The following is a 134,389-nucleotide window of genomic DNA, read 5'->3' on the forward strand; positions in this document are numbered from 1 at the left end:
TTTCTTGGCAAATCAGTCATTTATTGCAAAATGTAACAATATTTGATATAGTTTAAGTACAAAAATAAAATACAAATGCATGAAATATTTGGAATAATGCATATGAACAGTGTATACAGTATATCCCAGCTTTTTGTTTGGGATTCAAAAATAAAATCTGTGATTTTGCTTTACAGGAAATCTATATTGATGATTCTAGAAGCTGCCTTTGCTTACCTCTTCTTTTTTTTTTTTTTTAAATACTAGTTCCTGGCTATCATGTTAAAGTGGAACTTAATGAAAACAAAACATGGACAAACAAGCATGAGTTTTAATGCAGAAGAGACATGGTAAGTCTCTTCTGCATTTGTTACTTACCTGCCTGTCTGCCCCTTTACAGTGTGCTGCACACACACAGCCCAATGTACTGATTAGGCAATGCTGAGTTGACTGCACTCCCACACATGTACAGGAGTGACATCATCTCTGCCCGTCCAATGACAGCGGCCGGTGATCGATACCCAAGAGTCAGCCGCCCAAAGATGTCAGCCGCTGGTGGGGCGCTCCAGAACACCACATCGCAGAAATCAAGGTACCGTAAGTATAGTTCCTCTTTAGTACTTTAGGAGTCCGTGATCAGGAGCTCTGACTTTAAGTTATGGGGTTGATTTACTAAAGGCAAGTAGGCTGTTCCCTTTGCTAGGGAATTTTTCTTTAGCTTGGTGAATGTGGTGAAAATATTCTTTGGGAAGAATACCGAATCAAAAGCAAGGAGAAAAAAAAATTTCCCTTGCAAAGCGAGCATTTTTTTTTTTTTTTTTTTACTTTAGTAATTCAACCCTTCTGATTTTGTGCTTTAATGTGTGTCAGTGACTTGGAAAGTATACATTTTAGAAGCAGCCTGAAAACTAATATTTTTCAGAAAGAGGTCAGCATGATAGTCTTCATATTCCTCTTAGTGTAAGTTTTTTTTTTTTAAAGCCTAAGTTTGGGTAAAACTTAAAAGAAAAACAGCGCAAGCGATGGAGCTTACATTTGTTACAAAGCTTCCCTTGTGCTGGTTCCACCTGTCATAGTTTAAATCCTCTGCCCCGCCACGCCACCCCCATCCCTCACAGCTGTAATATTCTGGTGCTGTGGGGGTTAATAATGCTAAGGGACCTGTCAAAGGCACTCTAAGAGCGTCCAACATACCCACCCTCTCCACAACCTGAAATTTTTTATTTAGGGGGTGTGGGGTCTTTTTTTTGGGGAGAGGGGGTTTTTAGTGCGGTTAATTTAATGTTTTTGAATTTTATTTATTTTTGTGTATTTTTACATTTGTTGACACTTACTTTTAAACCTTTCATGACTATGGGTAAAACAAATCCTAACGCCTGAACATAATGTTGCCATTTTGACATCCGTTATACTACTTAGTGCATTATACCTTTTTTTTAGGAGAAATGACGCTTTCATTTGGTGGTAAATGGTAATGGATAGCTACAATTCCTTTTTAATCGAAGGACGACTGGCCCAAAATAGTACAAAAGTGTTTTTTTTTTTAGCTGTAGATTTCTTACTATTACCATAAAACTACCACCATAGATAAACCCCCCAAAAAAAATATTCTCCTGGCGATCGCAGTGATACCACATATGTGTATGTACCTGTAGTAGGATCCAGAAAAAATAGTGTGCATTTTGCTTTTTTATCTTGCCTAAGGCTGGATTCACACCTATCCATTTTTAGTGCTTTTTGCATTTTTCAGATTTGCGCTACAGGATGTGTTCCATAGGAAACAATGTTAAATGGACTGTAGTGCAAATCTGCAAAATGCAAAAAGCACTAAAACTGCATAGGCGTGAATCCAGCCTTAAACTGATACTATTTAAAAAAAAAAAAAATTCTGAATCTAAGCTAAAATACACTTATCCTCGACCATGACACTGACCTAGATCACACCCTGATCTAGCTGCTATTTTTTTCTTTTTTCTTTTTTGTTTACACACACTTTTGTTCACATATACAATGTATTTTTCTCTCCGTTCAGAGGAAAAAACACACAAGAACAGGCTGTGTTGCGACTGATCATTGTGATGGCCAATCAGAGGTTATCGCAGGCGATTGGAAACCAGATCTCCTGGTTGCCTATCATTAGTACAAGACCTGGGGCTCTTGGTGAGAGCCTGATTTTTGTGCTGGAGGTGCACTCCCAGCACAAAAATATGTACGCATGCATATATGCGACCCCATGGAAGATGACCCACTTCATTCTCTGCCACATCTATGTACGGTATACAGTCAACGGCAAAGCGTTAAATTTATTTAATTTTTTTTATTTCCTCCACGGTCTTTTTGTATAAAAAAAATAAAATAACATGTTGGAGCTAATGAGGGGCCATTCTTTGGCATGAAACACACCCAGGATATTTGAAAGGAGCTTCCGTAAACCTCAGGAGACATTAAAGCGGAATTAAACCAAAAATTTACTATATTGCAGCTTACCAACTATTAGCGGTGGTGGCTGCATTTGTTTTTGTTTTTTGTTTTCCCTCTATTTTCACCTGGCAATCTGGTCAGTAATAAACCTCCTGTATTAGGGCCAGTTCCCATTGCCCACACTTTAAACCGCAGTGGTTTAGTATGAAGGCAGCTCTCCGTTCGAGCTGTAGGGAACGGTGTGGTGCGCACTTTACATCAATCATCCCCCTATTTTTTGTGTGGATTTCACAAAGTGACGCTTCTTTCATATCACTGTACAGCAGTGTGGTATGTTGTGCTCCTAAAGCTCCTTCTAAATCTCAGGTTGGGTTCACAAAATTGCTGTAAGGGTGTAAAATATACCTGAGCACACAAGTAGGTAGTAACAGTATCTCGGAGCACTTAGTATAAGTCTTTTCAACAATAGTGCAAGTCCAGTCTTTTCTTTTTCCTTACAGTAAAGAGAGCTCACATTTTTTTTTTTAATTCTAACAGTGCATGACGAATACCTGGTAGAAGATGTTCTCTTAATGCCAACAATTCATTTTGTTCTATAGCTGTACTGAATGTCCACCCCCCACAGAATTCTTTTAGCTGCACAGATATAACTGTGCCTGCTGCAAAGTATGGAGGATTCCATCAATCTTTGAGTATGAATGAAGTAGAGTTTACGGATGTTGGACTCACTGGCTCGTTTTCAATAGCAGGAAGACTTAAACTATGTCCCGACTCCAAGACTGTATCCTGTGAGTTCTCACCATTTGGATCATTGCAAGAAGACTGATATAACTGGAGGGATCCCATCTGAGGTCTGTATCCAAGGCTCTCCTCATACGAGTCATCTGAAGTCCTGAGGTAGTTCTCATTGAAGAACTCTAGGTAGGTGGGTGACTGTGACTGTGGTTTGTATAGAAGCTCTTCTGTTTGATTAAGAGGGCTTTCATTTTCAATGCTTTCAGCAATGTACATGTCCCCAGAGGCTTCTGCAGTGCTAGTATTAGCAGGTCTCTGGATGGTGGAATACATCACTTCTTTTTGCTGATCACTGTTCTCTTTCAGATTATGAATAATATCTGTCTTTTCCAGGACATAAACGCATTCCACCTTCTGAGGTCCACTAACGTCTGGTAGGACACGAATACATGTTGGTCCCTGTTAATAAACCCAATAAAATGCATTTTAGAACCTTGCTAGATTTACCATTAGTAGATATACACCTATGCCTACAGATGGTAGGGATCAAAGAGATGGCTTTTCCCTGTAAGTCATTAGTGGAAACAGCCATCCCATAGAATCATATTTACACAGTCACAATATTATTAACTACGTTAAGATCACTGCATCAAGAAAATATTCTATATAAAAATGAAATGATCATAATAAGTGCTGTTTTGGATGCCAAAATTGGTAATCCAGACTCTACAAGTGCCAAATCTGGTGCAGCTCAGCATATTAACCAATCGGCATCCAGATTTTTTTTGTCAAAGCTTAATTGAACAAGCTGAAGTTAGAATCTGATTGGCTGCCATGCAAACCTGTGCCAGATTTTTGCACACTCCAGTTTTAGTAAATCAACTCCTTTGTTTTTAGCAGACCACTCGTAAAAGCCTCTTAGGCTACCTATATATGGGGAGATACTTGCAAGCAATAGAACTGACTCAAGCGCTATGGTACCATGTAAGATATTTCCACCTGTAGAAGTGTAAAATTATATCCACTCTTAGTGAAAACATAAACAAAACAGCAGCTGAACACTATAACCCAGATATTGGGCTATAAAGTAAAATGTAAAGTGCAGTGCTAAAAATTATGCAATTCAAGATGATACTAAATTGTATATAACGTGATTACAATAAAGTGCAAATGTACAATAATAATATCGTGTCACCAACACAATGCATAAAACACACACATTATGCTGTAAAGTGCAATAGCATATAAAGTACCAAAAATAAACAGTGTAGAAGTGAAGAGTTCATAAATGTCTGGAATTCAAAGAAGAAGATCGCTTGTTGGATCAAGGTTCCACTGAAAGGATGTCCTAAGCCTCTCCCACCAGAAGCCTCCACAAACACTGGGTGATGATCAGATATCCTCAATATCAGGAAATGCAGATATTCAAAGACACAAAGACTCCAATAGTGGATATCTGCATTTCCTGGTATTAAGGATCTCTGATATGATCACTCATATGATCACCCAGTGTTTGTGGAGGCTTCTGGTGGGAGACGCTTAGGCCATCCTTTCAGTGGATCCTTGATTCAACAAGTGATCTTTAATTCCAGCCATTTATGAACTCTTCGCATCTGTAATGTTTATTTTTGGTGCTTTATATGCTATTGCACTTTACAGCATAATCTGTGTGTTTATGCATTGTGTTGGTCACATATGATATTATTATTATACAATAGTTACAGCTGGTTTTTCACATTTGCACTTTGTTATCACATGTTCTATACACTTTTGTATCATCTTGAATCACATATTTTAGCGCTGCACTTTACATTTCCAGCTGTATGATTACTAGTATTTTTGTAAATTTTGTACAAATTGGTACAGGTTTTCCATGTCTAGAGAGTAAAGGGGAAAAATTGTATTATAGTAGTATTATTGTATTAAACTTACACAGTATGAAACTGTGTATGTGTGAGCTGCATCAATGCATTAGCCAAATTAACCGCTTCAGCCACAGAAGATTTTTTTTTTTTTTTTGTATTTGGACGAAAGGACCAAACCGGTCACCACATGTACAAAATCAAAACAGTCACAGTACAGTAAAAAGTAGCGACAATCTGAGTACATAACATAATACAACTGTAACACAGGTATGTCCTGATATCAACATGCAACAACGCGCCGTTTAGGTCCGGCTAGGTCCATCCCTCCTTTCGTTTTCTTAGATTGTAAAAGGATATAAGAAAGCCCAGGAACTCCAACAGAGCCCTGATGTGCCAAGGCAGGCAAAGCTAGAGAGCAAAACAGTAAATAGAAGGGAAAGTGGGGAGGGGAAGTAAAGGTCTAGCGGGGGGCATGAGGAAGGAGATTGAGGGGGGCGGGGTGGGGGGGTACCCACGAGCATGGGTGTCCAGTATACTCAGGTTAGATAAACATTCGGACAATAATTCACGATATCATCCACTTCACGGTGGGTGAACTAGGGGCTCCCGTAGGGCCTGCCCCTCTTGTGAGAATTTGAATACGTTCCAAAGCTGCCATGACTTGGCATATAACTCCTGTCTGTGTTGGCTCGTCAGGACAAGGTCCTCCATCTTATTAACGTCTTTGACTTTCCTGACCCAAGTATGCAGAGTGGGTGGGAGTGGAGATTTCCAAGGTGAGGGGAATGCATGCCTTCGCCGCATCTACCAAATGTCTTATCAAAGACTTCTTATACAAGCGTGTGGGTATGTCGTTTGCATGAAGTAGGAAGATTGCTGGATCATCCGGGATCACATAATCAGTGAATCCCTGCATGATCCGACGGACCCCCTCCCAAAAACATCTAAGTCTAGGGCAGGACCAAAAAATGTGCAGCAAAGTCCCCTTCTCTTCCTGGCAGCGCCAGCATTCATCAGACACCTCCAGGGAGAATTTACGCAAAACTACTGGGGTCCTATACCATCTCGAGAGGAGTTTGTAATTCGTCTCCTGCACCTTAGTGCAGATTAACGATTTGTGCGTAAACAGCACAATTTTCTGCTTCTGAAGGTCTATGAATGTGCAATTCAGTTCCCTTTCCCATTTAATGAGACTTGGGAGCTGATATCCTTCCGGCGGTACGTTAAGTAATGTGTAGGTTAAGGACAGAGTATGAGCCACCAACCCCGTCCTGGAGCATAGATCTTCTATGGGTGTGGGAGATGGGGACGCGGCCCTAGGCGGCGTCAGAGTGTCTAAAAAGTGGCGCAGTTGTGCTGTTCTCAAAAAATCCAGTCGGTATGGGCCAGACGGGTCCGTCAGTTCTGCAGTCGTTCTCCAGCGTCCCGCTACACTAAAATGTGAGGCCAGATAACACCCTGAATACCTCAGGGTTCGGAATGCTGCCAGCCACAGAAGATTTTACCCCCTTCCTGACCAGAGCAGATAGGCAGATATTTATTATTCTACATATTTTTTGGAAAAAAAATGCTATAAGCGTATATTGGTTTGTGCAAAAGTTATAGCATCTACAAGAGAGGGGATAGATTTATGATATTTTTTTAATTATTTTTTATTAGTAATGGCGATCTGCGATTTTTACTGTGACTGCAACATTATGGCAGACACATGGGACACTTTAGATGCTATTTTGGGACTTTTTGTCATTTATCCAGCGATCAGTGCTATAAAAATGCACTAGGGGTCGATCAAGGAGTTAAGTGTGTCCTAGGGAGTGATTCTAACTGCGGGAGTGGGCTACCACTGACATAACAGTGATCACTGCTTCCGATGACGGGGAGCAGTAGATCCTGTCATGTCACTAGGCAGAACAGGAAAATGCCTTGTTTACACGATCGTGGAACACCGGCGGACATAGAGTTCACGTGGCCAGCGGGCACGACCTTGCGGCCCCCCCCACCCATGTTGACAAGGGCCTCTTCCCGACAACCCTGGCCATTGGTTGTCGGGGTCTGCGGGTGGGGGGTTTATCGGAATCCGGGGGCCCCCAGATGATAGTCCCGAGGAATGCTGGGACTGTGACAACATAAGGGGTGGGGTCACCACGTGACATCACCCGGTGACCCCGCCCCTTGTGCTTAGGAATGGAATGGAGATGCACCGGACTCCTGCTGTGAGCCACTCCGTGCTTTTAGTGTGAACCCAGCCTCAAGGGATATTCTTTATTCATATTTCATGTTTGAGGTTTACAACCTCTAAGAAAATAGCTAAAAAAAAAAAAAAAAATAGGTGTTGCCATCAGTTGACTGTATGTGTTTCACACCAAAATCGCTTGGTTTGGAAAAAAGAAAAAACCCTCCACTTCCCTCCCAGAAAAAAAAAAATTCAGGAGACCGCAAGATTGCTTCTGAACATCTGCCAGCCACTGCTCTACTGCCCTCCAAAAAGCGATCCACTGATGATCGCTTTTCAAAGGTTAGTGGACACACGTCAAGTAGCCCTAAAAGAAGAAAAAGTGTCTCTTGATCCAAATTTCTGAAAGAAAAACTCAGGTGTTGATTAATGTTAATCCTTTCACATTTTCACTGCGGACGGCAACATGAGCAACAGAGACAGCTCATCTTTCTGATGCTTTTGCAAACGATTGCGTTTTGTTGAAAGATAGAGGGAAGTATAACTCTGACATGTGGCTTCAGCAAAGGCCAGCTGTGATAATAGGCAGTGTGTGGTAATCTCTGGCAAACAAAAAGAATTAATTGCTCACAGGAATGCTAAATTCTCCATCGGTAGATGCTACCTGCCTGGATTTTTTGCTGGCTTTCTGCCTTCTTTACTTTGAGTCACTGAAACCAAATATGCGTATAAAGACTTCTGACTTTCTCTGACCATTTCAGGTCAGTGACCCAAAAAGTATTAAAGCATATAAGTTTGCATTGCAACCATACAACTATTAGAAAATGTTACCAGCTATTAAAATAAAAGGTGCATATACCGTATGTCTTTATTTTTAATGCTGCATTTCCAGCATACTATTCTTAGGTTTTATGCCTGAGCAAGGGCCGTGTTTGCACGCTTGGGATGAGCAAGTGTACCATTCATGTCTATTGGGACAAAGCTACTGTCTGTTCAGCCGCTGCTCACAATTTGACATCTGTGTGGGCACATGGCCCCAACTTATCCCTGTACCCATACAGATGTGCAAGTCTGTGCAGCTGCTGTGTCCCAACTGAAATGAATGGGACTGCCTGCACAGAACTCCTGTGTGGAAAAACGCAGCCCTCGCACAGCCATAAGCTTAAAGTGGTTGTAAAGTCTTAAGGTTTTTCACCTTAATGCCTTCTATGCATTAAGGTGAAAAACCTTCTGTGCTGCAGCTCCACGACAGACCCCCATGGTGCTCCCCGCTGTGTGTGAAAAGACCGCAGCCTACCATGCGGTACACAGCCCCAGTGGGTCAGACGCTGCGTGCTACCTGAGGGGTGCCCCGGCGGCATCGCTGAATGCATCAGAGTCGGCTCACTGATCCAGCAGACCGATCGTTTTCTCTGCCCGCATGCAGTAAGGAGACTCATTTGATCGCCCATCAGGAGGAAGGAGAATCGTTTGATAATCCATCAGAAGGTTAGGGAACGTTCTTGGAATTGGTGAGAGGGTACTTGCACAAAACTCTAGTTATCAGCTATTGATATCACACTCTGAACACTCTGCACAGACAACCTTTATCTGGATTGCCTAAAGGATTGCTAAAAGTCAGAACCAGCTGTTTTGCCTTGATTTCCATCACTGGGTCACACTAAGGAATTCTTGTTTCTTTAAGCTCCAACTGCCGGTGAAGACAATCGCAAAGCCCTGCCTGTTGAACATTGCTATTTTGCTCTTAAAGGAGACACATTACTGGTATCTATATTACTTCATCTCTCAGGATTATAGGCTGGCCTGGGGTTCTCTTTTTCTTTTTTCAATCAAATCGTTTTTATTGTTTTTTCATAAAACAATACAAAAAATGAAGAAAAAAAAAAAGGATAGGATGTGATAAGGTGAAAAAACACAAGGGTTTACAACCCCTTTTAATTATTGAAAATTCAGCACTCACGGAAATTTCCTCTTTGCTTATCACCTCTGCTTTGTACATGCCCCTATTGAAGAGATAGTCAAATAGTATAAACCATTTACCTTCTCTGAACTGAAGGAGAGAGCCTTGCTCTTGTTAGGTTTAGGAATATTGGGATAACATGTTTCTTTTAACCTGCAAAAAATATATATAAATAAATAGTTACTAAAGTTGAGAAAGACTTGTATATGTAATGTATTTTATTAACCCAATAAGCACTTACCATGCCCTTTTCCAGCATCCTGCAATGAGTAGCATTACCCCCATCACCGATACTATAATCACAGGTAGGAGGATGGATGTAATTATTGCTCCCGCTACAAAAGAAACAAGGGTTTTTTTTAGTCTGAAATATGTGAAACAAGCACACTGGTTATTGCTCAGTGGGACAATGTTACATTTGAACTTTTTTTGCAGAGCAGCTGATTGGGCATGTTAGATTCTCTGGCTAGTCACCATTGGTCCTTCTGAGCAGGGCTGGACTGGCCTACCGGGATACTGGGAAATTTCCTGGTAGGCCACCTGCCCTGGGGCCGATTTTAGCTGCGACTGCAGCGCTCTCCTCCTTCTGTCCCCTGGCGCTCATATATCACAGAGCTGGGCCTGTGTGCAAGGTCCTGCCCCCCTGGACCGGCTCGTGTTAGAGGCGGAACACTGGTTCAATCTACTGTCACAGGAGCCGGTCTAGGGGGCGGGACCTTGCACACAGACCCAGCTCCGTGATATATGAGCGCCAGGGGACAGATGGAGGAGAGCGGTGTGTTTACCAGAAAATAGTAAGGCTAACATTAGTGGGCAGACAGGCTGCCCTGATGGGCACACATAGACTGCGATTGGTGGGCACAGAGAGGCTGCGATTGGTGGGCACAGAGAGGCTGCGATTGGTGGGCACAGAGAGGCTGCGATTGGTGGGCACAGCAAGGCTTCATTGGTGGGCACAGCAGGACTGGATTGATGGTCACCATGAAACTACAATGATGGACACAGTGAGGCTGCAATTGGTGGGCATGGTGAGGCTGTAATTGGTGGACACACAGAGGCTGCAGTGGTAGACACACATAAGCTGCAATTGGTTGGCAAAGTGAGGCTGCAATTGGTTGGCACAGCAAGACTGCATTGGTTTGACACAGCGAGGCTGCATTGGTGGGCACAGTGAGGCTACTTGATGGGCACTGGTGAGGCTGCATTGATCTCTTGTATCATGTCTGCAGTCTGGCCATCTCTTGTACTATATCTGCAGTCTCTGACCATCTTTAGTATGATGTCCTCAGTCTCTAGCCATCTCTTGTAGCATGCCCGCAGCCTTTGACACCTCCTGTATCATGCCTGCAGTCTCTACCCATCTCTTGTATCCTGTCCTCAGTCTCTACCCATCTCTTGTATCCTGTCCTCAGTCTCTACCCATCTCTTGTATCCTGTCCTCAGTCTCTAGCCATCTCTTGTATCATGTCCTCAGTCTCTAGCCCTCTTTTGTATCATGCCCTAAGTCTATAGCCATCTCTTGTATTCTATCAGTCGCTAAACATCACTTGTATCATGTCTGCAACCTCTGACCATCTCTTTTCTTATATCATGTCTTCAGAGTAGTTGAGAGCCGGGATGGGGGTCATGGGAGAAGTCAGACATGAAACATGTGTGGACTGTGGAGAGGAAACTATAGGATAAAACCAGAGCCACCAACCTGGAGCCGTCTAACTGAGCCCTGCAGAGTGCACCTGAGATGAGGTCAGTGAAAGCACCACCAGGCAAGTCTGGGGGGGGGGGGGGGGTTACTGATGTAAGGGGAGAGTGAATACAATAATATAAGAGGGCACACATATAAAGGTTTCCCCCTTATATCAGTAACCCCCCCCCCCCCCATTCTTTCCGTGGAAGGTGGCCTCTGCTGGAAACCGAGTCGTCGCCCCCCCCGTTCCTGGGATGCCCTTTGATGATGGACCAATTTTAACACTTTTAACTGGAATTTGCTATATGGCCCTATGTGCTTTCATATCTGCCTTCTATGTATATATAATACATTCTTCAAATGCGCTTTAAAATGCATGGTTTTCTCTTTCATGAAACAGGAAATGACGTTATGATGTTGGGCTGGTATAATAATACTATGGGGCTGGTATATTTTTTCCAGGGCTGGTTTTTATTCCCAGTCTGGCCCTGCTCCTGAGGCTGGACTGGCATTGGGGTTGTCTTGTGACATGACTGCCGCATGCACACGTATGCTCTATATGCTCTATGTCCATAAGTTGCACTGTACGTATACATCTGACTACCATCTTATATCTTTCTTTGGTTTAAGGTTCTTTTTTTTTTTCTTCCATATACTATGCTAGTACACGTACAGTAGCTCACAAAAGTGAGTACACCTCTCACATTTTTGTAAATATTTTATTCTATTTTTTCATGTGACAACACTGAAGGAATGCCACTTTGCTGCAATGTAAAGTAGTGAGTGTACAGCTTGTATAACGGTGTACATTTGCTGTTCCCTCCAAAATAACTCAACACAGCTATTAATGTCTAAACTGATGGCAACAAAAGTGTGTACACCCCTAAGTGAAAATGTCCAAATTGAACCCAAAGTGTTTAAATTTTGTGTGGCCACCATTATTTACCAGCACTGCCTTAACCCTCTTGGACATGGAGTTCACCAGAGCTTCACAGTTTGCCACTGGAGTCCTCTTCCACTCCTCCATGATGACATCACAGAGCTGGTGGATGACCTTGCGCTCCTCCACCTTCCATTTAAGGATGCCCCACAGATGCTCAATAGGGTTTAGGTCTGGTTACATGCTTGGCCAGTCCATCACCTTTACCCTTAGCTTCTTTAGCAAGGCAGTGGTCATCTTGAAGGTGCGTTTGGGGTTGTTATTATGTTGGAATACTGCCCTGCGGCCCAGCCTCTGAAGGGAAGGGTGTCATGCTTGGCTTCAGTATGTCACAGTACATATCGGCATTCATAGTTCCCTCATTGAACTGTAGCTCCCCAGTGTCGGCAGCACTCATGCAACCCCAGGCCATGACACTTCCACCACCATGCTTGAGTGTAGGCAAGACACACTTGTCTTTGCTTTTCACCTGGTTGCCGCCACACATGCTTGAGGCCATTTGGACCAAATACGTTTATCTTGGTTCCAGTAATCCATGTCCTTAGTCTGCTTGTCTTCAGCAAACTGTTTGCCGGATTTCTTGTGCATCATCTTTAGAAGAGGCTTCCTTCTGGGACAACAGCCATGCATACCAATTGTGGTGTATAGTCTAAGCACTGACAGGCTGACCTCCCCACCCCTTCAACCTCTGCAGCAATGCTGGCAGCACTCATACGTCTATTTTCCAAAGACAACTTCTGTATATGATGCTTAGTGCAAGCGCTCAACTTCTTTGGTCGACCATGGCGAGGCCTGTTTTAAGTTGAACCTGTCCTGTTAAACCGCTGTATGGTCTTGGCCACCGTGTTGCAGATAAGTTTCAGGGTCTTGGCAATCTTTTTTTAGCCTAGGCTATTTTTATGTAGAGCAAAAATTACTTTTTTTAGATCCTCAGAGAGTTCATTGCCATGAAGTGCCATGGTGAACTTCCAGTGACCAGTATGAGCGTGTGATATCGATAACACCAAATTTAACACAGCTGCTCCTCATTCACAGCTGAGGCCTTGTAACACTAACGAGTCACATGACGCCGGGAAGGGGAAATGGCTAATTGTACCCAATTTGGACATTTTCACTTAGGGGTGTACTCACTTTTGTTGCCAGCGGTTTAGACATGAATGGCTGTGTGTTGTTAATTTGAGGGGTCAGCAAATGTACACTGTTATACAAGCTGTACCCTCACTACTTTACATTGTAGAAAAGTGTAATTTCTTCAGTGCTGTTACATAAAAATATAATATATAACAAAATATTTTCAAAAATGTGCAGGGTGTCCTCACTTTTGTGGGATACTGTATAAAACAGTGGCGGCCGGTGCTAAACTCTTTTGGGGGGGCCGCAAACAAACCCCCCCATGTCCTTACTCCCACCCTCCTCTCCAGTGCCGTGGCTTCTCCTCCCTGCCCCGATTGGCCAGGAGGAGAAGTTGATGTTGGTGGGTTCAGGGCGGTCAGTGCTCTGTATTCCGAGCCCAACTTTTTTCAAGCTAATTAGAGCCTCAGGCTCTAATCATGTGCTTGAAAAAAAAACTCATTGAAAGCTGAGTCTGGCGCCCCTTTGTAGAACAGTGCTGCTGGTATAAACCATGTGCTGTTATCATAATACAATATTTTCGTGGTCCTGTAACTATCCCTTAGATATACTCACCGTCAGCTTGTGTGGAAGCCTTCGTAAATTCTTTGTCAGTTTCACCCCCGCCTGTAACAGCCACAACGGCCACTTGATATTCTGTACTTGGTTTTAGTTGGCGGATGGTAGCATTCGTTATTTCTGGGTCTTTAATGAAAAACATGCAAACTTCCAGACCATCTATAAAAAGTATTGAAAGACTAGATTGTAAGTTCAGCTTTGTTATATCCTTCCATCCTATTCACATCTCCAAATTAAAACATGTCATCAGAGAAAGCTGTAAGCTTCCATTACTGAGCCCTCCTGAGAAAATGCTTGTTGGCTGTCATATTAAGCAACTTTCTTCAGTGATTCTCAATTGGGGTGAGATTTGGGCTGCCCTGGGGAACTGCCAGCCCGAGATCCAGTTTTCTCATTAATCTCTGATCCAAGGCAGACTCTGTGTTGGGGAGACTGATGTGATGGGGCTTTTTGACTTTGATGGAGGGATTCTGTGGTGATGGGGGGCCTCTGATATATAGGGGAATTTTTATGTGGTGGGGAGACTCCTATGTGAAAGAGGGACCTCTGACATGAAGGGGGGAATCTAATGTAAAGGGAAGGGGGGGAGGCTGTGATGTGAAATGCTGACACATACAACCGTAAAATTTTGGGTTTGCCATCACCTTTTATACCAGTGACAACAGTTACCAAGGCTAAAAGCACGGACCCCCCCCCCCAACATGAATACAGACAGCAATAAATACCTAGCAGAAGTTCTAACCCTTCCAGATTCCACTCAAAACTTTAAAAAAAGTGTAGGCTTTAGATATACATCAACATGTAACTCGTAAAAGTATGCCATTTACAGGGGCAAAAAAATCTATTCTCTTGGATCTAACTGAGACTTGAAAGCCAGTGTTTGGTTGACCCAACAGTTCTCAGTGAAAATTAAAAAATCTAATCTTGATGGATATACTCTTTGAATTGAAAATCTAGTTTTAATAAGAAATAAACCTATTTATATTGACTATCTCATTTACATTTCAAAGATTTTTAGCAAACATTACTGTAAAACACATGCATTCTCCGGTAGGCTAAAATTAAAACTAGTTTTTATTTTATATAATATATTAAACAGAATTTTCTGTGAATGACTGAATATAGACCTCATCGGCAACTTGCCTAAATGAATGTGATCATTAGATGCATCCAGTTCACAGTTGCCTCCTAAAGTTTTCACGTAGATGATGTAGCCCATTACAAATCCTTCTTGGGTCTCATCGGTTGGATAAGGAGACCAGTCCAGAGTCAGAGAATTGGCATCAATCTTCGTAGTAATAGCTTTTGGCTTCTTTGAAGACACTATAACATAATTTGGTTTACATACTACATGTGAGATGCATCATAAACAAAGTTCGATTTGCAAAAAATATAGTGCCCATTCATGACGAAAACTTTGCTGTTACAATGATTTTCAAGCTGGTGTGAAATCTTGAACAAACATATAATAAAACCACTGTTACAAAATGGTGGGACTGCAATCTATCAAATTCTATAAATATAACCAAAATGAACACACTATGGTGCGCTGCTAAAATCAGCGAGTCCTTCATATTTCATGCTTAAATCTTCTTATAGGCAGCGAGTAGAGATTGCACTGCTTGGTTGCTATACCTCTAAGCAAAGGGACAGGGGATCTAGTTCCTCTTGTGCTCTCAGTGGACAACTATAAGGCCCCATGTACACTAGCAGCTCTTAAACTTGAGTTTAGGAGTATTTGGCGTTTTTTTGCAAAAACTCCTAAACTCCACTCCATAAAAGGCTATGTACACACTGGCTTTTAGGATTGTTTTGGAGCTGCTGCAGTTAGGGGAGGTTTAATCTCCCCTAACCTTCCTCTCCTGAATGCAGAAGAATCGCTTACAGGATAGTAACGTTTTGACCGCAAAATCACCGTTTTAGTAGTAGTTCAAGTGTAAATATTGCAATAACCGGAGATAAATGAAGACCACAATTAGCTTGTTTCCTATTACTGTCTTTGTGGTCAGGGGAAGTCACTATAAAGCCTTGGGGCAAGGGATACAATGAAAGAATTGGTTTAGAAAGAGATAGAGTTCAGCAGATTTGGCTTAAATTTCTCTTAGCTTTATTATCTCTACTCATTAAATCTATAAATAATATGAGAATATCACCACTGAGCAGCAACAAGCAATACCGTGGGTACAAAAGCAATTGATGCATGTAGTGCAAATTGCAAACACTGCTGCCATTTTAAACGTAATATACTTTGATAAACATAGCACCCACCTCAAAAGACGATGGATAAATACTATACATTGGAAACTGGATAGTTACTAGATCTGTTGCCATTACTGATGAAAGGTCTGACAGATGATCAGCTTTAAGTGGCTGTAACTCTCAGACATGAAATACGAACAAAGCATATCCCTCTATAGTGTGTACTTGTCTCAGTTAGGAGCACTAAGTGTCAGTTTTGTCGGTTGCTTCATTCCTCTGCTGTCAACATGAATCAGTTCTGACAAGTTTTCCTGACACCAAGAGAAAAATTGTGACGGGAGAGATCTCCAGCTATTTGACAGCCTCAGCTCTGTTACAGTGTGAAGAGGGGGCTGTCAGAGCACCCAATCAGCTGTCAGAGCTCTCCTCACTGAGCTCTGCTGAGTGCGACTTCAGCTTCCCACACCCTTTTTCTGACAGAAGCTTTATAAGTTGAAGACAGATGTAGAAAAGAGTGGACTTGCAGATAGGAGGATTTGTTTCATCTCTGTGTATCACCTGAGGCCAGTCACTTCACTGGGTATATGTAAGAGTTTACAATCACTTTAGTAAATATTTCCTTACCTCAATGTCCTTAAACTGCCATCATAAAAGGAACACAATGTCCACAGGGATCGGAATGTACCTTCACCTAACTTCTCAAGTGTCCTGAGGTAACTGAAGCTCAGGATGCTCTCATGTGCAAATATCAACTATTGCCAAGACAGCTGCTCTCTCCTACCTCTGGAAACTCCCTATTGGACATTTAGTCAACTTAGCATTTTGATGAACTAATTGGGAGGTAGGATGGGGGGGGGAAATTATATTATAACTGAAGGCAAAACTTTTTTTGTTTTTTTTTTGTTTTGTAGAGTGGAGAGGAATTAAAAACACCTTGCAGATTTTTACTGCTGTCAGTGACCTCTCAGAGAGATTCACCCTCTCTGTTTTGCCCAATTACCGTTCTCAACAAAAGAAAATGCCTAATTTTGGGTTGTCACCAGAACAGGAACAGAGGGGAAATCTTCCAATTCTACCAACTAGGGTCACTAGTTCTGTTAACCCTGATAACCACAAATTCCCTCACTTTGAAAGGTCTTTCCTGTTACTTCCTGTTTGGCTATGGGACAGGAAGTGAGGAGAAATCTCGCCAATGGGACACAGATGCCAAAAAAAATATATGACAGGGGTTATACCCTCCCTTACTCTATCCAAAATTACAAATAGTTTTGCTTTCAGTTCTACGTCTTTTTTTCTGCATTAGGGTTCCAGGGCTGCCAGGGCGCTCAAGTGCTTCTGAGTGGTTCTTACAAAGGAATTTCTCTACTGAATATTTATTTTATTTTACTGTATAGGTAATGAAGAGATATTGAGACTCCTCAGTGAAAGATTGTAGACGTGGAAATTCCAGCTGGAAGATCTCATTGCTGAAGCCCTCAGGAGGTATAGGAATATATTGTCAGCCCACCAGCCTCCCCCCACATATTCAATATATTTATTTTTATAATATATATATTTTTTATATTTATATTTTCATTATATTTTTGGGTGGGCTGACCAATAGGAAAAACACAGCTAAAAAAGGGCAGTGACCCACAACAACCAATCAGACATCAGTTGCTCTAAAAAAAAATTAATCTGTTGGACTACCATTTTAATGCTCTTTGGTGTGCATCATTAATTACACCCAATATTCTTTTACTTACCCAATTCCTCAGTATACCCAGTCAGTTTCCCTAGTAAGTGCTCCCCATCTTCTTTAGATCCATAAATATGAAAATTGTATCTAACCCCAGGCTGAAATGATGCTGTGAAAAGAAAACAGAGCTATAAACCTCTATGACTTTGTCAACCACGCTCTGAATATCAAGCTTCTGTCAACCCTAATGACTGAGAAAAGTAATTTAATTTTCAAGAATCAGTATGTAAAGATCAATAGAAGTCACCCACCTTTTTACTTGTGATTTCCCCCCCCCCCTTTTTTTTCTACTAGAAAATGCCCTAAAATACTTTTGTATCATTGAAAGTGCTACTGTTTTCACACTGCAGTGCTCTATGCTGGCAGAGCTGAGTAATAGCCACACCCCCCAGACAAGCATGTATTGCAGAAAAGTGTCTGACCAGCTCTGTTACTTTGCAGAGTGCCTATTAGACTGTTTCTCCAACCTTTTTATTGATCAAGGCACCCTTTAAAATGATGCACAATTTCGGGGCACCCCATTCTAACATGTAAAAAACGTAACTAACTAGTTTTACATAATGTAGCAACATTAACGGATGTAGGACATCCAACGTCAGAGGTGATTTTTTCTTCTGAAGAAAATATACCTTTGCAAACTGGCACTGCCTAGTGTTCTAATGTTTCTCTTCTACATCAGTTTCCCTCCCTCAGTGCTGACGGGGAGGGCAGTGCAGGTGCCCAGAGTTCTCCTTAACCAATTACTTTATTGGCTGTTAGTACGCTAGAGGGTTGTGATGGTGCATAATAAAAACGTGGCTTTGTGTAACTAAAAAGCAGGCTTCATCCACCCACCCACTGGCTTGTATACAATTTTTGAGGAATTGTAGGCATTTTGCCAAAGCATGCCTGGAGAAACCTGAAGGTGCCCCATGGTGCCTGGGCACCCTGGTTGAAAAAGGCTGCCCTACACGACTGATGTATGTGTTATGTGTTAAGACTATGGAAATTCTTCATGTTGTTGTTCTTGTTAGTATGATGTCTATCTATTTATGTGACTTTAGTTGAGCTTTACTGACTTGAATATTTTTTACATTCTTACCAGAACGAATGACATCTCTGTGGATGCTCGAATTATACTTTTTCCATTGAAGATCACAGTGTGAAGACCTGGGAGAGTTGCACCACTCTACTACATATCCACGCACAGAAGGGACTGGTTTCCACATTACATTGATCTCCCCATCTTTGCCTTCTGTCTGTTCTGTGTCCACTTTATTGCCTGCAAACAGTGCACAAGAACATCTACTATTTGGTAAAAGTATATAGAAACAGCAGCTAACAGATTGACTCCTGGATGGCTAGATGGATGTAAAATTGTAACCCAAATACAGAGCCAGACTTTTGCACGTACAAGTGACTCCACTACAACCAGGTAACAATCTGGCTGCACATAAAGTTTCCAGCCTGGGCTACCATCATTTAAAAATCACAATTTAAGCTCTTTGGAAATGTTTAGCCCATTCTTTATTGTCCTCCTTGGATAACACTGTAATTAGTTGGTGCTACAGGACAAACCATAGGAGAGATTAATCTCCTCTCTGCGGTCTATTGTTTGGGCAGCTTGAGTGTAAATAGATCTCTTTATGACTTTGGATGATCTTGCATGAGAAGCCTTGCTTATGGAAGGCAAGTTAAAAAAAGATCTGAAATTGAATGATGCCTTTTTTTTTGCTTGCCTCATAGCGCAGATATATATATATATATTTTTTTTAAAGTAAACTAGCTAATTATTCCTTATTACACCTTTTGATTTAAAGTGGATGTAAACCTGAATTATTATTTTTTTATGTCATAATATAGAGTATACGATTTCCTATCATTTGAGCTCAGTCTTGCCACACCGAGTTAATCCAGCCCTGAGCAATCCTCTTTTATTGTTCAGTGAGATAAATCTTGACAAACAGAGAAAAACTTTGTCAAATCCTCCCCCTTGCTGTGAGTGACAGGTGATTTACATATCTCGTGCATTAGCCTAAGAGATTATTATTATTTTTTAATTATTGCATTATTTTTTAATTCCCTCCCACTCCTTTCTTCTGCTGTTCTGCAAGGATTGGCCGTTCCACACCTCAGCATGATTTGGCATGCTGAAGTCATGTGGGGACTTTTCTGGGTTTTGACTGGATGTTAGTGATCATAGCAGACGTTCAGTGTAAGAAATACACAGGAGAAAATGCATGTTAAGGGGAGTACAGAAGGTGGGCGGGGAGTCTACTAACATCACGACTCCACCCACTGAGTGCTGGAAAACAGACCCACCCACAAAATCTGCAGTTTTTCGGGTCTCATAGCAGACAGAGGGGAGACATTTGACAGATAAGTATACATGCAGGAGGCATGTATATCCTTCTAGATAACCAATATTGCAGTAGTTTAGAAAGGATGAGAGTTGGTTTACATCCACTTTAAAGCAATTATGTCTCTTAGGCCCCTTTCACACTGAGGCGCTTTTCAGACGCTTTCACGCAAAAAAAAAGCACCTGAAAAGCTCACGAAAACCTATTTCCATTAAAATCAATGAATGCTTTCACACTGGGGTAGTGCACTGGTAAGGTGGCGAAAAAACGCCCCCTCTCCATTGAAATGAATGGAAAGCTCTTCAAAAGCGCATAGTGTTTTACTGGCGGTATAGAAGCGCCTCAGTGTGAAAGGGGCGTTAGTATTTAGAATGGAGGCACTTTCAATTGCAAATGTACTTCCTATTGAGTAATAAATAAGCACTTACCACTCCTGCTGGTTCCTGGGATGTTTATCTCAGCAGCTGGAGACACACCAGCCCCATTCTCTGCTGTGATACAGATGGCATGAGCTTGTCTTCCAAGGTCCATACTGTAACTGTTCTGCTGAGCAGGCACTCTAGTTTTATTGGCTATGACACTGCCATCAATTGGCCACCATTTAATATTATAGTGAGAAATTTTTCCATTGGCCATGAAACCCAGAGGAGGCTAAAACACAAATTAAGTTACAAAATTACACAAAGCCAACTGGATTTGAAACACATGACCATAATACTACTCAACACACAGATCAGGAAGAGTTCTAAGACAATTCAAAACCCTAACACACAGTAGAATAACTACAGATCATGCAGCCCCATGGCATAATTTTGATAGGACCCCAAAGTGACCCCTCGTTATGTGGCACCTGGCAGTATCAATTGTGATAACGTGTCATTGATCTTAATAAAAGTATGACTAGATCAAGGACAAGCAGCAGGAGTATTGTCAGCATAGTTGGTACACAACTAGGGAGCAATTCTGAGGATAGAGTTTGTCAGGAAATGAGGAAGCAATGCATGGCTATAACTTCACATGGTAGTAGCTGGCAGCAAGATTTGATGTACAATGAATGGGCTGTATTTTAGCTCAGTAAAAAAAATGAAAAAACTTTTTCAAGCTGCAGCGTGCAAGAGGCCTACGAAAAAATAAATGAAAACCACAGCGGGGAGGGTGAGACTGCCATTGTGGTCCCTCTTCTCTCCCTAAAACATGTTTTATAAACTTTTGGTTTGTTTGTTTTTTTACGTTTTATTGTACAGTACTGTATCATTTCCTGGTATTTCCTTTATGAATAATAGTAAATGCAGCATGTGAGCAGAGCTGGGGGCACAGACCCAAAGAAATCATTGCACATTCTCCTCTACCAAAACTCAATGATATCTGAGAAGATAAAGTCCTAAAGTACTTACTTTCCAGTAAACCGTCACAGTCTGTCCATATTCATTAGGCTGAATTTCTCTCCAAACATCAAGTGCAGCTGACGGTGCTATAAAAAAATAAAGAATTAGAGAAGTCCTGAAGGGGAGTGATTTTTGCATATTTCATTAATACGACTCTGTGTCTATATTGTTCATTAGGGATGAGCTTGGTGTTCGACTCGAACATCGGCCCTTCGTCTGTTCGGCAAATTCAGAACTTTGTGGACCGTTCGCACCAAATTCATGTGGCACGAACGGTCCACAATGCACTATGCCATCGCAGTGCATTGCCGGCTCATGATTGGCCAAGCATGCACTGTGACCCCACATGCTTGGCCAATCACAGCGCCGGCAACAAGGAGAGCCATAATTGGCCACAGGCATGGTGCCTGTGGCCAATTATAGCTCAGGGGGTTTAGTACACGCCCCACACTATATAAGGCTGCCAGTGTGGCGGCCTTGTGTAGTGTGTTGGCGTGCAGGGAAAGAGCTACATAGGCAGGGACAGTGTGTTCTTTTCTCAGCCATCTGCAGGAGTTAGTGGGTGTTGTGTGCCTCCAGCGCAGTATAAACCTGTATCTACCCTTTATTGCTGTTGCTCTATAATACAGCCATCTGCAGGAGTTAGTGGGTGTTGTGTGCCTCCAGCGCAGTATACACCTGTATCTACCCTTTATTGCTGCTGTTCTCTAATACAGCCATCTGCAGGAGTTAGTGGGTGTTGTGTGCCTCCAGCGCAGTATACACCTGTATCTACCCTTTATTGCTGTTCTCTAATACAGGCATCTGCAGGAGTTAACGTGGGTGTTGTGTGCCTCCAGCACAGTACACACCTGAAGATACCCCTTATTGCTGGTGTTGTCTGTTGCATAGCTTGCATATTAGCCTTTAAAATTAGCCCTTTTGATTTCGAACGTTCGAGTCCCATAGACTTTAATAGGGTTTTAAAGTTCGTGCGAATTTTAGGTCCGTTGGAAAGTTCTGGTACGAACCAAACCGGGGGATGTTCGGCTCATCCGTAATGTTCATATGTCCTCTTACTGCAGAGAGCAGCGATGATCCATAGAGTGTGCTGTAACTGCATTTAGAATGGTGGAACTCATCACCACCAACCAATGTGATGAATTTCAAATTTCATCAGTCCTGATTTGGAGAATTTGTGAGCAGGAAGGCTTTTAGAAGAGACTTGCTATAATAAAGTTTTCTTGCCTTCCTCCTCACAAATTGCTGCAGAGTATACACTGAACTGAGTATGCATTGCTCAGGGTACATTCTCAGACTGCTGCGGTGCCAGAAATACTGAACTCCCATGTGCCTGAGCGGGAGTTAAGTCATCCCTGTCTGGCCAATCAAAATGACTGAAGATCCCAAACTTGGAAGAAGCTAGGAAAAATATGTCGGCATTGGGAGAGAGTTGCGTAAATTGCATCGCTTGAGGGCAGGTGAGTATTGATGGGTTTAGTTACATTTTAAGAATGGTTAACCCAATGGACTATTATTTTTGTTTGGCCTCCATTGACTCCTGCACTTTATTGCTCTTGCTTTCTTAACTCAACTACAAGTACTTTTTAAATTCCTGCCCTCCCTCCCATTTAAAAAAAAAAGAAAAGTAAGAGGTACTCATCTTCTCCATGCTCCAATGCTGCACTCCATATCCTCTTATGGTCTTGGGCTTTTGCACGTTATAGCTCTTACCTTCTTAAAGCCCAACTACAAGTACTTTTAAAATCCCTTACCTCCCTCCAGTTTAATAAAAAAAAGAAAGCATTATTGACCCTTTCCATGCTCCAGTGCTGCACTCCATGTCCTCTTACAGCGTAGCGACTTTAGCGATTTAGGCTTGTCACTGATCACGGTTTAGTAGTGGTTACAATTTTTTATCACATTCATTAGTTGCACATTTTTATCTCGTCACTTAATGGTATGTCACACCACATTAGTGATATGGGTCTGTTGTTTGTTTACATTATATAAATAATGTCATATTACTCTTAATTTTATTTTTATTCACACTCTAGTCTCCTTTTGGGGACCTAGCAGGGTAGGCTGCACACCTATTGCCCTTAGACCTAAGCGCAGATTTTCATCTTATTTTACATTTTAAAATAAACTCATCATAATAAAAGATCACACTTCAAATGAATCAATAGGGCATATACCAGCTTCACCAAATAACATTTTATATATAAAGTGGAAGTTTACCCATAACAACCTTATCAAAAATAACGTTTAACATCTTTTCTTTCTTTCTTTTTTCTTTCTCTTCTTTAACAAGAAACATACATTCTACATGAATAATTATGCTACCAAAATTAATGTGTGCTACAAATTGCCTCCAGCATTGCTTCTATTTCCCCTTGCTGGAGGTCGAAGCCCAGAGTCCCCTGAGCAGCAGTAAATCTTTAGGCTGTCAGATCAGCCTCTAGTGGTTCTAATTATCGGGCCAAAGCCAAAAATGGAGAGCCAACTGAGCATGTGCATAGCAGGGTGAGACAGCGTATTGCTGGATTTTAAACAGTATCATTTTAATGATATTTTTATAATGTTTAACATTTTAATGTTTTACATACTGTAGCTATACCTGCAAAAGGGGCCAGTCTGAAGTGATCTAGCAGGACTTTTCTGACTAAAGTTCCACTTTAAGTAAAAAAGAATGGCATGATTAACAAAAAGATGTTCTGACCTTCATTATGTCGCTCACAGCCTAGGCTGAAGATCATCTAGTTTTTGGGTACCAGGTGCATTATGTGTTCTCATTTCATTAGGGACGGCAAAAAGTCTGATTATGTCTTGAGGAAATATGGCTCAAACGTATTAAAATTCAAACAATAAAAAAAAATATATATTTTTTTTTTTAAAACTGCGCTGATGTACACATCCGAAAAAAAAGGACGACCTAAAATCTGCAGATTTTGGGCTTTATTACATCGACTGTTTTGTGTCAGAACATTTGTTTAAATATATAGGTGGATGTCACCACCTTAAAAGCTTATTCCCTATACCAATCAAAGAAAACTCAGAAGTGGCTTGAAGCAACTCCTTAAGCAACTCAAAGGAAAGTCAAAGCAACTCAGACACATCAGACAGCCAACCGCATTTGGCTTCCTTGTGAGTCTGAAAAATAAGCCTTTAAAGTAATTTATTCTTTTTTTTTATTTATTTTATAAATTGTATTTCTATACATTACTTTAAAATTTCCATATTTTGTTGTCATACCGGCTTCATGTGTCTGGATTACGACAGCGTCACTCCAGTTGCTCCACCCAGCTAATGATGACTCCGACATGCAGCGCACTCTCAGCTCATACCTAGTAAATGGCTTCAGTTTGGTGAGACTGACATTGTACATCTCCAGGGAGGGTTTCCCTTTCACTGTCACAATTACCTTTGAGGGAAAATAAAATGGACAATCATCATGTCAAAGGAAACAATAAACATTAGTGTTTCCAAAAATGACACTCCTATTTTGTGTAGCTGCGGGTGGGCTGAATCACCCACTTGGAGGTATTTTTATCCGCCAGCGGAATGAACATAAGTTCCTATCTTCACACACAATTACTGTATATTAATAGATGTAATTATTTTATATACACAGTGGGGTAAAAAAGTATTTAGTCAGCCACCAATTGTGCAAGTTCTCCCACTTAAAAAGATGAGAGAGGCCTGTAATTGTCATCCTAGGTATACCTCAACTATGAGAGACAAAATATGGAAACAAATCCAGACAATCACATTGTCTGATTTGGAAAGAATTTATTTGCAAATGATGGTGGAAAATAAGTATTTTGTCAATACTTTGTTATATATCCTTTGTTGGCAATGACAGAGGTCAAACGTTTTCTGTAAGTCTTCACAAGGTTGTCACTAGGGATGAGCCGAACACCCCCCTGTTCGGTTTGCACCAGAACCTGCGAACAGACCTAAACTTCGTGTGAACTTTAGAACCCTATTAAAGTCTATGGGACTCGAACGTTCACAATCTAAAGTGCTAATTTTAAAGGGTAATATGCAAGTTACTGTCCTAAAAAGTGTTTGGGGACCCGGGTCCTGCCCAGGGGACATGGATCAATGCAAAAAAAAGTTTTAAAACGGCCGTTTTTTAAGGAGCAGTGATTTTATGATTAAAGTGAAACAATAAAAGTGTAATATTCCTTTAAATTTCGTAGCTGGGGGGTATCTATAGTATGCCTGTGAAGGGGCGCATGTTTCTGGTGCTTAGAAATGTCCCTGCACAAAGTGTCATTTGTGCAGGAAAAAAAGTCTTTTAAAATCACTTGCGGCTAAATTGTCGGCTCCCCGTAATACAGAGAACATTCAATGAGTGTTCTCTGTATTAGCCGACAATTCATTCATTCATTGATAAAAAAAAAAAAAAACGTGGGGGTTCCCCTAAATTCAATTACCAGGTACCCAGGTTTCCGTTACATCAGAGGGGGCGGGGTCACCCACACATCACTGGGGAACCCCTGGCTCCCTTCACCAGCGTCAGAGGGGGCGGGGTCAGGTGACGGATGGCCCCGCCCTCCTAATATAAGAAACTTCAGCGTTGGGTTCTCCGCAGTGGAGACAGAAGACGGATGTATGGACAGCGCTGGACTGAGAGATCCCCAGTCGCTGGATATGATCATCCATCGCTGGACCCCGGAGATTCGTCGCTGGATAGCAAGAGTGGATTAGCACCGCTGGAATTTTTTTTTTTTTTTTTTTTTTTTTTTTTTTTTTTAACAAAGGAATTTTTCAAAAGTGTGTTTGTCTTATTTAACCATTTTTACACTTTCTTTGTGAAATGGTAGGGGTACTTTTGTACCCCCTTACCATTTCAAACAGGGGGGGGCGGGATCTGGGGGTCCCCTTGTTAAAGGGGGCTTCCAGATTCTGATAAGCCCCCTGCCCGCAGACCCTCACAACCACCGGCCAGGGTTGTGAGGATGAGGCCCTTGTCCTCATCAACATGGGGACAAGGTGCTTTGAGGGGTCACAGACCCCCAAAGCATCCTTCCAATGTTGAGGGTATGTGGCCTGGTATGGTTCAGGAGGGAGGGGGGGCGCTCTCGTCCCCCCCCTCTTTTCCTGCGGCCTGCCAGGTTGCGTGCTTGGATAAAGGGTCTGGTATGGATTTTTAGGGGGACCCCCACGTCAATTTTTTTTTTAATTTGATGCGGGGTTCCCCTTAATATCCATATCAGACCTGAAGGGCCTGGTAATTGAATTTAGGGGAACCCCCACGCTTTTTTTTTTTTTTTTTTTTAATCAATGAATGAATGAATTGTCAGCTAATACAGAGAACACTCATTGAATGTTCTCTGTATTACGGGGAGCCGACAATTTAGCCGCAAGTGATTTTAAAAGACTTTTTTTCCTGCACAAATGACACTTTGTGCAGGGACAGTTCTAAGCACCAGAAACATGCGCCCCTTCACAGGCATACTATAGATACCCCCCAGCTACGAAATTTAAAGGAATATTACACTTTTATTGTTTCACTTTAATCATTATTAAAATCACTGCTCCTGAAAAAACGGCAGTTTTTAAAACTTTTTTTTGCATTGATCCATGTCCCCTGGGGCAGGACCCGGGTCCCCAAACACTTTTTAGGACAGTAACCTGCATATTACCCTTTAAAATTAGCACTTTCGATTTTTCCCATAGACTTGTATAGGGTGTTCCGGCTTTTCGAATTTGCTGCGAACAGCCCAAATTGTTCACTGTTTGCTGAACAGGCAATGTTCGAGTCGAACATGAGTTAGACTCAAACTCGAAGCTCATCCCTAGTTGTCACATACTGTTGCTGGTATGTTGGCCCATTCCTCCATGCAGATCTCCTCTAGAGTATTGATGTATTGGGACTGTCGCTGGGCAACACGTCCTTTCAACTCCCTCCAAAGGTTTTCTATGGGGTTGAGATCTGGAGACGGGCTAGGCCACTCCGGGACCTTGAAATGCTTCTTACGAAACCACTGCTGCCTTGCCCGGACGGTGTGTTTGGAATCATTGTCATGCTGAAAGACCCAGCCATGTTTCATGTTCAATGCTTTTGCTGATGGGAGGAGGTTTGCATTCAAAATCTCACAATACATGGCCCCATTCATTCTTTCATGTACACGGATCAGTCGTCCTGTTCCCTTTGCAGAGAAACAGCCCCAAAGCATGATGTTGCCACCCCCATGCTTCACAGTAGGTATGGTGTTCTTTGGTTGCAACTCGGCATTCTCTCCCCTCCAAACACGACGAGTTGTGTTTCTACCAAACAGTTCTACTTTGGTTTCATCTGACCATATGACATTCTCCCACTCTTCTTCTGGATCATCCAAATGCTCTCCAGCAAACCTCAGACAGGCCAGCACATTTAATGGCTTAAGCAAGGGGACACATCTGGCACTGCAGGATCTGGCGGTGTAGTGTATTACTGATAGTAGCCTTTGTTACGTTGGTCCCAGCTCTCTGCAGGTCATTCACTAGGTCCCCCTGTGTGGTTCTGGGATTTTTGCTCACCGCTCTTGTGATCATTTTGACCCCACGGGTGAGATCTTGCGTGGAGCCCCAGATTGAGGGAGATTATCAGTGGTCTTGTAGGTCTTCCGTTTTCAAATTTTAGCTCCCACAGTTGATTTCTTCACCCCAAAGCTGCTTGTCTATTGCAAATTCAGTCTTCCCAGCCTGGTAAAGGTCTACAATTTTGTTTCTGGTGTCCTTCGACAGCTCTTTGGTCTTCACCACAGTGGAGTTTGGAGTGTGACTGTTTGAGGTTGTGGACAGGTGTCTTTTATACTGATAACAAGTTTAAACAGGTGCCATTAATACAGGTAATGAGTGGGGGACAGAGGAGCCTCTTACAAAATAAGATACAGGTCTGTGAGAGACAGAAATCTTGCTTGTTTGTAGGTGACCAAATACTTATTTTACACCATAATTTGCAAATAAATTCTTAAAAAAAAACAGACAATGTGAGTGTCTGGATTTGTTTCCACATTTTGTCTCTCATAGTTGAGGTATATCTATCATGACAATTACAGGCCTTTCTCATTTTTTTAATTGGGAGAACTTGCACAAATGGTGGCTGACTAAATACTTTTTTGCCCCACTGTGTGTGTGTGTGTGTGTGTGTGTGTGTGTGTATATATATATATATATATGCAACTATTTCTGTTGGCTAAAATAAGCCTCTAATATATATATTATTATCATCAAATGGTAAAGGAACTCCTTCCCCAAAACAAGGGGCAGGGAGTCTGACAAAAATGTGAGGGGCAGTGAACAAGGCTAATTGCCAAAACACGTCTGCTACTGTCTTTGTACTCACTGGTATGGCAAAAAAAAAAAATATGAGAGGTATATGGAGTTGCCCGCTGTCTTTTTCTGTTGGCTATAATGTCTTTTGGCAGATGGGAGGACACCACAGCTTTGGCACCCGGATTACAACTTCCAGATTTATACTAAGGCTCCAGTGCTCTGAGCGATGTATTCCTTGTGTTTGAAAAAATGTGAGGGGTGTACTCACTTTTGTGAGATACTGTATATTTAAAAAAAACAAATGGGTGTGTATGTGTATATATGTGTATATAGATATATATATCTATATATACACACACACACGCACACGGTATCTCACAAAAGTGAGTACACCCCTCATGCTTTTGTAAATTATACATCTTTTCATGTGACAACACTGAAGAAATGACACTTTGCTACAATGTAAAGTAGTGAGTGTGCAGCTTGAATAACAGTGTAAATTTGCTGTCCCCTCAAAATAACTCAACACACAGACATTAACCAGTTCCCGACTGGCTCACGCAGATATACTGCGGCACAATGGCTCTCCTATATGGTTACTTCCTTCCCTCTTTCGGCCACCAGAAGGCGCGCCACACGGCGGGGACCTGATACACGTATCTCCTCTCCTACTCTGTCCTATCACGATACAGTTAGAACACACTGAGGGAAGACACATTTAACCCCTTGATCGCAATGACGTAGTACCACTAAAAATCACAGATCGCCGCTATTACTAGTAAAACATTTTTTTTTTAAATGCCATATATCTTTCTCCTAGTTTGTAGACACTATAACTTTTACTCAAACCAATCAATATAGGCTTATTGTGATATTTTTGGTATAAAAAAAAAAATGTAGAAGAATATATATTGGCCTAAACTGCTGAAGATATGTGTTTTTTGAAAAAAAAATTGGGGGATATTTATTATAGCAAAAAGTAAAAAATATACTTTTTTTTTCAAAATTGTTAGTCTTTTTTTGTTTATAGCGCAAAAAATAAAAACCGCAGAGGTGATCAAATACCACCAAAAGAAAGCTCTATGGGGAAAAAGGATGCAAATTTCCTTTGGTTACAGCATTGCATGACTGCGCAATTGTTAGTTAAAGCGACGCACATTTAGTAAAAAGTGTTCTGGTCAGGAACGGGGTCAAATCTTTCAGGGCGGATGCGGTTAATGTCTAAACCGCTGGCAACACAAGTGAGTACACCCCTAAGTAAAAATGTCCAAATTGGGCCCAATTGGTTATTTTGCCTCCCTGGTGCCATGTGACTCGTTAGTGTTACAAGATCTCAGGTGTGTTAAATTTGGTGTTATCGCTCTCACTCTCTCATATTGGTCACTGGAAGTTCAACATGGCACCTCACATGGCAAAGATCTCTCTGAGGATCTGAAGAAATGAATTGTTGCTCTACATAAAGATGGCCTAGGCTATAAGAAGTTTGCCAAGACCCTAAAACTGAGCTGCAGCACGGTGGCAAAGACCATAATGGTTTAACAGGACAGGTTCCACTCAGAACAGGCCTCGCCATGGTCGACCAAAGAAGATGAGTGCACGTGCTAGCGTCCTATCCAGAGGTTGTCTTTGGGAAATAGACATATGAGTGCTCAGACCATATGCCACAAATTGATCTGCATGGCTGTTGTCCCAGAAGGAAGCCTCTTCTAAAGATGATGCACAAGAAAGTCCACAAACAGTTTGCCGAAAACAAGCAGACTAAAGACATGGATTACTGGAATCATGTCCTGTGGTCTGATAAGACCAAGATAAACTTATTTGCTTCAGATGGTGTCAAGCGTGTGTGGCAGCAACCAGGTGAGGAGTACAAGGAAGACAGTACAAAGTGTGTCTTGCCTACAGTCAAGCATGGTGGTGGGAGTGTCATGGTCTGGGGCTGCATGAGTGCTGCCAGCACTGGGGTGCTACAGTTTATTGAGGGAACCACAAATCCCAACATGTACTGTGACATACTGAAGCAGAGCATGATCCCCTCCCTTTGGTGACTGGGCCGCAGTATTCCAACATAACGACCCCAAACACACCTCCAAGATGACCACTGCCTAGATAAAGAAGCTGAGGATGAAGGTGATGGACTGGCCAAGCATGTCTCCAGACCTAAAACCTATTGAGCATCTGTGGGGCATCCTCAAACGGAAGGTGGAGGAGTGCAAGGTCTCTAACATCCACCAGCTTGGTGATGTCGTCATGGAGGAGTGGAAGAGGACTCCAGTGGCAACCTGTGAAGCTCTGGTGAAATCCATGCCCAAGAGGGTTAAGGCAGTGCTGCAAAATAATTGTCAATTTTGTTGCCAGCAGTTTAGACATTAATGGCTGTTTGTTGAGTTATTTTGAGGGGACAGCAAATTTACACTGTTATACAAGCTGTACACTCACTAGTTTACATTGTAGCAAAGTGTAATTTCTTCAGTGTTATCACATGAAAAGATAGAATAAAATATTTACAAAAATGTGAGGGGTGCCCTCACTTTTGTAAGATACAGTATTGACAGTATATAGTCTGGACTTTTACCATCTTGTTTGCAAACTTCTTCTGTTGGGAAAATAAGGAATATCAATTGACACTAGAGATCTATGTGTCCTATCTGGAGGATTCAAGCACATGTGTCATAGGAGATAGGACACTATAGTTGCTGATGCATTCCAGAACTCTCAAGGGATACTGTCCAGAGACAGTTTAAGGATTACATTCCACATGTGGAATTGCCAGTATTTACTGTACAACTTTGCCGACACCCTTCTTGGAAATGGGGGGGGGGGGGTCTGCCGTATGCCTTTCTTCGTTAATGTAAGGTTATACAAGGATGGCTTTGATCTTTTATATAAACCAGCTTTCAATTTCCTACATTTTTAATGGATTAAAGCACTGTATGGAATATACCACATGGACCCAGACTGGGGTTTACAAATCCCTTCACTAGAGGATGAATAGACGTTTGAAATGTGTAAATTTCAGTCTACCCATGGTAAACTGACAGTCTTGGAGGAATGTTTCATACACTTATATAACTAATTAATTATTATTGCACAGGATTTATATAGCGCTAACAGTTTACGCATCATTTTACAACTTGAGTGTAGACAGTAAAAATACCATACACTTTACTACCGTAGAAATCCGAGGGCCCTGCTCCTTAGAGCTTACAATCTAAGAGGGAAGGTCAAGTAATGAGAGCTCTTGACAATATTTCCAAGAAGGAGGATGCACCTCATTACATGTGAAAAAGTATTGACTAGAAGGGCCATTCACATTATATGCAGTTACCTGAATTTTCCCTCATTGAAAAACACAGGTAACTGAAATAGCGCATAACAATCAATAGTCTTCTAAAGCCGTGTTCAAAATGTACAGACTTTTCTCTGTGTGCGGGCAAGTCCGTTCATTTCAAAAGTCCGGCGGACTAGCACACAAACGGCCGGATTGTCAACTTTGAGCCAAAACTTCTTTCTAAGTCTTTTGGGGAAAAAAAGTCAGCCGGACACACGGGGGGATTGTCCGGCGGACTCTGGTCCGTGTGTACGAGGCATAAGTGTCATGTTCACACCAGATATGGGGTTTCTCTGCATTCCATAGCTGTGCGATTTTATGCAACATATTTGCATAACATCGCACAGCAATGCATGTAAACACATCAAAATGCAATACACTCTCACCCACAACAAGGAATAGGTGAGTGGAATTTTAAAAACTGAACATAAAAATGCATTGAAATGCGAATAAAAATGTTCAGAAATGCAATTGATTGCAGGAGCATTTTTAGGTGTGTTGTAGTGTGAATGGTCCCTTCCATGTGTTTTTATGTGCACATTTTCCTGCATAGTTCTTTTTTTTAAATGCATGTTTCCTCTGACCTAATTGTGGGTAAGAGGTGCATTGCGGTGCGTTAGTACACAATAAAGATATAATATATTTGTGATATAGTATATAGGCAACTTTTAGATTGTAAGCTCTCCTGAGTTGGGTAAAATGACAACCACCCCAACTGTGGTTGCAAAACATATGCAAATATGTTTGGAAGCCGATTTGCTTTGTCAAGGTCCCTAGAAGATAGTTTGGTCCTAACTCTAGGAGAATCTCCATATTGGAGCATATATAGTAATGGATAATAATATAAAATAATATATTAATGGATAATAAGTAAAATGGAACTCAGGTCTTTGAAAGAACGCAAATAAGCCAAGACTTTATTAACCAATGCTTTGGTGGGTCACTGCCCACCGCTTTCAAGGATTGTCACCCATTGAACTGTCGGTGAGCTTTGGATTTTTTTTTTATGCCCTTTCAATTACCTGTGTGAGTGCCCCGAGCTTTATGTTATGTTGTTGGACATCTCTAAGCCCCTGTACACACAGTCGGAGATTCTGCCAACCAAATCCATCGGATTTTGTCCGTCAGATATAGTCTGACGGATTGTGTCCGAAACTGTTGCATACACGCGGTCGAACTAAGTTGTCGAAAAATCCGATCTTTCAGAACGCGATGACGTAATTTCGTTACGATGGGACTACATTCAGGCTAGTAGCCAATAGCTTTGATGTAGGAATTTGATCTGAACATGCGTGGCACTTGGTCCGATCAAAATTCTCTACACATGATCGGAGTATGTCCGACTGGCCCAGTTGGTCGGGAAATATTTCCAACATGTTGGAAAATTGGGTCCGACGGAAATTCTGACGGAATCAGTCCGATGCATACCACACACAGTCGGATTATCCGACGACACGGTCCGATAAGACGCATTCCGACTGATTCTCCAACCGTGTGTACAAGGCTTTACAGTGTGCACCTAGCTTTTTCTTAGCTAAATATACATATACAGCTGCTGAATTGTTTAGGTTGGATAAAATAGCACAGCTTTAATTTATATTCCACTTACTGCGCTCTCCTTCAGATCAGTCTGACAACGCAGTACAAGAGATGAGTAGTCGGCATTCAAAGTCCAGACTAAGACAGCATCTGTTGCATTCACATATCTTGCCACTACATTTGTAGGAGTGATGGGGCGAACTGGTCATATGTAAAATGGAATAAACAAAAGAATAATGTAAATTATAATCTGAAAAACATACATGGTCATGTAATACTGTGAAAGCAAGAACAATAAGGCAGAAAAAAAAAACTATATATACAGTATCTCACAAAAGTGAGTACACCACTCACATTTTTGTAAATATTTTATTATATCTTTTCATGTGACAACACTGAAGAAATGACACTTTGCTACAATGTAAAGTAGTGAGTGTACAGCTTGTATAACAGTGTAAATTTGCTGTCCCTTCAAAATAACTCAACACACAGCCATTAATGACTAAACCGCTGGCAACAAAAGTGAGTACACCTCAAAGTGAAAATGTCCAAATTGGACCCAATTAGCCATTTTCCCTCCCCCGGTGTCATGTGACTCTTCAGTGTTACAAGGTCTCAGGTGTGAATGAGGAGCCAGTGTGTTAAATTTGGTGTTATCGTTCTCACTCTCTCATACTGGTCACTGGATGTTCAGCATGACAAAGAACTCTAAACTGTCGCTCTACATAAAGATGGCCTAGGCTACAAGAAGATTGCCAAGACCTTGAAACTGAGCTGCAGCACAGTGGGCAAGACCATACAGCGGTTTAACAGGACAGGTTCCACTCAGAACAGACCTCGCCATGGTTGACCGAAGAATGCTGAGTGCATGTGCTCAGCGTCATAGCCAGAGGTTGTCTTTGGGAAATAGACGTATAAGTGCTGCCAGCATTGTTGCAGACGTTGAATGGGGTGGGGGGTCAGCCTGTCAGTATTCAGACCATACGCTGCACATTGCATCAAATTGGTCTGCATGGCTGTCATCCCAGAAGGAAGCCCCTTTTAAAGAAGATGCACAAGAAAGTCAGCAAACAGTTTGCTGAAGACAAGCAGACTAAGGACATGGATTACTGGAACCATGTCCTGTGGTCTGATGAGACCAAGATAAACTTATTTGGTTCAGATGGTGTCAAGCGTGTGTGGCGGCAACCAGGTGAGAATTACAAAAACAAGTATGTCTTCCCTACAGTCAAGCATGGTGGTGGGAGTTTCATGGCATGGAGTGGCATGAGTGCTGCTGGCACTGGGGAGCTACAGTTCATTTACGCAACCATAAATGCCAACATGTACTGTGACATACAGAAGAAGAGCACGACCCCCTCCCTTCAGAGACTTGGACGCAGGGCAGTATTCCAACATGATAACAACCCCAAACACACCTCCAAGATGACCACTGCCTTGCTAAAGAAGCTGAGGGTAAAGGTGATGGACTGGCCAAGCATGTCTCCAGACCTAAACCCTATTGCGCACCTGTGGAGCATCCCCAATGGAAGGTGGAGGAGAGCAAGGTCTTCAACATCCACCAGCTCTGTGATGTCATCATGAAGGAGTGGAAGAGAACTTCAGTTATAATCTGTGAAGCTCTGGTGAACTCCATGCCCAAGAGGGTTAGGGCAATGCTGAAAAATAATGGTGGCCTCACAAAATATTTAAACTTTGGGCCCAATTTGGACCTTTTTAGGGGTGTACTCACTTTTTTTTGCCAGCGGTTTAGACATTAATGGCTGTTTGTTGAGTTATTTTGAGGGGACAGCAAATTTACACTGTTATACAAGCTGTACACTCACTACTTTACATTATAGCAAAGTATCATTTCCTTCAGTGTTGTCACATGAAAATATATAATAAAATATTTACAAAAATGTGAGGGGTGTACTCACTTTTGTGAGATACTGTGTGTGTGTGTATGTGTATATATACATATATATATATATACCGATCTTTGAAACAGCAGCACTCAGCCTTGGAAGGTGAGAGTTAGCACAATTAATCAGGTTCCGCTGTACTGCACAGGGGCTGACCAGGACAAAATTGACAGGAGGAGATAGCAGAGTGAGCAGAGGGATGACCCATTGGTGTAATGCTACCCCATCACTGTCCAGTCAGTGGGCTGCAAGCTGGGGATTTGTTTCTGACCAAGCAGTGTTGCAGTGGTTTTCTAGAACTGTGTGGAATCACAAGACTGGCCACACAGAATGATAAACCTTTGGCAGGTAAAACAGTTTCTTAAACTAAAAATTAAAACTTAGTAGAATCCCTCTTACTTGAGCATGTATCACTCCAGCACTGCCCTGTCTCCATATCCTGATACAATATTATCATGATTTATAGATTTGATTTTTGATTTATACAATTTTGCTGTACAATTTTATTTTAGATTTACCAAACTCATAATATGAGGCCAAACCTAAATGCTTTTAATTTGTATGCAATCAGGCAGGTCCTTGCACTACATATTTGAAGGTAAATCTAAAGGAATTTTTTCTAGCGGCGCTTTGCGGTTGTTTTTGCGGCCCTTTTTGGCCACTAGCGGGGTGCTTTTAAACCCTGCTAACAGCCGAAAAAGGGTTAAAAGTGCAGCGGCGCTTTGCCGGCACTTCGGTGGTGCTACCCATTGAATTTAATGGCCAGGGGAGGTTTAGGTGAATTAGCGGCTAAATCTAAGAAAATGCTAATTTTTACCATCAGCCTCTGAAGGCTTCTATTTCACCATCAGAAAGCCTCTATAACTACTAAACACCCTGGATTTATAAATATGTGCATTGCCTATAGCAGCCTGCCAGATCCCCGCTGCCCATTTTCCAATAGAAGGTATAAATTGCACAGAAGTCTCCAGCTAGAAGATGTGGGCAACAAAATATTTTTTCTACTATTTTTATAAATCGGCACTTTCTGTAATAATGACCAGGATTTCTCTCTGATCGCTCCGCTCTGGTCATCTGCTCCGCCACAAACCACAGAGTCAGAAGTATTCCATAGTAAATGGTTCTCTGCTGTGCTGCACACAAGGATGATTCACACTGAATCACCTCTTACCACTATCAGGGTAAGTCTGCTGTCCTGGCAGAATACTCTGTGTCCAGTTTTCACTCTCTGGGGTTGATTTACTAAAATAAGTAGCACTTTACAAGGGAGGTTACCCCGAACCACTTCCCGGCCACCGCACACGCCGATGTACATCGGCAGAATGGCACAGGTGTGAAAAAATGGTATCCATACGTCCCTTCTTACTCCTGGGCTAGCGGTCGCGCGCCTGCCAGGGGAGTCTGCCCTCAGGTCCCACAGACTCAATGTCTGCCGGTGGCCTGCAATTGCAATGAGGAGAGGCAGAATAGGTAAATGTAAACAAGGCATTTCCCTGTTTTGCCCAGTGACATGACAGGGATCTACTGCTCCCTATCATCAGGAGCAGTGATCTCTGTCAAGTCCTAGGTAGCCCTCCACCCCCCCTACAGTTAGAACATGCTTTAACCCCTTGATCGCCTCCTAGTGTTTAACCCCTTCCCTGCCAGTGACATTTACACAGTAATCAGTGGCTATTTCTAGCTGTGATTGCTGTATAAATGTCAATGGTCCCAAAATAGTTTCAAAAGTGTCTGATCTGTCCGCTGCAATGTTGCAGTCCCTATAAAAATCGCACATCGCTGCCATTGCTAATATTAAAAAAAAGAATAATAAAAATGCCATAAATCTATTCCCTATTTTGTAGATGCTATAACTTTTGCGCAAACCAATCAATATACACTATTTTTTTTTACTAAAAATATGTAGAATACATATCGACCTAAACTGGCAAAAAAAAATTTTTTGACATTTTTGGGGATATTTATTATAGAAAAAAGTAAAAAATATGGCTTTTTTTGGGGGGGGGACGGACCCCCAAAATCCATATCTTCTTTTTTTTTTTTTACATTTTGGCACGGGGGTCCCCTCTGAATACATACTAGACCCAAGGGCCTGGTGGTATGGACCTGGGGGGGACCCCACGCCATTTTTTTTTCTCGTTTTTTTTTTTTTTTTTTTTTTTTAGCTGACATTTTTCTTTTATATTCAGTGGGAAGTCAGCTGACAGCTGATGACTCATCAGTAGCTAAGGACGTGGCGGCTGGCTTCCCGACCCTCTCCTTGGCAACCAGCTAGATGCAGTGTAAACCCCCCCCCCCCAAATCGCTGTAAAAACGTGTATCCAAAAACGCGGCAAGCGCCACGAAAATCACTGCAGAAACGCTCAAAAGCAACATGCATAGATGTGAATCGAGCCTTAGTGAATGAAATGAAGCTCTGCTGACTTCCATCATCCAGTCATGTGCAAGCGAAAATATATTTTGTTTTTATTTTCTTTGCAGGTTACTGGGTATTCTTTGCAAAGTGAAACTTTCACTAAACTAAGCAAAGTTATTTGCCTTTAGTAAATCAAACCCCCCCCCCCCCCCATGTATTTTAATGAAAACCCATATAAGAGCGACACTGTGTAAATAAATAATGGCCATCTATGGATGAATAGTACTTTTACCAACTTACCTCTCTCTGCTAGATTCACAACAGCCTGTGAACTCTTCTCACCCAAGGTATTTGTAACGGTCAATGTAAAGTTATAGATTTGCTGGTTGTTTGCAATGGGCCAAGCACAATTCTGTCTGGAGCAAGAATCCGACCTTCCAGATAACCTTCATTAGGTAAGAAACAAACCATGAAACAGAATGAGTCTGAGTCCAATAAATGTTTATATCGACACGTGTGAATTATTTTATTAGATCATATCTTATCTTGTATAACTTCCTTTTGTCACCATCTGGCATACAGCGACAACTGTTATGAGCAGAGGTCATCATTAGTGAAAACCGCATGTCATAGTGATTACCAGATCCTGAGATATAAGCAGCGGAAGTCATTGTGGGGAAATAAATTCCACATTCCAGTCTTCTAACTTAACATTCAAATGACTCAACCACACAGGAAACACTCAAACTCTCATAAGAATATGGGTTTAAATACTTGGATGAAGCAGACCAAAAGCCATTATTCAAGTATAGATTCCTTGTGCTCCTTGCTCATGTAGAGGCAGCCAATCAGTGCACCTGCTGCACACTGATCCTGTTCCCTGCCGTGGCTTTGACCAAGAAGAGAAGTCATCTGGTGGCCAATACTAACATGAATCATGATTCTATGAGGTTACTATTTCAGTCAGGGGCATTGCTACACCCTAGCACCTACAGCTTGTGTCCTCAAAACTTCCACCGAGTCCCTTTGGTGTCCTTTGTGTTCTGCAATCTTGCCAAATATGATCCTGTAGTCATACTTCTAATTTTGCTGAATGTTGGGTCATATCTTCACTAACTGTACTTTACACCACAGTTCTTTAGACAATCTCAGTTCATCCACCCAATGCAACCATTGGGCAGGGGCACACCGGGTATTTTAGAATCCACAGTATATTATCTAGCAAATCCAGGGGCTCTGCTGCGTTCTTGGGCTTAGCTTTTGTTTCACACAGGGCCATTTTTAAGGCAAGGCAAAAGGGGCAGCTGCCCTGGGCCCTGTCGTTGTGGGGCCCAAAGCAGCTGCCTCAAACTTGCCAACTATCCTGGCTTAAATTTCCTCATCCCTTGAGGTTTAAGTCCTGTGCTGTGTCCCAATATCTCAGTGTGAAGTGCTGTTACTAATTCTGCCCAGTTCTGCACTATTGTTGTGTACAGATGACTCACCTGCAGACCCTGTGTTTACATGTAAATTACCGGCATTCATATGTATATTGCAGCCGCATTGATATGTATACCATGTCCCCCTGAGGTCATATCCACAGTAATCTCTAGCAAACCAATCAACAAGCAGAAATTATGTGCTGTAACCTCTACCAACTAATCAGTGAGCTGTAATGTGTGCTGTAAGCTCTAGCAACCAATCAGTGAGCGGTAATGATACACTGTAACCTCTGGCAACCAATCGCAATCGCTGCCTGATCTCATTCAGTAAACCGATTTTGAGTCTAGCTGCTATTTATTGTATGTCTCAGAGCAGGTGCGGAGCGAAACTGCATGGGGGGGGGCAATTAAAGTTTTGCCCAGGGTCCAATCAATATTAAAGACCGCCCTGGTTTCACATACTATAGTGCAAGCAGCACAATATTTAGGACACATAGGGATTGATTTAGTAAAGACAAATAGGCCTATTTGCCTTTACTAAACCAACCATTCAGTACACTGAGCTTTTAATGAGCTCTGCTTTACTCTGAGGTACCAGAGCAAAACTAGAGTAGTGCTACCCTTGCAAGGCCCGCTGTAACTGTCCACAGTTCTTTCCCTAGTCAGAGCAGGTAACGACGGCGCACAACAGCATCTCATCCACACAGGCTCAATGGCCAGTCTAGGGGTGTTTTTTTTGCACTTTATTGCTAAGTAACTATTAACTTGGGAAGACAGTAGGGTGTTAGATACTCAAAAATGCTTGGTGCACAGATTGCAGAGGACTCTTCTCTACCTTTTAAGCTGCAGCAGTACTATATCCTCCCCAGCTGTGGACCAGGAGGATTGCTGAATAGGTTTTAACAAAAAAGTGCAGAAATGGTCTAGCTTCTGGCAGCTGCAGGACCATTGAGTGCTACACATAAGGGGGGATTTTGGCTCTAATCACAGATCCTGGCAATGATCAACCCAGAGCTAGAACCTCTAGCAGAATAGTGCACTTTCCATTTCTGTACAAAGGAAAGTAGCCCCCCTTCCCTTGAGCTTCTGGATCCATCCCCACAAAGGGAGAAGAGAACCTCTGGGATTCCAGCCTATATAACAGTAACCCAGACACCATCTGGGCACACCTTGGCTAGGTCCTACTAAATATTCAGACCAGGAATTTGAATCCCTACACCCTAAACTGCAGAATCTTTTTCTAGAGATGAGGAGATAATCAAACTAGCAACCTGTGAAACAGACTGTTCTAAATAAATTACTGCTTCTGTGCCTGCAGTAGAAAGTAACACTAAATTTGCCAAACGGCTAACTGTAAGGGTGCTACACTAGCATGTGGCTGCCTAACGTCTTAGCAGGCAGCCATGTTTTTTTTTTTTTTTTTTTTTTTTTTTACAGATCATTGATTTTTGACTTGATTTCAGCCAGGAACATAGTTCAGATCTAGAAAGTCTTGGGGCACCCTTGGACACACGTAGGGTGAAAAGTTGCCATGATGAATAGAACTTGTCAGGTCACCTGAGTCCAGGTGACAGATGCACACCGTTGGAGTCAGGAGTGTACCACTATGGTAGTGGACCCTACGACTGACTGCTGCGGATGGAACTCTGGGTGGGTCAGGAAGGCAGGTCTACTGGAGCACCAACATGGATCCCACTAGGAGCTAGAACATAAGATTCCCCAAGGGCGCGGAGTCTAAGAGCCAGCAGGTGTTCACCAGAGCCTCTAGTAGTGAAGATGGACTGCGCTGCAACTGACTCCAGGTCACGGCCCCCAGGGTCTCCCAGCTCACGCTCATGGTAGGCTACATGAGGACAGAGAGGGAGCAGCAGCCCAGGACTACAAGGGATAGTAAGGAGATAAGCCAAAGGTCAAGGCGACTAGCAGACAAAGAGAGACAGAGAACACAGCAAAAGGTCAGGGTCACAAGCAAACAGGGATAGTCAAGAACAAGCCAAGATTGGTAAACAGGATCAGATGTAGGACACAGAGCAATGAGCACACGGAAGCCAAATCACACAATATTGATCAGCAGAGCTGGCTTGCAGTGCACAGGTTAATATTGAGTTCCCTGATAGGGGCTGGGGTGGAGCCATGCTTTGAGAAGAGATTACTTAAGCCCCATACACAATATCAGATTATCTGCCGAGTTTTTCCTTCAGATTTACCAAAACCATGTAGTAGAAGGGCCTGCCTGATTGCATACACATTGAAACTCCTAAGGTTTGTCCTCATATTATATGGTTTTGGTAAATCTGAAGGAAAAACTCAGCAGATAATCTGATAGTGTGTATGGGGCTTTAAGCAGCCAGGTGCGAGTGGCTAGCCTCTTAATCTGATCACATGGAGAGGTAAGTTGACAGACAAACATTACTGCATAACCATAACAGAACTCATGTCTAAACGTGCAGTTCATTATTTTCCAAATCAAAATGTATAATTTTCTTCATTATTTGGGAGTTTTGATGTATCCGGATTTCCAAATTACAATAGTAACAAATTTAAATGAATCCGAAGTAACAAAATGAAAATTTTGGCCGAAATTCAGATAGCAATCGAATTTAAATAGTTTTTGAATCAAATTTTAATAGTTTTCAAATCAAATACAAATTGGAATTTCAGAAGAGAATAAAATAGGATAGGGATAGAATAAAAAATAAAGGAATAGGATAGAAAATAAAATAATAGAATGTAAAAAAAAAAAAACAGAATAAAATAGAATAGAAAATAAAGAAAAACAATATAATAAAAAAATAGAATAGATTAAAATAGAATATAACAATCTTCTGAAATTTGAATTTAAATTCTTAAATGAATTTAAACATTTAGAATATAATAAAGTAAAACAGAATAGAAAATAAAGGAAAAGAATAGAATTAAAAAAAATAATAGAATAGATTAAAATAGAATATAACCATCTTCTGAAATTTGAATTTAATTTTTTTAATGAATTAAATTTTTTTTTAGATGAATTTAAAGAATAGAGAAGAATAGAATAGAAAATAAAATAGAATATAACCTTCTGAAAATCGAATTTTGAATAGAATAAATTCAAATTTCAATAAAATAGAAAAGAATAGGTTAGAATAGAAAATAAAAGAATAGAACAGTATAAAATGGAAAATAACAATCTTCCAGAATTTAAATTTTGGATAGAATAAATTTTAATAGAATAAGATAGAAAAGAATAGAATTGAAAATTAAATTTCTCGGCTGCTATCAGGGGAAGGGGGGGGGGGTAAAAGTGCCCTGCTACCGGCCGAATAGCGACGTGAAATTGGCGGTAAAGCGCCGCTAAAAATAGCAGCGTTTTCCCGCTGACGCCGCCCCAGTGTGAAAGGGGTCTTGGTACAATTTTCTACCTTTACATATATTGTCCAGAAAAGCACAAGCAGTTAGCAGGAAGTTGTAGCTGCAGGACTAAGACAGGGGCACATGACTGGAGACCTTGGGCCAGTACCCCAGGTGACAGGTTCGTGAACACTCCTGATTTCAGTCTCTTGTAATTCCCTGTACAGCAGTATGCAAACTAGGAGAAGGGAAGCACAATGGGCCAATCAGGTCTCCTCTGCCTGTTGCACATGGTGGGGCAGGAAGAAAACCTAGCCATGTTGTCTAACTGCAGTAAAAAAAAGCATCAGGTGTATTTTATCAGTATATTCAGAAATGTGCCTGTAGTTCAGTTTTAAAATGTATCTGCTGTATATAAGGTGTTCTAGATGCTCCAGCGCCCACCCAGGAGTTTTTTGGTGCCAGTGCTGCTCTGTGCTGAGGTGGGTCCGGCATGACAAACATATGACTGCCGTATAGGCTAGATATTTGTAAATATTATGTAAAATATATTGTAAATGATGTTGTCTCTCTTCAGATGAGTGCTGTATGCTTTTCATGAGCCCTTTCGAAGCAAATTGGCGAAACACGTTGGCACATGAAGATTTACCATATCAGCATTTAATTTTTGGTGTATGATTCTATACAGTGAACTCTGCATGCACTGTTTGTGTTTGTTTTTGTTTTTACTCATTCAGATACGTATATGTTGTATGATCTTTTTAATAATTGTTACCCAATAAATTGTATTTTTATAAAATATCAAGCTCCTTGTCTGGCCTGTACAGTCCGATTATCTATTTTGCTTCTCTCTTCCCTATGTATATTATACATTTAGATAAATGGTTAAAAAAATTGACAGCCCAGCTACTGTATAGGTTACCCCCCATAGAATGGCACCCTTGGTTATCACATGGGTAGCACATAGCTAAGCCTAATTCCATTAAATTCCCCCAACCCCAACACTCCCTCTTCCCCATATTCTCTGCAATTTACCATTCATGCAATTTGTATTTTTCAGCAAGGTGTCCATAGAAGTTATGAATAGGCCCGGGCGTCCAGGTGCAGTGTAAGCTCTGCAAGTCATTTGTTTCACAGGAAAAATTCTTTGGCTCATCAGGTGGTCCTGTAAGATTGATAAAAAAGCACATGCAGGTTAGATTGCACAGTGTGCTGATAAAATTGACTTTACTTATTGCACATATGTATTTATTAAACATAATTCAATGTATTTTAAATTCAGCTAATGTAAGTACTGGAATCCTTATTGATATGTATTGTAATCCGACATTGGCATCTTTTGATCCTCTGTACAGCAGCACTTGAAGCTATTAAACCTCTGCTGCCAAGAGAAAATGCTGAAACAATGAAGGAGCAGACTGATGGCCCATCATTGATAAAGTTTATTCCCTGTCCAGTCAGCAGTGGGGCTGGGATATTGACCATTCCATGCTGTCTGAGACTAGGTATGTGTGCTTAGGGCAGGGGTCTCAAACTGGCGGCCCTCCAGCTGTTGTGAAACTAAGAAACTAAGTCCCATAAGGCATTGCAAGGCTGACAGTTACAAGCATGACTCGCCCAGGCAGAGGCATTGTGGGACTTAGTTTTGCAACAGTTGGAGGGTCTCCAGTTTGAGATCCCTGGCTTAGGGCATTCGGCTTGAATAAACATGACCGTTTTTGCACCAGCCACATCCTTACCAACCAGTGACATCATTTGCCATTCTTTTACATGGCTGGGAATCCCCAGCAACATAAGCAAGGGAGTTGGATAGGGGGTGACATCATTGCCTAAATATGGCCGCCTGTTTGGGGAGCTGTTATTCTACAAGAGGCTGTTGTCTTAGGGTTCGTCAGATTTTGTTTTGTTTTGGCAAGTGTAGTTCATTGTGATTGACAAGGATCTAGATCCCTGGACAACGTGACTGATGATGGATTTATATTGTGGAACCTTTTTTTTCCCGTCAAGGTAAGAAACTGCGTTTGTGTTTTTATTTGTTACATATGTGTTTAGGTAAAGACTTGGAATGCCGCTCAAAGCTGGAGGATAACAGGTGTCCCTGCAAGAGTGGAAGCAGGCATCATAACACTATTCCAGAAGCATAGACATGTACGGGGTAAGACGCCACTTAAATCCAACCTCTGTGACCAAGCCCTGGTGGGCGGGCGAAGCGCATCATGGATGTGTTGCCAGTAGAGTTGCCACCTCATCCCTTTAAACCCGAACACACATGAATTACACAGGTTCTGAGGCTCATTAAAGGCACCAAGTGAGTTTAATTACCACCTTAATCAGCCACAGAAACTGTGTAATTAATATGTGTCTGGGTTTAAAGGGATGAGGTGGCAACCCTAGTTGCCAGAGCAGTGCTGGCTGAGGCCATACATAGTCATATCAACATTTGAAGCACCGGGTCGGTTTTGAGCAGTGTCTTACCCCGTACATGTTGTATGTTACATTTTCTTTTGTAAATGAGTTAAGAGTACTATGTACTCCTTACTCATTCTCATTGAGAGCCCCCCTTATTTTTAAAGGGGGGTTCTAGATTCTGATAAGCTCCCTGCCTGCAGACCCCCACCACCTTTGGACCAGGGTTGTGGCTAAATGTGAATGTAAAGGAAAAAATGGTATTACAAAAAATAAAACAAACTTGTCATACTTAACTGATCTATGCAGTGGTTTTGCACAGAACAGCCCTGATCCGCCCCTTCTCGGGTCCCCTGACGGTGCTCTGGGCCTCCCAGCCTTGCCGAGTGCCTCCATATGAAGCCTCTTGCTGTAGGAGCACTCTTGTGTGCTCGCTCCCAAGCTGCCTCTCTGCATCCCTTCGCTCCTGCCTCACTGGCTGTGATTGACAGCAGCGAGAGCCAATGGCTCCTGTTGCTGCACCTCAGTCAATCTGGAGAGAGAGACCCGGGAGAGCTTCACATCATGCATAGCATGCATAAAGGTAAAAAATCTTCAGCATTTACAACCACTTTAAGAGGTCCTTATCCTCATCAACATACAGTGCCCCCCCCCCCCCCCCCACACAAGTTATATACCGGACTGTTTGGGTCTGCTTTGGGTTTTAATGGGGAACCTTAAGCAAAAAAAAAATGCATGAAGTCCCCCAAAAATCCACACGCTTATCCCAGCATGTAGGACATAAAAAGAGAGGATGAGGACAAGCCCCCCTCTCCTCCTTAATAATACCAGTCCTTATCTATCTTGCTGGTGGAAGGGGAGGGGGGAATGCCCCAGGAAAAGCAAATTTTCCTCATGTTGATGAGAATACCATCCTCTTCTGCACAACTCTGGACAAGTGGTCATAGGGGTCTCCCAGTGAGTGGCTTATTGAAATCTGGAAGCCCCCTTTAACAGTAAAGGTGCCTCCAGATACTGTCTCCCACTATGAATAAGTAAGTACATAGTAACCCTACTCAGTCACAAAAACAGCCCCACAATGTGCATTCATCATCAATCCATCATCAATCACATCATCCAGTGATCTAGATCCATGTTAATCACGATGCCCAAAGCCCACGACCTACTGAAAGAAAAAAATGTATGGTCTGCTGACACACGTCTGATTCCAATCTTTACTCTCCTGCTACTGACAACTCTGGTGAATGACAGCTGATATAATCTAAGGGGTGAGGCCTCCTGAGTGAAGTCATTACCAGTGATGTCACAGGGATCCTCATGACAGAACTTTCAGGCAGTAAAATGTTAAGGACATATTTGCCAGATCTGAGATTGGCACTTCAAATCAGAAGTGCAGCAGACAAGTGAAGGCTGCAATATAGTGATGAAGATATTTGCCAGCACACCATGGATTGACAAGGAAGCGTCCAAACTGATTTTTTTATTGCATGATCAATTCATAGAGCAGTGCAACATTTCAGAGCTACGTAGGGCCCCTTCGTCAGGCATGTCATAAGTGTAGGGTAACAGTGTACAATATCTAAATAATCACCAACCAATCAGAAAGAGGCAATCAAAGGATCACCCACCCCATGATAGGTGTGACGTCATAAATCCCACCAAAAGCAAGTAAACATAAGCGGACATCTAAAGCTTATGTCAAAACAAAAACAAGAATTGCTAGATCCCATAATAACATGGCTACTAACCTGTGCACATTGTCTGGCAAGATCACACTGTGCAAATCGAGCCACAGTCATGATAGGTACGTTGTGCAGGCACATCTGGCAGCGGCTCCTGATCTGTGCTTGGATCAGTGTCGGTGCTGCGATCCGAGTTTGCCTGGCAACCGATCGTATCCAATCATAGAAAAGACCATCGGCCATGCATGCGCGGTGTGGTCGGCGATCTCCTAGCACCAGGGGACGATGCCGGTGTTCTGTCAAAATAGCCAACTCGTCAGAAACTCCAGCTACTTAAATTCTGGTTTCTTTAAACCAGGGGTCTCAAACTGGCGCTCCTCCAGCTCTTGCAAAACTACAAGTCCCATCATGCCTATGCCTGTGGGAGTCATGCTTGTAACTGTCAGCTATGCAATGCCTCGTGGGACTTGTAGTTTTGCAACAGCTGGAGGGCCGCCAGTTTGAGACCCCTGCTTTAAACCATCAGTAATTGGAGATTTTGACATATTGCTGTTTTGACACACCAGTTGTGTTTGGACACAACAACACCGGCAACTGAATACAGTCTGGTACAGGAAGATTTAGCTGTTTTGACAGCACATTGGCTAATGAGGACAAAGTATTTGGTTAATACTAGCCAACAAAATGGCCACCTCTGAGGTGGTGACAACTTTGTCCTCATTAGCCAATGTGCTGTCAAAACAGCTAAATCTTCCTGTACCAGACTGCATTCAGTTGCCGGTGTTGTGTCCAAACACAACTGGTGTGTCGAAACAGCAATTTGTCAAAATCTCCAAATACTGATGGTTTAAGGAAACCGGAAGTAATGTGGTTGGAGTTTCTGACGAATTAGCTAATTTGAAAGAACACCTGGCTGGGGCCACCGATGCCATGGGAATGCATGGCATCAGGCTGCTCCACCTCCGAGGCAAATCCCAACCAGTCAAAGTCAGGGGGAGTAGAAGGAACACTGAAGGAGTAAAGTGTGAGTGCATAGAAGGAAACAAAACTGCCAGAGAGGGAGTACATACAGAGGAAAGAGACAAAGAAGAAAAAGGAGGAGAAAAAGGGAAGATAAGGACTAAGGAGTAATGGAAGACACAAAACATAAACATAGCAAAGTATTGAAAAAAGGGGGGAGAGGGGATTTAGATATAAAGATATGGGGAGTCCCAAACAACAAAAAAATAAAGATATAAATGCAAAAATAACAAATGAAAAAAGAAGAAATACAAGAAAATGGAGAAAAAAAAATATAATATGAAAAGGAAATGACCGAAGTGTAAGATATAAGAAGTAAAAAGAGAAATAGAAATAAAAATAAATCTAAAAAATAAATAAAATAAAACAAAATAAATTAAATAAAAAAAAAAGAATGAAGGGGCCCTACGTGGCTCTAAAATGTTGCACTTCTCTGTGAGGTGATCATGCATTAAAAAAATCTGTTTGGACACTACCTTGTCAATCCATGGTGTGCTGGCAAATATCTTTCTGGTGACTTTCTGAATGAGTTTCCAGCTGGTTGTTGCTGCAGCACCCAAATCTTTTAGAGCTTTATCCAGGAATATGTGCGATGGGAGCATGGAATATTACTTGCAATACATCATGACCAGTGGTGGCTCACTAATTAGGCAAATTAGGCGATTGCCTAAGGCCCCACAGTCACAGGGGCCTCGTGGCCCCCTAATTTGCCTCTGATCAATCACTGATGTTGTCAAGGTCTCATCCAGGTCCGGTGGTAGCAAGTGCCGGGAGCGGGACAGTAGAGGTCGATAGGGAGTGGCAGCGGTTGGATGACAGCACCCGGCTCCAAGGCATGCGGACCTCTCCGCACGTGCCTCCTTTTTTCCCATTATGGGCGTGATTGGGGCCTCATGTGTAAGTTTTGCCTAAGGCCTCACAAAACCTAGAGCCGCCTCTGATCAGGACTTCATAGAGCACATAGAGTTCATAGTACACTTACTGCTAACAATGAGGACGGTTCCATTATGTCTTTTTCTGCCCATAGAGTCCTCATAGAGTCGGCAGATAACATTGTCTCCATCCGAGCGAGTCATTGATGCATTTTTCACCGTAATCACAAAACTCTCTGTTTTCATCCGTTCTGACTGGCTCTGATACTGTTTCATCTTATAGGTCATCTCCTTGACTTTCTCGGAAAGGCTGGGCAAGCAGCAAAAACTAACTTCAGAACCCTCCAAAACAATTTTCTCATGGGGATATATTACTATGTTCTTTCTGTTCTCTCCGTTCTTTCCTGGGAAAATAAGGGGGTGACATACGATGTAAAATTTAGACCACTCCTATTCAAAAGTGTATTTGAAAACAATAATATAAGACAGTTCAAAGGAAGAATTGTAAATGTGTCCAGGACTGTAGGGGCATGTCAAAAAAAAGATCTGTAAATCAAAAGTGATAGGCAGATATAGTTTTAAGGGTAAACCTTGGCTTCATCTGTAGAAATAATGTCTTGTTAAAAAAAAACTCAGATTTATTACCATTTACTTATATGTTCTCTTCAGTATTCAAATAATTACTGTTTTTTTATTTGTAGGATCTGTTTTTAAATTCGAATATGCCCCTTTTTTGGCTATCTGTTGGTCAATTTTGGCATTATAGAGTTATCTCTATCTATAATAACAATACTCCACACTATGTTAGCGGTTTAATTATAAGTAATCAAAATTGTTAATAAAAAAATAAAATAATAAATAATAAAATGATCAACATAATTATTAAAAATGAGTCCTTTCTTTGACAATACTAGTCTTTCCCGCTCTGTGTTGGATAAATGACTATGCTTACAATTATAGCATGCTTTTCATTTCTATCACCAATTCAACTCCAAATGTAATGAGGCTTTTTTTTTCAATCTGTTAATAAACTCTATTTTCTTGTGTAAAAGTTCAGGGGTTTCTTAAATTAGTGTATTCTACACTTTATGTAGTCTACATTTACGGTTGTTGCCATAGAAAGTATGTTTTCAGGGTGTCTCCTTATGAATTTATTAGATACTCGGGAGACAGAAAATTTTAAACCTTTTCTAAATGTCTTCCTACTATTCTCCATTAGTACTCTACTGTTTATATTATATACTTTAATGGGGCCTTTTTTTCTTATGTTATCATTTTTGTCATTTTAATACTATTTTATTCTTAAAAATTTAATTGATACAGTCACAAACATACATTCATGACTGTGCCATGACTAATGCCGCGTACACACGGGCGGACTGTATGGCGTACTTAGTCCGTCGAAACACATTTCAGCGGACAGTTCGCTCGTGTGTGGGCTTCAGCGGACTTTTTCAGCGTGCAGTCTGGCGTACTAAGTATTTCGGATTTTTCGAAATTCTGTCCGTTGTACTTTGGTTTCAGCGGACAATCCGCTCGTCAGTAGGCTAGTTCGACGGACTAAGAATGGCGCATGCCCAGAAAGGATTTACATGGCGGAAGGGTGCTTTGCTGTGTATTCAACTTCCTATTTCTAGTCCCGTTGTACGTGCTGTACACGTCATCGTGCAAGCTTTCGAAGGACTGTTTGTGCATCCGTGTGTGGTCAAGTCCGTTCAGTCGAAAGTATGACGGACTGTCCGTCGGATTGTATGACGGACTAAGTATGCCATACAGTCCGCTCGTGTGTACGCGGCATTAAAATAATACATTAATTAAAGTGGTCCTAAAGACTCAAGGTTTGTTTACCTTCTTGCATTCTATGCATTAAGGTTAAAAAAACCTTCTGTGTCTCGGACTCACCCCCTCACCCGCCTTATACGTAGCTGAACCCTATCGTGATCCAGCACTGTGCATGAGAGCTGTAGCTGTCCTGACTTTGTCCCTCCTCCCTGGGCAGATCAACAGCAGCCATTGGCTCCTGCTCCTGTCAATCCACTACAGTGAAGAGGGAGTTGGGCGGGGGGCCGAGTCCCGCTGTCTGTCAATGGATGCAGGAGCGGAGCTCGAGGATGAGCTTGCACGAGTACCCCCATGGGAATCGGTTTTCTATTGGGGGCACCAGCAAGAGAGGAGGAGCCAGGCGCACCGGCGGGGGACCAGAAAAGAGGAGGATTGGGGCAGCTCTGAGGGAGCAATTAAGTATAGACATGTTTGTTATTTAAAAAAATAAATTCATTTACAACCACTTTAAATAAATATTACAAAAGTGTATTATAAAAAAGCTTGAAACAGCTGTATACATAGCTACATAGTTAGTCAGGCTGAAACCCCAGGTAAAGCGTGCTCCAATTTGCTACAGCAGGGGAAAGAATTCCTTCCTGATCCCTGAGAGGCAATTGGATTTTCCCTGGATCATCTTTACCTATAAATGTTAGTATCCAGTTATATTATGTACATTTAGGAAAGAATCCAGGCTTTTTTTTGAAGCAATCTACTGAGCTGGCCAGAACCACCTCTAGAGGGAGTCTATTCCACATTTTCACAGCTCTTACTGTGAAGAAACCTTTCTGTATTGGAGATGAAATATTTTTTCCTCTAGATGTAAAGCGTGCCCCCTTGTCCTCTGTGCAATAACTCAACGCCAAGTTCACTCTATGGACCCCTTATCTATTTGTACATGTTGATCATATCCCCCCTTAATCTCCTCTTCTCACAAGAGACTAAATTCAGTTCCTCTAATCTTTCCTCATAGCTGAGCTCCTCCATGCCTCTTATCAGTTTGGTTGTCCTTCTCGGCACTTACTCCAGTTCCCTGATATGCTTTTTGAGAACTGGTGCCCAAAACTGAACTTCATATTCCAGATGAGGTCTTACTAATGATTTGTACAGGGGCAAAATGATATCTCTCTGGGTTCCATACCTCTCTTAATACAAGAAAGGACTTTGCTCGCTTTGGAAACTGCATCTTGGCATTGCATCTTATTACCGAGCTTGTGATCTACCAAAACCCCCAGATCCTTCTCCACAATGGAATAAATGGTTCTGTAAATTTGGGCTATATTTGCACTATACACCAGTGGTCCTGGATGTTCATCCTGACATTTTTGGCAATGATTTGCTCTGCCTGCTGTCCCGAAATAACTAATATTCTTATTTTTGGGACATGTTAGAGAATAGGACACGTGGATAACTTCTGTTTAGGTCTCATTCACACTAGGCCAGTGATTCTCAACCAGGGTTCCTCCAGAGGTTGCTAGGGGTTCCTTCAGCATTGGGCCATTTCTGCCTCTCGGATAAGTTCCCACTGACACCATTGATCTTTTTAGCTATCTGTAAGGAGGTAATTCTTCCCAATGACCACAGGTATAAGGACCATTCTTCCCACTGACCATCGCACTAATGTATCATGAGTTGTAGAACCATTCAAGGGTTCCTCTGGGTTGAAAAGGTTGAGAAAGGCTGCACAAGGTGTTTATTCCCAGTGTATGAGACTTTAGGATTTTGGTGCAGGCGGAAGGCACAAGTGCACCATCTACCCCTGCTGCTGGCAGTATGCCGGACCATACACTGAGACAATGTACTAACATTTAGGGCATTATGTGTTAAGGGATGAATAGCTGGAACACTTGCTTATGCACATTCTTCCCTGGGTGCATACTGCCCTGACTGTTTGTACCACTTGGTGTACTGTCCAGCCCCATCCAGCCACAGCAGCTTCCAGACTCTCCCAGAGTTGTACAGGCTGCCAGCAGCGGGGCTGTAAGCTGCATCAGTGACTTCTGCTGGCACCTAAACGCAGCATTCTAATGCACTGGGGATAAGCCCCCGTTGTGCATGAGGCTGAGGCTTTAGGAGGGCTTTACTGCTTTGTGCATTGTTTTGGTTGGGGGGCTTTTTGATTGCTTTAGTCCCTTCTCACCAAATTCTGTATGGTTATACAGTCTTTTTAACCACTTGCGGATCACTCATCCTACTGCGGCAGGTGGTGCCAGATTGCGTATCTAGTATGTGATCTGACCCTTCTGTGTCTGGGGTGTGTGCGCGTGCTGCCGATGGCCCGATCCCGCTGTAATCATCTAGCAGTGGGTACCGTCGACTCAATGCCCACCAATTAGACAGTAAACAGGCAGAACGGCAATCTGTCTATGTACACAAGACAGCTTGTTCTGTCAGAGGGGAAGGTATTGATCCTGTGTTCCTGCAAAGCAGGAACATGGATTAATGCCTTCCCCTATTCAGATCACCTCCCCCACAGTGAGAACGCACAGGTGAGGCTCACAGTTAACCCTTTGATCGCCCCTGATGTCAACCTCGTCCCAGCCAGTGTCATTAGTACAGTGACAGTGCATATCTCTTAGCACTAATCGCTGTATTAGTGTCACTTTTCCCCAAAAAGTGTCAAGTGACAGTTAGCTGTCCCATTTGTCTGCCGCAATATCACAGTCCCGCTATAAGTCACAGATCGCCGCCATTAATAGTAAAAAAAATAATAATAAAAAAAAAAAAAAATATCACATAGTTTGTAGACTCTATAACTTTTGTGCAAAACAATCTATATATGCTTATTGGATTATTTTTTTACCAAAAATATGTAGCAAAACACATAATGGCCTAAATTGATGAAAATAAATTCGATTTTTTACGTTCTTTTATTGGATAGGTTTTATAACAGAAAGTAAAAAATATTGTTTTTTTTGTTTTTGTTTTTTAAAGTGTCGCTCTTTTTTTGTCTATAGCCCGAAACATAAAAACCACAGGGGTGATCAAAAACCCAAAAAGAAAATTTTATTTGTGGGAAAAAGGACAAATATTTTATTTGGGTGTAGCATTGCACAACCGTGCAATTGTCAGTTGGCCAGAAAATGGCCTGGTCATGGAGGGGTTAAATCTTCCTGAGGTCACGTGGTTAAGACCATCCTATGTGTGATCCCTGTTGGTCCTGTGTGGCCTCAAGTGGTGACACATGATTAAGTGATATCAGTACATACAAGTCTGCACTCACCATGATGGGTCTTCCACAGGCTCCAAACACTCCATTGCTCTTCAGAGGGAAAAGTGTTCCATAATAAGGCGCTACGAATGCGGAAAGAATGGGAGTCACATTCTAAAGGCAGCTCAGAATCCCACTTCCAGATGAAGTGCTTATCACTTCCAGAGAGACTTGTGTTGTAATATTCCTGGAACAAAAGAATAAATTAGTAACAGAGATTTAAAGTGGACCTGTCCCTGTATCATAACTCCCAACTGTCCCTGATTTCGAGAGACTGTCCCTGATTAGGAGCAAAGTCCCTCTGTCCCTCTTTCCTCCTCATTTGTCCCTCATTTTCATCTGATCTATATAGTTGTATATGAAATTGACTTTTTATCCATAAAAAAGTGTTTTCAGTGCTAAACCTTTCATCTGATTTCTAAATTGCTGCATTTGTAAATTCCAAAAGCCAATATAAAGGAATAGTAGTGGTAAAAAAAAAGCTTGTGGGTTTAACCAATCTTTGTTTTTTTTTTTGTCCAATTTTCCTTTAAGGGGGCGTAGCAAGGGGCGTGTCCTATACCTGCATAATTTTGCTGATTGGTGTCCCTCATTCCCATCTCAAAAAGTTGGGAGGTGTGATGTACTACAGAATATTTTGCAAAGCAGCGAAGTACTGCCTGAGCTGTTTTATTAGTTTGGACGCTTTTTCAAGGTTTTACATTCCCATTTCCAATTATTCTTAAAGATTTTAGCTGCCTACAAACTATAATGCCGCGTACACACGACCGAACTTTCCGTCAGAAAAGGTCAGACGGAATCATTCTGTTGGATATTCCGATCGTGTGTGGGCTTCATCTGACTTTTTTCTTCAAAAATTCAGACGGACCTAGAAATAGAACATGACGGAATCAATTTCTATCGGGAAAACCGTTCGTCTGTATGCTGGTCCGATTGACCAATATACGACGTAAGGGCAGCTATTGGCTACTGGCTACTGAACTTCCTTTTTCTAGTCCAGTCGTACGTCATCACGTTCAAAATGGACAGACTTTGGTCCGTACGTGTGCAGGCACGTCCGTTCGGTCAGAAGTCCATCGGGAAGACCGTTGGATCCTTTCTGCCCGAAAGTCCACTCATGTGTAGGCGGCATAAGGAATACCTGGAGTTTTCTATACAAAATTGCAATACACAGAATACTATTATAATTGAAAATGTTACTTTTTTGGAGGTTTTAGTAATCACAGCCATCTTCATCTTAACGTTACAAGGCCATTTTTGGAGCAATGAATTACAAAACGACTTGTGTAGCAATTATATATGTCACATGAACATTGCTCCTGAGAGCGGACTTCTTCTTTACACATACATTGGGCAGCACAGTGGTGTAGTGGTTAGCACTTTCACCTAGCAGCAATAGGGTCGCTGGTTCAAATCCCGATCACGACACCATCTGCCTGGAGTTTGCATGTTCTCCCTGTGCCTGCATGGGTTTCCTCCGGGTACTCCACTTTCCTCCCACACTCCTAAGCCTTTGTACACACGGTCAGACATTCTGACAACCAAATCCGTCAGATTTTATCCGAAACTGTTGCATACACACAGTCGGACAAAGTTGTCAGAAAATCCGATCGTACTTAACGCGATGACGTTATTTCGTTAGGACGGGACTACGTTCAGGCTAGTAGCCAATAGCTTTGGTCTAGGAATCTCTACACATGATCGGACAAAGTCCAATCGGATCATGTTGTCGGAAAATTTTATAGCCCAGCTGGAAAATTTGGTCCGATGGAGCCCACACACTGTCGGATTATCCGACAACACGGTCCTATCGGACATTGTCCATTGGAATGTCCGACCGTGTGTACAAGGGCAAAGATATGCTGGTAGGTTAATTAGAACTTGTCTAAAAAAAAATTGGCCTTAATATGTGTGTATGACAATGTTGTATGTGTTTGTAAGCGTGTCAGGACCTTACGGGGTAAAGGACCACGCAAAGCCGCAGATGGACTCTGGTGGCAAGAAAGCGCCCTGAGGCGAATCAGTTCACATAGGTAGTGCTATACAAGTCACTCACTCCATTCATTCATTCATTCATTCATACACAGAATGCCTACATCCAACTGTCTGAATAACAGCAGTATATAATCCATTGTACTTACATCATGAATGATGTTATTTTTTATGGATCGCGCCACTTGGATGTGAAAAATAAAGTTCAAGCCAGAAGAATAGACTCTGTCACCGAAGTCCCATTCTACGACCAAGCGTTGCTGCTGGTGGAGGTCAGGGTACACCTTCAGATTTAGAGGGGGAGAAGATTCCTGGGGCTCTACAACATGAAAGAAAGTGGTAAGAATGGCAGAATACATTGGGGTTTACTTACTGCCAATATGTACTGTCAGTATTTCCCAGAACAAAAGGGGTGGGGGGGACCAAGAAATATGGGGCCAGGTTAATAAAAAAAAAAAAAAAAAAAACACACTGTGCCTAAATGTCACAAGCATTACACAAATCAGTTCAGTCCATTGCATCATGATGTGCACTGTGTTGTCAAAAATATTAGAACACCTTCGCACACACGCACATGAACTTTAATGTTATCCCAGTCTTATTTCCCAATAAACACGGTTGGAAATTAAGGAAAAGTCTGGAAAAAGTCCGATCGGATTATGTTGTGGGAAAAGCCGATCGTGTGTGGGCTCTATTGGACTTTTTTCTGTCGGAATTTCCAACTGAAAAAGTTTGAGAGCTGGATCTAAAATTTTCCGACAACAAAATCCAATCAGACTTTTTCCAATCATGTGTAGTGAATTCCGACACACAAAGTGCCACGCATGCTCAGAAAAAATGTGGAGACGAAAGCTATTGGCTACTGGCCTCTATGTAGCCCCGTCATAAGTGTATAACGTCCCCTCGTTCCGAACGATCGGATTTTGTGCGACCGTGTGTATGCAAGACAAATTTAGACAAAAATCCGTCTGAAAAAATAAGACGGATTTTGTGGTTGGAATGTCCGACCGTGTGTATGGGGCATTAGTCTGTAGTGTTCAATATTGAGTTGGCCCACCCTTTGCAGCTATAACAGCTTCAACTCTTCTGGGAAGGCTGTCCACAAGGTTTAGGAGTGTGTCTATGGGGAGGTTTGACCATTCTTCCAGAAGAGCATTAGTGAGGTCAGGCACTGATGTTGGCTGAGAAGGCCTGGCTCGCAATTTCTGCTCTAATTCATCTCAAATGTGTTCTATTGGGTTGAGGTTAGGTGTGCAGGCCAGTCAAGTTGCTTCAAGTTCATGTGTGTATAAAGGCATGTGTCCCAATACTTTTGACAATATAGTGTATATGACCAGCAGAGAGGTGCTTCTATGCCTCTAAATTATACCTTGGCAGCTCTTTATTGCCAGCTGAAGAATTATGAAAATTACAAAGTTATTGCCATGAAGCCCAGCAGAATGGTCCATTGATTGAGAAGAAGTGGCCTGGAATAAAGAAAACGTAGTTAACTTCAAGGGAAATCACCAAATGAATGACAACTTGATTTATTATTATTATTATTATTATTAGTAGTAGTAGTAGTAGTAGTAGTAGCTGTTCTAGTAGTATTTTGTTATTGTTATAATTGTTTTTTCATATGTCTGAGATTGCATATGTACTTATTTCTTTTCAACCTTCTTTGCTTGTCAGTTCATTTAAAGCTGAAAGCAAAGATAAAGGGTACACATTACTGCAGCTCTGTAATGAGCAAATCATCATTAAAGCTGAATTCCAGGTATGGCGATTTTTACATAGTTACATTAGACGAATGTAAGTACGTATGTTTCATATATGTGGGATCCTCGTGGAGGCTGCAAATCACTGCAACACAGTATCACAGGTACTCAACACAGAGGGTTGCTTGATAGGGCACAGACACCATTCAGAGAACATTTTGCATTCTCACAATGAAAAATAACAAACATATCATACTTACCTCCACTGTGCAGCTCATTTTGCACAGGGTGGCCCTGAACCTGCTCTTCTGGGGTCCCTCGGTGGCTCTCGTGGCTCCTCCCAGCATTAGATAACACCCTAGGAGAAGTGCTCTCCCGAGGGGGTGACCTTGCGGGCGTGCTCCCGACTCATTCATTCTGTGTCCATAGAAGCCAAATGTATGAATCGGCCCCACCCCCTGGTGCCCGGGTCATTGGATTTGATTGACAGCAGCGGGAGCCAATGGCTGCGCTGCTATCAATACATCCAATCTGGACCCAAGACACCGGCTTTTGCTGGTGTGCTTGTCCCCGGGATGAGATAGAGGGGGTACAGGCATGGGCGTCCACAGGTAGGGGCAAGGGGGGTCAAGTGCCCCCCCCCTGGAATCAGGGATGAGATCTTAAATTCAACACAGTTCCATCCCTATCGGGGTGCAGGCAGCCCACACCCATGTGCAACCCGCCAGTGGGGTGACACCATCAAGGTTCTGCCAAGCCCCCCTATCAGTGTAGCGTGACTGCAGGCTCTTTTCCGTGCTCAGTCCAGCAGAGAACTCGGCAGCGGTGCTATCAGGTTTACCCCGGTCACCCCCTCCTTTCTCCTGTCAGGGAGAAGAGACGACGGCTCTCACCAGGTTCCTCGCCCAGCTTCCTGCCCGCTCTGTTCCTTCCCTATTGGCAATAACTGTTCCTGCCCGCTCTGTTCCTTCCCTATTGGCCATAACTGAGGGACAATCAAAAGAGACTAGGAGAGGAGAGAATCATAGGACATGTAGTCCCAAAGATTGGTGGCCCCATTTTCCACAGGGAGGAGGATACAGCTTGATCGAGAGATTGAGAGACTGTAGCCTGAGAAAAAAGCTGAGGGAGAGGGTGCTACAGGAAAAAGAACAAGGATTGTGCTGGGCAGAAGCCAGAGAGAGAGAGAGCCACGCTGCCCAGCGCCACCAGAGAGAGAACTACACTGCCCCATGCCACCAGAGCGAGCCATGCTGTCCAGCACCACCAGAGAGAAAGACTGAGTCACTGCCAGGGTACATACATGCTACACTACTGACCAGAGTCGCCCCCGTGGCGCGTGAGCGATCTTCCAGCCGGATGGATCACTGGTGTTGTTTCGCTGGGTCTGGTAAGAGGGCCTGTTGGCTATTATCCATTACCTATCCTAGGGATTGTACTAAGTCTGCAGTCTCTGACCATGATAATCTGATAATGACATTGTCGAAAAGGGGCGGCGCATGGGTGACCCTAAAATTATGCCCCCCCTTGAAAAAAGTTCTGCGGACGCCCATGGGTACAGGTAAGAAAAACGGGGCTCGGGGGGGCTGCAGCATACCAGGAGGTTTTTCAGCTCAGTGCATAGAATGCATTGAGGTGAAAAACCTCAAAGGTTTACAATCCCTTAAGTCAGTGGTCATCAACGCCTGTCCTCGGGCTCACTAACAGGCCAGGTTTTATGTATTACCTTGGGGAGATGCGGACTAGAATAATGCAATCACTGAGCAGCAAAGGATATCACCTATGATGTATTTCAGTTATCTTGCAAACCAGTTTTAGTGTATCAATCCCAGTTTCTCTTTAAGATATTAGCCACACTACCTCACTGTCCATATGGAAACATCATAATCTAACGCACTTGAAGGCTTTTATTCAAAATAATATATTTGACTCCTCTGATTTACAATTAAAATACAACCTTGCTCCTACAGATCAAGTAATGTTTTGGAGGATAAAACAATTCTACCAAAAAAACTACTCCCTGACCCTTCACAACCCCCCCCCCTCTCAATTTGAGCAGATTTGTATTTCCACTCCAAGAGCGAAAGGATTAATATCCAAAATCTATAAAAACCTGAGTGACTTCGATATGCCTGTGAAATCACACCCCATGCTCAAATGGGAATCAGACATAAACACTTCATTCTCTCCTGAACAATGGGACACCATTTTTGAGAACTTACACAAATCCACCAAAACTACCACGATCAGAGAATCCGCCACTAAACTGCTCTATAGGTGGTATCTTACCCCCTCCAAACTCAATTCTTTTTACCCTTCAACATCCCCACTTTGTTTCAGAGGTTGCCCCCCTACATGGGACATCTTCTGCTTCACATCTTCTGGGATTGCCCCCTCCTTAACCGGTTCCCGACCAGCGCACGACGATGTACGTCGACAGAATGGCACGGGCAGGCATATTGGCGTACAGGTACGTCCAATCTTCAATGCCGCCCTGCACTCCCGCGCTGGTCGGGACCCCCGTGAGTCCGGTCGCGGGACCCGCGGACTCGCCCGCCGCGGGAATACCCGCGATCGTCTCACGGGACGGCTGAATGGAGGAAATGCCGTGTAAACAGCATTTCTCCATTCTGCCTAGCAACTAGTGACGCTGATCTCTGCTCCATGTGATTGGAGCAGAGATCAGTGTTCACTAAATGAAAGCCCAACCCCTCACAGTTAGTAACACACCCCTAGGCACACTTAACCCCTTCACTGCCACCCACTGCCAGTGTCATTTACACAGGAATCACTGCATTTATATAGCAGTGATTAGTGTATAAATGACAATGGTCCCAAAAATGTGTCAAAAATGTCCGATGGGTCCCCCACAATGTCGCAGTCACAATAAAAATCGCTGATCGCCGCCATTACTAGTAAAAAAAAAAAATAATAAAAAATTATTAATAAAAATGCTATAAAACTATCCCTATTTTGTAAATGCTATAACTTTTGCGCAAACCAATCAATAATCGCTTATTGCGATTTTTTTTTACCAAAAATATGTAGAAGAATACGTATCGGCCTAAACTGAGGGAAAAAAATGTTTTTTTATATATTTTTGGATATTTATTATAAGAAAAAGTAAAAAATAATGCGTTTTTTTCAAAATTGTCGCTCTATTTTTGTTTATAGCGCAAAAAATAAAAACCGCAGGGGTGATCAAATACCACCAAAAGAAAGCTCTATTTGTGGGAAAAAAAGGACGTCAATTTTGTTTGGGAGCCACGTCACACGACCGCGCAATTGTCAGTTAAAGCGACGCAGTGCCGAATCGCAAAAAGTGGTCTGGTCTTTGACCAGCAAAATGGTCCGGTCTGTAAGTGGTTAAGGATATTTGGCACAATGCCAAGCTGTTGACTGAGCGTATCTCGGGTAGATCAATCCCTCTAACCCCCCAGATAAACGGTCGTTATGGGAAGCTTCATTGCAGAGGTAATATCATCACTGTCATTTTTGTTTTTTCTTTCTCTCTCAAGCATTTACACAAACCATTTCCTACCAATACCTTTGTGACTCCTTCTCTAATCTGTGATTTCCGACACTAGAAATGTTATCAAATAAGCAATATTGAATTATCAATGTATATCTTTACTTACACTATTCATTCTACTGTCAATTTTTTGTACTTTGACCTTATTCATAATAAAAACCGGTTGTAAACAAAAAAGATATTAGCCACACAGGGGGTGTGTTTTCATTGATACAGCTCTGACTCATAGACTTGCATTGTGCAAAGGAGTAATAAGCATAAGAGTGGGTGTGTAATGTGTAAATATGGGCTGCCCCCATTAATTAGAATTCAAAACTATACATACTATACATAGAAATAAAGCAAGGCATTAAAGTTGGTGTGTATGTGTATGTGTATATATATATATATATATATATATATATATATATATATATATATATATATATATATATATATATATATACACCAACTTTAATGCCTCGCTATATTTATATATATATATATAGAGAGAGAGAGAGAGCGCATAGCATTTAAAGTGGAGTTCCAGCCTGGGGAAAAAAAAAAAACTAAAAGTCAGCAGCTACAAAAACTGTAACTGTTGACATTTAATATAAGGACACTTACCTGTCCAGGAAGCCTGCAATGTCGGCACCCCAAGCTGATTCGTCGTCCATTGACTTTGGGTGCCGGCGTCGGCATTGCAAGTAAGGGAAATCAACAGTAAAGCCTTTCATCCTCAAACAATGTCAATTGTTTGAGACCGAGTTTTCTTTTTGCCTGGAACTCCACTTTAAAAATATAAGCTGCAATTTTTTCATCTTTTTTAAGTTATGCTATGTGAACGGGGACATATAACAAATATAAAGAAGGGAAGGAGGTGTTATTCCACTCAGGCTGCAAAGGTTGAAATACACGTTAAGGCTGAGATAGTTTCTTGTCCTATAACATTTCTCCCCCTGTTCGTCACACTGTCATTTGTCAATAAAGAACTCATTGTTGTAGTCTGACATGCCCACTCCAAGACTCTGCAACTGAATGCTGGGCAGATTGTTGCTGAAGTTAACTCCTTCATTGCTTAGGATACATATTTGGGTATGACCAATTCATCTGCTGCATGGTTGTTTCTGTCGCATACATAGGTGTGTGCAGCCTATGGCATTAGGGTGTGCACCCGAGGCTCAAACACATATGCATGTGTGTGCATTTGTACTATATATATATATATATATATATATATATATATATATATATATATATATACTGACGGTGTCAGTAGAGCAGAGATTGATGTCAGTAAGGCAGTGGCTGGTGTCAGTAGTTTTCATTTTAAATATTTTATTTTGTATTATTTTTTACAATTTTATGTCTTTTATTATTTTATTTATTTTTTTGCAATGTTTTTTTATTGGCGAAATATTAGGCGTCTAAACAAGGGGATTCTGTACCACACAGGGTGACTAGGCACACCCTGTGCGCAAGCCTGACACTTTTATTGAGCCAAGACTTCCTCTTCTTTAATTAAACTGTATAAAAATGTATTAGATCATTGTTTTTCTGATAAGTGATTCTAGAAAAGTACATTTACAAATCTACTGTACGGAACAATGTTTGGAAATGAATCATTCTTCCTTATGTACCTTTCACCACTTCTATCTGACAGTATCGCGCTTAAGCCTCAAACACATGATCGGACTTTCGGCAGGGAATTGTGCGATGACAGACTGTCATCACACTGTCAATTTGTTATTTTTGCCCAACTTTCCGCCAACAAATGTTGGATATCAGGCTAGTAGATTTTCCTATTGTGTGTACACAAGTCCATCACACAAAAGTCCAAAGCACAAACACACATGCTCGGAATCAATGCTCACCAAACACGACATTAGCAGAAGGCGCTCAAAGGGTGGCGCTCAAGAGCTGAAATTCCATGTGGTACATCACTACGTTTGTGTTTTTGTTGGCCTGACAATTGTGCACCGTTTGTATGCAAGACAAGTTCACGGCACATGGCATTCGGACAAAAGTCTGGCGCTTTGTCTGCGGAAAATCCAATCGTGTGTTAAATCCGATCGTGTGTGGCTTAAGGCTCAATGCACACTAGCGTATTTTTAAGTTCCTAGTAGCTAGCATTTTTAGCATTTAGAATTTTTTTTCTGCTCCTAGAATCTAAATAGTGTTATCCTATGTGTCCATGCACACTACTTTAGGCTATTAGAGTTTTTTGAGCTTCAGCGTCTAGGAGCAGAAAAAAAAAATTTTTGTAGAGTATTTGGCAACGTTTTTCCATCAGAAATGCTACTAAACACTGCTAATAAGTGTTTTTTTGAGCTTTTTTTCTCTCTTTTTTTTTTTTATTTTTTAAAAAGGACTGCAAAAATGCTAATAAAATGCTAACACTCCTAAATGCTCCTAAAACACTACCATAAATAGCTATTACCAGCATTTATTATCCAGCATTTTTCCAGTGTTTTTTTTAAGATGAAAAATATAAAATAATAATAATAAATAATAAATGCTGGTAATAGCTATTTATTCTAAAGTCAAAAAAATTTTCATTTTGTAGAAAGTAGGATAAATCTCTTGTAAGATGTTTTTGCCTTCTTGCTATTTAGAATTCCTGTTCTGTAGACACAACAGAAGGTAAGAGGAAATTTCTTCAAAGCGAAGGGAAATCCCTCCTAGACAGTTTTCACTGGAACAAATTTTTTCCATGGGATGGGATTTTCCCTCACTTTCAGTCCCAAACTCAATAGTCCCCAGATAGGACATCAAGAGTAATAAAAACTTGAAAACATGTAAAACTTTAGCTAATCTGCAGACAAAGTTCAAGTCCTATTTAAAGTAGTTGTAAAGACTAAAGTTTTTTTTTACAATCATTCTTTTTTTGTTACCATCATGCATTAAGATATGAAAAATCTTTTAGGTGTAGCGCCCTATCCCCCAATACCTACCTGAGCCCATTCTCGATCCAGCGCTGTGCCCGAGAGCAGAGGTGCTGCTCTCTCTCTTCACCCTCACTGGATTCAGAGAGAGAAACAGGAGCCATTGGATGGAGCGACTGAGCCTACACAAGTGCACTCGGAAGTCAGCATCGCCGGTGGGGGACCCCAGAAGAGGACGTTTGGGGCTACACTGTGCAAAACCATTGCATAGAGCAGGTAAGTATAATATGTTTGTTAGAAGACATGTGCAATTCGCTTCGGTCTGAATACAAATTCAGACAAATTTTTGGTTATTCAGCGATTCAGATATATTGCTATTTGTTAAAATTTGTTTTGTTTATTCACTTTCTAACAAATTCCAAATTTTCAGAATGATTCGAATTTGGATCTGTCGAAAAATGATCAATTTGAATTCTGACCCTGAAGGGCCTGGTATGGACTTTTCCCCACAATTTTCTATTGCCAGTGTTTTGTTAGGTGTAGCGACCCGTCAGAATTTGTAATGGAAGTGACGTTCTGTCGCCGCCATCTTGCTACACCCCGCACTTGTCAACAGTAAGGATACAATAAGAAAGCGACAAGCGGACATCTTGTTACACCCACCGGAGTCATGCATTTCACACTTATTTTTTCCAGTAAACTCTGCTTATATACAATATGTCCAGTAAAGTCTGCTCCTGTGAAATTCAGGATCAGTGACACTGTTTTGATGTTGAACTTTTAAAAGCAGCGGCAAGCCTGCTGATCTCTCAGGTTTGCTAAACTAACAGAACATCGTTGCTTTCAAAAATCAACATCAAAACAGACTGACTGAATTCTAAATCTTGTATTTCACAATATAAGCAAGTCTGCAGTGGATGTAACAAGATGTCTGCTTGCTGCCTTGTCAATGTATCCTTACTATGGATGAGTGTGGGGTGTATCAAGATGGCAGTGACGGAACGTCACTTCCATTACAAATTCCGACAGGTCGCCATATCTGACGAAACACCATTGTTTTCTTTACATTTCAGCTGTCAGTGGGGAAGCCCGCTGACAGCTAATGACTCATCGGTTGTTAAGGAAGTGGCGGCCCATGGGGGTTAAAGTGGTTGTAAACCCTTTTTTGGGACTTCTACCTATAGGTAAGCCTTGAATAAAGCTTACCTATAGGTAGTGGAAATATCTCCTAAACGTGCGCCGTTTAGGAGATATTTCACATAGTCTGCCGATAAAGTGAACGGCGCATGCGTGAGGAAGAAACAAAACTCCGTGACGTTTCTTCCCTAGCGTGTGCCATTACTGTGCGCATGTGCGGGCGTGCCTTCATGCGGCTCCGGCGATTTACAGAGCCGGAGTCTGTGGCCCGGAAGGAAGAGGGGCTTGAAGATGGACGCTGCCTACACAGGGGACATCGCTGGATTCTTTTGCAGGTAAGCGTCACATAATGGGCTAGTATGCGATGCATACTAGTCCATTTTGCTTTTAATTTGCAGGTTATACAGGGAACAAAAAAGGAAGTAAAACCCATCAGGGTTTACTTCCTCTTTAACAACCAGCTATTCTTCACACAGAATTTGAATCGATTGATTCTTTTTCGACTGATCTGAATTAGAATCATTCCAAAAATTTTGAATTCATTAGAAAATGAAAAAACGAAACAAAATTTAACACAAAGGAAACTAAATTTAACGAATTCCAAAGCAAAACTAAATTAGTAACATAACGAATATATAGATAAAGATAAAATAGATAGAAAAAAAAGAAAAAAGAAAGATCCTTTACAATCCCTTTAATGGTATGGTAAACCAGCAAACCTATTTTTAATGAAAACAATAAGCACAGGATGCGTATTTGAGACTATATTTCAGTATGTACTGGGCTTTCTATATGAAACCCTTTTTAAAAAAAAACAAAACATTTTCCATATGATCTAGCACAGGAAGGTAGGTAACTATGTACATTTTCCCCATCTTTTAATAGAAATGCTGAGTTAATACCAGGCTTACTAGTGGTGAGATTTGGTAAAGGGCACTGTGCCAATTGCTCAGAGCAAAAGAATTCATGTATTGTGATTAACAGGTTTGCTTAGAGAAAAATAGCTGCACTTGTGGCCATTGCATTTACTTTTACAGCTGTAGAATAGAGCTGACACTAGAAAAAAAATATCAACTTCCTTAGCAAATAAAAGAACAATATATAAATAGCAAACCCTTCATTTAAGAGTGACCTTAAACTGTTACCCACAACGGTAAAATCTGTGTATATACATTAAAGCATGCTTGTTATACTCACTGTGGAACCTAAGGGGTTAATCCTCCACACTGTGTAAAAAGGCTGTCTGATCCTGTCTTCTCTGATCCCCCCCTTCTTTTACTGTTCCCATCCATCGCTAATAGTACAGAGCCTTGGGGGTACTCTGTACATGCTCAGTTTGGTGTGTATCGCTAGAGATTTTTATTTTAGTTCTTGGAAGGTGCATGTGATCAGCACTGGGCCAATCAGTACTGTCCAGACAGAGGGTCAAGGGGCATGCAGCCTCATAGGACAGTCAGAAGAGAATGAAAGCTCCTTCTATAAGCTTTAACCAGTGCTTGGCTGGACACTGATAGAACTCACAAGCCTGTTATATATTGCTGATGAGAAAAGGTATTTACTAGTTTATATTTAGTAAAATAATTGCATTTCCATGTTCTGTGTACTGTGGGAGATCAGATATAGTGAATGCAGGGACCGGGGTTTAGTAACACTTTAAAAGAAATGGAGATACATCACTAGGAGAAAAAGCCAATTTTTGAAGCTCATCCCACCATTAATTAGGTGCACTTGGCTTCTCGGCTGGCTAACCCCCTTTATTTTCTACCATTGTCATAATAAATGACCCCTAAATATACCCATCTTAGAAAAATGCAAATAAAGCACAGAAAAAAAAAGATGTATTTTAAAATGTTTACTTAAAGGGGTTGTAAAGGTAAATGTTTTTTCACCTTAATGCATTCTATGCATTAAGGTGAAAAAACATCTGACAGTGCCTGCGCCCCGAGCCCCCCCGTTTTACTTACCTCACCCCTCGAAAGTCCCGCGCTCATCCCCCGACGTCCTTTCCACCGTTCAGCCTGGCCGCTGATTGGCTGGAGTGGATGGATGGAAAGCAGCGCAGCCATTGGCTCGCGCTGCTGTCAATCACATCCACTGACGCGTATCGCTGGGGGCGGGGCCATGTGATACAGCGAGCGGCCATAGCCGCCGGCTGTATCACGGGAGCGCGCCCGCAGATGCTTCTCACCATGCGAGGGAGCTCGCATGAACGTGAGAAGCACTTGCGGGAGGAAGCCGAGACAGCCACCGAGGGACCCCAGAAGGGCAGGTTCGGGGCCACTCTGTGCAAAACTAGCTGCACAGTGGAGGTAAGTATAACATGTTTGTTATTTAAAAAAAAATAAAAAATCACTTTACAATCCCTTTAATTTTATTCACTTATGCCGCGTACACACGATCAGAATTTTGGTAGGAAAAAGCTCTGATGGTTTTCCTGATGAAATTCCGAGCTGTCTTGCATACACATCGTCACACCAAATTCCGACCATCAAGAACGTGGTGATGTACAACACATACGATGGTACTAGAAAGGAAGTTCAATACCCAGTAGCCAATAGCTTTCATTTCCTAGTTGAATCTGAGCATGCATGAGTTATTGCACATTGGAATTGCATACACACGATCGGAATTTCCATCTGAAAAATTGAGAACATGCTCTCAAATATTTGCTGGCGATAATTCCACCAGTTAAATTCCGATGGAGCATACACACGATCATGTAGGGGACACTACAGTCTGGAATGGGTCTCACTGGATGGAGGCACATTAATGGAATGGCGGCTGGTGCGATCCTGAGAAGATGTGGGTCCAGCTGAATCTGGACTCATTTGGTCACAGTCTCTATCCTACACCACTACTTTTACACCAGATTGCAGAAGGCAGAATCTGCTCTCAAGAGAGGTGGAAGGCATATCACTCCATATTGGACTGATTGAGGTGCAACTGGAATTAAAGAATGAGGTCAGAAAACACAGCGATGAGATTACTTTGTGGACTGGACACATTTGCTCCCTAACCACTTAAGCCCCAGACCAATTTGCAGCCAAAGGACCAGGCCCCTTTTTGCGATTCGGCACTGCGTCGCTTTAACTGACAATTGTGCGGTTGTGCGAAGTAGAGAATATTTTTGGTAAAAAAAGTAGTAGAATAAATAGAAGTAGTAGAATATTTTTGGTAAAAAAAATGCAATTAGCGATTATTGATTGGTTTGCACAAAAGTTATAGTGTCTACAAAATAGGGGATCGTTTTATAGCATTTTATTAATATATTTTTTTTACTAGTAATGGCGGCGATCAGCGTTTTTCATTGTGACTGTGACATTATGACGGACACATCGGACATTTTTGACACATTTTTGGGACCATTGTCATTTATACAGCAATCAGTGCCATTTAAATGCACTGATTCCTGTGTACATGACACTGGCAGTGAAGGAGTTAACCCCTCCCCGCCCCCTAGTGGTTATGTGTGTGTGTGTGTGTTTTTTTTTTTTTTTTACTGTTGGGGGACGTGGCTTGGCATGTGATGTCACTGATCATCCCTATAACAGGGAACAGGCGATCGGTGACAGCCACAGTAGGAAGCACGGGGAGAGGTTTGTTTACACAGACCTCTCCTCGTTCTTCAGCTCTGTGACCCGATCGTGGGACACCAGCGGCGATCGGGTCCGCAGGTCCTGCAGCCATGGTCATGGAGCTCAGGACCAGGTCACGAGCGCGCTTGCGACCCACGGCTGGGCACTTAAAGAGCCACGTACAGGTACGTGATTGTGCCCAGCCGTGCCATTGTGCCGACATATATGTGCAGGAGGCGGTCCTTAAGCGGATAAAGATAAAGCACTGCATAAACTGTTGGCACTATATAAATTGTGTATTATAATAATAATAAAGATGGCCTAGGCTATAAGAAGATTGCCAAGACCCTGAAACTGAGCTGCAGCACAGTGCCACCCTAGGAAAGGAAGTGTATACTGCCAGAATAGCCCAAAAAATACAGGCGAAAAGAAGAAACCAAAACGAATGCAGACACTACATATAAGGATTTGGTTCTAAAGAGACATTGCTGTGCTAAAAAATGTATATCATAGTGTAATGTGCCAGCATGAATGTATGACATATATAAAAGTGCCATGTGCAAATGTGCTTTTCATTTAACAGATATAAACAATCTGTGCAACATATAACAAGAATTTAAAAATAGATGTCCTACTGTCCCTGGGGAATGTCAGGTGACGAAACACGTAGGGATGTAGATACTTTGAGTTGGTTTATATTCCAACAGAAAGCACCGTGGTGCAGTTCTGTAAATCTCCCTGAACTACATCTAAGGACTAGTAAACTGTAATATATTTTATTTTTGTTCTTGTCTTTAGCTACACTTTAACGCATAAGCTGAGGAACACATGTGCCGTGTAAGTTTAGGACAATCAGAAATTGATACGAATCAGAACAGGGGAAGATTGGGGTATCTTTATAAAAGTATACTGATTATATATTATAAACAGAATATTTCATGTGATGCTTTTTTTTTTGGAAGAAACAAACAAATTAGACAAATTTCCTACAAAAAATCTGAACATGTTAAACGTTTGAACTTTTGTCCACTGCCTCCATGATGCAAGTTTTTTTAAACTCAGATTAAATAAATTACATGTTATATAAAGCTTACCCTGCCCTAAATAATACCTTCTAAAGACACATCTGGAAATCTGCAGTGAAACCTGTAATTTCTGTTTTATTTTGAAGCCTGTAGAGATCTTTCTTAGGCTGCTACAAAATCCTTTGACTAAAGAGGAACAATATATGGCAGTGTTGTATCCTGCCAATTATACCATTCACTATATCCAACATGCCACCCATCTCTACCCATACCTCTGAAGGGGCAGGGTGTAATGATAGCATCTAAGTCTATATTTACAGCACCGGTAGGAAGAGACACATTATTTTTAATATTAAAAGTGAAAGAATTATATAGAATTACAGTAAAGCAAAAGAACTGAGATGTAACAAGGACTGATGTAAAAAAATAGAAAAAACAGGAAAAAAGGAACAAAACTAGAATAATTCCTGATCAACCAATCAGATTCCTTGCTTAATTTTAAAAAATAAACTTAAAGCAGAGTTTCTCCCAAAAATTGAACTTCCACTTTAAGTGTAGGTGACCCCCTGACATGCCACATTTAGCATGTAATTTTTTTAGGGGGAGGAACGGGTACCCTGTATTTATGGGCACCCAGCTCCCACTTCCTCCCTAGCGCCGGAAAGAAGATCCTCTCCCTCTTCCCTCCCTGTAATCTTCTGGGACACGTCAAAGGTCCCAGAAGATTGCACGGTCAATCACAGAGCACAGCGTTGCTTACGCAGTGCGCACGTGCAGTGCACGCCCACCTGTGAGGCCACAACAGGGCACCCACAGTAACAATGCCGGAGCTGCGGAGAGGAGGGGGCGAGGAGCAGGGCTTTTTGTGCCCACATTGCTGGATCGTGGGACAGGTGAGTGTCTGATTATTAAAAGTCAGCAGCTACACTTTTTGTAGCTGCTGACTTTTAAATGGGTGGAATTCCACTTTAAAGTGATATTAAAGGTATATATATATTTTTTTAAATACCAAACTTGTTATATTTATCTACTCTGTGCAGTGGTTTTGCACAGAGCAGCCTCAATCCTTTTCTTCTCATGTCCCCTGCCGTCACTCCTGCCCCCCCACCACAAGTGCCCCCATAGCAAGCAGGTTGCTATGGGGGCACCTGAGCAGCCTCACTCCTGAGCGGCTGCTCTGAGTGTTTATTCACACACAGAACATGGCTCGACCCGGCCTTATTGGCTCATTGGCTGTGTTTGACAGTAGCAGGAGCTAATGGGTTCTGCTGCCTCAGCCAATGAGAAGATGAGACAGATGGGGCTCAGGTAAGTATTAATGGGGGGCTGTGGATGGCTACTGAACACAGAAAGTTTTTTACCTTCATGCATGAAGGTAAAAAACCTTGAGCCTTTACACCCACTTTAATTTACTGGTATAAGCAAGAAGCCTAATTTTGCTTTAGTGTTCAGTCCAATGGAGGGGATACAAGACCATGATCACCATTGTGAAGACTTAAAAGGTATTAGACCCCTTTCACACTGAGGGGCTTTGCAGGTGCTATAGCATTAAAAATAGCGACTGCAAAGTGCCCTGAAACAACGGCTCCATTCAGTCCAGCGTGAAAACCCGAGGGCTTTCATACTGGAGAAGTGCGCTGGCAGGGTGTCAGAAAAAGTCCTGCCAACAGCTTCTTTGAAATCAATGGGCAGCGCCAGCAAAGTGCGGCTGTAGCAACACTTTGCGGGTGGTTTTAACCCTTTTTTGGCGGCTAGTGGGGGTTAAAAGCGACCCGCTAGCAGCTGAATAGCGCTGCAAAAACGACGGTAAAGTGCCGCTATTTTTTGTTTTACCACCGATGCCCGGGTGGTTCAGTGTGAAAGGGCTCTTAAAGTCGAAATAAAGATAACACTATTCTTATTTTCTGTGGACAGAGAAGGAAGGGTTACACCCCCTTTTTTTTTGCCACCTTCACTCCTGTCCAAAGCCACAACAGGAAGTGAAAGGAAATCCCTCCAAAGTGATAGAAATCTCTGGTAGTCATCAGGGTCGCTAGAACTAGTGTCCCTATTGGAAGATTCCATTTCTATTTTTGTTCTGGTGACCAGAATCTGGTCGGCCTCTGGGTGTCATCACTCCGGCACACACTCAAGAATTCATCTCATAATTGACAAAACTGTACACTGACATAATATTTATTATCTGCATGAAAAAAAAAAACCTTTCTGATTTTTACCTAAAATTCCACTTTAAAGTTTGGGATTTTTGGTGATAACAGTTCCCAGGATAAATAAAGATGGTGAATCTCATTATTGGGGACTCAGAGGGCAATACATCATTTTGCCCCTACCTCTTGCCACAGCTGGGGCATGCTCTCTGTAGTTAGTCCCACCCTTCTTCATGCTTTAGCTTCTATTCCCCACATGTATTGTATTGTGAGCTAGTCACACTATGATTTTTTTTTCCTTTCTGATGTTCATCTGTTATAATCTGCATAAGTTTTGGATTAAAAAGGATTTTATGATCTGCCAGATGCATTTGAATCGAGTCACTGTCACCAGTCACTGTCTGATAATTTTACTGAGACAGTAAGTTAACCACTTAAACCCCGGACCATTTTGCTTGCCAAAGACCAGAGCACTTTTTGCGATTCGGCGTCGCTTTAACTGACAATTGCGTGGCTCCCAAACAAAATTGATGTCTTTTTTTCCCACAAATAGAGCTTCCTTTTGGTGGTATTTTATCACCCCTGTGGTTTTTATTGTTTGCGCTACAAACAAAAAAAGAGCGTCAATTTTGAAAAAAACGCATTATTTTTTACATTTTGCTATAATAAATATCCCCCAAAAATATATAAAAACTTTTTTTCCCCTTGGTTTAGGCCGATACGTATTCTTCTACATATTTTTGGTAAAAAAAAAAAATCGCAATAAGCGTATATTGCTTGGTTTGCACAAAAGTTACAGAGTTTACAATGGGGGATAGTTTTATGGCATTTTTATTAATAATATTTTTTTACTAGTAATAGCGGCGATCAGCAATTTTTATCATGACTGTGACATTATGGCGGACACTGCGGACATTTTTGACACATTTGTGGGACCATTGTCATTTATACAGCAATCAGTGCTATACAAATGCACAGATTCCTGTGTAAATGACACTGGCAGTGAAGGGGTTAACCCCTAGGGGACAGTGTAGGGGTTAAGTATGTCCTGGGAAATGATTCTAACTGTGGGGGGGCGTGGCGACGTGTGACGAGTCACTGATCTCTGCTCTGATCTCAGGGAGCAGAGATCTGTGACACTGTCACTAGGCAGAACGGGAGATGCTTGTTTACATTAGCATCTCCCTGTTCTTCCTCTCTGTGAAATGATTGTGGGTATCCCTGTTACCCGACTCATGGAGCTTGGCGCGGGCACGTAAGCATGCCCGCAGGCCACATCTTAAACGTACAGGTACGTTAGTTTGCCTGTACGAGCCCTTCTGCCGATGTATATCGATGTGAGGCTGTTGGCAAGCAGTTAATGCAATCTTGGCACAACTGGATCAGTTATAGAGATCACACTTGCAGAGTTTAGTTTGGAGAGGCAGAACAGATCATCCCATCCAGACAGGATAGTGGCTCACTGGTTAGCATTGAAAAGTGTAGGGTTGGGTGTTTGTGTTCAGTTCTAGAACCAATGCCTGACCCAGATTGAGCCAATCAGATGTGCAGTATCTACCTTAATTTTATATTTTGAGGGTTTAAATAATCCACAAAATTGTGTCGTTGTGTAATGAAATCAGATGTGACTAGGGTTGCCACCTGTCCGGAATTCACTCAGACAGTTCGGGTTTTGAATCATGTGTCCGGGTTTCAGTCCACCTGAAACCCGGACACAATAGTCAGACAGAAATGTAGCTCAGAACAGTGCCTGATAGGAGGGTGAGGGGGTACTATTCAAGCCACATTACTATTCTCTTTGGAGCACCCAAAGGTTTCCCAGGTCTTTTACAATCCTATAGAGTATGCTAGAAAAAAAACATTTTTCTGTGCACTGCTAAAGTGTTTTGGTTTGGCTTGAAGAAAAAGTGGCAACCCTAGATGCCGATTTTACTTAAAGTGGTTGTAAATCTAAAACAAAGACACCATAGTAATGTGCCCACATCTCCCAATTGAATCCCCTATTTTGCCTTACAATTCTTGCTCCCTGAACCGGTATGGACCCTGTAAACATCAGATGTGGGTGGGTGGGTCTCAATGCTGAAACTCGGGAGTCGGAGTGGTGACTTTACAGGACTCTCCTCCCATCTCTAAACTCCTCCCGGCAAGCAGAGCTGTGCGACCGAGCCTCACACATGGACATAGGAAAGTGAACGCATGGCAATCCCCATGTGCATGCAAGTCGCTACCTGGTGCCTGTGTGTAGGAGGAGGTGATCTGCTGCTGGAATGCTGGAAAAACTTACCCCCCCCCCCCCCCCCCCCGCTCTCAGGCATGTGCATGAGAGAAATAAATAAATATAAACCGCTGAATACCTTTTCTTATCAGCAGTATATAGCAGTCTTGTTACTTCTATCAGTGTCTGGTTAAAGCTTGTAGGAGGAGTTATTCTCCCATGATTGTCCTATGAGGATGCAGGACCCCTGACTCTCTGTCTGGATAGTGCTGATTGGCCCTGTGCTGATCACATGCACTCTCCTAAGAAAAAAAACAAACCTTTAGCAATACACACCACACTGAGCATGTGCAGCCTGTCCCCAAGGCTCTGTACTATCAGCAGATGGTTTGGGGACAGTGGAAGAAGGGGAAGATAAGAGAAGCCAGGATCAAACAGCCTTTTTACACAACGTAGAGGATTAACCCCTTAGGTTCCACACTGAGTATAACAAGCATGATTTACTGCATATACAGGCTGATTTCACTATTGTGGGTTTAGTGACACTCTAATTATTTTCAGGTTTACAACCACTTTTTTTGAAGCCACAGTCACATGTTGATCCTTTTCCATTTATCTGTTTGCTTCTTAAAGCAGAGGTCCAGCAAAAAAAACTGTAGCTGCTGACTTTTAATAAGCACACTTACCTGTCCAGGGTGCCAACAGTGTCTGCCGCCCGAAGCCGATCTGTCCATCGCAGTGGGTCCCGGTGCCTCCATTCGAACTAAGGGAACTTGTGGCTTCCCTGCCCGTTTCCTACTGCGCATGTGCAGGACGCGTGGCGCTTTGGGAATGTCCGGCTGTGTTCTGGGACGCATTGCCTTCTGGGGAATGGGACGCGCTGTGTTCCCAGAGCACAGAGCCCCCCATTCCCCAGAAGACAATGAGAGGAGGAGAAGAATGAAGGTCATTGGCAGATTAGGACGATCGGCCTAGCAACAGCCACTTCTGGTAAGTAAAAAATATATATTTTTTTCTGATTTTTAGGAGTATTTTTATGTAATTTTATTTTATTTTTATTTTTTTCAGGGTGGACCTCCACTTTAAGCCTGGTACACATGTTAATTTTGTTTTGTTCAGCCCGCTATGCTGAGAGGTCGCTGTGCTAACTATGCAATATTATTACGGTGATCTCTGCTGAGCTATTGTGTTCTGACGGAGGACTGCACTGATTGGATGCTGGTTTTTCCACATACACTCAGCATACTGAGATCGGCTTCTGTCGGATGAAGGGCTGTACACATGGGCCAAAGTACGCTGGTTCCTACAGAACCGATTGCCAATAGTCCTGAATTTCCCAGGACATTACAGATTTTCAGCCTATTTTCAGTCAATGTTTACCAGCATTAGGGTCATTTTCGAGAGTCCACATCACTGTGTGATCTGCACACCTCCTTTCTCTTATAGGCTGCAGATGTACTAGAACTCCTAGGGGCAGTGAGGGGACTAATTCCCAAGAATATAATGAGCAAGGATAATGCCAGGTCCCTAGGGCAGGATATTAGCTTTGCTAGAAGGAACTGTGACCTAGACACTGTGATATGGCTTGGGAAGAAGTGTTTTGAATCAAGCCTGAGGAATAAGTACATTGATGCACATTTTTATTTCCATTCCTTCCTGGAATTAGGCTTTAAATAGTGGATTGAAATGTTGCTATTGCCCCTCCCATATAAAACTATCCAACATTATGCAATAAGCAAACATTGGGAAAAAAAAGCATATGATTAAGCAATGGACAGATTTAGAGGGTACTTGTTGGATTGGACAAAGAAACAAACATAGCAATGACACAATGCAGAGAACTGGCCTCTAATGCCGTGTACACACGACTGGACTTTTCGACGGATTAGGTTTGACGGAGCGAATCCGCCGGACAATTCGATCATGTGTGGGCTTCATCGGACCTTTGCTGTCTAAAAATCAGACTGACTTTAGATTTAGAACATGTTTCAAATCTTTCCGACAGACTGGAGTCTGGTTGAAAAATCTGTTTGTGTGTATGCTAGTCCGACGGACGAAAACCGACGCTAGGGAAGCTATTGACTACTGGCTATGAATTTCCTTATTCTAGTCCAGTCGTACGCCATCACGTTTGAATCCCTCAGACTTTGGTGTGATTGTGTGTGGCCAAGTCTTTTCGTTCGGAAAATCCGCTGGAACTCTGCTAAAAGTCCATCAGGAAGACCGTCGGACCTAGTCCGCCGGAAAGTCCAGCCGCGTGTACACGCCATTAGAACGCTGGTCACTGAAAAAGTAACTTTCCTAATTAGAAAAGGTGTTATGTTTATTATTTAATTTGTGTTAATGAGAAGTATCATGTATGTTAAACCACCAATATCTCAAATAAGTTGTCACATGTTAGAGGACTCCTGTACCTTTGTATAATTATCCTCACCCCCAAGTGTCTCCCACTAGGACAAACTCTCACCTTCTCCTCTTACTTCCTAACTGCCTTAAAGTGATTGTAAAGGTTCAGTTTTTTTTAAATTAAAAATAACAAACAAGTCATACTTACCTGCTCTGTACAAGGGTTTTGCACAGAGCGGCCCCCGATCCTCCTTTTCTGGGGTCCCCCCCCCCCCCCCCGGCGGCACTCCTGACTCCTCCTCCTCACCGAGTTTCACCATGGAGAGCCACATTTCATGGGGGCACTCGTGCGGGCGCGCTCCCGAGTCCTGCTACTGCAGGCAGCAGCATTTGTGTTCAATACTATTTAAAGAATCGCATTTCCGAGAGAAAAAAAACAGCACCTATACATTATATAAGCATTTCTAGTAAATATTAATTGTTGTTGTTGAACTACAAATACTGTTTTTTAAGTGGTACATTAATACAAACAGCCTATTTCATCCACATGAGTATCAATTTTGATTTGCAGTGAGGAGCTTCCATTCCACTATCAATCAATCTTCTGGTTGTGTCAGTAAAAATATATTTAATAGTACAGACGACTATGGTATGTATGCTGGTGACTTTAGCTGATAACTATAGACCATGATGTGTATGCATTTCCAAAGGGAAAACACAAAAAGAAAGTATTCTATTCAAAATGTACAGTATATTTATGAATCTTAAGGGAACATAGTTGGGAAATATTTAACCACTTAAGGACCAGCCTCGTTTTGAGATTTTGGTGTTTACATGTTTAAAACTTGCTAGAAAATTACTTAGAACCCCCAAACATTATATATATATATATGTTTTTTTTATAACACCCTAGAGAATAAAATGGCGGTCATTGCAATACTTTTTTTCACACCGTATTTGCACAGCGGTCTTACAAGCGCACTTTTTTTGGAAAAAAATCACTTTTGTTGAATAAAGAAAATAAGACAACAGTAAAGTTAGCCCAATTAATTTTTATATTGTGAAAGATAATGTTACGCCAAGTAAATTGATACCCAACATGTCACACTTCAAAATTTGCGCCCGCTCATGGAATGGCATCACACTTTTACCCTCAAAAATCTCCATAGGCGACGTTTAAAAAATTCTACAGGTTGCATGTTTTGAGTTACAGAGAAGGTCTAGGGCTAGAATTATTGCTCTCGCTCTAACGATTGTGGCGATATCTCACATGTGTGGTTTGACCACCGTTTTCATATGCAGGTGCTATTCACGTATGTGTTCGCTTCTGCGCGCAAGCTCGTCGGCACAGGGCGTTTAAAAAAAAAAATCTTATTTATTTTACTTGATTTTATTTATTATGAAACGGTTTTAAAAAAAAAATTATGTCACTTTTATTCCTATTACAAGGAATGTAAACATCCCTTGTAACAGAAAAAAGCATGACAGGTCCTCTTAAATATGGGCTCTGGGGTCAAAAAGTCCTCAGATCTCTTATTTGGACTTAAATGCAATAAAAAATAAAAAAAAAATGTTGTCATTTGAAAAAATGACATTGAAAAAATGTGCCTTTAAGACGTATGGGCAGAAGTGACGTTTTGATGTCGCTTCCGCCCTGCAGTGTCATGGAGATGGGGGGGGGGGGGCATCTTACCCTCACTCGTCTCCATTCACAGCAAGTGAGAGGATGTGATTGCCTCCGCTGCTGCCGACGGCTCCGGTAAGTGGAGGAGGGCACCAGATCACGGCGGGAGGGGGCCCCTCTCCCGCCACCGATAAAAGTGATCTCGCGGTGAATCCCCTGCAGAAACCACTTTTATCTTGTAGCTGACCGCCGTCCGAACACGGGGATACTAGGGTTATGGCAGCTAGCTGCTGCCATAACAACAATATCCGTCCCCAAAGTAGGGACGTACATAGGCGTGCGGCGGTCGGCATGTGGTTAAAAAGAACGTATTTTGCCAAATTTTTGTTGCAATCAGAAATGAAATAATGAAAAGATTTAAAATACAGTACACAGGGCCACTGATAAGGCAATACAGCTGGCCCTCCTGTACCGGGCCTGGGTCCCATCAGTTCAAAAGGGGGGCCCCACTACCTGCTGAGCAGAAAGGCTGGCTGTACTCCCTTATTGCTGAATCTTGGGCCTCCCCCTGCAGCACTGCCAGCTTCTTCTCCTTTTTCTCACTCTAGATGTGGTGCAGGGGGATTGGTATCTGTGCCCCCCCCACTGTCTGTGCCCCTTTGTGTGCCCCCCTCTCCTGCAATGCAGCTGCCTTACCACCTCTCCTCTCCCGCCGACAGCTGCTGTAAGCACATATATGGATTTTTTCAGGATGGAGAGCAGGAAGGAGGGGGGCGGTAAAATGTCAGATTTACCAGCCCCTTCCTTTCCCGAGTGAACACAGTGTGTGATTGGTACCGATCGCTCCCGTGTCCATTCATCACTAAAGCACAGTAAACTTTACTATACTATACTATTCGGTGCAGATGAGGCTGCAGAGAAAGAAACTGGGGAATCTCTGCCCTCTCTCCCTTTCTCTGTCACAAATGTGAGACATCAGGGGTCTAGTTAGACTTCTGGTATTTCACCAAAGGACCCCCCAACAGGGCAGTTATAAAAAAAAAAAAAAAAAAAGTAAAAAAAAGTAATTCTACAAAAATGAGTTAAAAAATGAAGAAATTGCTTTGCTCTCTCTTTGCTCTTTAGAGAGCATTTTAGAGTCTTTGGGGAGGCACGCTGTATAGTAAGACAAAAATACATATCTCAAAGTACTTTTAGTTTACTGTTATTAGAAAACAAGTGCCAATCAACTGTTTATTTCTTCCAAAATTTGAATTTATATATATATATATATATATATATATATATATATATATATATATATATTTATATATAAATTAATTAATGCTAAAATGAATATGTTTTATTAAATATCAATGAATATATATTTTTTCAAAATTCTAATTTTTTTCTGCCAGAATTTTTTTACATTTTTTTACTTTCCTCTTCCGCTGATATTTCTCCAGCAGCTATGGCTGTCCAGACTAGTGATGGCCGAACGGTTCGCCCGGCGGTCGTTTCGCGGCGAATTTCCGACTTTCGCCGTCCGCGGGTTCGAACGCCTTTTTCCGTCGTTCGCCCCGGCGGACTTACGTGTTTAATGTATACAAGAACTTTAACCTTTCGTGACACGTTTATCATGTGTTACAGGACAACCAATTGAGACATGACAGCTCATGGACACTTGGACATTCCCCCTAACCTATAAATACACCCGATCCGGTGGCCATTTTACATTCTTTCTTCTGTCACTGTAGGGAAAGGATCCTGTGTGGAGTAGGGACAGAGAAAACGCTAGCTATTTGGTACACAAAAGTTCTTTTCAGGACTGGTATAGGTGTTAGGTCAGCAGCCTGAGTTTCTTTTGTCAGTTTAGATAAAGGGACAGAGCGCTGTATGCTGCTATTTTAGGGACAGCTCAGCCAGATTAGTCTTTCTTCATCATCATCATCATCATCATCATTAGCTGTTACTATCAGGTCCACAAAAGAGCTGTTCCAGCTAATCGTTCCAGCCTACTCTTTTTTGCCAATTTGTATAGGGACAGGCAGGAAGCAGTGTGTCAGGCAGTGAGGATAATTTTAAAGACTTGCTGTTACTATTAGTTCCACAAAGGTTCTTTTCAGGACTGGTATCAGTGGTACGGTAATAGGCTTGTACACGTATAATATTCTTTCTTCCAAATATAGAAAGAATATTATACTTGACTGCTGCCCTTCTGCTGCAGTCTGCTAATCATTCACAACTCACTTGTTCCACAAAGCTCTTTATCAGGACTGGTAACTTGGTCTGTCTAGGGTGCTACGGTACATAGGCTTGGGTGCGGTACAGTCTGCTGTTCTGTAAGGACCGCTATCGGTCCACAATAGATAGGGTTGCCGTGCACTACTGCTGACCGCTGCCCTATACTGCAGCAGTCCTTCAGCGGTATAGGGACTGACGCACAGTCTGCTAAACACTAATACACAACCTGCTTGGTCCACAAAAGTTCTTATAAGGACTGGTAACTTGGTATAGGGTGCTACGGTACATAGGCCTGAGTGCGTTACAGTCTGCTGTTCTGTAAGGACCGCTATCGGTCCACAATACATAGGGTTGACGTGCACTACTGCTGACCGCTGCCCTATACTGCAGCAGTCCTTCAGCGGTATAGGGACTGACGCACAGTCTGCTAAACACTAACACACAACCTGCTTGGTCCACAAAAGTTCTTATAAGGACTGGTAACTTGGTATAGGGTGCTACGGTACATAGGCCTGAGTGCAGTACAGTCTGCTGTTCTGTAAGGACTGCTATCGGTCCACAATACATAGGGTTGCCGTGCACTACTGCTGACCGCTGCCCTATACTGCAGCAGTCCTTCAGCGGTATAGGGACTGACGCACAGTCTGCTAAACACTAATACACAACCTGCTTGGTCCACAAAAGTTCTTATAAGGACTGGTAACTTGGTATAGGGTGCTACGGTACATAGGCCTGAGTGCAGTACAGTCTGCTGTTCTGTAAGGACCGCTATCGGTCCACAATACATAGGGTTGCCGTGCACTACTGCTGACCGCTGCCCTATACTGCAGCAGTCCTTCATTGGTATAGGGACTGACGTACAGTCTGCTAATCACTAACACACAACCTGCTTGGTCCACAAAAGTTCTTATAAGGACTGGTAACTTGGTATAGGGTGCTACGGTACATAGGCCTGAGTGCGTTACAGTCTGCTGTTCTGTAAGGACCGCTATCGGTCCACAATACATAGGGTTGCCGTGCACTACTGCTGACCGCTGCCCTATACTGCAGCAGTCCTTCAGCGGTATAGGGACTGACGCACAGTCTGCTAAACACTAACACACAACCTGCTTGGTCCACAAAAGTTTTTATAAGGACTGGTAACTTGGTATAGGGTGCTACGGTACATAGGCCTGAGTGCAGTACAGTCTGCTGTTCTGTAAGGACCGCTATCGGTCCACAATACATAGGGTTGCCGTGCACTACTGCTGACCGCTGCCCTATACTGCAGCAGTCCTTCATTGGTATAGGGACTGACGTACAGTCTGCTAATCACTAACACACAACCTGCTTGGTCCACAAAAGTTCTTATAAGGACTGGTAACTTGGTATAGGGTGCTACGGTACATAGGCCTGAGTGCGTTACAGTCTGCTGTTCTGTAAGGACCGCTATCGGTCCACAATACATAGGGTTGCCGTGCACTACTGCTGACCGCTGCCCTATACTGCAGCAGTCCTTCATTGGTATAGGGACTGACGTACAGTCTGCTAATCACTAACACACAACCTGCTTGGTCCACAAAAGTTCTTATAAGGACTGGTAACTTGGTATAGGGTGCTACGGTACATAGGCCTGAGTGCGTTACAGTCTGCTGTTCTGTAAGGACCGCTATCGGTCCACAATACATAGGGTTGCCGTGCACTACTGCTGACCGCTGCCCTATACTGCAGCAGTCCTTCATTGGTATAGGGACTGACGTACAGTCTGCTAATCACTAACACACAACCTGCTTGGTCCACAAAAGTTCTTATAAGGACTGGTAACTTGGTATAGGGTGCTACGGTACATAGGCCTGAGTGCGTTACAGTCTGCTGTTCTGTAAGGACCGCTATCGGTCCACAATACATAGGGTTGCCGTGCACTACTGCTGACCGCTGCCCTATACTGCAGCAGTCCTTCATTGGTATAGGGACTGACGTACAGTCTGCTAATCACTAACACACAACCTGCTTGGTCCACAAAAGTTCTTATAAGGACTGGTAACTTGGTATAGGGTGCTACGGTACATAGGCCTGAGTGCGTTACAGTCTGCTGTTCTGTAAGGACCGCTATCGGTCCACAATACATAGGGTTGCCGTGCACTACTGCTGACCGCTGCCCTATACTGCAGCAGTCCTTCATTGGTATAGGGACTGACGTACAGTCTGCTAATCACTAACACACAACCTGCTTGGTCCACAAAAGTTCTTATAAGGACTGGTAACTTGGTATAGGGTGCTACGGTACATAGGCCTGAGTGCGTTACAGTCTGCTGTTCTGTAAGGACCGCTATCGGTCCACAATACATAGGGTTGCCGTGCACTACTGCTGACCGCTGCCCTATACTGCAGCAGTCCTTCATTGGTATAGGGACTGACGTACAGTCTGCTAATCACTAACACACAACCTGCTTGGTCCACAAAAGTTCTTATAAGGACTGGTAACTTGGTATAGGGTGCTACGGTACATAGGCCTGAGTGCGTTACAGTCTGCTGTTCTGTAAGGACCGCTATCGGTCCACAATACATAGGGTTGCCGTGCACTACTGCTGACCGCTGCCCTATACTGCAGCAGTCCTTCATTGGTATAGGGACTGACGTACAGTCTGCTAATCACTAACACACAACCTGCTTGGTCCACAAAAGTTCTTATAAGGACTGGTAACTTGGTATAGGGTGCTACGGTACATAGGCCTGAGTGCGTTACAGTCTGCTGTTCTGTAAGGACCGCTATCGGTCCACAATACATAGGGTTGCCGTGCACTACTGCTGACCGCTGCCCTATACTGCAGCAGTCCTTCAGCGGTATAGGGACTGACGCACAGTCTGCTAAACACTAACACACAACCTGCTTGGTCCACAAAAGTTTTTATAAGGACTGGTAACTTGGTATAGGGTGCTACGGTACATAGGCCTGAGTGCAGTACAGTCTGCTGTTCTGTAAGGACCGCTATCGGTCCACAATACATAGGGTTGCCGTGCACTACTGCTGACCGCTGCCCTATACTGCAGCAGTCCTTCATTGGTATAGGGACTGACGTACAGTCTGCTAATCACTAACACACAACCTGCTTGGTCCACAAAAGTTCTTATAAGGACTGGTAACTTGGTATAGGGTGCTACGGTACATAGGCCTGAGTGCGTTACAGTCTGCTGTTCTGTAAGGACCGCTATCGGTCCACAATACATAGGGTTGCCGTGCACTACTGCTGACCGCTGCCCTATACTGCAGCAGTCCTTCATTGGTATAGGGACTGACGTACAGTCTGCTAATCACTAACACACAACCTGCTTGGTCCACAAAAGTTCTTATAAGGACTGGTAACTTGGTATAGGGTGCTACGGTACATAGGCCTGAGTGCAGTACAGTCTGCTGTTCTGTAAGGACCGCTATCGGTCCACAATACATAGGGTTGCCGTGCACTACTGCTGACCGCTGCCCTATACTGCAGCAGTCCTTCATTGGTATAGGGACTGACGTACAGTCTGCTAATCACTAACACACAACCTGCTTGGTCCACAAAAGTTTTTATAAGGACTGGTAACTTGGTATAGGGTGCTACGGTACATAGGCCTGAGTGCAGTACAGTCTGCTGTTCTGTAAGGACCGCTATCGGTCCACAATACATAGGGTTGACGTGCACTACTGCTGACCGCTGCCCTATACTGCAGCAGTCCTTCAGCGGTATAGGGACTAAGAGTTTTGTCACAGGGTGATTTAAAAAATGACAGGCAGAGGAAGAGGCAGGCCCTTCCGCAGGGGTGGTAGGGGTAGGGCAGGAGCAACAGCCTTGAGCCAAAGTGGGAAGTTGCAGAAGGTGCGTTCAATTACTTTAAAGGACGCACCAGACTTGGTTGAGTGGCTCACTCAGCCTTATTCTTCTGCACCCTCCTCATCCTCTCGATCTGCACCCTCTTCTTCACTCTCTGCTATGTGCACCCCCAAAGACACTACCACCAACAACACCACCACCACCACATACCTTCCGCTTGAGTGCAAATGGGGGCCTTCATGCTCCAGTGTTTTAATAGGGACCCCCGTATAAAAAGCATGAGGGTCAAGGACCAGTACTGGGTGGCAACGTACTTAGATCCCCGGTACAAACACAAAATGGCGGAAATGTTACCGCCGTCGCAGAGGGCTGTCAGAATGCAGCACTTCCAGGCCTTGCTTCGAGAAATGCTGCATTCTGCTTTTGCGTGCGCTGGCAGAGGAGCAATTCCCACTCCCAGAGAAGGATTTGCGGGTACCAATCCAACAGCGCCTGCAAGAAGAGGCCGGTTTGAAGATGTGTTGGTGACTTCGGATATGAGGTCATTCTTTCAGCCGACCCATCGACAGGTGTCATCCGGATCCAGCATCAGGGAACGCCTAGACCGTCAGGTGTCCGACTACATTGGGTTAACGGCCGATGTGGACGCTCTGAGGAGTGATGAACCCCTAGACTACTGGGTGGGCAGGCTTGACCTCTGGCCAGAGCTTGCCCAATTTGCAATCGAACTGTTGGCTTGCCCCTCATCCAGTGTCCTGTCCGAAAGGACGTTCAGCGCAGCAGGGGGGATTGTGACCGATAAGCGTACTCGCCTAGCTCACGACAGTGTTAACTACCTCACATTTCTAAAAATGAATGAGGCATGGATCTCGGAGGAATTCAACACATGTGATCAGTAGACCATGTATATGTCTATAAACAATTTTTGGAATCAAGCACACAGACCTTCTTAATTCATTTGGCTCACTTCCCTGACCCAAAAAAGCACACCGTACTATATGCCCCTACCCTCCTCTTTGAAGAGGTTGAGCGGTGTCATATTTCTACTGGGGCTGCTTATTATGAGGGGTTCCCACCATCCCTGTGCTGTGCTGACTTCCTCCTGGGTGTTCTTATTATGAGGGGCTCCCACCATCCCTGTGCTGTGCTGACTTCCTCCTGGGGGTTCTTATTATGAGGGGCTCCCACCATCCCTGTGCTGTGCTGACTTCCTCCTGGGGGTTCTTATTATGAGGGGATCACACCATCCCTGTGCTGTGCTGACTTCCTCCTGGGGCTGCTTACGGTGCTGCTGTCAGCGCTGTATGTCACGGAGCTGCTGTCAGCGCTGTATGTCACGGAGCTGCTGTCAGCGCTGTATGTCACGGAGCTGCTGTCAGCGCTGTATGTCACGGAGCTGCTGTCAGCGCTGTATGTCACGGAGCTGCTGTCAGCGCTGTATGTCACGGAGCTGCTGTCAGCGCTGTATGTCACGGAGCTGCTGTCAGCGCTGTATGTCACGGAGCTGCTGTCAGCGCTGTATGTCACGGTGCTGCTGTCAGCGCTGTATGTCACGGAGCTGCTGTCAGCGCTGTATGTCACGGAGCTGCTGTCAGTGCTGTATGTCACGGAGCTGCTGTCAGCGCTGTATGTCACGGAGCTGCTGTCAGCGCTGTATGTCACGGAGCTGCTGTCAGCGCTGTATGTCACGGTGCTGCTGTCAGCGCTGTATGTCACGGAGCTGCTGTCAGCGCTGTATGTCACGGAGCTGCTGTCAGTGCTGTATGTCACGGAGCTGCTGTCAGCGCTGTATGTCACGGAGCTGCTGTCAGCGCTGTATGTCACGGAGCTGCTGTCAGCGCTGTATGTCACGGAGCTGCTGTCAGCGCTGTATGTCACGGTGCTGATGTCAGTGCTCTGTATTACGGTGCTGCTGTCAGTGCTCTGTATCTCCTGCACCCTCTTGTTTGCCTACCCTGGTCCCTGACCTTCCCTCTCCTCCATTGCCTTCATTAGCTCCATAGTCCTGAATTGTCAGAACAATTTCCCAAATAAAAAAAAAATGCTTGTAGTTATCGATCCCAAATTCACCTCATACATGTATTATGCTATTGTCCAGGTGGTGGGACTACGTGCTACCCCCTAATAATTACCCCGTGGCCGCAAATTCGACCTAAAGGTTTGCGAAATTCGCCTCCCATTGAAGTCAATGGAGCCCGCGGCGAACGGTCGTTTTCGCGAACGTTTGTGTCCGTTCGCGTTTCGCGTTCGCGAAACGTCCCGTCGGAAGTTCGTCCATCACTAGTCCAGACATCAGGGTCTCAATCAATAAGACAATCCCTCGCCCTTTAAACACTATCAAGTAAATTGAAGAATGTATTTAAAAGTCTAATTAACTATTTTTGGTTTCTAGCCAACAAATAATTTGAATAAATCTTTTTCTTGCAGTGGATGTGTGCAGCATGCTTTAGAATTATTTTCACAATATATAAATTATAATTTGCATAATTTTCTGTGTGCTAATATTTTTGATTATTGGTGTTTTTTTTTTCTTTTTACTTTATTTAGTATTTTTCTCATGCTTGTCCTGAAGAAGCTAGAATGGCGAAACGTGTAGAATTAAAAACGCCATGGAAGACTTTTCTTATCCGTTGTACACCGATACGTGGTTGTATTATTGTATTTAATGTTTTTAACCATATTTTGTAAATAAAATCCATAAAGTTTCAACTGTACACTGTGTAAGTAATATATTGCACCTAAAAAAAAATCCCATCCATTTCACCCTCTTGCTACTGCTTTAGAATTATATTTAGATGGTCAGTCGCCTGTACACACATGCAAGTCCTAAAAACTTACCATGTAAAATCTAAAATATGCAAAAGTATTATAAACGACTTTTATTTATGCTCAGCGTAGCAGACTGTATTATCTTTTCTCTCCAAAGATTTAAACCAAAGTAGGAAAATACACTCAAGTAGTTCTTGCCATTACTGCCTATTGTTTTCACTTTCACTATTTCCTGTATAGTTTAGAAGAGTGAAGTGAAGAATCATTTCCCATGTTCATTAGACGGGGGCCCCACTAAGGATCTGCAGGTTCCCAGAGCCAAGAACAGCACCCAGGTCTACCACACAACACAAAGTCATGCAGGTTCACAGCTATTAAAAGCAAAGCGACAGATAATCATGGTGATCAGTAACAGTTGGTATTCCGCTGTTAGCAATTACACAGTCGTACTCACAGTCTATGGACAATGTAGGATTTGTTCTACTTACTTTTAGCTGATTTCCCGAGTTCCAGAAAATTCCAACGTAATGAGGCGTAAATAAAAAAAGGGGGTTCTGGATTGAGAAACTTCAGGGCTCAACATCTACCGGACATTTACTAAGTTTCTGACTTTTAAAGCCTTCTCTCCATCCTCACTAAGGATCTGCCATATCCAAAAAAAAAAAAGACGGAGGAGTGGGAGGATTTACAGGAAGAGGGAGCTGAATCACTTGGCTTCACACACAAGTAGAATTTAAAGGGAAATATAAATTCTTTTTTTTTTTTTTTTTTTTACAAGCTCCTCTAATTTGCCTGTGTCAACAGGTTATGGGCTGTAGTCACTTGTCCTGACACTTGAATACAGCTGCACAGCTTGGTGTAGGCACTGCTAATCTGATTCCTGTAAATTTAACCTTGTGGAAATAAGCTGTGAAGGTTTACAAATGGGTTAGTGTCTGATCCATGAAACATTACAAGCTCTGCTGTTATCACTACACTGAATAAAACCTGGATTTCAGTGCATAGATCTATTTACTCATACTTTTGTTAACCACTTCAGCCCCGGAAGATTTGGCTGCTCAATGACCAGGGTATTTTTTGCGATATGGCACTGCGTTGCTTTAACTGACAATTGCGCAGCCGTGCCACTTTACACCCAAACAAAATTGACATATTTTTTTCCCCACAAATAGAAATTTCTTTTGGTGGTGTTTGATCACCGGTTTTTATTTGATTGGCAGTTTTTATTTTTTGGGCTATAAACAAAAAAAGGAGCGACAATTTTGAAAAAACACACGAAAGGCAAATCCACTTTGCACTAAAAGTGCACTTGGAAGTGCAGCCGCTCTAAATCTAAGGAGTAGATCTGAAATGAGGGGAAGCTCTGCTGATTTTATTATCCAATCTTGTGCAAGCTAAAATGCTGTTTTTTATTTTCCTTGCATGTCCCCCTCGGATCTACAGCGACTGCACTTCCAAGTGCACTTTCAGTGCAAAGTGGATTTTCCTTTAGTAAATAACCCCCAATATTTAGTACTTTTTTCTATAATAAATATCTCCAATTTTTTTTTTAAAAAGCATTTCTTTCTCAGTTTAGGCCGATATGTATTCTTCTACATATTTTTGGTAATAAAAATCGCAATAAGCGTATATTGATTGGTTTGTGCAAAAGTTATAGCGTCTAGAAAATAGGGGATAGATTTATGGCATTTTTATTTATTTTTATTTTTTTTACTTGTAACAGCAGCAATCTGCGATTTTTATCATGACTGCGACATTTTTGACACATTTTTAGGACGATTGACAATTAGTGATCAGTGCTATAAAAATGCACTGATTACTGTATAAATGTCACTGGCAGGGAAGGCGTTAAACTGTGTTCCCTGACTGTGTGTTCTAACTGTAGGGGGAGGGGACTAACTAGAGGGGATGACAGATCGTGGGTTCCTAGCTATTAGGAATTCACAATCTGTCTCTCCTCACAAAACATAACAAAACAGGGATGTGTGTGTTTAAACACACATTCCTGTTCTGCCTCTCATGCCCGCCATTGCTCGTGGCTGGTGGTGATCGAGACCGTCGGCCACGAGCATCGGCACCCCTGCAGTGCCGCGGGCCTGCTATCCCGCTTAAAGGAGCCGATGTATAGCTACGACGGCTCACGGAATTGTGCCGACCTGCCACGGTATGACGGCGGCTGGTCGGCAAGCGGTTAAAGTGGTTGAGATGATTGTAGCCGTAATAGTGCACTTGCAACAGAAACAATTGAGTACTGTACTGCTACTTTTTTTTTTTTTTTGCACTACCCTGTTTCCCCAAAAATAAGACCTAGCGTGATTGTCGGTGATGGCTGCAATATAAGCCCTCCCCCCCAAATAAGCCCTAGTTAAAGTCCTTGTAGGTCTTATTTTTTTATATTTTCGGGAAAACGGTAGGGCTTATTTGGGGGGTAGGGCTTATATTGCAGCCATCACCGACAATCACGCTAGGTCTTATTTTCGGGGGAAACAAGTTAACATACAAATTTTCAGGACCAGCTTTCGGGGTATGTCCCCCTCTTCAAGGTTTCAGCAGTACTGATTCACAAAAGTTTTAGCAGAATGTTAAAAAAACAAAAAAAAAACACCCAATCTCTGAAAAGGAAAAAAATAAACAAACAAATGTACATGGCAATGGTAATAACACTAGTAATAATATTAACCACTTCAATACTGGGCACTTAAACACCTTCCTGCCCAGACCAATTTTGAGCTTTCAGCGCTGTCGCACTTTGAATGACAATTGCGCGGTCATGCTACACTGTACCCAAATGAAATTTTTATCATTTTTTTCCCACAAATAGAGCTTTCTTTTGGTGGTATTTGATCACCTCTGCAGTTTTTATTTTTTGCTAAACAAATAAATAAAAAAATACCGAAAATGTTGAAAAAAAAAAATGTTTTTTGTTTCAGTTTCAAAACTTTGCAAATAAGTAAGTTTTCTCCTTCACTGATGGGCACTGATGGGGTTACACTGATGGGCAATGATAAGGCGGCACTGCTGGGCACCGATGAGGTGGCACCAATGAAGTGGCACTGATGAGGTGGCATTGATGGACACCGATATGTGGCACTGATAGGCGGCACTGATGGGTGGCACTGATGGGCGACACGGATGGGCACTGATAGGTGGCACAAATTGGCACGGATTGGCATGGATGGGCATGGATAGGTGGCACAGGTGGGCATGGGTTAGGTGGCACAGGTGGGCATGGGTAGGCGGCACAGGTGGGCATGGGTAAGCGACACAGGTGGGCACGGGTAGGCGGCACAGGTGGGCATGGGTAGGCGGCACAGGTGGGGATGGGTAGGCACTGATAGGCGGCACAGATGGGAACTGATAGGCGGCATTGTATTATAATATATTGTACTAATGGATGCCAATCAGTGCCAATCAATAATGCATGCCAATCAGTGATGCCCATTGTGAGCACTGATTGGCATCCATTATGGGCACTGATTGGCATCCATTGTGGCACTGACTGAAATCCCTAGTGGTCTAGGGTGGCATACCTTGTCCTTGGCATCCCTGGTGGTCTGGTGGCGTCCCTGGTGGTCCAGTGTGGGCATCCTGGGGGGGGCTGTGCTGATAATCGATCAGCACAGACCCCCCCTGTCAGAGGAGCAGCCGATCGGCTCTCCTCTACTCGCGTCTGACAGACGCGAGTGAGGAAAAGCCGATCACCGGCTTTTCCTATTTACACTGTGATCAGCCGTGATTGGACACGGCTGATCACGTGGTAAAGAGTCTCCGTTGGAGACTCTTTACCGAGATCGTAGTTGCTGGGTGTCAGACTGACACCCCGCAACAACGATCACCGCGATGCGCGCCCCCGGGGGCGCGCAGCGGCTCATAATCCTGATCACGTCATATGACGTCCGGTCAGGATTATGAAACCACTTTGCCGCCGTCTATTTGCTATAGGGCAGATGGCAAGTGGTTAACTATAATATAGTTAGTTAGATAAGACAGAGGGAGAGCTATAGATTGGGGGGGGGGTTGATAGTCACAGAGGGGGCCATAAAACTTTTGGATAATGAGTGCAGATTTTTTGTGTCCAATAGAAGTATCATTCTTAGTTCAAAAGTGTTCCTTTCCTGGATAGTTCCAAAATTCCCTTTAAGAGCTAAAACATTGAGGTCTTCTATAGTATGGACCGGTTGTGAGAAACGATGTCCCACACGTGTGCAGAATCTTCTTTATGTTCTTTGGTTGTATGTCTGTGCAAATTCATCCTCGCTTGCAACTTCTGTCCTTTTTCACCAACTTTGCTACATCCTTTGCTTTGCTTTTTACCTTTGCTACATCTTTTGCATTTGGATATACACAACATTACATGAAGAATATAAAGTATCTATGATTCATTTTACAAGTAGTGCTGTGATAATATACTAAAAAAATTAAAAATCAATCCAAAATATCAACGCAAAGCCCATGTGTTAAATCCACTCAGTGTTGCTAATAGTGATAATTACTAACGTTCTGTTGCTTCTTTAACATAACAGTGCAGTTCTTCTTCAAATAAATATCCACACCTTCAAAAACCTCCTTGCGTGCAACTTGGGATCCCTCTCCCTTTCAGATGAAAACTTACCAACTTGATATGCCTCCTATTCTCATTATTGGCAAAACAGCATTATATGTTTAACCACTTAAGGACCGCTGCATGTAAATGTACGTCGGCACAATGGCACCAACAAGCACAAGCCTTCCAGCGGGTGGGGGGTCCGATCGGACCCCCTCCTGCTGGCTGTGGCGGTTCATTTCGCTTCAGGAGCGATCCGGGATGAGGGAATGGCCGTTGGTTTCTGGCCATCCCCTCTCGATCGCTCCTGGTGAATGAGAACTTTCCCCCGCCTGTGTAGTGTAAACACAGGCAGGGAGGAAGTGATGTCACTCTCCTCGGGGCGGTCTTTTTGACCGGACTGCGAGGAGAGCAGAGATAGTAAGTGCACCGACACTACACTGACATGTAGGTACACATAGGCACACAAATCACCCCCCCCCCGTGATCACCCCCCGATCGCCCCCCGCCCCCCCTCCCCCTCCCAGTCACAGTGTCACTGATTGCAGTGATCATTTATTTACTGATCACTGCATTTAGTGTCAGTTGTGACAGTAAAAACTGTCAGGGCAGTTAGTGTTAGGTCCGGGGTAGCCCCCTACCCCCCCAATAAAGGTTTAACCCCCCGATTGCCCCTAGAGTTAACCCTTTCACCCCCTTTTGCCAGTGTCACTAGGCGATCATTTTTCTGATCGCTGCATTAGTGTCACTGGTGCCGTTAGGTAGCTAGTTATTTTTTTAGGTTCACCGCCAGGTTTTTATAGCGTTAGGTACCCCAATATACTACCCAATAAAGGTTTTAACCCCCTGATTGCCCCTAGAGTTAACCCTTTCACCAGCGATCACTGTATAAGTGTCACTGGTGACGCTGGTTAGCCAGTTAGTTATTTAGTTATATAGGTTCCCCGTCAGGTTTTTAAATAGCGTCCGGGACCCCCATATACTACCTAATAAAGGTTTTAACCCCCTGATTGCACCTAGTTAACCTTTTCACCCCCTTTTGCCAGTGTCACTAAGCAATCATTTTTCTGATCGCTGCATTAGTGTCACTGGTGCCGCTAGGTAGCTAGTTAGTTTTTTTAGGTTTACCGCCAGGTTTTTATAGCATTAGGTACCCCCATATACTACCCAATAGAGGTTTTAACCCCCTGATTGCCCCTAGAGTTAACCCTTTCACCAGAGATCACCGTATAAGTGTCACTGGTGATGCTGGATGGCCAGTTAGTTATTTAGTTATTTAGGTTCCCCGTCAGGTTTTTATATAGCGCCAATGACCCCCATATACTACCTAATAAAGGTTTTAACCCCCTGATTGCCCCCAGGTAACCCTTTCACCCCCTTTTGCCAGTGTCACTAAGCGATCGTTTTTCTGATCGCTGCATTAGTGTCACTGGTGCCGCTAGGTAGCTAGTTATTTTTTATGTTCACCGCCAGGTTTTTATAGCGTTAGGTACCCCCATATACTACCTAATAAAGATTTTAACTCCCTGATTGCCCCTAGAGTTAACCCTTTCACCAGCGATCACCGTATAAGTGTCACTGGTGACGCTGGTTAGCCAGTTAGTTATTTAGGTTCCCCGTCAGGTTTTTATATAGCGTCAGGAACCCCCATATACTACCTAATAAAGATTTTAACCCCTTGATTGCCCCTAGTTAACCCTTTCACCAGTGATGACCGTATAAGTGTTACAGGTGACTCTGCTTAGTTAGTTTGCTTTTTATAGCATCAGGGCACCCACCATTTATTACCCAATAAAGATTTAACCCCCTGATCACCCGGCGGGTGATATCAGTTAGGTTTTAGTGTCAGGGTCTGCGTTGCCCCAGGCAGCGTTAGGTTAGTGCCAGTACCGCTAACACCCACGCGCAAAGCATACACCTCCCGTAGTGGTATAGTATCTGAACAGATCAATATCTGATTTGATCAGATCTATACTAGCGTCCCCAGCAGTTTAGGGTTCCAAAAAAATGCATTGTTAGCGGGATCAGCCTCCGCCCAGCCCACCCAAGTGCAGTATCGATCGATCACTGTCGCTTACAAAACACTAAACACATAACTGCAGCGTTCACAGAGTCAGGCCTGATCCCTGCGATCGCTAACAGTTTTTTTTGGTAGCGTTTTATATTTAAATCCTGAAGGCGGTGTTTGGTTTTCAGGGTCCCGTACGCGGCTAGGCTCCCAAAAAGTCCCCCACATGGTATCCCCGTACTCAGGAGATGCAGCAGAATTAATTTTGGGGTGTAATTTCACTTATGCCCATAGCATGTGTGAGCAATATATCATTTAGTGACAACTTTGTGCAAAAAAAAAAGTTTGTAATATTCCCGCAACTTGTGGCAAAATATAAAATATTTCATGGACTCAACATGCCTCTCAGTAAATAGTTTGGGGTGTCTACTTTCCAAAATGGGGTCATTTGGGGGGGTTTTGTGCTATTTTGGCATTTTATGGCCTTCGAAACTGTGATAGGTAGTGAGGAGTGAAATAAAAAATTTGCACCCTTATGCCGTGTACACACGATCAAACAATCGGGTGGAAAAGTCCGGCAAACTCAAGTCCGCCGGACAATCCCCCCGTGTGTAGCCTCCGGCATACTTTTTTGACCCGAAAGTACGGCGGACTTAGAAAGTAGTTTTGCACTCCAATCTTCCCGCCGGGCTCGCATTTCGGCGGACAATCCGGCCGTGTGTATGCCAGTCCGCCGTACTTTTGAAATTAACAGACTTTTCCCGCCTGGAGAAAAGTCCGCTCATTTGAGCGGGTCTCCAGGTAGGCAGGGCCCACGAAGGAGACGTCGCTGGCCCCGCCACCTGGTATGGACTTAAAGGGGAATCCCAACACGGAAAAAAAATTGGCGTGGGGGTCCCCCCAGGTCCACATCAGACCCTTGTCCGAGCACGCTACCCGGCCGGCCAGGAAAGGGGGGGCGAGCGAGCTGTTGACTCGACGCTCTCTCCGGCCGCAATGCCAGGGACGCGCTGCGTGGCGACTTATATAGGGACAAGGGGCGGGGTCATCGGTTGATGTCACATGGGTTGATGTCACATAGGTATGACAGTGAGTAGTATGTACAGAAGAGGAGTGTGGAGGGTATGAGAGTGGGCACTATGTATAGGAGAGAAGTGTTGGAGGTATGACAGTGGGCACTATGTATAGGAGAGGAGTATGGAGGGTATGACAGTGAGTAGTATGTACAGGAGAGGAGTGTGGAGGGTATGACAGTGGGCACTATGTATAGGAGAGAAGTGTTGGAGGTATGACAGTGGGCACTATGTATAGGAGAGGAGTGTGGAGGGTATGACAGTGAGTAGTATGTACAGGAGAAGAGTGTGGAGGGTATGACAGTGGGCACTATGTATAGGAGAGAAGTGTTGGAGGTATGACAGTGGGCACTATGTATAAGAGAGGAGTGTGGAGGGTATGACAGTGAGTAGTATTTACAGTTGACTCGACGCTCTCTCCGGCCGCAATGCCAGGGACGCGCTGCGTGGCGACTTATATAGGGACAAGGGACGGGGTCATCGGTTGATGTCACATGGGTTGATGTCACATAGGTTGATGTCACATGGCGACAGTCCCAGCATCCTCCGGGACTGTAACATCGTAAGGGGGCGGGGGTCACCATGTGACATCAACCCATGTGACATCAACCGATGACCCCGCCCCTTGTCCCTATATTAGTCGCCGCGCAGCACGTCCCTGGCATTGCGGCCGGAGAGAGAGCGTCGAGTCAACATCTCCAGGAGAAGAAGAAGAAGAAGAAGAAGAAGAACGGAAGGCGGCGACGACAGAAGATCGGGCCACCGCCTGTAAAAGAGCTATAAGAAGGCGTGGTGGCCCGGCAGAAGAACCGAAGAGGGGGACAAGACCCCCGAAGTCGGAAGAAGAGGCCACAGCGATGAAGAAGAATGCCGGGCTCCTCCGCTAGCAAAAGAGCTAGAAGAAGATAGCGGAGGAGTCCGGCGAGAAGACCCCCGAAGACGGAAGACCCCCGGAGCTGTGCAATAAACTATTTTATTTTGTGTGTTGTGTTTTTTTTGTGTACTTTATTTTACAGGTGAATGGGTAGGGGTACATTGTACCGGGTAGCGTGCTCGGACAAGGGTCTGATGTGGACCTGGGGGGACCTCCACGCCGATTTTTTTCGGCGTTGGGGTTCCCCTTTAAGTCCATACCAGGTTGCGGGGCCAGCGACGTCTCCTTCGCGGGCCCCGCCTACCTGGAGACGCGCTCGAAATGAGCGGACTTTCCTCCATGTGTGTGGGCGAGTCCGTTCATTTCAAAAGTAGGGCGGATAGTACGGCGGACTTAGTACGCCGTATTAGTCCGCTGAAAAAGTGCCGTGTGTGGGCAAGTAGCTTGTTCGGAAAGTCCGACGGACAGTCTGGCGGGAAGTCCACCAGACTAAGTCTGTAGGATAGTCGGCTACTAGTCGGCATTAGAAATCCTGAAGGCAGGGATTGGTTTTCGGGGTCCTGTACGCGGCTAGGCTCCCAAAAAGTCCCACATATGTGGTATCCCCATACTCAGGAGAAGCAGCAGAATATATTTTGGGGTGCAATTCCACATATAACTATGGCATGTGTGAGCAATATATCATTTAGTGACAACTTTTTGTAAACTTTTTTTTTTTTTGTGTCATTATTCAATCACTTGGGACAAAAAAAAAAAATATTCAATGGGCTCAACATACCACTCAGCAATTTTCTTGGGGTGTCTAATTTTCAAAATGGAGTCATGGGGGGGGGGGGGTTGTACTGCCCTGCAATTTTAGCACCTCAAGAAATTAGATAGGCAGTCATAAATTAAAAGCTGTGTAAATTCCAGAAAATGTACTCTAGTTTGTAGACGCTATAACTTTTGCGCAAACCAATGAATATATGCTTATTGAATTTTTTTTTACTAAAGACATGTGGCTGAATACATTTTGGCCTAAATGTATGACTAAAATTTAGTTTATTCGATTTTTCTTATAACAAAAAGTAGAAAATATCTTTTTTTTTTCAAAATTTTCAAAAAAACCTTTTTCCTTTTATAAAAAATAAAAATCGCAGAGGCAATCAAATACCATCAAAAGAAAGCTCTATTTGTGGGAAGAACAGGACGCAAATTTTGTTTGGGTACAACATTGCATGACCGCGCAATTACCAGTTAAAGCAGTGCAGTGCGAAATTGTAAAAAGACCTCTGGTCCTTAGGCTGACAATTGATCTGGGACTTAAAGGGTTAAACCATCAGCTCCAGTGCAGATGTCAACCAATGCCTCCATATAGTGCACAATACAGCAGATGTCAAGTGGGAGAAAGAAGGAAAACTTCCAATGGTATAGTAACCAAACCAACAAAATGTATTTAAAAATTAAGAAGAGCTGCTCACATTTGTTAAAAACAATTACTGTGTGTTGAAAACCATATTAGCTTTTGTATCTGTATTGAATCTCACCACCTATGAAACACCTGTTGTCTCAATTATGCTGTGCAGCCACATCCAACGTGTTTCGTCACTTTTGACTTCGTCTTAAGGGGGTGGCTGCATGGCGCTGTGACTCCATATAAATATCCCCCCTTTACTCCGGATTAACACTTAAATGTTCGTTCGTTTACTCGGCTCACACCAAACTAGCAGCCATCACCGCCGCCCCTATCCATCTGTTCATTTAACCCCTGGGTACCCAATTATACACATAATTGCGGAAAAAACAAACACCCCTTTTCTCCACCCCACAGCTTATATATATCACCCTCACTTCTGTCCTCTCCTTATTACTGCACTCACCAGCTCCTGCTAAATCCACACTCACGGAAAAAAAACTCCAGAACACTGGGGGATGTCCCTTCATATAAATCACACTCCATTTATCTGTACTCAACACACCCATTGCTCTGCACCCTCTGGCTGCAACCAAAATCCAAACAATTTAGTTCCCATTTCTCTTCTCCCCAAGACCAGACTCCCTTTCTCTTGCACCCTTTGGAATGCCCGCTCTGTCTGTAACAAACTCACCTCTCTCCATGACCTCTTTATAGCTAACTCATTTAATCTACTCGCCATTACTGAAACCTGGCTTCATAAATCTGACACTGTGTCTTCTGTGGCCCTATCCCATGGTGGTCTCCTATGGACTCAATCCCCAGACCGAGTTGACACAAGAGAGGGGGTGTCAGAATCCTTTTCATTTTGTGCTTTTCAGTTCGTTTCTGAATGGCCGTTCGTTAACCAGACATGTTGCGGAATCGGAGGAGATAACATGTTATTTATTATTGGCCTTGGAGTTATTGCTTTGACATTATTTGTTGGTTGAATAATGATTTGATTTGGTATATTTTTGGATGCATAGAATCCAATTTTTGGTTAAGTTCTATTGGCAGATAGCATGTCTAACTGTATTTGTTTTCTTTTTTTAATGCACAATAAAAAAATTGTGAAGAATAATACTTGGCTATGTGTTTTACTTCGAATGACAGATGGCATTTTTATTAATAATGTTTTTATTACTAGTAATGGCGGCAATCAGTGATTTTTATCGTGACTGTGACATTACGGTGGACACATTGGACATTTTTGGGACCATTGTCATTTATACAGCAATCAGTGCTATACAAATGCACTGATTCCGGTGTAAATAACACTAACAGTGAAGGGGTTAACCACTAGGGGGCAGTGTAGGGGTTAAGTATGTCCTGGGGAGTGATTCTAACTGTGGGGGGGCGTGGCTACGTGTAACATGTCACTGATCTCTGCTCTTGATCACAGGGAGCAGAGATCAGTGACACTGTCACTAGGCAGAAGGGGAGATGCTTGTTTACATTCGCATCTCCCCATTCTTCCTCTCTGTGAGCTGATCCCGGTGAATGGCTGTGCAGGGAGGGTTTGTCAGGACAAGTCTGATCATTGGAGGAGAGCAGGCTGAGTTCCCAGCACAGCTAGAGAACTGACCACGCTATGCTCTCCTGCTTAGTGTGTTTAGTTTTTACTAAGAAAACAGAAGGACTGGCAGGAACACCAGGGATTTCACACAATGGAAGTAATACAAAGAGAACAGGATACTTTTTCATACCAGTAGGTGGTACAGCAGGCACATATCAGAAATATGAAATGTTGGGGTAACATATTCTTTAACTGCTTGCCAGGGCCAGATTAAGAACATCATGGGCCTGGTGCTGAGGATTTTGGTGGGCCTTTTATAAACAATAAATAACTAAAAATGCTAACTATTTTTTGTTATAACAAATTAAATTAAAGAGAGAGAGAGAGAGGGGGGATGAGAGAGAGAGAAAGAGAGAGAGAGAGAAAGGGGATGAAAGAGGTGTGAGGGGTAAGGGAGGGAGGATGAGAGAGAAAGGGGGGATGAGAGAGAGAGGATGCACATGAGCATGTGTGGGAATGACATCAACGCAGCCTGGCCAAGGCAAGTGACTGAAGGCACAGAACCCAGAAGGAAGACCGGGTGAAGATGGAAGTGCCCGGGCCCCGCCGGATTGATCACAGCACAGCACTGGAGGGCTCAGTCTGACAGGTAAGTGTGCCCTAATGTGCTAATATGCTGGGCATACTTGTACATTATGGCATAACCTACCCCAGGGCCTCTAAAAAGTAGTAATGTTAGAAAAGTTTACTACCACTTTAATATCACAGGAGCCTCTCATGGGGCCCCCTACTGACCCTGTGGCCCTTTGGCAGTGCCTAAGTGCATAGTTGTCAACATTTCAAAAATAATTTCAGGTACGCTTTTTTTTTTACAAGTGCTATATTTGGAGTAGCTGACATCCCCCGTGTTCCTCTATACATCACAATAGTAATTAAAAATTAAATAAGTACTAATAATGGGGCAGAACAAATATGAGGACTGTGAGATTTCCTTTAGTTGGACTGACAAAAGTGCCCATTCTATAGCTGGTAACATTGAGGATATTCAGTATAATTTTAAAGAACAGTTTTTGTGGGTAAGAGGCATAGGGGAGGAGTATGGATGGTATAAAAGTGGGAAGTATGTGCAGGTGAGGGAGAGGAATGTGGAGAGTCTAACAGTGGGCACTATGTACATGAGAGGAGTGTCAAGGGTATGACAGTAGGCAGTATGCACAGCAGAGGAGTGTAGAGGGTATGACATTGGGTACTATCTATAAGAGAAGAGTGTGGAGGGTATGACAGTGGGCACTATGTACAGGAGTGTGGAGGGTATGACAGTGGGCACTATGTACAGGAGTGAAGTGTGGAGAGTAGGACAGTAAGCAGTAATTACAGGAGAGGAGTGTGGAGGGAGGGTATGACGGTGGGCACTATGTATAGGAGAGAAGTGTGGAGGGTATGACAGTGGGCACTATGTATAGGAGAGAAGTGTGGAGGGTATGACAGTGGGCACTATGTATAGGAGAGGAGTATGGAGGGTATGACAGTGAGTAGTATGTACAGGAGAGGAGTATGGAGGGTATGACAGTGGGCACTATGTATAGGAGAGAAGTGTTGGAGGTATGACAGTGGGCACTATGTATAGGAGAGGAGTGTGGAGGGTATGACAGTGAGTAGTATGTACAGGAGAGGAGTGTGGAGGGTATGACAGTGGGCACTATGTATAGGAGAGGAGTGTGGAGGGTACGACAGTGGGCACTATGTACAGGAGAGAAGTGTATGACAGCGGGCCCTATGTACAAGAGAGGAGTGTGTAGGATATGACAGCGGGCTTTATGTATAGGAGAGGAGTGTGGATGGTATGACAGTGAGCAGTATGTACAGGAGAGAAGTGTGGAGAGTATGACAGTGGGCACTATGTATAGGAGGAGGAGGAAAATGTAAAGGTTTGTGGAAGGATGTTTAGGGACTGCGTAGTGGTTAAGCGGGCCATACATGGATTGAAATTACACCAATTAAGCAGAGACCAGCCATAGTCGATCTATGTATGGGCTGGCTGGTTTTACACAAGTCAACCTATTAACAGACTTAAGTACAACCAGCCTGTCAGGGTTTCCCCAAAACATTCAGTGCTGCCAGCTATAGTTAGCAACACTAATCATTCTATTCACTGGCAGAACACAATAACAATGCGGGAGTGATTGCCCCATTCACAGGTCAGCAGGTGAGAGGGTGTGTGGGGACAGGTTGGGGAGAGATACTAGTCAGTCCCTGGGTAGGCACTGGTTAGTATCAGAGCCAGATACACACAGGTTACATACGCCACGGTCGTTAGAGCGAGAGCAATAATTCTAGCACTAGACCTCCTCTGTAACTCTAAACATCTAACCTGTAAAAAAATGTAAAGCATCGCTTAGTACACAACAAAAAATCGTGCTAACTTTAGTGTTTTTTTTATGAATGAAACCGTTTCTTTCCAAAAAAAAAAGTTTGAAAAATTGCTGTGCAAATATCGTGTAACATAAAAAGTTGCAAAGACCACCATTTTATTCCATAGGGTGTCTGCTAAAACAAGTAATAAGTAATATACAAATAATTATTATAAGCTCTGTGAGTTCATCCTCTCAGTCTGCTGCAGAGTGTTCCAGCTTGTATATATACTGCCGCTCTGTATGTAGCTTCTGACAGGCTGCGCAAGGAGCCCTGTATCTCCGGATCCATAGATGATAGCAGCCCCATATTTTAACCAGTGCTGGAGTGGGTCTTTAGCTACCTACCCCCCAAATGTGGGGTCTCTGTGAGGATAGATCGCCGAGCTACAATCCTCGAAGTTGATCTTTTTTTTATAAATTTTTTTTTTTTTTTTTTTGGGCAAATGGGCCTATCTTGAGATAGGGGCCTGGAGCTGCAGCTCCAATAGCCCCTATGTTAATCCGGCCCTGCTGCTTGCCGCCGACCAGCCGTCATGGCCCTGTACCTTCGGTGGCGGTGTGTCACGGAGACACCGCTCGTCACTGAGGGGGATGAACAGCCATTTACCACATCACGGTCGATCACAGATGGTACCTCCCCACTTTTCATGGTGCATGCGCGCAAGGGCGCTGCGCATGCACGCTGGCGGCAGCGTGTTCCTGGGAACATTGCACGTCACTGACGCTGGTAAACAGCCATTGGTCGGCAGCTTTTTAGCACATGATCGGCTGTGATCCTTTCACAGCCGATCACTAAATGTAAACACAGAGCAGTAACGAGATGTTACCGGGTTCTCTTCCTCACACACGATCGGTGTGTGAGGAGATTACAGTAGCATCTCATTACCGCTTACAGTATACACCAATCACACTGATTGCCCACCGAATAAAGAGGACCTGTCACCACCCATCAAAGTACCTATCTCAGTCCATATGAGTACCCGAGTACTTGTCACAGTCCATCTGAGTATCTGTCACAGTCCATATGAGTACCCGAGTACCTGTCACAGTCCATATGAGTACCTGGGTACCTGCCACAGTCCCTCTGAGTACCCGAGTACCTGTCACAGTCCATCCGAGTACCTGTCACCGCCCATCTGAGTACCTGTTACCGCCCTTCAGAGTATCTGTCACCACCCATCAGAGTACCCGCGTACCTATCTGTAGCTCATTAAGTTACCCGAGTACCTATCTGTAGCCCATTAGAGTACCCGAGTACCTGTCACCAGCCCATCAGAGTACCCGAGTACCTGTCACCAGTCCATCAGAGTAACCGAGTACCTGTCATCAGCCCATCAGAGTACCCGAGTATATATCACCAGCCCATCAGAGTACCCAAGTATCTGTCACCAGCCCATCATAGTACCCAAGTACCTGTTGCCAACCCATTAGAGTACCCAAGTACCTGTCACCAGCCCATCAGAGTAACCGAGTACCTGTCTCCAGCCCATCAGAGTACCCAACTACCTATCTGCAGCCCATCAGAATACCCGAGTACCTATCTGCAGCCCATCAGATTATCCGAGTACCTATCTGCAGCCTATGCCTCATAGAATATACGTTGGGGTGTTTGTTTTCCAAAATTGGGTCATTTTGTGGGTAATTCCACTGTCCAAATGCTCAAGGACCTTCAAAAGTGTGATAGGTAGGAATGAAATGAGATGTGTAATATATGCTCCTAGAATGCCTGAAGGTATTACTTCAATGTTGGGCCTCTGTATGTGGACAGGCTGTGTAAAAGTCTCACACATGTGGTATCGCCATACGTATGCATATGCTCTATGAGAGAAATAACCTGTTAATATGACAATTTTGTAAAAAATTTTTTAAAAAAGCTCACCATGCTACTTACTTAATACCGTGGAATGTCTACTTTCTAAGGGTTCATTTGGGGGGTATTTGTACTTTCCTGACTTGTTATGTCCTGTACACGCGGTCAGAATTCTCACCACTGGTATCCTGAAGGTGTGAACTTTAAATAGTTCACTTGGTGCCACTATACTTGGTGAGTGTGCATGCACACATCCCCGAAAATGTGAAGTTGCTCACACAGTGATCTGGCCAATCAGGCTGGATTTCTGACAAAAACAAGTCCAAGATAGTTTAAAGGTGCTTCCATAATCCCCAAGAGCCATTTAACCAGTTGCCGACCACCACACGCCGATGTACGTCGGCAGAATGGCACGGGCAGGCATATTGGCATACAGGTACGTCCATGCCTTCCCGCGGGTGGGGGGCCCGATCGGGCCCCCCCCCCCCAGTGCCAGCGGCGGTCGGATTCCATGCAGGAGCGATCCGGGATGAGGGAGCGGCCATTCATTCATGGCCACCCCCTCGCGATCGCTCCTGACGAATGAAATGCTTGCACTACATCACTTCCTCTCCTGTATTGTAAACACAGGCAGAGGAAGTGATGTAATCTCTCCTTGTGTCGGTCTTTTTCGTTCTGGCACCGAGGAGAGAGGATCAGTGAGTTGCACCAACACACTACACTAACAGTAGAACACGCCAGGCACACTTTCACCCCCCCCCTTCACCCCCTGATCACCCCCCCAATCACCCCTGCACCCCCAGTCACAGTGACACCAATTGCATTTTTTTTTTTTATTATTGCATTGGTGTCATTTGTGACTGCAATAACTGTTAGGGCAATTAGGGTTAGCCCCCTTTAGGTCTAGGGTACCCCCTAACCCCCCCAATAAAGGTTTAACCCCGTGATCACCCCCCGTCGCCAGTGTCACTAATAAGCAATCGTTTTTCTGATCGCTGTATTAGTGTCACAGGTGACGCTAGTTGGGCAGGTAGGTATTTAGGTTCGCCGCAGCTTTTTATAGCGTCAGGGACCCCCATATACTACCGCATAAAGCCCCCTGATTGCCCCCTAGTTAACCCTTTCACCAGTGATCACAATATAACTGTTACAGGTGACGCTGGTTGGTTAGTTATTTTTTTATAGTTTCAGGGCACCCGCCATTGATTACCTAATAAAGGTTTAACCCCCTGATCACCCGGCAGGTGATATAAGTTTGAGGGTCAGATAGGGTCTGCGTCGCCCCAGGCAGCGTCAGGTTAGTGCCAGTACCACTAACACCCACGCGCAAAGCATACACCTCCCTTAGTAATATAGTATCTGATCAGATCTATATTAGCGTCGCCAGCAGTTTAGGTTTCCCAAAAACGCATTGTTAGCGGGATCAGCCCAGATACCTGCTAGCACCTGCGTTTAGCCCCTCCACCAAGCCCAGCCCAGCCCACACAAGTGCAGTATCGATCGATCACTGTCACTTACAAAACACAACACACATAACTGCAGCGTTCACAGAGTCAGGCTTGATCCCTGCGATCTCTAACAGTTTTTTTTGTAGTGTTTTGATACAGTCGCTGACAGCCTAGGTGCTTTTATACCTGTGAGTCTCACTAGTGTACCCCTAAATTTAGAGCCCAAAATGGCAAAGCGAAGGTACACTAGTGAAGAGGCCTACACGTTTCTGAGCATGACAGATAGTGAAGAGGACGTCATTCATCTGTCAGATTCAGGCTCAGAATACGATCCTGTAGAGGACAGCGGCTCCATGACAGATAGCTCTGACGACGGAGACTGTTAAGGGCAGGCGTACCCGATCCCGAACTTCTTCTGTTGTTGAGGTGCAGGAACCGCAGGTCCCTCGTATGGAGCAGAGACGTACTAGAGCCGCTCATCCTTCTGGTGAACTGGCAAGCACCAGCGGCCTAGTACACCCTGGACGTACATTCAGCACTGCAGTAGCACGTGGTGACGTGGTGAGTCCCATAAGTGCAGTTCAAGCTGGCGAGGTGGCAAGCACAAGTAGTATCCCGCTGCCACCAAGACGAAGACAAAGACAGGCCCGTCTTACCCATAGTGCCCTTCCTGCAGAATTCGCCAATCCTGATTGGGTGCCCACCACTTCTGCAGAACCCGTACTTCCCCCATTCACTGGCCAACCTGGCATTAACGTGGAAACAGTTGATTTTACGCCACTTGATTTTTACTCACTGTTTTTCACCGAAGATCTCTATAGATCTATTGTGGACCAAAACAATTTGTACGCTGGTCAACACATCGCCACTATTCCCCGGTCCGCCCTTGCCAGACATTGGAAACCAATTACGGTTTCCGAATTTAAGATCTTTCTGGGCCTCTCCCTCAACATGGGCATAACCAAAAAGAGTGAGTTGCGGTCATATTGGTCCACTGACCCAATTCACCATATGCACGTGTTCTCTGCTTCCATGTCCAGGGCACGATGCGAGCAGATTTTGCAGTTCATGCACTTCAGCAACAATGAACTCTGTCATCCTCGTGGAGACCCTGCATACGACCTTAGAAAGCCTGAAGGCGGTGCTTGGCTTTCGGGGCCCCGTACGCAGCTAGGCTCCCAAAAAATCCCACACATGTGGTATCTCTGTACTCAGGAGAAGCAGCAGAATTTATTTTGGGGTGTCATTTCACATATGCCCATGGCATGTGTGAGCAATATATCATTTAGTGACAACTTTGTGGAAAAAAAAAAGTTTGTAATTTTCCCGCAACTTGTGGCAAAATATAAAATATTCCATGGACTCAACATGCCTCTCAGCAAATAGCTTGGGGCATCTACTTTCTAAAATGGGGTCATTTGTGGGAGTTTTGTGCCATCTTGGCATTTTATGGCCTTCAAAACTGTGATAGGTAGTGAGGAGTGAAATTACAAATGTATGCCCTTAGAAATCCTGAAGGCGGTGCTTGGCTTTCAGGGCCCCGTACGCGGCTAGGCTTCCAAAAAGTCGACCACATGTGGTATCCCCGTACTCAGGAGAAGCAGCAGAATGTATTTTGGGGTAATTCCACATATAACCATGGCATGTGTGAGCAATATATCATTTAGTGACAACTTTGTGTAAAAAAAAAAAATATTTTTTTTTGTCATTATTCAATCGCTTGAGGCAAAAAAATAAAATATTCAATGGGCTCAACATGCCTCTTATCAATTTCCTTAGGGTGTCTACTTTCCAAAATAGGGTAATTTGGGGGGGGGGGGGGTTTGTACTGCCCTGCCATTTTAGCACCTCAAGAAATGAGATAGGCAGTCATAAACTAAAAGCTGCGTAAATTCCAGAAAATGTACCTTAGTTTGTAGACGTGACAACTTTTGCGCAAACCAATAAATATACACTTATTTACTTTTTTTTTACCAAAGACATGTGGCTGAATACATTTTGGCCTAAATGTATGACTAAAATTGAGTTTATTGGATTTTTCTAATAACAAAAAGTAGAAAATATCATTTTTTTTCAAAATTTTCGGTCTTTTTACGTTTATATCGCAAAAAATAAAAATCGCAGAGTCAGTCAAATACCTTTAAAAGAAAGCTCTATTTGTGGGAAAAAAAGGACGCAAATTTTGTTTGGGTACAACATTGCATGACCGCGCAATTACCAGTTAAAGCAGTGCAGTGCCAAATTGTAAAAAGACCTCTGGTCATTGACCAGCAAAATGGTCCGGTCTGAAAGTGGTGAAACTTTATTCCAACCTTAAAAAAAAAAAAAAAACACCAATACAACATCTAGAAATCTTCAGAGTCTCCAGACAAAAACGTCCTTTCTCTTGCACTCTTTACCTGTGCTGTCAGGCCCTCAGACTTCAATGGGGCATTCCCCTGATAACAGAGCCCTTTGCACAGACAAGAAGGTTTATTACCTTGAAAGGTTCATAAGCTGAGGCGATATTTATTTGTGTGAAAAAATAAGGTTAACTAATATTAAACCATAATAAGCAATGTGCATCAAATAAATGGTATAAATAGTATAACAAGTGGTATCCTGAGTGTTGGCCCCCCAATTGGATGATCTCTGCACTGCTGATCTCTTATCATTTGGAGATCATTACTGTTTGGTAAGGAAAATGCCATGCTTGTCTCTGAGGTGGTTTGGGATTCTAAAGCCCCGTACACCCGATCAGATTATAGGACAAATATTCGTCTGTTTTTTGTGTGTATGCTAGTCTCATATCGAAAGTGAAGAGTTTACTCAATGTATGACAGAATACAACTTCAGAAGTATGTCATGTATTGAATTGTTGCTCAATTTTCTTGGGCCTGGGCCCCTCCAGCCAACTGACTACAAAACCCACCTCCTGGCACTCACTTGCTCGCCAGCCTTGCACTTACCCCATCTAGGTCGCGGCTTGGGCAGCTGCCCTTCTCCCCGGCTTCTCCTCCCGAGTCCCGGTGGTTGCTTCTCTTCCCAGCCAACCAGGAGTTATGCCGCGTACACACAACCGGACTTTCTGGCAGACTAGGTCCAACGGTCCTCCCGACGGACTTTCGCGGAGTTCTGACTAACTTTCCGAAGGAATGAACTTGACCACACATGAACGGACTAAGTCCATTTGAAAGTCCGTTCATTTTGAACGTGATGACGTAAGACGGGACTAAACAAGGAAGTTCAATAGCCAGTAGCCAATAGCTTCCCTTGCGTTGTATTTGGTCCGTCGGACCAGCACATAAACAAATGGTTTTCCCAATTTTAGTCCGTTGGAATTGAGTCCCTTGGATAGATTTGAAACATGTTCTATTTCTAGGTCCATCGGATTTATTTTTCGAAAAACTATCGGACTAGCCCACACACAATCAGATTGTCCAACAGACTACTCCCTTCAGACCTAGTCTGCTGGAAAGTCCAGTCGTGTGTACGGGCATTAGGACTCACGGCCAATTGGGTCTTAGGACTCCAGGCCAATAGGGTCTCAGGACTCGCTTCGTGATTGGCCAGGAGTAGAAAAAGGAAGATATTAGTGAACATTAAGTGCCATTCACTAATCTCACACAACTGGGTGGGCTGCAGGCGCAGTGCTCTGTGCCCTGAGCCCACTGTTTTTGAAGACAGTTAGAGCCTATGGCTCTAATCATGTACTTTGAAAAAAAAACGTTGGAATCCATATGTCCGGCGCTCCGGAATGTAAATTAGGGGCCAGAGCGCATGGATTAGGGGGGCCCTGTATGAGCGGCCACCACTGTTATTTATTCTTTCGTTTCCAAGTATGCATAGTCTTTCTCTTACAATATTTTTCGGATGAAAACTGTACTAATTAAACAAAAATTGGATGATATTTTCACATACTATACAAATTTTATAACCTGCACCTTCAGCTTTTGTCATCTGAGAAGTCGGAAACGGCTGTCGCCCTATACTAGCGATTGGAAAATCGGCAGATTGTTCGTCATACAAAATTTTACTTCCGATTTTCTTATTGTGTGTACCAGCCTTTACACATGGACTTTCATAATTTTCAAGATTTCACATTTGGACTTTTATACATTTCTCTTCGAAGTTTACTTTTTTGTTATGCATAAATAAATTATATGTTGTGGGACTGCTATTTTACCATTTATTTGATGCACATTGTTTATTATTTTTTAATGTAGCACTAACCCCCGAAGGAGCTGCTGGTTTGATTGGGCTTACCGTTACCTTCTTCTCCTCGATTTACGTCTAGGGGTTTCACATGGTAGATGGCCCAGAAACTTTAGAGACTGACGACAGATCCGCATAAAGGAATTTTTATTTGCAAAAACGTAGTTAACGAACAGTCTCTTAAAATAGGATCAGAGGGTTAGGAGGAAAGTTCAGGTACTCTTAGTGTCAAAGTCAATAATGAAGGACTTGCTTACTTTGACTAAATCCAGAGAATAGCCATTCATAACTGGATGTTCACTCAAGTTGGATAGTCCCTCTCTCACAAGGCGTAGCAGCCAACAAGGTGCTTAACTCAGGAACAAGTCTCTGCCACAGACGTTGTTGTAGAACATATATGAAACTAGAATTTGTAGAACCTGGATCTTTCAGACGGTTCGGCGATACCCATGAGATTGGATTCACTTAGGTCCCTCAGCCTCACCAGGCTCTTGCTAAGAAGCCAACCTGTATGTGGCCTTCGTCTGAAGAGTCCTCCCCTGGATAGCTAGGAAGTTGTTGGGCCTCTCCACGACCGGAGATGGCACTGGACCACCTCGGAATCCTTTCTTTCGTTTCCTTGCCTCGGGCTAGCCAGCCCCGAGACACAAAGTCGGGTGGATCCGCACCCCAGGCCATAGCCTTCCTGGGGGCTGGTCAGGAGGACCAGGACCATGGAGTCAGAACATACTTCTGGACTGGAACCCCGAACCACGTGACATCTGCATCTTAAGTACCCTCCCCCAGAAAGCACAGCAAGAATGACACTCCCACTGGGCTGGCTCTGAGAGAAAGTAACCTTAAAGCACCCAACCAGAGTGGTTCCATGCCTGCCAGAAGAGGCATTGCCCCCTATGGCCAGGCTGAACACCCTATAGTCCAGTCAGACTGATGCCGAGGTCCAAATTTGGAATAATTATACCCAAACCAAACTGCAGTTCAGGTGTAACATTAACTTTCAAAACATATAGCGCATGTTCTTTAGGAGCCGGCGCTACATTAATATGAGTTAATCTTATTTTTTCATATTTTTGTATTGATCACTACAGAGATATTCGTTTTGCACACCTTTTAGAGTAATTATTTTTGTAATTCCTTTGTGTTTGAAAAATACAGGTTGCAGCATTACCTCCTTTTGCACTAAACACATTTTTTTATGTGTTATTATTTATTTGTATCTTTGCATTTAGGTTCTTCTATGTTGTTTTGTTTCCTTTTTGTGCTTAAATAATATAGATGTGACTGTAATAATCCTAAAATACCATAAAGTTGATGAAGTCTGAACTTTGTAAATGTTTAAATGTCTTAATTACCTGTTTTATACTCCCTTTTTAAAGTGTATGCAAGTCCTAACAATGCACTTCTCCTATTTGATTCCCATTGGTCTCATAAATGTACCATTGAAAGTGTATTATTATATCCTCTTAATGAGTCCCAGACTACCTCCTGATTTTGCCAGAAATCTTGTGAGCTGATAACTTCCTATGCTTTCTGCCTGTGCACATGGAGGGATTATGGAAATTAAAATACAGATAAGAATACAAAACTAAACTTTTAATAGTTAGGACAGTTTTGTATTCTTTTTAGCTAATGTTCATTTAAGGAATAGCGCATATCTTGGCAAAAAGATAGGCCTGGAATAACTTTGGGAAACTTGAACATGGTCCCAAACACAATCTCTGTCACTATATTTAACTGCTGGTCCATTCACTGCCCAAGATTAAACCTTCCAGGGATATAACTCCTCTTCCCAGAATAAAAAAAAAAAAAGTCTTACCACCATGCATATAACACTACTTTAAGGTCAAATTTACTAGTAAAGTTGCCAGAAATATAAAAATAAAAAATGAACCTACAAAACATTAGTAGGAAGTACAGTGTCTCCAAAGACATGCTGGTAGGTTAATTGGCTTCTGTCTAAGTTGGCCCTAGTATGTGTGTGTGGGTCTAAAAATGTCAACAGGAGCCACTAATGGCAGAACCTGGTATTGCTCTGTTCACTGAATAATGCAGCTCTGACATGGATTTCTACAAAAAAGGCAAGGTTAGAGGCAGTGGTGGCTGGTGCTCGACATTTTTGATGGGGATGCAAACAAACTGAAAAATTCGGAAAAAAAACCCATCAATTGCACCCTCACTGTACCATCAATTGCAGCCACTGTGCCATCAAATGCAGCCACTGTGTCCATCAATTGCCGTCACTGTACCATCCAATACAGTCACTGTGCCATCCAACGCAGCCATTGTGCCCATCAATTGCCACCACTGTGCCATCAAATGCAGCCACTGGGTCTATCAATTGCCACCACTGTGCCATCAAACGCAGCCACTGTGCCCATCAATTGCCACCACTGTGCCATCAAACACAGCCCATGTGTCCATAAATTGCCACCACTGTACCATCAATTTCAGCCACTGTGCCATCAAATGCAGCCACTGTGCCCATCAATTGCCATCACTGTACCATCCAATACAGCCAATGTGTCCATAAATTGCCACCACTGTGCCATCAAACGCAGCCACTGTGCCATTAAACGCAACCACTATGCCATCAAATCCAATACAGTCACTGTGCCATCAAACGCAGCCACCGTGCCATTTAACGCAGCCATTGTGCCCATCAATTGCCACCACTGTGCCATCAAAAGCAACAACTGTGCCATCAAACGCCGCCACTGGGCCCATCAATTGCCACCACTGTGCCATCAAACGCAGCCACTGTGCCCATCCATTGCCACCACTGTGCCATCAAACACAGCCAATGTGTCCATAAATTGCCACCACTGTGCCATCAAACGCAGCCACTGTGCCATTAAACGCAACCACTATGCCATCAAATGCAACCACCGTGCTATTTAAAATGCTCACACTGTGCCATGTCAAATGCTGCCAGTGTGCCATATCAAATGCTGCCAGTGTGCCCCCAGCCCACCTTCTGCACTTACCCTGTCTCAGTGGGATAGCTCCTCGATGTCTTCTCCTGTCCTCTCTTCCTATCCTCTGCTATGATTGGATGCCTTATAGGCGTCCAATCACAGCGTCTGTTGTTTCAGCCAATCACGTGATGGGTAACAGATCCGAGAACATGATTAGCGGAGAGGCAGTTTAGTGTTAGGAAAGCAAATATTCATTTGCTTTTATAACACAGCTGAGTGATCTGCGAGAGCCCAGCATGGCGCTTGCAGGCCATCTTTTTTTGACGCCTGTTAGAGCCTATGGTTCTAATCAGGTGCTTCAAAAACGCCCCCCACTGCTGTAAATCAAGCACCCTAAAAGAGGCCAGGAGCTTGAATAGGGGGTGGCATATCCATGAATCCAATGCATGAATCTATCTATTGGTGCTAGAGTGGGTGGCAGGAGAGAGGGGGCGGTGCCCATGCACCCTTATGGACGCACTGTCACTGGTTAGAGGTGCACCAAGGATTGAAATGTGGTCATGGTAGTTGGGATAAAATGTGAAAAAGATTAGTATTATTTACAGGTAGAAGCAGAGTGTGTTGGATTCTGAAGATTCTTCTACTGCTTAAAGTGATTGTAAACCTCAGGCGTGAACAAAGCATATCCCTCTATATCAGTGGTCTCCAAATGGAGCTGGATGTGGCCCTTTGCTTGCCTTCATCTGGCCCTTGGGGCACCATTCTACCACCTCATGCCAATGATGGAGCACCTTTCCCCTACTGACACCAACAATGGGGCCAACAATGGGGCACTATTCCTCCCATTAAAACCAATGATTAGGCACTAATGGCAGGGCATTTTATACTCCCACTGGCCACAGTCTGCTCCCCCTAAAACCTGAAGGACAGTGATCTGGCTCTTTACTTAGAAAGTTTGAAGACCCTTGCTCTATAGTGTGTACGTGTCTCAATCCAGAGGACTGAGTGTCTTTTCTGTCTGCTGCCTTGTTCCTCTGCTATCAACATAAATTACGTAATTTCAGCTCTCCACACCCTTTTTCTGACAGCTCAGAAAAGCTTTATAAAGTCTGCACTTTGAAGAGCTGTAGAGAAGAGTAGACTGTAGATAAATAGGTACAATGTATGTAGGAGGATTTGCTTCACCTCTGTTTATCACCCGAGGGCAGTAGGGGTTTACAAGCACTTTAATTGCAGAATTGTCAATATTCCAGTTTAACCACTTGCTTACTGGACACTTAAACCCCCCTCCTGCCCAGACCAATTTTCAGCTTTCAGTGCTGATGCACTTTGAATGACAATTGCGCGGTCATACAACACTGTATCCAAATTACATTTTTATAATATTTTCCCCACAAATAGAGCTTTCTTTTGGTGGTATTTAATTCCAGCTGGGAGTTTTATTTTTTGCTAAACAAACAAAAAAAGATGCAAACGTCAAGATGCTACGTCAATAGACGTTGTCCCGGCAAAGCAGGTCCGCGCTGTAGCCGTCATTCGGCTATAGCGCGGATCTCTAGAGGTTAACAAGCATGTCATAATTTGCTGTGAAGGATTCGATAGTTACTGTATATTATGTTGCAGTTTTGCTTTTTGATTAGAGCCTATGCACCATGGCCACATTGTCTGGCATAGGATACAGCTTCCTGCACCAGGACACTCAGTGATTTTAGGTAAGTATACCTAGATAGAGCTTAAAAAATTGAGATGAGAGGGAGTAATTAGTTGTAAGCAGGGCTTTTTTTCAGCAGGAACAAGGTGGAACGCAGTTCCGCCACTGAATGTATTTACTGGCAAGGGGTGCTGGAAGGTCTATTGTTGTTGGCTGCTGGGGCATATATTGTCACTGGTGGGGATCTGTTTTTGTGTGGTGGGTCTATTGTTGCTGGGTAAGTCTACTGTCGGTGGTGGGGGGGGTCTTATCTTGTTGGGGGTCAATTGTTGCTGGGTGGGATCTATTCTTGAGGGAGAGGTCTATTGTTGCTGGTTGCTGGAGGGTCTATTGTTGCTGGGGTGGTATTTTTTTGTGGGGGGTCCATTGTTGCTGGGATAATACTTTGTTGTGGGGGGTCCATTGTTACTAGGGGAAAGTCATTTATTGTGTGGGTCTGTTGTTGTTGGGGGGGTCCTTTGTTTCTGGGGTAGAGTGTATTGTTGCTGGGGTGGTGTCTATTGTTGCTCATTGCAAGGTATCTGTTTTACTATCTTTTTTGTTTTCATTAACCACTTCGCGCCCGCGCTATAGCCAAAAGACGGCTACAGCGCGGACGCTATCTGCTGGGAGGGCATCCCTGGACGTCCTCCCTTTGACTTCCCCTCTGCGTGCCACCACGGGTGCGCACCGGGGAAGTTCTGTGCTGGCCGTGTCCTCCGTACACAGCCAGTCACAGATCGCTGTAAACGGCCAATCACAGCAGCCATTTACAGCGTGATCGGCGTGCCCAATGAGAGATGATCTCATATGTAAACATATGAGATCATCTCTCAGCGCCGGCTTTCCCTCCTCACACAGAGACAGCGTGTGAGGAGGGAGAGATGAACCACTGCATCTGCAGCGGTTAGTGTAAAAAAATAAAAATGAAAATAAAGTGCCCATCTGTCCCCACTGCCCCCTGTCCCCACTGCCCCCACTGCCATCTGCCCCCACTGCCACCTGTCAGTGCCATCTGCCCCCACTGCCACCTGTCCTCAGTGCCATCTGTCCCCAGTGCCACGTATAAGTGCCATCTGTCATCAGTGCTACCTGTCATCATTGCCACATATTAGTGGCATCTGTCATCAGTGCCACGTATCAGTGCCACATATCAGTGCCACGTCGGTGTCACCTACCATTGTCCTGGTGCTCCAGGGCCTTCAAAAGTGTAATAGGTAGTCAACAAGTTAGATGTGTATTTTATGCTCCTAGAACATGTGACGGCGATCCCTGCATGTTGGACCTCTCTATGTGGCCAGGCTGTGGAAAAGTCCCACACATGTGGTATCATAATATTCAGGAGGAGTAGCAGAATTTATTTTGGGGCATTATTTTGTGAAAAAAATTTAAATAAAATAAAAAATCTTCATTTTGCAAAGAATTGTGGGAAAAAATGACAACATCAAAACGCTCACCATTCCTCTTACTAAATACCTTGGAATGTCTACTTTCAAAAAAGGGGTCATTTGGGGGGTATTTGTACTTTCCTTGATTGTTCAGGTCGCAAGAAATGAGGTCGGCCACCAGTACATCAGATGTGATCAATTTTGTGTGATTCGCACTACAGCTTGTAGACTCTTTAACTTTCACAAAGACCAAATAATATTCACTAATTTGGGTTATTTTTACCAAAGATATGTAGCAGTATAAATTCTGGGCAAAATGTATGAAGAAAAAGTAATAATTTGCAAAATTTTATCACAGAAACAAATAAAAATGCGTTTTTTCCCAAATTTTCGTTATTTTTTCATTTATAGCGCAAAAAATAAAAAACACAGAGGTGATCAAATACCACCAAAAGAAAGCTCTATTTGTGGGGAAAAAAGGACAAAAAATTAATTTGGGTACAGTGTTGCATGACTGAGTAATTGCCATTCAAAGTGTGAGAGCACCGAAAGCTGAAAATTGGTCTGGGCAGGAGGGGTGTTTAAGTGCCCAGTAGGCAAGTGGTTAACAAATTTCATAGAAATTACTGAGCAGCACAAACTACGTGGTTCTGTGTCCTCTGAAAGGTGCTGTACTGGGAGGTGGGTAGGTGGTGGAACCAAGGGATGGTGCTCAAACACAGGTAGGGGCGGAGACGAAGGGTAACTTGGAAGGGTGGAGTTCCTGTACCTATTCCCTGAGAAAAAAAGCCCTGGTTGTAAGTTAGTTGAAAGTATAGTTATTCTATAAAAGATAAATAGATATTTCACTTTCAGGTAAAGTCCAGAGAGAGTCTCTGTTGGGTAAATCTTTCTACAGTCCCAGATCTTCACACCTGCTGTGGCCACCTCATGTAACTGGTGGAGTTTTTTATAATTATTATTTAAAGAGGAAGTAAACCCTGATGAGTTTACTTCCTCTTTGATTCCCTGCAAAGGTAAAGCATAATGGACTACTATGCATCGCATAGTAGTCCATTATGTGTCACTTACCTGACACAGGAGCCAGCGAAGTCACCGCTGTCCCCTGTAGTCCGGAGCATCCATCTTCTCGGTGGGTCTCGCTGCCCCGCCGCTGTCATTCAACGAAGCCGTGATGACGTCACTCCCGTGCATGCGCCGTTGACAGATGCGCGCTCAATGTGCCTGCGCGCCGCTGTCTACGGCGCATGTGCCATAGACAGCGGTGCCTGTGTTTTGGAAAATATCTCCTAAACCGTGTAGGTTTAGGAGATATTTCTTGGACCTACAGGTAAGCCTTAATCTAGGCTTACCTGTAGGTCAAAGTGGTTTGTAAGGGTTTACAACCACTTTAACAGGCGATACTGGGACATGGAAAGGTAGGTGATAACTCTAATAAATGTCAAGACGGACAAGAACAGAGTCAGGAATTATGGCAGTGAAGTTCCAAGTTTTGTATTGTCCAAGACATATAAGAAACTAGTAGTTGGCGCAGCCCACCAGGCACCATCCATAACTGACATATCACTTTACTACGTAGCCCTATTGTTAGATGTGAATGTTCAAAAGAAATCTGCATGGCTCCAAGCTCTGTATGTAATCCTCTGATCCTTAATGAATCCAGGTGCTGAAAAGGTGATAATGGACACTTCTGAGGGCTTCCTTTAGCTAATTGAATGAGGAGTACAGTGTACCTGCCATACAAATTCGGCCTGTGAGGAATAAATAGAGTGTACTTATAAAGTCTTGTAAAGAACCTGTAAAACCTACCAGTACTTATTTCAACCACAGTCAATTGATGCTTCTGTGTCTGGGGCCAAAATAGCCCTGAATGGGACCCCAACAATCGATAGACTTTTGCAATGCATGTGGTCTGCAACTACCTGTGTATTGTCTTGTTGAGTACCTGTGTAGTGTATTGTTGAGTATTAGTGTCAGGAAGCTAGTTGTTAGGTAATTTGGACAGGGTAAAATCACCAATCATCATTAAATTAGTAGGTACGATGCCCGGCGGGTGTAGAGATACGACTCGGTGTACATATTGCAGTATGTATGTATTCATTGATTATCTGATAGAGGGTGAATACTGCTGTGCAAAATGTAAGCACATTATTTCCCTTGAAGCCCAGGTTCTAAATCTAGGGAAGCAACTGTCAGCACTGAGAAGACCCTCCATACTAAAGGAGAGCCAGGAACATACCCGGCAGGTGCCGGCAGGGACCAGCACAGAGGCGGGTGGAGACAAAGAGGTGCAGGCACCAGAAAAGAATAAAGGGACGACAGTCAGGAAGGATATAGGGGGAAGTGACAGGGAGGCCGATTCAGGGCTGGAGAATCCCAATAAGTACGCTCCATTGAGTGATATTGGTGAAACCAGTCAGGGACCAGCACTACTTGAGCTGAGGGATTTTCCTAGCTGCCAGGGAAAGAACTCCAGTGAGAATGTGGGGAAGCGTGGGATTCCATGAGGAAGTCTTAGTGGCGAAACATGTTGGGGCCTGGCTACACGGCAATCAATCCTACTGACATGCGACACCGCTTGCTAAAAACAACACACTGACACTGAGAGCAGGGGCTTTGGAGTGGGTGAGAGATACACTACAAGCCCACACTTTAGGTCTGCCGCAGCCGCAGTGCAACGCTGAGCCATTTTTATCTGTTTGCTGTGGTTATTCATTTGATGCTGATTTTAATCATTTGAAATGTGAGTGCAAAAATTGTTGGTGTGATTTTTAACCAGTTCCCGAACAGCGCACGCCGATGTACATCGGCAGAATGGCACGGGCAGGCATATTGGCGTACAGGTACATCCAATCTTCAATGCCGGTCGGGACCCCCGTGAGTCCGGTCGCGGGTCCTGCGGACTCGATCACCGCGGGCATACCCGCAATCGTCTCACGGGACGGTTGAATGGAGAAATGCCGTTGTAAACAGCATTTCTCCATTCTGCCTAGCAACTAGTGACGCTGATCTCTGCTCCATGTGATTGGAGCAGAGATCAGTGTTCACTAAATGAAAGCCCAACCCCCCACAGTTAGTAACACACCCCTAGGAACACTTAACCCCTACACTGCCACCCACTGGTTAACCCCTTCACTGCCAGTGTCATTTACACAGGAATCACTGCATTTATATAGCAGTGATTGCTGTATAATTGACAATGGTCCCAAAAATGTGTCAAAAAAGTCCGATGTGTCCGCCATAATGTCGCAGTCGCAACAAAAATCGCTGATCGCCGCAATTACTAGTAAAAAAAAAAATAGTTAATAAAAATGCCATAAAACTATCCCTATTTTGTAAACGCTATAACTTTTGCGCAAACCAATCAATAATCGCTTATTGCAATTTTTTTACCAAAAATATGTAGAAGAATATGTATCGGCCTAAACTGAGGGAAAAAAATAGTTTTTTTTATATATTTTTGGGGGATATTTATTATAACAAAAAGTAAAAAATAATGCGTTTTTTTCAAAATGATCGCTCTATTTTTGTTTATAGCGCAAAAAATAAAAACCGCAGGGGTGATCAAATACCACCAAAAGAAAGCGCTATTTGTGGGGAAAAAAGGACGTCAATTTTGTTTGGGAGCCACGTCGCATGACCGTGCAATTGTCAGTTAAAGCGATGCAGTGCCGAATCGCAAAAAGTGGTCTGGTCTTTGACCAGCAAAATGGTCCAGTCTGTAAGTGGTTAATAAACTGGTTGAAACTTTATCATGCTATTTGGAGCACTTTCTTATTTTTCACATATGGAGAAATCTTGATTTGAACCCACGAGAATACAGTGGATGGTCGTTTTTAAACCAGGTGTGGTTTAAATGACTCTTTAGCCAAACATGAGAATGGGAGGCAATATAAGCTGGTGAGTGCATTTTTCAGAGGGAGAGGTGTCACAAGCACGTTGGTGTGGTGGAATATTTAAAGATTTAAGAAGATTGAACTTTTTTTTATCCAACATTTGTTTATTTATGTACTATTTTTTGTCACATATCACTGGGTGATATATGTCATATTCACATTATATAACCATCGATTCACAGTCATTGTTATTATATTTCATTAGTGCCACTAGTTTTTTCCTATTTCTTAATGTGCATGGTCATGGGTTTCATTTCTGTTATTCTACATATTTTTTTCTAAAGTGGCAGCTTTATTCACATTTTGTTTCATTGGTGCAGTGGTGGTATAAGATATCAGGGGCAGTCATATATCTAGTACCAGCAGTTCATCACCCATATTACTAGCATAAAATACACCTTTATCACACTATACCATAACATGAATCAACCCATTACCATAATATATACATATATACATATGATCCATCAAATTACGCATCCTGCTCCCAACCTCCTATAACTCCTCACTGTAGATACGGGTCGGGATTAGGCAGGTTCTCTCACAATGGCCTTTCCTACCAAACTTCTGGCACGTCAGTGGTATTTCAGGGTTTTGAACTGCCAGCAAAGCCTCTACCTTGTATGAAGAGACCTTACGGTCAATTTGTCCCTCCACTTGCATAGATAAATGCGAGACCTTCCTATATAAATGTTGAGTCCAACAACATATACCAACTTGAACCAATGATGAAACTGCCACAATAATGAGTTATACTACAACGGGATTTATCAAATAATTCAAAATACCGTTGGCCTTACTGGAATGTCTGAATATTACCTCCCACCAAGACCCTCCCACATCATTTTCTACTTGACGCACTACCTCCTTTATTTAATTCTGATCATGGTAGATGGCTATAGTAGCACTAGCTCTCTCTTGCTGCAACATCCTTATAAGGCTCTCATCTCTATCCCAATCTGTTAACCATTCTTGTATCTTCCTTCCCATACCAAGGTTCAGGGCTCTCAGATTAACAGGGTGGTTATGGTTGACATCCACAGACAGATTGGCAATATGCCGTACCACATAATTCCATTCCTGTGTCTGCATTTCAGAGACACCGCCAAGTGTATACCATGCTCCTCTAGCTATTGTCAGGTTCCCAGAACTTCCTAGTTCCATGACTAATGTTACATTAGTATCCATTAGTATCCTTTAGGACAATCCCCAGTCAGTTTTTAGAATCCCGTCAGTAAGCCCATTGATGCCACACAGACTGAGTCTGCACTTCTGTATATGGGACCATACAGCAAAACACCTTTCACAATCCAATCTAGTACAGCCCATCCAGGCATTCGACCACCACTTTAGATTAGTGTAAGCGATATGTTTTGGCAAATTCTTACTGGGCGGTGATGCTAACTCATAAGGCCTCTGTCCCTCATACAGAGACTGTACAATCAGCTTGATGTTGGTTGATACTTCCGCCTGCCTCTGCGTGCATGCCAGAGCCCATGACAGATTTCTGTCCTGTACCATCACACTCTCTACCAACCTCTCAACATGTTTGACAAAATCTTGAGCCACTTTACACTGGGGGTATTTATGTGACTTTGTTGAATGTTATTAAGGATGCCACCAATCTCTCTGAAGCTATGGCTGCGAGTTTGTTGCTCAGGAGGCTGATGTCCACTAGCTTAACACCCATCCCAGCTCCTATTCCCCAAATATAGTGCTGAATACATCCCTCCTTTTTCGGGTTACTTCTCAGAAATAAGCATCCTGCATGCACCTCATTCTGTGTTCACACATCTCTGGGAGTAAGCCACTGGTACAATGACCATACTTGATTCAGTGTATACTCAGCACATATAGGGTAATCGTTTTTTTTATCAACCACTGTGAGATGCTGAAGCACCATGCAGTGAAGGTATATTGTACCCTGGTAACCACCGTTTGTTCCCTTTATCTAACGGAGCATGCTCCTGTGTGTAGTCACTGCCATTACCTGTGCAGGGTTTCAACCTCTCAGGTGAGACATCAACCAGGCGTATCTCCCCCATGTCCAGTTCTGGTGTCCCACATGTCCAGTAAACGAGAGCTTCTCTACAGGACTGCTAAGATTGAGACACCACCCCTACAAGGAAGTTTTCACCCTATTGATGTGTCACCTGGCACCCTCTAGTCTGGCCAACCGACACCTTATTATGCATAAGTGCCAGCCTCCTGGGTACTTGTACCATATTAATTCCGTTACGTCAATGTATGTCATACATTAAAAACCTTTTCTTCTTCTTTCAATTCCTCCCTCCATAAAAAACATATTTTTAAATTTCCTGTTCTGAGGGATTGGATATGTTATATTCCTTCCCCAACATCCAACCCATTGCACATGTATTAATAGCACGTTTGCATTCATCAGGAGAGACTCCATCAAAAATGTTTCACATGTCTTGTTGATAGGCACAGTCTTTCAGATTCAACATTAGCACTACATTGTCCATAAGAAAAAAACAACTATTAACCACTTGCTTACTGGGCACTTAAACAGCCTTCTGCCCAGACCAATTTTCAGCTTTCGGTGCTCTCACACTTTGAATGACAATTATTCAGTCATGCAACACTGTACCCAAATACATTTTTTGTCCTTTTTTTTTCCACAAATAGAGCTTTCTTTTGGTGGTATTTGATCACCTCTGGGGTTTTTATTTTTTGCGCTATAAATGAAAAAAGACCCCAAATTTTGAAAAAAAACGCATATTTCTTTGTTTCTGTGACAGAATTATGCAAATTATTAATTTTTCTTCATAAATTTTGGCCACAATTTATACTGCTACATATCTTTGGTAAAAATAACCCAAATTAGTGGATATTATTTGGTCTTTGTGAAAGTTAGAGAGTCCACAAGCTGTGGTGCGAATCGCACAAAATTGATCACATCTGATGTACTGGTGGCCTATCTCGCTTCTTGTGACCCGAACAAGTGAGGAAAGTACAAATACCCCCAAATGACCCCTTTTTGGAAAGTAGACATTCCAAGGTATTTAGTAAGAGGCATAGTGAGCTTTTTGATGTTGTCATATTTTTCCCACAATTCTTTGCAAAATTAAGATTTTTCATTTTTTTTTCTCCACAAAATTGTCATTGTAATAGGTTATTTCTCTCACATGGCATGTGTATACCACAAATGACACCCCCCAAAAAATTTTGCTACTCCTCCTGAGTATTACAATACCACATGTGTGGGACTTTTTCACAGCCTGGCCACATAGAGAGGCCCAACATGCAGGTAGCGCCATCATGTGTTCTAGGAACATAAATTACACATCTAACTTGTTGACTATTTATTACACTTTTGAAGCACCAGGACAATGACACGTGACACGAGACACTGATGACAGATGGCACTGATACGTGGCAATGATGACACTTATACGTGGCACTGATGACACGTGGCACTGATGACAGATGGCACTAATATGTGGCACTGATGACAGATGGCACTAATATGTGGCACTGATGACACGTGGCACTTATATGTGGCACTGATGACACGTGGCACTAATACGTGGCACTGAAGACACGTGGCACTAATACGTGGCACTGATGACAGATGGCACTAATACATGGCACCGATGACGCGTGACACTGATGACAGATGGCACTGATAAGTGGCATTGATGACACGTGACACTGACAACAGATGGCACGGGACACTGACAGGTGGCACTGATGACAAATGGCACTGATACGTGGCACTGATGACAGATGGCACTAATACGTGGCACTGATGACAGATGGCACTATGTGGCACTGATGACACGTGGCACTGATGACAGATGGCACTTATACGTGGCACTGATGACAGATGGCACTGGTGACAAATGGCACTGACAACAGGTGGCACTGGGGGCAGGTGGCACTGGGGGCAGGTAGCACTGGGGTGGATGGCACTGGGGGCAGGTAGCACTGGGGTGGATGGCACTGGGGGCAGGTAGCACTGGGGGCAGGTAGCACTGGGGTGGATGGCACTGGGGTGGATGGCACTGGGGCGGATGGCACTGGGGCAGGATGGCACTGCTGGGGGAGGATGGATGGCACTGCTGGGAGAGGATGGATGGCACTGCTGGGGGAGGATGGCACTTTTTTTTTTACTTTTTTTTTATCTAAGCGAAGCAGAACGGCTGCCGCTGCAGCCGTTCATCTCTCCCCTCTCACACTCTGTGTGAGGAGGGAGAGCGGCGCCGAGAGATGATCTCATATGTTTACATATGAGATCATCTCCCATTGGACACGCCGATCACGCTGTAAACGGCCGCTGTGATTGGCCGTTTACAGCGATCTGTGTTTGCCTGTCCCCGGGTTACATGGCGAACACAGAACTTCCGCGATGCGCGCCCGCGGCGGCGCGCATTGCGGAAGTAAACAATAGGACGTCCAGGGACGGCCTCCCGGGCTCTACGGCCGTCATTCGGCTATAGGGCGGGCGCATGGTGGTTAAACAGAATCTCTTTGTTTGTCCCTTCTCTCCTGATGTTTATCAGAACAAATTTGCGGTGTGGTATGGCACAGACAAACTGCTAACCAGATGAACATCTTTCATCTCTGTTCCAGAATCCGCTCCAATCTCACTCCACCAAGACTCTGGAAGTGAAAAACAAGAGCAGAATCAAATTCATATCCATAATATATCTGCTCGCTTGCTACATTTATTTATAGTTCCTTCCTTGGAACCCAGGAACTTAGTATTCCTGGATTCTGCAACTCTCACCAAATTATCAAAACAACCATGACCTCATTAGGCTGAACCCACTCTAAAATAGATCCCCATGGTATGATCAAAAAATGTAAAAACAAAACGAACGTCAATGTTGTTTCTCAACAATTCTCAATTTAAACACAAAAAAAAAACAATGCATTTATGTGTATCTTTAATCTCTATGCACTAACTCCCCTTTCAGGTGGACAAAGTGTAAACCTTTTGGAACTCATTCCAAAATTCCACCTGAATGAAAATAAAAGCAAAGAAAAAAAACGAAGTCCAGCAGCTAGAATGGCTTCCTACCAACTCTTGTCTTAAACAAACAAAATGTATCCAGCTGGAGGACATATCCAATGACCATCTATTCAGCTGCTAATTGAGAGGGAATAGCCAATTACACCCCTTTCAGGTGGACTAACCATAAAAATTTTTTCCACCTAAACAAAAATCAAATAAACAAATAACAAAAAATAAAAAAAAAATAAATAAATAAAAATATATTAAAAATGAGAAAAAAATATTTAAAATGTTTAAAAAAAAATTATATAAAAAAAAAATGTAAAAAGTAATAAAAAAATGTAAAATAAGAGAAGAGAAAACAATAATCATAACAAAAAAAGTTTAAAAAAAAAAGAATGATTCACAGGCTTATCCTTGAAAATACTAAAAATATATCAAGGTCCTCTATTATATTTAAAACATGAAGCTCACATCTAAACCTTATTCATAGCAAGGAAACATTGACCAGAACATTTTTACCCTCCATGCAGCTCACTAAGTGCTGCTAACATTGTTTCCCCCAGTGCTATATCTGAATAATCATGCAGCTACCTCCACTTTAACTTTATGCAATTTTTAAAGGATGAAGTGAAGCCAACCAAACAAAATGATACCACATCCCAAGTATTTAATTTAAAAAAAGGAAACGTGGGGAGAGGTAACTAGCCTCAGTGGGACTTTTAACGGTATCAGACATTACATGTAATAAGGAAAATCAAATAGTAATCACTCAAGAAGAGTTTTTTTTTTTAATTCATAGAAATTTATTATACAAAAAAATAACAGATTTTGCTAAAACAGCACTATCAAAACAGATACACATCCATACAATACATAGAGATCTTGAAGAATCATTTGTGAACTCAGTCAATGTAATATGATGCTCAACATGTTTCACTCATGAGCGAGTTTCTTCAGGAGCTTTAAATATCATTGACAAGTATAATACTGCATGGATAAACACATACAAAAATTGATTAAATAGTGCATGTTCCATTATTCACAATAAGCTTCAGAGAAAGAAACCAACAGATAAATATGATTACTACAAAAAAAATTATTATATACAAAATTATATGTTTGAATATATAAGGAACAGAACATTTAGGTCGTTCAAAATCGAAGGGGATGAAAGATCACATACTCACCCACTGTATGTTCACAAAATAAGATCAATCAGAATAATCCCGTATTGCAAAAAATGAAGAACCTCAATGGTGGATGGGGGACATCTGGACTATATGTGCTTGCAGGGAAGTGCTTCAGAATAGCAGTCTAAATACACACTATGGAGAGAGGGAAACAATCCCGCTATAATTTAAAAAGCATAATATTGCTCTCAGGAATCACCCAAATTTTGCGATTCCTAAGGGATGTTTATGTTGACTACATAGATTAATGGATAATTTGGAGTCATTACCTGATAGGATCAAAATTAAAAGACTGAACCCATATATAGGGGTCAAAGGCTGCCGTAGCTAGACCGCGGTTTCCAAAGTAGAAAGGAAAGGTATCCTCCTAGCCGCTCAGATACAAGGTAAAGTTGACTTCGTATTACACTAGGACTTATCAAGTCTGGTATAAACAAAAGAAAAAACAAACCAACAAGCAGTAACCACAAGTTAGTTCAGATACATATCTTGACAGGGAATCAAATGGAGATAAAGGTTGAGCTGGAAGTAACAAAAACAAACAGCTACATACCTAGTTGCACGAACGTAAGGACCTTGCATGCACACAGTCCTCCACAGAACAAGTGAAAGGCAGACAAATGCTGCCTTATAAAGCATTCCCCCCAACACAGTGGCGTCTGGGAATGCCACCGGTGGGCGGGCGGAAGTGTCTCCGCACTCAGTCTCGGAACGAGCCGAGGAGTGTGCCGCGCATGCGCGCCGTGACGTAAACTGTCGTCACCCGTGCACGGCGGCCATTTTGGAAGATCCAATAGCCATCCACAGTGATGGCAAACTGGAAGATTCCTGTGATACATCTCCTGCGCCTGCGTGAAAAGGTAAAACACAGGATATGCCATATTAACTGAGGGAAACCCACAAAGTACTGTGCATGGATTAGAATGGAAGAGCAGAAGGGAAAGAACAGGCATTGAGAATGCAGAATCACTTACCACCAGGACAAACCCAGTGGGAAGGAGCAATGCCAGTGACCAACCCATCTGCTCAATAACACACCGCATTTTGAGTGATTACTATTTGATTTTCCTTATTACATGTAATGTCTGATACCGTTAAAAGTCCCGCTGAGGCTAGTTACCTCTCCCCACGTTTCCTTTTTTTAAATTTTGACTTTATGCAATTGTTCTACATATTGATGATCTTTTTGTAGATCCGCATTTGGGTCTTAAAAGGGAAATGGGTTTGATTACTATGGCCTCCATGCTTGGGATTGCTACCCCATCTGGCAGAATAAACTTCATAATGCCTTGGGGTCGTTTTAGGGTACTTCCTTTGCATATCATTCTTAGCCATCAAACAATGCTTAGCTATGTGACCCCCCCCCCCCCCCCCCCCGTTTTACACAAAAAGCACCTGAGCGCTGGTTTTCCTGCATAGGCCCTTCTTTGAGCATATGGCGCTGGAAACTCACATTGCTGGATAATATTACTATGGTTACTATGATTGGAATGAACAGATTTCATACTTTCATCGTCTGAGGAGTCATCAGAAGTTTCCACTGTTTCAACTGCTGAATCAATTTCAAACGCAGTTATTGCACTTTTATTTAAATCTCCAACATTGATTCCTATCATAGTAACATCACTTGCAGCAACAATAGCATACGGTTTTTCTGCATGTTGTTTCACTTCTATCTTTGTTGTGTTTGTACCTCCATCATTGCACATTCGGCTTTATCTAATTCCTTCCTAAGCAGTATTATAATACGCTCATTCTCCGACTCTCTATGATTCAAAGAGGCAATGCAACTTTCTCTCTGTTTACAAGTTTCCTCTAACATATTAACTTTCTTTTCCAATACACATTTGTCAGACACTAATTGTTCAATGTGATCACGAGCATTTGCATCTGCCTTTTCAACCATAACTAATATATTCTTATGCCACATACACATGATCGGACTTTCCGGCGCACCAGAGTCCATCGGACAATTCGATAGTGTGTGGGCTCCAGCAGACTTTTTCTTCCCAAAAGTCCGGCGGACCTAGAAATAAGACTTCAAATTTGTCCGCCGGTCTCGGCTTTTAGAGGACAATCCGTTCATCTGTGTGCTAGTCCGATGCACTAAAACCGACGCTAGGGCAGATATTGGTTACTGGCTATGAACTTCCTTATTCTACGGCATCACGTTCAAATCCGTCAGACTTTTGGAGTGATTGTGTGTGGCCAAGTCCGTTTGTTTGAAAGTCCGGCGGACCTCAGTTGCAAAGTCCATCGGATTGTCCACCGGACCAAATCCGTCAAAAAGTCTGGTCGTGTGTTCAATGACTTCCATTGTTATACTAATTCGCAACTAGCTCCACTGAAACCTGTTTAACCTGTTTTTACAACAGTTGCTTACGATGCACACAAACAAACAAAAAAAACAGATACAAAGCAGTTTAAAAACAAATTTGTTACAGAGAGCACACTCTTAAGTAGGGATAAGCTTTGAGTTCGAGTCAAACTCATGTTCGACTTGAACATTGCCTGTTCGTCCATTTGCTGAACAGAGAACAATTTAGGGTGTTCGCGGCAAATTCGAAAAGCCACGGAACACTCTGTAAAAGTCTATGGGAGAAATCTAAAGTGCTAATTTTAAAGGCTTATATGCAAGTTATTGTCATAAAAAGTGTTTGGGAACCTGGGTCCTGCCCCAGGGGATATGTATCAATGCAAAAGATTTTAAAAAAAAAAAAATTTCGGGAGCAGCGATTTTAATAATGCTTAAAGTGAAACAATAAAAGTGAAATATTCCTTTAAATTTCGTACCTGGGGGGTGTGTATAGTATGCCTGTAAAATAGTGCTTGTTTCCCGTGCTTACAACTGTCCCTGCACAAAGTGTAATTTCTGAAGGAAAAAAGTAATTTAAAAGCACTCGCGGGCCCGACAGTGTTATAGACAGTTTCGCCGTGGCTCGCTAATCACCCACAGGGACCAGGACTACTCCGAGGCAAGCATGTTCTCTTTTTATTTTTTGTTTTCTCCTGCCGGTCCGCCCCACTGGCCTACCCAAATCAGTATAATACCCTATGTTCACTCAGAATCGGGGGAGAGGCCATAGGAGTGGGGGTAGATGGCTTCTGCTCCCCCTCCCCCTCTCCTCCCCTTTTTTCATTTTTTTGGGGGGGGTTTTGGTTTTCCCTTCCCCTCCATGTGTTTCTGATGTTTCAGAACGGAATGAAGCTGTCGGACTTGTCAGGCAGAGACAGAGGACAACTGAGGGCTTCTCCAGTGGTTTGAATAGGGGGGACCGTATCTACTACAACGGCTCTCATGCAGGGAGCCATCCACCACTGTTATGATGTTGCTATGGGAAGGGGGGGTTGTTGATTTTTGATTTATGATTTCTTATTTATGTTTATCACTTGTGCTTGATTGTAGGGGTCTTTTTTTTTTCCCCCTCCCCCACAATTCTGGGTGCATCTGGGTGATTCCTCAGCCTTTTGGGGGGCCTGCTGGTCTCCTCGGCGGGTATTGCGCACACCAGTGCTGGCCACTTATAAGGGGCCTCCCCTGGGGGGACACCCCTTTCTCCCTAATGGGGGGGCCAGGGTCTCTTCCCGGGGGGGGCCAGGAGGTAGGGGGGCCCCGGGTGGAGCATAAAAATAGGGATTATGATGTTGTCCAGTGGGAGATGTTAGCCAGATGGTTAACTTTCATATTTTCCCATATTTTCCTCGGGATACTGGGTGGGTTAGGTCTGAAACTGGTGCCTTTGATAACTACTACTGGTTAAATGTTCTGTTATCACTCTAATAATTTCTATGTGTTATATTTGGTTTCCCTAATTGTGATTTAAGTTAAACGTAATATCTTCCATGTTGGTGCTGTTGTATTGTTATATTGTTCTTTTTCTGCTGCGGGGGTCCCAATGGCCGGGGCTCCACGTTTCACTGTGCCTCTCCACATCCCACATTAGGAACACCCTGCCCTGGTGGCAGTAGCTCTCCTTTACGGAGTTCCACCTCTTGCTAGTCCCCATTCCTTCTCCTGATTCCCTCTTTCCCCCAGCTTTTAGTCGCTATCTAGCTTCCTCCCTATCCTCCTCTCTCACTCAGCCCTCTTCCCTCCCCTTCCCCTTCATCCCCCCCCCCCCCCCCACCCAGGGAGTGGGCACTCTGCCGGCATGGCTCTTAAGTTCCTTTCATGGAACATTAAATTACTAAATTCTCCTGAAAAGCGAACCAGCTGCTTGTCCAAACTCTGGAGACATAGGGCGCACATAGTCTTTCTCCAAGAGATACATTTTCGGGCTGACAAGGTTCCAAGGCTAACGGACAGGCACTTTCCGGTGGTCTACCATAGTCCATCTACCTCCTATAAATCCAAAGGGACAAGCATTCTACTATCCAAATCTTTACACTGGTAGTTCTTAGATGAACTTCGAGATCCAGAGGGCAGATTTCTGCTCCTGAAGGGCAAAATCGATTCTCACACGTTCACCCTTGCGAACTACTACCTACCCAATGCGAACCAGGCGCAAGTCTTGGGAACTTTCCTAACAACACTGGAGAAATTCTGTGAGGGCACCCTCATTTTGGGAGGGGACTTTAATCTTACCTTGGACCCCTCTAAAGATTCTTCAGTCCATTCATCCTCCTTAACCCAAAGCACAAGGCAGACTCTTAAGGACTTGCTCCATGGTCACCAGCTGGTGGACATTTGGAGAATTTTCCACCCACGAGAACGGGATTTTTCTTTTTACTCTCCTACCCATGGTTCTTACTCCAGGATCGATTTTTTCCTAATTCAACACTCTACCATCCCTTTAGCTTCTAAAGCAGAGATTGGTCAGATAACGCTTTCTGATCATGCACCGGTTCTCCTGGAACTCACACTACCACACGCACACCCAAGGACGCCACTGTGGCGCCTGAACGAAACACTCCTTAAGGACCCCGACACAGTGGCGGAGATCAGTGCAGAACTGCGTAACTTCTTTGCAAATAATTCTGGCTCCGTGTCTAACCCCCCTCTCTGTCTGCGCAGCACACAAATGCTACATCAGGGGGATCTTTATTAAACTTGGCCATGCAGCCAAGCAACGTCGTGCCAAAACTCTGACAGATCTCTTAACGAAACTTCATGATCAGGAACAGCGACATAAAATGCGACCCGACCCCACACTGGAAGCAGAGATGCTCCAGACTAGAAAGGCAATTAGAGAACATTCTCTCTATAAGGCCAAACATGTCCTGCTCAAGGCTCACCGCTCGTTCTATGAGTACGGAGATAAGTGTGGTCGCCTGCTGGCCAATGCGTTGAGGGTCAAACGGGCACAATCGTACATTCCTGCTCTCTTGACCCCGGCAGGGACCAAGATACATGCCTCTCCAGACCTTGCAACTGCTTTTCGAGATTTCTACTCAAAGCTTTACAATTTAGACCCGGCACAGGCAGCAAACCCTTCAGCCTTCTATATTTCCAATATTCAGAAATATCTCTGAGAGGCCAAGCTCCCTACGCTCACTGAGGTCGACCAGGAACTACTATCCCAACCTCTCCACATGGAAGAACTAACAGCTGCCATAGCAGACACACAGCCGGGGAAGGCTCCAGGGCTCGATGGCTTTATGCTCATGTATTACAAAACCTTTCAGACGTCTTTAGTCCCCCAATTCATCACAGCCTTTAACGCCATTCTGGAGGGACATAATGTTCCTCCAGACATGCTGCGAGCTTCTATCTCGGTACTCCCTAAGCCTGGAAAGGACCCATTGTTATGTGCCAGCTACAGGCCTATTTCTCTTTTAAACTGTGACATCAAACTTCTCACGAAAATCCTTGCCACCAGGCTCAACGTTTTTATGCAGCACCTGGTTGCCCTTGAACAGGTGGGTTTTATACAGTCCCTTGAAGCGAGAGACAACATGATCAGGACACTTAACATTATAGAGAGGGCGAAGAGATCCGACACCCCACTCTTACTCCTGTCCACTGACGCCGAAAAGGCGTTCGACAGGGTGGACTGGGTGTTTCTCCAGGAAACGCTACGGTCGTTCGGACTGCCTAACTCAATATTGGAGTGGATTTCTGCTCTCTATTCTAGCCCTACAGCTACGGTCAGGGTGAACGGGATCGACTCTGAATATTTTGCGATCTCCAACGGTACCAGGCAGGGCTGCCCACTTTCCCCTCTTCTATTTGTTCTTTCACTTGAGCCATTTTTTCGCCATATAAAGGACAACCCTAAGGTCAGCGGTGTCCAGTCGGACCACTACCATCACAAAGTAGCAGCGTACGCGGACGATCTCTTATTTTATATCACAAAACCTATAACATCCTTGCCCTCGTTGCTACAAGAAATAAAAGGATATGGTACTTTATCCAAATTTAAAGTCAATCTTCAAAAGTTGGAAGCCCTAAATGTTTCCATATCGGACCGTACGTTGATAGGTATGCGACCCTTTTTCCCGTTTAAGTGGGCTACCCGATCTATACAGTACCTGGGCACCAGAATACCGGCAGACCTCAAGGAAATTTTCTCCCTCAATTTTCAACCTCTCTTGACGACGCTCACCGCGGACCTTAAAAGATGGGATCCCCTTGCCCTTTCATGGTTCGGCCGTTGTAACGTATTGAAGATGAACGCAATGCCATGACTCCTATATTTGCTACAAGCCCTACCCATCAAGATACCCCAGACTTTCTTTCATGCGGTTCGTTCCATTTTTGTTAAGTTCCTCTGGCGTGGCAAACACCCGCGTATTGGTAGGGCGATGCTGCTTCGGCCGAAGCTGCGGGAAGGTATTGGCTTCCCAGACCCTGCTCTCTATTACACAGCGACGCACATGACACGGGTGGTCGGCTGGTGCCGACATGGGGAATTGAAGCTTTGGGTCTCACTGAAACAGGAGATGGCTCCGTTGGCTGGTCTGCCCTGGGTGGGCAGGCCGTTGGAGCCCCGTGTGACTTCTCATCAGTTACTCGGCCCCTCGCTCGCCGAGATGGAACGATTTTTTCATCTTTCCCACTTGACTAACTTTCCATCCCCCATGACCCCAATTATTGGTCATCCTGGATTTCCTCCGGGCCTGTCTGATCTGGCTTTCACCAGGCAGGCAACGAAAGGGCTTATACGAGCAGCCCAATTTCTAAGACCCACAGGATGGATAGCCACAGGGACCATAAGGTTAGAGCAGGCACCCATTACGTTGGATAGTTGGAGAGCCAGACAGCGCACCCACTTACCCAAACACTCGCTCTTCCCTAGACAACTCCATCCCTTCGAAGAACTTTGCCTGGACAATGGCCCTATTCGCGGTACCCTCTCTAGGTCCTACCAAATCCTGACGCACACACAATCCTCCACAGATCCTCCCTTTTTAGCCAAATGGGAAAGAGACCTACGAACTACATTTACCACTCCACAGAAGGAATGTATACTCTTTTTTTGCCCACAAATCATCACTCTGCAGCAAATACCAGGAGATTTCATACAAGTTGATCACACGTTGGTATCGCACGCCGTCTGTGCTGGCCAAAATATTCCCTGATCAATCAGACCGTTGTTGGCGTTGTGAGCAACAAGCCGGCACTATTCTTCACATTTTCTGGGAATGCCCACAAATACAGACTTTCTGGCAGCCTGTCACACGATTTATCCACAAGTTCACAGACATATCCCTGACCAATGATCCTGCAGCCGTACTCCTTAATCTCACTCCCATGTCAAAAAAGCACTACCACAAATCCCTACTTAAACACCTCCTCAATGCTGCTAGAGCCTGCATTCCAAATCAGTGGAAGCAGCAATCTGCTCCCACAGTGGCCCAGTGGTTTGCGAGGGTGAATGACATTGAGCGAATGGAAGACCTGACTGCCACGATTCGGGATAAAACGGAGGAACATGGGAACAGGTGGTTCTATTGGACCCAGTTTCGCTTTTCGGAAGAATATCTCCGCGAGACATAGCATGCTCCTTATGATTGCCAGTGGCTATTGCTCCAAACCATGACCATCGAACGGACTGGCAGGCCGGAGATGTCTGTCCCTTGCTCCGTGGGTGGAAGTCCCACCCCCTCCACTTTATCCAAATTCCCCCCATCTCTTTTCTCCCTTCTCCACAATTTCCATCCCAAAACTAATCTCTTTTCTCCTTTTCTCTTTTAGTCTCACTATCTCCCATTTTACCCCCCCCCCCCCAAAAAAAGAAAAACATCAGTATGTCCCGACCCTAACTGACCACTGCACAATACTCTTCCCCTATATATAGATACCAAAATTCTCCAAGGGTATCGGAGATAATACCTATAGTACTTTGGGTGCTGGGGGAACCCGAGATATTGAAGCATTATTTTTACACCTCCTGGGTATTCGGGTTCTTGCCATGTTCACAAAGGTGCACATGTGTTATTTTCCTCTTAATTTTTACTGTTAGCCCAGATACCCATGCTATGTGATCACATGTTTGTAATTGCTTATATTTCATTCTGTGTGAAGTTACCTATGCATTGTATGTTGCATACCACTAAATAAAATATTTAAAAGCACTCGCGGCTATAATGAATTGTCGGCTTCCGGTAATACACAGAACATTGAAAGTCATTGATAAAAAAATAAAATAAATGCGTGGGGGTCCCCCCAAATTCAATTACCAGGCCCTTCAGGTCCGGTATGGCTTTTAAGAGGAACTCCAGGCCAAATTAAAAAAAACATGGCGTGGAGTTCCCCCCAAAAATCCATACCAGACCCTTTATCCGAGCACGCAGCCTGGCAGGCCACAGGAAAAGAGGGGGGATGTACCAGGCCACATGCCCTCAACATGGGGAGGATGCTTTGAGGGTCTGTGACTCATCCTCACAACCCTTGCCTGGTGGTTGTGGGGGTCTGTGGGCAGGGGGCTTATCAGAATCTTGAAGCCCCCTTTAACAAGGGGACCCCGAGATCCCAGCCCCCTCCCTGTTTGAAATGGTAACGGGTGCATTGTATGATGATCTCTCCTCTCCAGGTCCAGGGTCCAACGATGATGTGCAGCGCAGTGCATCCTGTCTCCACCGGAGACACTGCGGGAATACAGGTGTGTTGTCGAATACTGTCCCTCATCGGATAGTGTCCGCTCTGTACTGTTCTTGCGCAGTACGGAGGACAAGGAGATGCCGAAGGTCTCCGCTGATGAAGGGCGCCCTGAGTCCAGGTTCAAGCCCCACCATCCAAGTGGACATAGAGTTAGAATAAAAAATTGCAGAGTGAAACAAGGCCGTGCTCGAAGTGCGGCGAGCGAAGCGAGCCCACGAGGGGTCCTCTTACTAAGAGCTGTTTAACATCATCTACCGTATGTCAACTTGTATGGTGGGGCTTGAACCTGGACTCAGGGCACAAGGTACTATTAAGTGCGCAGGCACTGTTCATCTTCATCCTTGTCCTCTGTACTACGCAAGTGCTGTGCCTGCGCAGTATGGGGCGGACACTATCCGATGGGGGGACAGTTCTAGGCAGAACAGCCTGTCAGGTCTATTAGCTGAGGATGGGGCCACCCATCACGTGACCCCGTCCCCCTCTGACACAAGGGGAAACCCAGGCTTCCCCAGTGACGTGCCGTGACGTGTAACTCAGGTTTCCGTTACATCAGAGGGGGCGGGCTCACCCGCACGTCACTGGGGAAACCTGGGTTTCCCCTTGCGTCAGAGGGGGACGGGGTCACGTTGACGGGTGGCCCCGTCCTCTGCTAAGAGACCTCTCAGGTTGCCAGGATTCCCGCGGTGTCTCCGTTGGAGACAGGATGCGCTGTGCTGGACATCATTGTTGGACCCTGGACCTGGAGAGAAGAGATCATCCATCGCTGGACCCCAGAGAGGAGATCACCCATCGCAGGATACCGAGAGTGGATTACCACCGCTGGAATCTTTTTTTTTCTTTTTTAATAAAGGATTTATCCCAATGGTGTCTGTGTGTTTTTTTTACAATTTTCTACACTTTCTTTGTGAAATGGTAGGGGTACAATGTACCCATTACCATTTCAAACAGGGTGGGGCAGGATCAGGGGGTCCCCCTGTTAAAGGGGGCTTCCAGATTCCGATAAGCTCCCCGCCCGCAGACCCCCACAACCCCCGGACAAGGGTTGTGGGGATGAGGCCCTTGTCCCCGTCAACATGGGGACATGGTGCTTTGAGGGGTCACAAACCCCCAAAGCATCCTCCTCATGTTGAAGGCATGTGGCCTGGTACGGTTCAGGGGGGGCGCTCTCTCGTCCCCCCTCTTTTCCTGCGGCCTGCCAGGTTGCCTGCTCGGATAAAGGGTCTGGTATGGATTTTTGGGGGGAACTCCACGGCATTTAAAAAAAAAATTGGCGTGGAATTCCCCTTAATATCCATACCAGACCTGAAGGGCCTGGTAATTGAATTTGGGGGGACCCCCACGCATTTCAATCAAAAAATCTAAATAAAGAAAAAGAAAAAAAAATCTATATTTCTCCCACTTTTTCCTCAAAGGTGTAAGGTAATTCCTGTCAATCTAGCCAAGGGTGATCAGTCCCTCCCTAGCTGGCAAAATTGCTCAGCTACACAGGCCTATAACAATTTGCATTAGCAATACAATAAACGTTACATACATATCAGCCAAAAATCTCATCAGATTTTGCGCGTCCGCTCACTGATGAAATATTTCATAGATATTTCAGGACCATCCAAGCAGGGCTTGCAACTTCACAACCAGCGCAAATCTTTATCCACAGTAAAGACGGCCTTCAGTTCTAGTTATAGGGACTTAGGACAAAAATGCATTAGGTTTTGTGGATTCTGTGTAAAAATACATTTCCCACGCCTTCTGGGGTGCCAAATGAAGTAATCTATGCAATATTACAATC

The 134,389-nt window shown here is 43.4% G+C and overlaps 1 protein-coding gene across 2 annotated transcripts; it reads right to left on the reverse strand.

Annotated features, from left to right (window-relative positions):
- Positions 1–219: 219 nt before the first annotated feature.
- On the reverse strand, positions 220–86,856 carry OSMR (oncostatin M receptor). Of its 2 annotated transcripts, none has more exons than XM_077462827.1 (18): positions 86,671–86,856; positions 56,607–56,703; positions 55,387–55,556; positions 53,258–53,432; positions 48,324–48,617; positions 43,269–43,398; positions 37,783–37,928; positions 33,293–33,423; positions 24,342–24,510; positions 21,117–21,193; positions 20,151–20,373; positions 18,465–18,644; positions 17,391–17,492; positions 14,590–14,769; positions 13,444–13,605; positions 9,375–9,468; positions 9,214–9,286; positions 220–3,594 (listed from the first exon to the last, which is right to left on the reverse strand). In XM_077462827.1, the coding sequence occupies exons 2-18, from the start codon at positions 56,683–56,685 to the stop codon at positions 3,082–3,084; spliced, it is 2,898 nt and encodes a 965-aa protein (XP_077318953.1). In that variant the 5' UTR covers positions 56,686–56,703; positions 86,671–86,856; the 3' UTR covers positions 220–3,081. The 2 variants fall into 2 exon arrangements, with proteins under 2 accessions (XP_077318953.1, XP_077318952.1); XM_077462826.1 differs by lacking the exon at positions 86,671–86,856 and adding an exon at positions 61,073–61,349.
- Positions 86,857–134,389: the final 47,533 nt, after the last annotated feature.

Source organism: Lithobates pipiens, unplaced genomic scaffold, assembly GCF_037356315.1.
Source record: "Lithobates pipiens isolate NorthernLeopardFrog02 unplaced genomic scaffold, aLitPip1_a1.2 Scaffold_3, whole genome shotgun sequence".
NCBI classification, from domain to species: domain Eukaryota; kingdom Metazoa; phylum Chordata; class Amphibia; order Anura; family Ranidae; genus Lithobates; species Lithobates pipiens.

Bases quoted from the DNA above. Each gene is read 5' to 3' on its own strand.
- OSMR (XM_077462826.1), bottom strand. From the start codon at position 61,147: ATGCCGACGCCGGCACCCAAAGTCAATGGACGACGAATCAGCTTGGGG. The intron at 43,399-48,323 runs GTAAGTGTACTA...TCAATCTTACAG, and splicing joins AACCGTCCTCATTGTTAGCA to GACCACCTGATGAGCCAAAG. The intron at 17,493-18,464 runs GTAAGAATGTAA...TTCTTTTCACAG, and splicing joins CAGAGATGTCATTCGTTCTG to CATCATTTCAGCCTGGGGTT.